This window comes from Schistocerca gregaria, unplaced genomic scaffold (genome assembly GCF_023897955.1).
Source record: "Schistocerca gregaria isolate iqSchGreg1 unplaced genomic scaffold, iqSchGreg1.2 ptg000073l, whole genome shotgun sequence".
NCBI classification, from domain to species: Eukaryota; Metazoa; Arthropoda; class Insecta; order Orthoptera; family Acrididae; genus Schistocerca; species Schistocerca gregaria.
In genome coordinates, this window is record NW_026061709.1 from 66,278 (window position 1) to 210,456 (window position 144,179).

General features: G+C 45.8%; 24 non-coding genes across 24 annotated transcripts; all 24 read right to left on the reverse strand.

Annotated features, from left to right (window-relative positions):
- Positions 1-44,211: 44,211 nt before the first annotated feature.
- On the reverse strand, positions 44,212-44,284 carry Trnak-cuu (transfer RNA lysine (anticodon CUU)). The gene has a single exon. It is a non-coding gene; the product is annotated as a tRNA-Lys (tRNA).
- Positions 44,285-47,248: 2,964 nt separating this feature from the next.
- On the reverse strand, positions 47,249-47,321 carry Trnak-cuu (transfer RNA lysine (anticodon CUU)). Its single transcript has one exon. It is a non-coding gene; the product is annotated as a tRNA-Lys (tRNA).
- A 7,533-nt stretch (positions 47,322-54,854) lies between these two features.
- On the reverse strand, positions 54,855-54,927 carry Trnak-cuu (transfer RNA lysine (anticodon CUU)). Its single transcript has one exon. It is a non-coding gene; the product is annotated as a tRNA-Lys (tRNA).
- A 1,438-nt stretch (positions 54,928-56,365) lies between these two features.
- Trnak-cuu (transfer RNA lysine (anticodon CUU)) lies at positions 56,366-56,438 on the reverse strand. Its single transcript has one exon. It is a non-coding gene; the product is annotated as a tRNA-Lys (tRNA).
- Positions 56,439-59,295: 2,857 nt separating this feature from the next.
- Positions 59,296-59,368, reverse strand: Trnak-cuu (transfer RNA lysine (anticodon CUU)). The gene has a single exon. It is a non-coding gene; the product is annotated as a tRNA-Lys (tRNA).
- A 2,969-nt stretch (positions 59,369-62,337) lies between these two features.
- Trnak-cuu (transfer RNA lysine (anticodon CUU)) lies at positions 62,338-62,410 on the reverse strand. The gene has a single exon. It is a non-coding gene; the product is annotated as a tRNA-Lys (tRNA).
- Positions 62,411-63,873: 1,463 nt separating this feature from the next.
- Positions 63,874-63,946, reverse strand: Trnak-cuu (transfer RNA lysine (anticodon CUU)). The gene has a single exon. It is a non-coding gene; the product is annotated as a tRNA-Lys (tRNA).
- A 1,454-nt stretch (positions 63,947-65,400) lies between these two features.
- Trnak-cuu (transfer RNA lysine (anticodon CUU)) lies at positions 65,401-65,473 on the reverse strand. The gene has a single exon. It is a non-coding gene; the product is annotated as a tRNA-Lys (tRNA).
- Positions 65,474-68,445: 2,972 nt separating this feature from the next.
- On the reverse strand, positions 68,446-68,518 carry Trnak-cuu (transfer RNA lysine (anticodon CUU)). Its single transcript has one exon. It is a non-coding gene; the product is annotated as a tRNA-Lys (tRNA).
- Positions 68,519-69,975: 1,457 nt separating this feature from the next.
- Positions 69,976-70,048, reverse strand: Trnak-cuu (transfer RNA lysine (anticodon CUU)). The gene has a single exon. It is a non-coding gene; the product is annotated as a tRNA-Lys (tRNA).
- Positions 70,049-73,016: 2,968 nt separating this feature from the next.
- Trnak-cuu (transfer RNA lysine (anticodon CUU)) lies at positions 73,017-73,089 on the reverse strand. The gene has a single exon. It is a non-coding gene; the product is annotated as a tRNA-Lys (tRNA).
- Positions 73,090-74,543: 1,454 nt separating this feature from the next.
- Trnak-cuu (transfer RNA lysine (anticodon CUU)) lies at positions 74,544-74,616 on the reverse strand. The gene has a single exon. It is a non-coding gene; the product is annotated as a tRNA-Lys (tRNA).
- A 2,963-nt stretch (positions 74,617-77,579) lies between these two features.
- Positions 77,580-77,652, reverse strand: Trnak-cuu (transfer RNA lysine (anticodon CUU)). The gene has a single exon. It is a non-coding gene; the product is annotated as a tRNA-Lys (tRNA).
- Positions 77,653-79,098: 1,446 nt separating this feature from the next.
- Positions 79,099-79,171, reverse strand: Trnak-cuu (transfer RNA lysine (anticodon CUU)). Its single transcript has one exon. It is a non-coding gene; the product is annotated as a tRNA-Lys (tRNA).
- Positions 79,172-82,131: 2,960 nt separating this feature from the next.
- On the reverse strand, positions 82,132-82,204 carry Trnak-cuu (transfer RNA lysine (anticodon CUU)). The gene has a single exon. It is a non-coding gene; the product is annotated as a tRNA-Lys (tRNA).
- Positions 82,205-85,164: 2,960 nt separating this feature from the next.
- Positions 85,165-85,237, reverse strand: Trnak-cuu (transfer RNA lysine (anticodon CUU)). Its single transcript has one exon. It is a non-coding gene; the product is annotated as a tRNA-Lys (tRNA).
- Positions 85,238-88,187: 2,950 nt separating this feature from the next.
- Trnak-cuu (transfer RNA lysine (anticodon CUU)) lies at positions 88,188-88,260 on the reverse strand. Its single transcript has one exon. It is a non-coding gene; the product is annotated as a tRNA-Lys (tRNA).
- A 16,343-nt stretch (positions 88,261-104,603) lies between these two features.
- Positions 104,604-104,676, reverse strand: Trnak-cuu (transfer RNA lysine (anticodon CUU)). The gene has a single exon. It is a non-coding gene; the product is annotated as a tRNA-Lys (tRNA).
- Positions 104,677-106,107: 1,431 nt separating this feature from the next.
- On the reverse strand, positions 106,108-106,180 carry Trnak-cuu (transfer RNA lysine (anticodon CUU)). The gene has a single exon. It is a non-coding gene; the product is annotated as a tRNA-Lys (tRNA).
- A 1,434-nt stretch (positions 106,181-107,614) lies between these two features.
- Trnak-cuu (transfer RNA lysine (anticodon CUU)) lies at positions 107,615-107,687 on the reverse strand. The gene has a single exon. It is a non-coding gene; the product is annotated as a tRNA-Lys (tRNA).
- An 8,823-nt stretch (positions 107,688-116,510) lies between these two features.
- Positions 116,511-116,583, reverse strand: Trnak-cuu (transfer RNA lysine (anticodon CUU)). Its single transcript has one exon. It is a non-coding gene; the product is annotated as a tRNA-Lys (tRNA).
- Positions 116,584-118,026: 1,443 nt separating this feature from the next.
- On the reverse strand, positions 118,027-118,099 carry Trnak-cuu (transfer RNA lysine (anticodon CUU)). Its single transcript has one exon. It is a non-coding gene; the product is annotated as a tRNA-Lys (tRNA).
- Positions 118,100-119,534: 1,435 nt separating this feature from the next.
- Positions 119,535-119,607, reverse strand: Trnak-cuu (transfer RNA lysine (anticodon CUU)). The gene has a single exon. It is a non-coding gene; the product is annotated as a tRNA-Lys (tRNA).
- Positions 119,608-121,047: 1,440 nt separating this feature from the next.
- Positions 121,048-121,119, reverse strand: Trnak-cuu (transfer RNA lysine (anticodon CUU)). Its single transcript has one exon. It is a non-coding gene; the product is annotated as a tRNA-Lys (tRNA).
- Positions 121,120-144,179: the final 23,060 nt, after the last annotated feature.

Genomic DNA, 144,179 nt, shown 5'->3' on the forward strand with positions numbered 1-144,179 from the left:
TTTCCTTGTGACTGACAGAGACGTAGGCAAAGTTTAAAGTTGCTATTTCCATTACATCTCGTTAATCAGAAAAACGGTAATTTACATCTGCAGGGGAACAAAATTCCGTTCCGCCAAGCGTGTGGCTCGAACCCACGACTCTAGGATTAAGAGTCTGACGCTCTACCGACTGAGCTAGCCGGCTTCCTCGGTGAATACCTGGCGGATAGCACGTCACACAGTACTCGTTTGGATTGGGTGGTCCCATGCAGAATCTCTCCATGATGCCTAATGTTTTCCTAACGTCACACTCGTCACGTACTTCACTTTTATGTCATAATCATTTCTGAGAGGTAAAGAAATTGCATGACAGCATGCAGAGCTAGTGGCGTCAAAATTAACACACATACTTTATGTGACTCAAAAGCCGAACGAGTTACTTTCCGTCGTTGTTTTAGATGTGCAAGTGCCAGTCAAAACTCGCGGTGTCGGCACTCTGCTGACCATTTAGCTAGTTAACACCGGGCTTGTTGTGTGTGTTTCAATCTCAAGAGCATTTCCAAGCAAAAAATGGTCAACAGCAACATTCAGACGGTTTCGTATGCTCAATTGCTACATTAAAACGGTATGTTTCTTTTTCAGAACTGGAAAAAAACGAGCGTAACAACATTCGAAACTGTAATCATCAGATCCGAAGTCCGACGCCTTATCCATTAGGCCACATGGTCACTGACGACCAACTATATCATGTATACGACTCATCTCGAAACGCTCACACCCCTGAGGATTTGTGTTTTCGTTCTACACAGCCGCTGCCCCTTGCTCTTTCCCACCCATTCGTTACATTCAACCTCTTACGAGACCGACCAAATATACACTGAGAAACAAGACCACACACTTTGTGCATTCGGAATCGAAGGCAGGGCGTCCCTCGCCGCATTTGCTACGATGGCCATTTGCTACTTCTGCAGAAGCGGCGGCGGCGACGACGACGACGACGACGACGACGACGACGACGAAGACCGCGAGAGGCTCTGAGATATGTGAGAAATACATCTATAAAATGTAATTCAGACTGCCTCGTCCCACTTTATGCTGTACCGCTTCGGCAAATGCTTTATCTGCGCCATTCGCCTTAATCACATCTGAGAGTAATTCTTAAAAAAAACGCCTGTCGCTAATTGTTCGTCATCACAGATACTGTTTGCTATACGGCCACGACGCGCAACTGATTTCCAAAATTCATCTTTCTCCTGTGAGGATGGAACTTACGACACCTCGTTTATTAGAGCAATGCTCTACCACTGAGCTAAAGAGGCGCGGCCTAGCGGTAATCTTGCGTACTTCGGCCTTACGGTCGCCTGCATCATCAGACTTCAGCTGACAACACTTCATATTACCGGCTAATATTTGCAGCTATGGCGACCCATTACTGCTTGGCTACACATCTGACACGTAACCGATGTGCTCTCCAAACAACAACACTTGCATTTCAGAACATGTCTTCCACACATGTCTACAAAATCACCTTCACATTCAAATACAGTTTCCTTGTGACTGACAGAGACGTAGGCAAAGTTTAAAGTTGCTATTTCCATTACATCTCGGTAATCAGAAAAACGGTAATTTACATCTGCAGGGGAACAAAATTCCGTTCCGCCCAGCGTGTGGCTCGAACCCACGACTCTAGGATTAAGAGTCTGACGCTCTACCGACTGAGCTAGCCGGCTTCCTCGGTGAATACCTGGCGGATAGCACGTCACACAGTACTCGTTTGGATTGGGCGGTCCCATACAGAATCTCTCCATGCTGCCTAATGTTTTCCTAACGTCACACTCGTCACGTACTTCACTTTTATGTCATAATCATTTCTGAGAGGTAAAGAAATTGCATGACAGCATGCAGAGCTAGTGGCGTCAAAATTAACACACATACTTTATGTGACTCAAAAGCCGAACGAGTTACTTTCCGTCGTTGTTTTAGATGTGCAAGTGCCAGTCAAAACTCGCGGTGTCGGCACTCTGCTGACCATTTCGCTAGTTAACACCGGGCTTGTTGTGTGTGTTTCAATCTCAAGAGCATTTCCAAGCAAAAAATGGTCAACAGCAACATTCAGACGGTTTCGTATGCTCAATTGCTACATTAAAACGGTATGTTCCTTTTTCAGAACTGGAAAAAAACGAGCGTAACAACATTCGAACGTGTAATCATCAGATCCGAAGTCCGACGCCTTATCCATTAGGCCACATGGTCACTGACGACCAACTATATCATGTATACGACTCATCTCGAAACGCTCACACCCCTGAGGATTTGTGTTTTCGTTCTACACAGCCGCTGCCCCTTGCTCTTTCCCACCCATTCGTTACATTCAACCTCTTACGAGACCGACCAAATATAGACTGAGAAACAAGACCACACACTTTGTGCATTCGGAATCGAAGGCAGGGCGTCCCTCGCCGCATTTGCTACGATGGCCATTGGCTACTTCTGCAGAAGCGCCGGCGGCGACGACGACGACGACGACGACGACGACCGCGAGAGGCTCTGAGATATGTAAGAAATACATCTATAAAATGTAATTCAGACTGCCTCGTCCCACTTTATGCTGTACCGCTTTGGCAAATGCTTTATCTGCGCCATTCGCCTTAATCACATCTGAGAGTAATTCTTAAAAAAAACGCCTGTCGCTAATTGTTCGTCATCACAGATACTGTTTGCTATACGGCCACGACGCGCAACTGATTTCCAAAATTCATCTTTCCCCTGTGAGGATGGAACTTACGACACCTCGTTTATTAGAGCAATGCTCTACCACTGATCTAAAGAGGCGCGGCCTAGCGGTAATCTTGCGTACTTCGGCCTTACGGTCGCCTGCATCATCAGACTTCAGCTGACAACACTTCATATTACCGGCTAATATTTGCAGCTATGGCGACCCATTACTGCTTGGCTACACATCTGACACGTAACCGATGTGCTCTCCAAACTACAACACTTGCATTTCAGAACATGTCTTCCACACATGTCTACAAAATCACTTTCACATTCAAATACAGTTTCCTTGTGACTGACAGAGACGTAGGCAAAGTTTAAAGTTGCTATTTCCATTACATCTCGTTAATCAGAAAAACGGTAATTTACATCTGCAGGGGAACAAAATTCCGTTCCGCACAGCGTGTGGCTCGAACCCACGACTCTAGGATTAAGAGTCTGACGCTCTACCGACTGAGCTAGCCGGCTTCCTCGGTGAATACCTGGAGGATAGCACGTCACACAGTACTCGTTTGGATTGGGTGGTGCCATACAGAATCTCTCCATGCTGCCTAATGTTTTCCTAACGTCACACCCGTCACGTACTTCACTTTTATGTCATAATCATTTCTGAGAGGTAAAGAAATTGCATGACAGCATGGAGAGCTAGTGGCGTCAAAATTAACACACATACTTAATGTGACTCAAAAGCCGAACGACTTACATTCCGTCGTTGTTTTAGATGTGCAAGTGCCAGTCAAAACTCGCGGTGTCGGCACTCTGCTGACCATTTCGCTAGTTAACACCGGGCTTGTTGTGTGTGTTTCAATCTCAAGAGCATTTCCAAGCAAAAAATGGTCAACAGCAACATTCAGACGGTTTCGTATGCTCAATTGCTACATTAAAACGGTATGTTTCTTTTTCAGAACTGGAAAAAAACGAGCGTAACAACATTCGAACCTGTAATCATCAGATCCGAAGTCCGACGCCTTATCCATTAGGGCACATGGTCACTGACGACCAACTATATCATGTATACGACTCATCTCGAAACGCTCACACCCCTGAGGATTTGTGTTTTCGTTCTACACAGCCGCTGCCCCTTGCTCTTTCCCACCCATTCGTTACATTCAACCTCTTACGAGACCGACCAAATATACACTGAGAAACAAGACCACACACTTTGTGCATTCGGAATCGAAGGCAGGGCGTCCCTCGCCGCATTTGCTACGATGGCCATTGGCTACTTCTGCAGAAGCGCCGGCGGCGACGACGACGACGTCGACGACGACGACGACGACGACGACCGCGAGAGGCTCTGAGATATGTGAGAAATACATCTATAAAATGTAATTCAGACTGCCTCGTCCCACTTTATGCTGTACCGCTTTGGCAAATGCTTTATCTGCGCCATTCGCCTTAATCACATCTGAGAGTAATTCTTAAAAAAAACGCCTGTCGCTAATTGTTCGTCATCACAGATACTGTTTGCTATACGGCCACGACGCGCAACTGATTTCCAAAATTTATCTTTCTCCTGTGAGGATGGAACTTACGACACCTCGTTTATTAGAGCAATGCTCTACCACTGAGCTAAAGAGGCGCGGCCTAGCGGTAATCTTGCGTACTTCGGCCATACGGTCGCCTGCATCATCAGACTTCAGCTGACAACACTTCATATTACCGGCTAATATTTGCAGCTATGGCGACCCATTACTGCTTGGCTACACATCTGACACGTAACCGATGTGCTCTCCAAACTACAACACTTGCATTTCAGAACATGTCTTCCACACATGTCTACAAAATCACTTTCACATTCAAATACAGTTTCCTTGTGACTGACAGAGACGTAGGCAAAGTTTAAAGTTGCTATTTCCATTACATCTCGTTAATCAGAAAAACGGTAATTTACATCTGCAGGGGAACAAAATTCCGTTCCGCACAGCGTGTGGCTCGAACCCACGACTCTAGGATTAATAGTCTGACGCTCTACCGACTGAGCTAGCCAGCTTCCTCGGTGAATACCTGGCGGATAGCACGTCACACAGAACTCGTTTGGATTGGGTGGTCCCATACAGAATCTCTCCATGCTGCCTAATGTTTTCCTAACGTCACACTCGTCACGTACTTCACTTTTATGTCATAATCATTTCTGAGAGGTAAAGAAATTGCATGACAGCATGCAGAGCTAGTGGCGTCAAAATTAACACACATACTTTATGTGACTCAAAAGCCGAACGAGTTACTTTCCGTCGTTGTTTTAGATGTGCAAGTGCCAGTCAAAACTCGCGGTGTCGGCACTCTGCTGACCATTTCGCTAGTTAACACCGGGCTTGTTGTGTGTGTTTCAATCTCAAGAGCATTTCCAAGCAAAAAATGGTCAACAGCAACATTCAGACGGTTTCGTATGCTCAATTGCTACATTAAAACGGTATGTTTCTTTTTCAGAACTGGAAAAAAACGAGCGTAACAACATTCGAACCTGTAATCATCAGATCCGAAGTCCGACGCCTTATCCATTAGGCCACATGGTCACTGACGACCAACTATATCATGTATACGACTCATCTCGAAACGCTCACAGCCCTGAGGATTTGTGCTTTCGTTCTACACAGCCGCTGCCCCTTGCTCTTTCCTACCCATTCGTTACATTCAACCTCTTACGAGACCGACCAAATATACACTGAGAAACAAGTCACACACTTTGTGCATTCGGAATCGAAGGCAGGGCGTCCCTCGCCGCATTTGTTACGATGGCCATTTGCTACTTCTGCAGAAGCGGCGGCGGCGGCGGCGGCGGCGGCGACGACGAAGACCGTGAGAGGCTCTGAGATATGTGAGAAATACATCTATAAAATGTAATTCAGACTGCCTCGTCCCACTTTATGCTGTACCGCTTTGGCAAATGCTTTATCTGCGCCATTCGCCTTAATCACATCTGAGAGTAATTCTTAAAAAAAACGCCTGTCGCTAATTGTTCGTCATCACAGATACTGTTTGCTATACGGCCACGACGCGCAACTGATTTCCAAAATTCATCTTTCTCCTGTGAGGATGGAACTTACGACACCTCGTTTATTAGAGCAATGCTCTACCACTGAGCTAAAGAGGAGGGGCCTAGCGGTAAACTTGCGTACTTCGGCCATACGGTCGCCTGCATCATCAGACTTCAGCTGACAACACTTCATATTACCGGCTAATATTTGCAGCTATGGCGACCCATTACTGCTTGGCTACACATCTGACACGTAACCGATGTGCTCTCCAAACTACAACACTTGCATTTCAGAACATGTCTTCCACACATGTCTACAAAATCACTTTCACATTCAAATACAGTTTCCTTGTGACTGACAGAGACGTAGGCAAAGTTTAAAGTTGCTATTTCCATTACATCTCGTTAATCAGAAAAACGGTAATTTACATCTGCAGGGGAACAAAATTCCGTTCCGCACAGCGTGTGGCTCGAACCCACGACTCTAGGATTAAGAGTCTGACGCTCTACCGACTGAGCTAGCCGGCTTCCTCGGTGAATACCTGACGGATAGCACGTCACACAGTACTCGTTTGGATTGGGTGGTCCCATACAGAATCTCTCCATGCTGCCTAATGTTTTCCTAACGTCACACTCGTCACGTACTTCACTTTTATGTCATAATCATTTCTGAGAGGTAAAGAAATTGCATGACAGCATGCAGAGCTAGTGGCGTCAAAATTAACACACATACTTTAAGTGAATCAAAAGCCAAACGAGTTACTTTCCGTCGTTGTTTTAGATGTGCAAGTGCCAGTCAAAACTCGCGGTGTCGGCACTCTGCTGACCATTTCGCTAGTTAACACCGGGCTTGTTGTGTGTGTTTCAATCTCAAGAGCATTTCCAAGCAAAAAATGGTCAACAGCAACATTCAGACGGTTTCGTATGCTCAATTGCTACATTAAAACGGTATGTTTCTTTTTCAGAACTGGAAAAAAACGAGAGTAACAACATTCGAACCTGTAATCATCAGATCCGAAGTCCGACGCCTTATCCATTAGGCCACATGGTCACTGACGACCAACTATATCATGTATACGACTCATCTCGAAACGCTCACACCCCTGAGGATTTGTGTTTTCGTTCTACACAGCCGCTGCCCCTTGCTCTTTCCCACCCATTCGTTACATTCAACCTCTTACGAGACCGACCAAATATACACTGAGAAACAAGACCACACACTTTGTGCATTCGGAATCGAAGGCAGGGCGTCCCTCGCCGCATTTGCTACGATGGCCATTTGCTACTTCTGCAGAAGCGGCGGCGGCGGCGACGACGACGACGACGACGACGACGAAGACCGCGAGAGGCTCTGAGATATGTGAGAAATACATCTATAAAATGTAATTCAGACTGCCTCGTCCCACTTTATGCTGTACCGCTTTGGCAAATGCTTTATCTGCGCCATTCGCCTTAATCACATCTGAGAGTAATTCTTAAAAAAAACGCCTGTCGCTAATTGTTCGTCATCACAGATACTGTTTGCTATACGGCCACGACGCGCAACTGATTTCCAAAATTCATCTTTCTCCTGTGAGGATGGAACTTACGACACCTCGTTTATTAGAGCAATGCTCTACCACTGAGCTAAAGAGGCGCGGCCTAGCGGTAATCTTGCGTACTTCGGCCTTACGGTCGCCTGCATCATCAGACTTCAGCTGACAACACTTCATATTACCGGCTAATATTTGCAGCTATGGCGACCCATTACTGCTTGGCTACACATCTGACACGTAACCGATGTGCTCTCCAAACAACAACACTTGCATTTCAGAACATGTCTTCCACACATGTCTACAAAATCACCTTCACATTCAAATACAGTTTCCTTGTGACTGACAGAGACGTAGGCAAAGTTTAAAGTTGCTATTTCCATTACATCTCGGTAATCAGAAAAACGGTAATTTACATCTGCAGGGGAACAAAATTCCGTTCCGCCCAGCGTGTGGCTCGAACCCACGACTCTAGGATTAAGAGTCTGACGCTCTACCGACTGAGCTAGCCGGCTTCCTCGGTGAATACCTGGCGGATAGCACGTCACACAGTACTCGTTTGGATTGGGTGGTCCCATACAGAATCTCTCCATGCTGCGTAATGTTTTCCTAACGTCACACTCGTCACGTACTTCACTTTTATGTCATAATCATTTCTGAGAGGTAAAGAAATTGCATGACAGCATGCAGAGCTAGTGGCGTCAAAATTAACACACATACTTTATGTGACTCAAAAGCCGAACGAGTTACTTTCCGTCGTTGTTTTAGATGTGCAAGTGCCAGTCAAAACTCGCGGTGTCGGCACTCTGCTGACCATTTCGCTAGTTAACACCGGGCTTGTTGTGTGTGTTTCAATCTCAAGAGCATTTCCAAGCAAAAAATGGTCAACAGCAACATTCAGACGGTTTCGTATGCTCAATTGCTACATTAAAACGGTATGTTCCTTTTTCAGAACTGGAAAAAAACGAGCGTAACAACATTCGAACGTGTAATCATCAGATCCGAAGTCCGACGCCTTATCCATTAGGCCACATGGTCACTGACGACCAACTATATCATGTATACGACTCATCTCGAAACGCTCACACCCCTGAGGATTTGTGTTTTCGTTCTACACAGCCGCTGCCCCTTGCTCTTTCCCACCCATTCGTTACATTCAACCTCTTACGAGACCGACCAAATATAGACTGAGAAACAAGACCACACACTTTGTGCATTCGGAATCGAAGGCAGGGCGTCCCTCGCCGCATTTGCTACGATGGCCATTGGCTACTTCTGCAGAAGCGCCGGCGGCGACGACGACGACGTCGACGACGACGACGACGACGACGACCGCGAGAGGCTCTGAGATATGTAAGAAATACATCTATAAAATGTAATTCAGACTGCCTCGTCCCACTTTATGCTGTACCGCTTTGGCAAATGCTTTATCTGCGCCATTCGCCTTAATCACATCTGAGAGTAATTCTTAAAAAAAACGCCTGTCGCTAATTGTTCGTCATCACAGATACTGTTTGCTATACGGCCACGACGCGCAACTGATTTCCAAAATTCATCTTTCCCCTGTGAGGATGGAACTTACGACACCTCGTTTATTAGAGCAATGCTCTACCACTGATCTAAAGAGGCGCGGCCTAGCGGTAATCTTGCGTACTTCGGCCTTACGGTCGCCTGCATCATCAGACTTCAGCTGACAACACTTCATATTACCGGCTAATATTTGCAGCTATGGCGACCCATTACTGCTTGGCTACACATCTGACACGTAACCGATGTGCTCTCCAAACTACAACACTTGCATTTCAGAACATGTCTTCCACACATGTCTACAAAATCACTTTCACATTCAAATACAGTTTCCTTGTGACTGACAGAGACGTAGGCAAAGTTTAAAGTTGCTATTTCCATTACATCTCGTTAATCAGAAAAACGGTAATTTACATCTGCAGGGGAACAAAATTCCGTTCCGCACAGCGTGTGGCTCGAACCCACGACTCTAGGATTAAGAGTCTGACGGTCTACCGACTGAGCTAGCCGGCTTCCTCGGTGAATACCTGGAGGATAGCACGTCACACAGTACTCGTTTGGATTGGGTGGTGCCATACAGAATCTCTCCATGCTGCCTAATGTTTTCCTAACGTCACACCCGTCACGTACTTCACTTTTATGTCATAATCATTTCTGAGAGGTAAAGAAATTGCATGACAGCATGCAGAGCTAGTGGCGTCAAAATTAACACACATACTTTATGTGACTCAAAAGCCGAACGACTTACATTCCGTCGTTGTTTTAGATGTGCAAGTGCCAGTCAAAACTCGCGGTGTCGGCACTCTGCTGACCATTTCGCTAGTTAACACCGGGCTTGTTGTGTGTGTTTCAATCTCAAGAGCATTTCCAAGCAAAAAATGGTCAACAGCAACATTCAGACGGTTTCGTATGCTCAATTGCTACATTAAAACGGTATGTTTCTTTTTCAGAACTGGAAAAAAACGAGCGTAACAACATTCGAACCTGTAATCATCAGATCCGAAGTCCGACGCCTTATCCATTAGGGCACATGGTCACTGACGACCAACTATATCATGTATACGACTCATCTCGAAACGCTCACACCCCTGAGGATTTGTGTTTTCGTTCTACACAGCCGCTGCCCCTTGCTCTTTCCCACCCATTCGTTACATTCAACCTCTTACGAGACCGACCAAATATAGACTGAGAAACAAGACCACACACTTTGTGCATTCGGAATCGAAGGCAGGGCGTCCCTCGCCGCATTTGCTACGATGGCCATTGGCTACTTCTGCAGAAGCGCCGGCGGCGACGACGACGACGTCGACGACGACGACGACGACGACCGCGAGAGGCTCTGAGATATGTGAGAAATACATCTATAAAATGTAATTCAGACTGCCTCGTCCCACTTTATGCTGTACCGCTTTGGCAAATGCTTTATCTGCGCCATTCGCCTTAATCACATCTGAGAGTAATTCTTAAAAAAAACGCCTGTCGCTAATTGTTCGTCATCACAGATACTGTTTGCTATACGGCCACGACGCGCAACTGATTTCCAAAATTTATCTTTCTCCTGTGAGGATGGAACTTACGACACCTCGTTTATTAGAGCAATGCTCTACCACTGAGCTAAAGAGGCGCGGCCTAGCGGTAATCTTGCGTACTTCGGCCTTACGGTCGCCTGCATCATCAGACTTCAGCTGACAACACTTCATATTACCGGCTAATATTTGCAGCTATGGCGACCCATTACTGCTTGGCTACACATCTGACACGTAACCGATGTGCTCTCCAAACTACAACACTTGCATTTCAGAACATGTCTTCCACACATGTCTACAAAATCACTTTCACATTCAAATACAGTTTCCTTGTGACTGACAGAGACGTAGGCAAAGTTTAAAGTTGCTATTTCCATTACATCTCGTTAATCAGAAAAACGGTAATTTACATCTGCAGGGGAACAAAATTCCGTTCCGCCCAGCGTGTGGCTCGAACCCACGACTCTAGGATTAATAGTCTGACGCTCTACCGACTGAGCTAGCCAGCTTCCTCGGTGAATATCTGGCGGATAGCACGTCACACAGAACTCGTTTGGATTGGGTGGTCCCATACAGAATCTCTCCATGCTGCCTAATGTTTTCCTAACGTCACACTCGTCACGTACTTCACTTTTATGTCATAATCATTTCTGAGAGGTAAAGAAATTGCATGACAGCATGCAGAGCTAGTGGCGTCAAAATTAACACACATACTTTATGTGACTCAAAAGCCGAACGAGTTACTTTCCGTCGTTGTTTTAGATGTGCAAGTGCCAGTCAAAACTCGCGGTGTCGGCACTCTGCTGACCATTTCGCTAGTTAACACCGGGCTTGTTGTGTGTGTTTCAATCTCAAGAGCATTTCCAAGCAAAAAATGGTCAACAGCAACATTCAGACGGTTTCGTATGCTCAATTGCTACATTAAAACGGTATGTTTCTTTTTCAGAACTGGAAAAAAACGAGCGTAACAACATTCGAACCTGTAATCATCAGATCCGAAGTCCGACGCCTTATCCATTAGGCCACATGGTCACTGACGACCAACTATATCATGTATACGACTCATCTCGAAACGCTCACAGCCCTGAGGATTTGTGTTTTCGTTCTACACAGCCGCTGCCCCTTGCTCTTTCCTACCCATTCGTTACATTCAACCTCTTACGAGACCGACCAAATATACACTGAGAAACAAGTCCACACACTTTGTGCATTCGGAATCGAAGGCAGGGCGTCCCTCGCCGCATTTGCTACGATGGCCATTTGCTACTTCTGCAGAAGCGGCGGCGGCGGCGGCGACGACGAAGACCGTGAGAGGCTCTGAGATATGTGATAAATACATCTATAAAATGTAATTCAGACTGCCTCGTCCCACTTTATGCTGTACCGCTTTGGCAAATGCTTTATCTGCGCCATTCGCCTTAATCACATCTGAGAGTAATTCTTAAAAAAACCGCCTGTCGCTAATTGTTCGTCATCACAGATACTGTTTGCTATACGGCCACGACGCGCAACTGATTTCCAAAATTCATCTTTCTCCTGTGAGGATGGAAATTACGACACCTCGTTTATTAGAGCAATGCTCTACCACTGAGCTAAAGAGGCGCGGCCTAGCGGTAATCTTGCGTACTTCGGCCATACGGTCGCCTGCATCATCAGACTTCAGCTGACAACACTTCATATTACCGGCTAATATTTGCAGCTATGGCGACCCATTACTGCTTGGCTACACATCTGACACGTAACCGATGTGCTCTCCAAACTACAACACTTGCATTTCAGAACATGTCTTCCACACATGTCTACAAAATCACTTTCACATTCAAATACAGTTTCCTTGTGACTGACAGAGACGTAGGCAAAGTTTAAAGTTGCTATTTCCATTACATCTCGTTAATCAGAAAAACGGTAATTTACATCTGCAGGGGAACAAAATTCCGTTCCGCACAGCGTGTGGCTCGAACCCACGACTCTAGGATTAAGAGTCTGACGCTCTACCGACTGAGCTAGCCGGCTTCCTCGGTGAATACCTGGCGGATAGCACGTCACACAGTACTCGTTTGGATTGGGTGGTCCCATACAGAATCTCTCCATGCTGCCTAATGTTTTCCTAACGTCACACTCGTCACGTACTTCACTTTTATGTCATAATCATTTCTGAGAGGTAAAGAAATTGCATGACAGCATGCAGAGCTAGTGGCGTCAAAATTAACACACATACTTTATGTGACTCAAAAGCCGAACGAGTTACTTTCCGTCGTTGTTTTAGATGTGCAAGTGCCAGTCAAAACTCGCGGTGTCGGCACTCTGCTGACCATTTCGCTAGTTAACACCGGGCTTGTTGTGTGTGTTTCAATCTCAAGAGCATTTCCAAGCAAAAAATGGTCAACAGCAACATTCAGACAATTTCGTATGCTCAATTGCTACATTAAAACGGTATGTTTCTTTTTCAGAACTGGAAAAAAACGAGCGTAAAAACATTCGAACCTGTAATCATCAGATCCGAAGTCCGACGCCTTATCTATTAGGCCACATGGTCACTGACGACCAACTATATCATGTATACGACTCATCTCGAAACGCTCACACCCCTGGGGATTTGTGTTTTCGTTCTACACAGCCGCTGCCCCTTGCTCTTTCCCACCCATTCGTTACATTCAACCTCTTACGAGACCGACCAAATATAGACTGAGAAACAAGACCACACACTTTGTGCATTCGGAATCGAAGGCAGGGCGTCCCTCGCCGCATTTGCTACGATGGCCATTGGCTACTTCTGCAGAAGCGGCGGCGGCGGCGGCGGCGGCGGCGGCGGCGGCGGCGACGAAGACCGCGAGAGGCTCTGAGATATGTGAGAAATACATCTATAAAATGTAATTCAGACTGCCTCGTCCCACTTTATGCTGTACCGCTTTGGCAAATGCTTTATCTGCGCCATTCGCCTTAATCACATCTGAGAGTAATTCTTAAAAAAAACGCCTGTCGCTAATTGTTCGTCATCACAGATACTGTTTGCTATACGGCCACGACGCGCAACTGATTTCCAAAATTCATCTTTCTCCTGTGAGGATGGAACTTACGACACCTCGTTTATTAGAGCAATGCTCTACCACTGAGCTAAAGAGGAGGGGCCTAGCGGTAATCTTGCGTACTTCGGCCATACGGTCGCCTGCATCATCAGACTTCAGCTGACAACACTTCATATTACCGGCTAATATTTGCAGCTATGGCGACCCATTACTGCTTGGCTACACATCTGACACGTAACCGATGTGCTCTCCAAACTACAACACTTGCATTTCAGAACATGTCTTCCACACATGTCTACAAAATCACTTTCACATTCAAATACAGTTTCCTTGTGACTGACAGAGACGTAGGCAAAGTTTAAAGTTGCTATTTCCATTACATCTCGTTAATCAGAAAAACGGTAATTTACATCTGCAGGGGAACAAAATTCCGTTCCGCCAAGCGTGTGGCTCGAACCCACGACTCTAGGATTAAGAGTCTGACGCTCTACCGACTGAGCTAGCCGGCTTCCTCGGTGAATACCTGACGGATAGCACGTCACACAGTACTCGTTTGGATTGGGTGGTCCCATACAGAATCTCTCCATGCTGCCTAATGTTTTCCTAACGTCACACTCGTCACGTACTTCACTTTTATGTCATAATCATTTCTGAGAGGTAAAGAAATTGCATGACAGCATGCAGAGCTAGTGGCGTCAAAATTAACACACATAGTTTAAGTGAATCAAAAGCCAAACGAGTTACTTTCCGTCGTTGTTTTAGATGTGCAAGTGCCAGTCAAAACTCGCGGTGTCGGCACTCTGCTGACCATTTCGCTAGTTAACACCGGGCTTGTTGTGTGTGTTTCAATCTCAAGAGCATTTCCAAGCAAAAAATGGTCAACAGCAACATTCAGACAATTTCGTATGCTCAATTGCTACATTAAAACGGTATGTTTCTTTTTCAGAACTGGAAAAAAACGAGCGTAACAACATTCGAACCTGTAATCATCAGATCCGAAGTCCGACGCCTTATCCATTGGGCCACATGGTCACTGACGACCAACTATATCATGTATACGACTCATCTCGAAACGCTCACACCCCTGAGGATTTGTGTTTTAGTTCTACACAGCCGCTGCCCCTTGCTCGTTCCCACCCATTCGTTACATTCAACCTCTTACGAGACCGACCAAATATAGACTGAGAAACAAGACCACACACTTTGTGCATTCGGAATCGAAGGCAGGGCGTCCCTCGCCGCATTTGCTACGATGGCCATTGGCTACTTCTGCAGAAGCGGCGGCGGCGGCGGCGACGACGACGACGACGACGACGACGACGACCGCGAGAGGCTCTGAGATATGTGAGAAATACATCTATAAAATGTAATTCAGACTGCCTCGTCCCACTTTATGCTGTACCGCTTTGGCAAATGCTTTATCTGCGCCATTCGCCTTAATCACATCTGAGAGTAATTCTTAAAAAAAACGCCTGTCGCTAATTGTTCGTCATCACAGATACTGTTTGCTATACGGCCACGACGCGCAACTGATTTCCAAAATTCATCTTTCTCCTGTGAGGATGGAACTTACGACACCTCGTTTATTAGAGCAATGCTCTACCACTGTGCTAAAGAGGCGGGGCCTAGCGGTAATCTTGCGTACTTCGGCCATACGGTCGCCTGCATCATCAGACTTCAGCTGACAACACTTCATATTACCGGCTAATATTTGCAGCTATGGCGACCCATTACTGCTTGGCTACACATCTGACACGTAACCGATGTGCTCTCCAAACTACAACACTTGCATTTCAGAACATGTCTTCCACACATGTCTACAAAATCACTTTCACATTCAAATACAGTTTCCTTGTGACTGACAGAGACGTAGGCAAAGTTTAAAGTTGCTATTTCCATTACATCTCGTTAATCAGAAAAACGGTAATTTACATCTGCAGGGGAACAAAATTCCGTTCCGCACAGCGTGTGGCTCGAACCCACGACTCTAGAATTAAGAGTCTGACGCTCTACCGACTGAGCTAGCCGGCTTCCTCGGTGAATACCTGACGGATAGCACGTCACACAGTACTCGTTTGGATTGGGTGGTCCCATACAGAATCTCTCCATGCTGCCTAATGTTTTCCTAACGTCACACTCGTCACGTACTTCACTTTTATGTCATAATCATTTCTGAGAGGTAAAGAAATTGCATGACAGCATGCAGAGCTAGTGGCGTCAAAATTAACACACATACTTTAAGTGAATCAAAAGCCAAACGAGTTACTTTCCGTCGTTGTTTTAGATGTGCAAGTGCCAGTCAAAACTCGCGGTGTCGGCACTCTGCTGACCATTTCGCTAGTTAACACCGGGCTTGTTGTGTGTGTTTCAATCTCAAGAGCATTTCCAAGCAAAAAATGGTCAACAGCAACATTCAGACAATTTCGTATGCTCAATTGCTACATTAAAACGGTATGTTTCTTTTTCAGAACTGGAAAAAAACGAGCGTAACAACATTCGAACCTGTAATCATCAGATCCGAAGTCCGACGCCTTATCCATTAGGCCACATGGTCACTGACGACCAACTATATCATGTATACGACTCATCTCGAAACGCTCACACCCCTGAGGATTTGTGTTTTCGTTCTACACAGCCGCTGCCCCTTGCTCGTTCCCACCCATTCGTTACATTCAACCTCTTACGAGACCGACCAAATATAGACTGAGAAACAAGACCACACACTTTGTGCATTCGGAATCGAAGGCAGGGCGTCCCTCGCCGCATTTGCTACGATGGCCATTGGGTACTTCTGCAGAAGCGGCGGCGGCGGCGACGACGACGACGACGACGACGACCGCGAGAGGCTCTGAGATATGTGAGAAATACATCTATAAAATGTAATTCAGACTGCCTCGTCCCACTTTATGCTGTACCGCTTTGGCAAATGCTTTATCTGCGCCATTCGCCTTAATCACATCTGAGAGTAATTTTTAAAAAAACGCCTGTCGCTAATTGTTCGTCGTCGCAGATACTATTTGCTATACGGCCACGACGCGCAACTGATTTCCAAAATTCATCTTTCTCCTGTGAAGATAGAACTTCCGATGCCTGGTTTATTAGAGCAGTGCTCTACCACTGAGCTAAAGAGGCGCGGCCTAGCGGTACTCTTGGGTACTTCGTCCTTCATCAGACTTCAGCTGACAACACTTCATATTACCCGCTAATATTTGCAGCTATGGCGACCCATTACTGCTTGGCTACACATCTGACACGTAACCGATGTGCTCTCCAAACAACAACACTTGCATTTCAGAACATGTTTTCCACACATGTCTACAAAATCACCTTCACATTCAAATACAGTTTCCTTGTGACTGACAGAGACGTAGGCAAAGTTTAAAGTTGCTATTTCCATTACATCTCGTTAATCAGAAAAACGGTAATTTACATCTGCAGGGGAACAAAATTCCGTTCCGCACAGCGTGTGGCTCGAAACCACGACTCTAGGATTAAGAGTCTGACGCTCTACCGACTGAGCTAGCCGGCTACCTCGGTGAATACCTGGCGGATAGCACGTCACACAGTACTCGTTTGGATTGGGTGGTCCCATACAGAATCTCTCCATGCTGCCTAATGTTTTCCTAACGTCACACTCGTCACGTACTTCACTTTTATGTCATAATCATTTCTGAGAGGTAAAGAAATTGCATGACAGCATGCAAAGCTAGTGGCGTCAAAATTAACACACACACTTTATGTGACTCAAAAGCCGAACGAGTTACTTTCCGTCGTTGTTTTAGATGTGCAAGTGCCAGTCAAAACTCGCGGTGTCGGCACTCTGCTGACCATTTCGCTAGTTAACACCGGGCTTGTTGTGTGTGTTTCAAGCTCAAGAGCATTTCCAAGCAAAAAATGGTCAACAGCAACATTCAGACGGTTTCGTATGCTCAATTGCTACATTAAAACGGTATGTTTCTTTTTCAGAACTGGAAAAAAACGAGCGTAACAACATTCGAACCTGTAATCATCAGATCCGAAGTCCGACGCCTTATCCATTAGGCCACATGGTCACTGACGACCAACTATATCGTGTATACGACTCATCTCGAAACGCTCACAGCCCTGAGGATTTGTGTTTTCGTTCTACACAGCCGCTGCCCCTTGCTCTTTCCTACCCATTCGTTACATTCAACCTCTTACGAGACCGACCAAATATACACTGAGAAACAAGTCCACACACTTTGTGCATTCGGAATCGAAGGCAGGGCGTCCCTCGCCGCATTTTCTACGATGGCCATTTGCTACTTCTGCAGAAGCGGCGGCGGCGGCGGCGGCGGCGGCGACGACCGCGAGAGGCTCTGAGATATGTGAGAAATACATCTATAAAATGTAATTCAGACTGCCTCGTCCCACTTTATGCTGTACCGCTTTGGCAAATGCTTTATCTGCGCCATTCGCCTTAATCACATCTGAGAGTAATTCTTAAAAAAGACGCCTGTCGCTAATTGTTCGTCATCGCAGATACTGTTTGCTATACGGCCACGACGCGCAACTGATTTCCAAAATTCATCTTTCTCCTGTGAGGATGGAACTTACGACACCTCGTTTATTAGAGCAATGCTCTACCACTGAGCTAAAGAGGCGCGGCCTAGCGGTAACCTTGCGTACTTCGGCCTTACGGTCGCCTGCATCATCAGACTTCAGCTGACAACACTTCATATTACCGGCTAATATTTGCAGCTATGGCGACCCATTACTGCTTGGCTACACATCTGACACGTAACCGATGTGCTCTCCAAACTACAACACTTGCATTTCAGAACATGTCTTCCACACATGTCTACAAAATCACTTTCACATTCAAATACAGTTTCCTTGTGACTGACAGAGACGTAGGCAAAGTTTAAAGTTGCTATTTCCATTACATCTCGTTAATCAGAAAAACGGTAATTTACATCTGCAGGGGAACAAAATTCCGTTCCGCCCAGTGTGTGGCTCGAACCCACGACTCTAGGATTAAGAGTCTGACGCTCTACCGACTGAGCTAGCCGGCTTCCTCGGTGAATACCTGGCGGATAGCACGTCACACAGTACTCGTTTGGATTGGGTGGTCCCATACAGAATCTCTCCATGCTGCCTAATGTTTTCCTAACGTCACACTCGTCACGTACTTCACTTTTATGTCATAATCATTTCTGAGAGGTAAAGAAATTGCATGACAGCATGCAGAGCTAGTGGCGTCAAAATTAACACACATACTTTATGTGACTCAAAAGCCGAACGACTTACTTTCCGTCGTTGTTTTAGATGTGCAAGTGCCAGTCAAAACTCGCGGTGTCGGCACTCTGCTGACCATTTCGCTAGTTAACACCGGGCTTGTTGTGTGTGTTTCAATCTCAAGAGCATTTCCAAGCAAAAAATGGTCAACAGCAACATTCAGACGGTTTCGTATGCTCAATTGCTACATTAAAACGGTATGTTTCTTTTTCAGAACTGGAAAAAAACGAGCGTAACAACATTCGAACCTGTAATCATCAGATCCGAAGTCCGACGCCTTATCCATTAGGCCACATGGTCACTGACGACCAACTATATCATGTATACGACTCATCTCGAAACGCTCACAGCCCTGAGGATTTGTGTTTTCGTTCTACACAGCCGCTGCCCCTTGCTCTTTCCTACCCATTCGTTACATTCAACCTCTTACGAGACCGACCAAATATACACTGAGAAACAAGTCCACACACTTTGTGCATTCGGAATCGAAGGCAGGGCGTCCCTCGCCGCATTTGCTACGATGGCCATTTGCTACTTCTGCAGAAGCGGCGGCGGCGGCGGCGGCGACGACGACGACGACCGCGAGAGGCTCTGAGATATGTGAGAAATACATCTATAAAATGTAATTCAGACTGCCTCGTCCCACTTTATGCTGTACCGCTTTGGCAAATGCTTTATCTGCGCCATTCGCCTTAATCACATCTGAGAGTAATTCTTAAAAAAAACGCCTCTTGCTAATTGTTCGTCATCGCAGATACTGTTTGCTATACGGCCACGACGCGCAACTGATTTCCAAAATTCATGTTTCTCCTGTGAGGATGGAACTTACGACACCTCGTTTATTAGAGCAATGCTCTACCACTGAGCTAAAGAGGCGCGGCCTAGCGGTAATCTTGCTTACTTCGGCGTTACGGTCGCCTGCATCATCAGACTTCAGCTGACAACACTTCATATTACCGGCTAATATTTGCAGCTATGGCGACCCATTACTGCTTGGCTACACATCTGACACGTAACCGATGTGCTCTCCAAACTACAACACTTGCATTTCAGAACATGTCTTCCACACATGTCTACAAAATCACCTTCACATTCAAATACAGTTTCCTTGTGACTGACAGAGACGTAGGCAAAGTTTAAAGTTGCTATTTCCATTACATCTCGTTAATCAGAAAAACGGTAATCTACATCTGCAGCGGAACAAAATTCCGTTCCGCCCAGCGTGTGGCACGAACCCACGACCCTAGGATTAAGATTCTGACGCTCTACCGACTGAGCTAGCCGGCTACCTCGATGAATACCTGCCGGATAGCACGTCACACAGTACTCGTTTGGGTTGGGTGGTCCCATACAGAATCTCTCCATGCTGCCTAATGTTTTCCTAACGTCACACCTGTCACGTACTTCACTTTTATGTCATAATCATTTCTGAGAGGTAAAGAAATTGCATGACAGCATGGAGAGCTAGTGGCGTCAAAATTAACACACATACTTTATGTGACTCAAAAGCCGAACGAGTTACTTTCCGACGTTGTTTTAGATGTGCAAGTGCCAGTCAAAACTCGCGGTGTCGGCACTCTGCTGACCATTTCGCTAGTTAACACCGGTCTTGTTGTGTGTGTTTCAAGCTCAAGAGCATTTCCAAGCAAAAATTGGTCAACAGCAACATTCAGACGGTTTCGTATGCTCAATTGCTACATTAAAACGGTATGTTTCTTTTTCAGAACTGGAAAAAAACGAGCGTAACAACATTCGAACCTGTAATCATCACATCCGAAATCCGACGCCTTATCCATTAGGCCACATGGTCACTGACGACCAACTATATCATGTATACGACTCATCTCGAAACGCTCACACCCGTGAGGATTTGTGTTTTCGTTCTACACAGCCGCTGCCCCTCGCTCTTTCCCACCCATTCGTTACATTCAACCTCTTACGAGACCGACCAAATATAGACTGAGAAACAAGACCACACACTTTGTGCATTCGGAATCGAAGGCAGGGCGTCCCTCGCCGCATTTGCTACGATGGCCATTTGCTACTTCTGCAGAAGCGGCGGCGGCGGCGGCGGCGGCGACGACGACCGCGAGAGGCTCTGAGATATGTGAGAAATACATCTATAAAATGTAATTCAGACTGCCTCGTCCCACTTTATGCTGTACCGCTTTGGCAAATGCTTTATCTGCGCCATTCGACTTAATCACATCTGAGAGTAATTCTTAAAAAAGACGCCTGTCGCTAATTGTTCGTCATCGCAGATACTGTTTGCTATACGGCCACGACGCGCAACTGATTTCCAAAATTCATCTTTCTCCTGTGAGGATGGAACTTACGACACCTCGTTTATTAGAGCAATGCTCTACCACTGAGCTAAAGAGGCGATGCCTAGCGGTAACCTTGCGTACTTCGGCCTTACGGTCGCCTGCATCATCAGACTTCAGCTGACAACACTTCATATTACCGGCTAATATTTGCAGCTATGGCGACCCATTACTGCTTGGCTACACATCTGACACGTAACCGATGTGCTCTCCAAACTACAACACTTGCATTTCAGAACATGTCTTCCACACATGTCTACAAAATCACCTTCACATTCAAATACAGTTTCCTTGTGACTGACAGAGACGTAGGCAAAGTTTAAAGTTGCTATTTCCATTACATCTCGTTAATCAGAAAAACGGTAATTTACATCTGCAGGGGAACAAAATTCCGTTCCGCACAGCGTGTGGCTCGAACCCACGACTCTAGGATTAATAGTTTGACGCTCTACCGACTGAGCTAGCCAGCTTCCTCGGTGAATACCTGGCGGATAGCACGTCACACAGTACTCGTTTGGATTGGGTGGTCCCATACAGAATCTCTCCATGCTGCCTAATGTTTTCCTAACGTCACACTCGTCACGTACTTCACTTTTATGTCATAATCATTTCTGAGAGGTAAAGAAATTGCATGACAGCATGCAGAGCTAGTGGCGTCGAAATTAACACACATACTTTATGTGACTCAAAAGCCGAACGAGTTACTTTCCGTCGTTGTTTTAGATGTGCAAGTGAAAGTCAAAACTCGCGGTGTCGGCACTCTGCTGACCATTTCGCTAGTTAACACCGGTCTTGTTGTGTGTGTTTCAATCTCAAGAGCATTTCCAAGCAAAAAATGGTCAACAGCAACATTCAGACGGTTTCGTATGCTCAATTGCTACATTAAAACGGTATGTTTCTTTTTCAGAACTGGAAAAAAACGAGCGTAACAACATTCGAACCTGTAATCATCAGATCCGAAGTCCGACGCCTTATCCATTAGGCCACATTTTTTTTTTTTTTTTTTTTTTTTTTTTTTACCCACGCGTGCAGAGCACATTGGTTTAGCAGTCCAACGCCTTAACCACTTTTTTTTTTTTTTTTTTTTTTTTTTTTTTTTTAAGGAACTTGGCAGCATGAGGCAGGCGGAGGCAAAGCGGGCAGGGGTCAAAATCTCGAGGCCTGGCCGCGATGTCTCCACCCAGTCCTGCTGCTGAGGCGTGTCTTTATCATAGTTTTCAATAAGAAATTTTACAACTTGTGTATACGTAGATATATGCTGTTTTGCCTTCGAAATCCTGAACCAAAAGATGCTTCATTTGAAACAAAAAATTTATGTCATGCCGAGGCAATAGAGATTGAAGGTTATAGCTTTAGTGCTTTTTTTTTTTTTTTTTTTTTTTTTTCCTCATCCACTGCTTCTCGGCAACCTAGCATACTTCTTTGTAATATATAATAAAGTTGTGGGAATAGTGGACCCTGAACCTGTATATTATTTTTTTTAATTTCTGTTTAGTTTTTTTTTATTGGTATTATTATTATTTTTGTTTGTTTGTTATTTTTTTATTGTAAAAGAAAAATCTTCATGGAATGTGAAGAAGGAATTTTATGTTAAGGCACTAATTCCATAGCCTCCTTTCCTTCTTGAGATTAATAATAATAATAAAAAAGTATGTTCCCTTCCATGGAAACAAATGAGACTTCCTTCTCAGTCATAAAATGAATGTATAAGAAAACAATTTATCTTTAACCCTGCGATACTGGCTTTCGGCTTCGGCTTCTTCTGTGCAATAAACAAAATAGCCTTCTTTGCCAGCAGAAGATAAGTGATTGTAATATGAAACTGTAAAAGTGTACTTCTCCCCAATTGTTTTTGTTTAAGCGTCGTTTCGCTTAAATAAACGATTTTTGTTTATCTCGTTGGCTTGTCAACCAATGCCCAGTCGCTCGAATACAATTTTAAGCATATTGCCGTAGTTTTTCTTGTGGTCTTTATATTTCAGGGCGTTATAAAAAGCACACTTCAAGTACATGTAAAAATCAGTGGAATTGTCATTTCCCAGGTGATTAATTATGTAATTCACATAGTGTCCCATTAACCAATGGACCGAGTTGTTTTTTGCTGCTGGAAAATAGCAAGTCTGAGGCCTGAGGAATGTAACAGGGGGAAAATTTTCCACCGAAGATCTCGTAAGAAAAGCCAGTTGTTCCCTAATCCAATTACAGAGTTGTAGATTGCCACCGCACGTGAATCTGTGCACTAACGTGTCGATCAATTTACATTTGAGACATAGGTTCGTGTCGCTAACGCCGATTGCATGTAACCTTTCATTGGTGCTTACGGTCTCATTCACTGTTTTATACCACGCTGACTTGACGTCCGATGGTAGACCACGCATATTAATATTTTTCCATATGGCGTCCCAATCAGTGTGTGGGTATTTACTTTCCAATTTGTTTCTCCCCTCCATTTTCTTTCGATGGCACAGAATATCGCGGGCCGTGATCCGTCGTGAGTTGATGATGACACCGCCGAGATAGCTGAATTCCACAAAATATACACGAACGTACTGGAGCCGGTTATTTATTTTTTGCACATTCACCGGCGCCTGTAAACTGGCAGGCCTGACAACTTCAAATAATTTAGTTGTAATGCTATCAGCGTGGTCGCTAAGGATAGTGGCGGTCCTTTTTATAAAAAGCGCAGACGCCTTATTTCTGATGTCAACTAACCCCAAACCTCCATTCCTGGGATCTAAGGTCGCAGTTTTTGCGTCGACTCTGAATATATCCCCTCTCCAAAGATAGCTGGCAATGGTAGACATTATCTTTTTTCCAATCATTTTCGGTAGTGGGAAGATCTGTGCTATAAAGTAACTCCTGGAGAGAATGCAGTGGTTAATGAAAATCACCCTCTGAACTTGGTTCAAGTTACGGTGGAGGTTTTCTCTTGTTGTTCCAAGAAGTTGTCCCGACGTATTCCTCCAATTGATAGCTGCCATTTTTAACGGACAAGGTGTCAGTGTTATTCCTAGTGCTTTGCATTGGGTGACCATTGTGGCCCAGGCTAAGGTGGTATGTTGAAAACCCCGCAGGTTTAGGAGTTTGCTTTTGTTTGCGTTGACACCTGCTCCGGAGACTCTACAGTACTTTTTAATTAGCGTTTCCAATTTCAAAATGTCGTCGGGATTTCGCAGGACGACTCCGACATCATCGGCATAGGCGTTTATGACTGTTCGGTGACCAGATAATGTGATGCCAGTTAGAGTGGCATGAACACTGCGGAGGAAAGGTTCTAATGAAAGCACGAATAGGAACATGGAGAGGGGGCTTCCTTGAGGAACGCCGCGCCTGATCTGAATCTGCTTTGTCCTCTGGCAGTTAACTGATATACAAGCGCTGATGCCTGTTGCAACATTGCTGATCACACTTACGACTCGCTCATTAAAACCTATTTTGTTCAGTGTGGCACTAAGGAATCTATGATCCACACGATCAAATGCTTTCTGGAAGTCAATAAACATGATGGCACATTTTATGGTGGTCACAGCAGTGATGGCAATTATATCTCTATATTCAGCTATGCTTTTGAAAATGCTCTTGGTAGGCACACAGGACTGGTATGGACTTACTATCTTTTTGGCCAACTGAGAGAGTCTGTTGTTTAAAATTCTGCCGATGATTTTATAATCAGAGTTTAACAGGGAGATAGGACGAAAGTTGTTGAGGTTTCTTTTTGCAGCATTTTTTGGGATTAGTACTATTGTGCTCTCTTTAAAAACAGCAGGTAAATGCTTTCCCTGAAGCACCTCGTTCGTCATTCGGGTAAACATGTCACCAATCAGTGGCCAGTATCGTTTATAAAATTCAACAGGCAAACCATCCGGTCCCGGCGATTTCCTCAGAGGAGATTTGCAGATGATTCTGTGGATATCTTCGTTAGTACACTCAACGAGAAGGTCTTCGTTTTCCTCGTCCGAGACCTGTGGAGCTATGTAACTAAGGAACTCATCGAAGGACTCTTCACATACCGGGTTGGCAGTGTATAGGTCTTCGTAATATTTGTGCACTGCATTGACGATGTCTCTCTGAGTCGTGTGTGTCTCGCCAGTTTCAGACTGAAGTCCATCAATGAAGGTGCGTCTCCTGTTTCTTTCGTGCTTCAGTAGATGGTACAAGGAAGCATGTTCATCCTCCACGACTGTCTTAGCCTTGGATTTTAATTTCAGACCCTCCATCTGCTGTCTTTTAAGACTGAGCAATTTGGCCTTAGTTTGCTTGATATCTGCCAGACGGACGTTGGAAGTGTTTGCCTGCTCATATAAATTTCGCAGCATGGTATAATAAAATTCTATGGAATTTTTCAAGTCTTTCGATCGTTGTACACTATACTGGATGAGAACTTTTCTCAGTTTAGGCTTTGCCCTGTTGCACCACCAGTCTAGTACTGAGACGTGTCTATCTGCAGAGCGGAGGCACAATGCCCACGCTTCTGTCAAACTTTCTTCTAATCCGTCGTCCTGCATCAGTGACGTATTAAGGTGCCATGAACTTCTAAAACGGCGAGTGGGTTGCGCAGTAAGGTTGATGGAAGCTAGCACGGAGCTATGATCAGAAAAGTAAACTGGAATCGTCTCTGCTTTAATGAAGGAGCTAACTAGACTTTGCGATATGTAGAGTCTGTCGATCCTGCTACGTGAGTGAGGACCTAGGAATGTAAATGCCACAAAAGTGGGATACATTATTTCCCAAGCATCTTTAAGCTGTAAAACAGTGACGAAACGCTTCAGTTCACTGCAGTTATTAAAATTCGGAACCTGGTCTTTCTTATTTATCACACAATTAAAATCACCGCCTATTATAAGATCTTTTGGGTTTTTCCGTAATAAATAAATGATTTCTTCTTTATAGAACTGCGCTCTTTCCATTCTATTGGATGTGCCAGAAGGGGCATACAGATTGATAAGGGTAGAACCAAAGACTTTTATACCTATCGCTCTGCCGGAGTCCAACCTCTCGATATCCGAGACAGGAATCCCCTCCCTGACTAAAATTGCTGTACCGACGTTGGTGTCAAGTGAGACATTTAAAATCGCCAAATATCCAGGCACTGTAAGATTAGTCAGCACTACTTCCTGTAGGAAAGCAATGTCCGTCCCTGACTCATATAAATAATCCTTGAGCGCTGTAACTTTAGTCACGGATGTAATCCTGTTAATATTGATAGTCGTAATTGTATATGCCTGGGACATTTAGTTTGCATAAAAAGTAAATAAGTGATTAAAAAGATAACAAAATATGAATAAAAAAAAAGAAAAGAGATGTGCAGCTTCTAGAAGAGAGAAACGACTCCGCTTAAACAAACATCTAAAAGAATAGTCAGTATTTGAAGCTCGGTAAACACTTCATCTGGTTCCTCTGAAATATGACTAAGACAGTAGTACAATTAGAAATGAAACTGGTTCAACAAAATCCCTTTTTTTTCATCTTACAGCCTCATTTTGGTGCAGGATTCCGAACATCTCGAGTTTTAGTTTTACCGAGGGGCTTTGCATCACTAATGTCACTTGAAGGTACCTCCTTAGGTCTTTCCGTGATGATTTCATACAAGACGTTCTTGGCCGTCGCTTCCTCTTGTGCTGGTTGTTGTTTGCTTTGGTTACGGGAAGCTTTGAGAGTAGGTAGCGGTTTGAGTCGGCGTCTTCGGACATCTTGGTTCAACGCGCCGTCATTCGGATTGTCTATCTTTACCACCGTTGTGACCGAAGCTGCCTCAACAGCGTCCTTTTTACGAGTGTCATTTCCTTGTTCTTCCGTCACTAGCTCCAGAGCACTGACTGAGTCGGCGGTTTGTGGGTCTGTAAGTTCTTGAGTTGGGTTCCGCTCCGTCACCTCTTGTGCTTCGGAGTGCGCCTCTTCCGTCTCCGCGACAATCGTTACTGCGTCCCCTCCGTGGACCGTTTGTACCTGTTCAGCCGCCGACAGCGGCCGGGTTGCCTCAGCGGCTGTCGTCACGTCAATACGTGTACTGTTTGTTTCCTCGAGCACATCCGCATTACACTGCTTCTGCTTGCGGGTGGAAGGCGAATTACGGGCGGACTCGCCGTCCGAGCCGTCATCGGTCGTTTCCAACGGTCGCTTCTTATTCTGGAGATCGCAATCGGGAACAGAAGGGTGTGATGTAATGACGCTCAGGGGAGGGAACTCCGTAGTAGTTATGGCGGGCACTGCAGAAGTACATGCACCACTGTCGTTAACCGAAAGAAGGGAAGTGCTATTTGGTAAGACATCGCTGAGGGTCAGTTTTTGACGCTGTGTTAGATTGTTCCTAAGAACAAAAACACGGCGCGGACAATCTTGTCGGAAATGACCTGTCTCATTGCAAATATTGCACGTGCGCTCCTGACCAGAATACACAACATGTGCTTTATGGCCTGCAACGGATATATGGGACGGAATGTTGGCTTTCACCTCCATTTCAACGGATCTAATGCCATTAAAACACTGTATCTTGTATAGCTTCGACCATCTTTCGTTATAGATAGATTTAACTTCGCCATATTTAGATAGAGCGTCCTTGATCAACTGATTATCAATTTCAATTGGAACATTCAAAATCCTGACATTGGTGTACATGATATCAGCTTTTCGTACAGAGACATTACTTTTTGAACCGTCTCGATGAACAAATTCGACGGAATTACCCCATTTTGCAAGCAACTTATCGACTGTCACTGAGTTCAGAAATTTAACAAAAACACAGTATTTTTCAGCATCTAATTGCGTGGTATGAACAGAGTCAGAATTAATACCGATTACCTCAGTCAGCCAATCGTGGATTTCCAGCGCAGTGGGTTGGACCGGCCGTGTTCCTTTCTCGAACGAGAAGACTAAAGTATTCTTCCTGACGGTGTCAGACATGGTCGTCGGTTCCGACGAAATTCCGGCAACAACCGAAATTGCGGCGAAGCACGAAACGTGGAACGGACGAAAGCACTATAAAAACACTTATCAGAGACACCACTCAAAAAATAACAGCGAAAATGTACAGCTAACTTCACGTAAACACCAAACACCGGCGATAGCGCTAACGTACGCGGAGTAAACAACAAGCACGTCCGACCGCGGCGACGGCTAAAGCCAGAATGACCACATGGTCACTGACGACCAACTATATCATGTATACGACTCATCTCGAAACGCTCACAGCCCTGAGGATTTGTGTTTTCGTTCTACACAGCCGCTGCCCCTTGCTCTTTCCTACCCATTCGTTACATTCAACCTCTTACGAGACCGACCAAATATACACTGAGAAACAAGTCCACACACTTTGTGCATTCGGAATCGAAGGCAGGGCGTCCCTCGCCGCATTTGCTACGATGGCCATTTGCTACTTCTGCAGAAGCGGCGGCGGCGGCGGCGGCGGCGGCGGCGGCGGCGGCTGCGGCGGCGACGACGACGACGACCGCGAGAGGCTCTGAGATATGTGAGAAATACATCTATAAAATGTAATTCAGACTGCCTCGTCCCACTTTATGCTGTACCGCTTTGGCAAATGCTTTATCTGCGCCATTCGCCTTAATCACATCTGAGAGTAATTCTTAAAAAAGACGCCTGTCGCTAATTGTTCGTCATCGCAGATACTGTTTGCTATACGGCCACGACGCGCAACTGATTTCCAAAATTCATCTTTCTCCTGTGAGGATGGAACTTACGACACCTCGTTTATTAGAGCAATGCTCTACCACTGAGCTAAAGAGGCGCGGCCTAGCGGTAATCTTGCGTACTTCGGCCTTACGGTCGCCTGCATTTTCAGACTTCAGCTGACAACACTTCATATTACCGGCTAATATTTGCAGCTATGGCGACCCATTACTGCTTGGCTACACATCTGACACGTAACCGATGTGCTCTCCAAACTACAACACTTGCATTTCAGAACATGTCTTCCACACATGTCTACAAAATCACCTTCACATTCAAATACAGTTTCCTTGTGACTGACAGAGACGTAGGCAAAGTTTAAAGTTGCTATTTCCATTACATCTCGTTAATCAGAAAAACGGTAATCTACATCTGCAGCGGAACAAAATTCCGTTCCGCCCAGCGTGTGGCACGAACCCACGACCCTAGGATTAAGATTCTGACGCTCTACCGACTGAGCTAGCCGGCTACCTCGATGAATACCTGCCGGATAGCACGTCACACAGTACTCGTTTGGGTTGGGTGGTCCCATACAGAATCTCTCCATGCTGCCTAATGTTTTCCTAAGGTCACACTCGTCACGTACTTCACTTTTATGTCATAATCATTTCTGAGAGGTAAAGAAATTGCATGACAGCATGGAGAGCTAGTGGCGTCAAAATTAACACACATACTTTATGTGACTCAAAAGCCGAACGAGTTACTTTCCGACGTTGTTTTAGATGTGCAAGTGCCAGTCAAAACTCGCGGTGTCGGCACTCTGCTGACCATTTCGCTAGTTAACACCGGTCTTGTTGTGTGTGTTTCAAGCTCAAGAGCATTTCCAAGCAAAAATTGGTCAACAGCAACATTCAGACGGTTTCGTATGCTCAATTGCTACATTAAAACGGTATGTTTCTTTTTCAGAACTGGAAAAAAACGAGCGTAACAACATTCGAACCTGTAATCATCACATCCGAAATCCGACGCCTTATCCATTAGGCCACATGGTCACTGACGACCAACTATATCATGTATACGACTCATCTCGAAACGCTCACACCCGTGAGGATTTGTGTTTTCGTTCTACACAGCCGCTGCCCCTTGCTCTTTCCCACCCATTCGTTACATTCAACCTCTTACGAGACCGACCAAATATAGACTGAGAAACAAGACCACACACTTTGTGCATTCGGAATCGAAGGCAGGGCGTCCCTCGCAGCATTTGCTACGATGGCCATTTGCTACTTCTGCAGAAGCGGCGGCGGCGGCGGCGGCGGCGACGGCGACGACGACGACGACGACCGCGAGAGGCTCTGAGATATGTGAGAAATACATCTATAAAATGTAATTCAGACTGCCTCGTCCCACTTTATGCTGTACCGCTTTGGCAAATGCTTTATCTGCGCCATTCGCCTTAATCACATCTGAGAGTAATTCTTAAAAAAAACGCCTGTCGCTAATTGTTCGTCATCGCAGATACTGTTTGCTATACGGCCACGACGCGCAACTGATTTCCAAAATTCATCTTTCTCCTGTGAGGATGGAACTTACGACACCTCGTTTATTAGGGCAATGCTCTACCACTGAGCTAAAGAGGCGCGGCCTAGCGGTAACCTTGCGTACTTCGGCCTTACGGTCGCCTGCATCATCAGACTTCAGCTGACAACACTTCATATTACCGGCTAATATTTGCAGCTATGGCGACCCATTACTGCTTGGCTACACATCTGACACGTAACCGATGTGCTCTCCAAACTACAACACTTGCATTTCAGAACATGTCTTCCACACATGTCTACAAAATCACTTTCACATTCAAACACAGTTTCCTTGTGACTGACAGAGACGTAGGCAAAGTTTAAAGTTGCTATTTCCATTACAACTCGTTAATCAGAAAAACGGTAATTTACATCTGCAGGGGAACAAAATTCCGTTCCGCCCAGTGTGTGGCTCGAACCCACGACTCTAGGATTAAGAGTCTGACGCTCTACCGACTGAGCTAGCCGGCTTCCTCGGTGAATACCTGGCGGATAGCACGTCACACAGTACTCGTTTGGATTGGGTGGTCCCATACAGAATCTCTCCATGCTGCCTAATGTTTTCCTAACGTCACACCTGTCACGTACTTCACTTTTATGTCATAATCATTTCTGAGAGGTAAAGAAATTGCATGACAGCATGGAGAGCTAGTGGCGTCAAAATTGACACACATACTTTATGTGACTCAAAAGCCGAACGAGTTACTTTCCGACGTTGTTTTAGATGTGCAAGTGCCAGTCAATACTCGCGGTGTCGGCACTCTGCCGACCATTTCGCTAGTTAACACCGGTCTTGTTGTGTGTGTTTCAAGCTCAAGGGCATTTTCAAGCAAAAAATGGTCAACAGCAACATTCAGACGGTTTCGTATGCTCAATTTCTACATTAAAACGGTATGTTTCTTTTTCAGAACTGGAAAAAAACGAGCGTAACAACATTCGAACCTGTAATCATCACATCCGAAGTCCGACGCCTTATCCATTAGGCCACATGGTCACTGACGACCAACTATATCATGTATACGACTCATCTCGAAACGCTCACAGCCCTGAGGATTTAAGTTTTCGTTCTACACAGCCGCTGCCCCTTGCTCTTTCCCACCCATTCGTTACGTTCAACCTCTTACGAGACCGACCAAATATAGACTGAGAAACAAGACCACACACTTTGTGCATTCGGAATCGAAGGCAGGGCGTCCCTCGCCGCATTTGCTACGATGGCCATTTGCTACTTCTGCAGAAGCGGCGGCGGCGGCGGCGGCGGCGACGACGACCGCGAGAGGCTCTGAGATATGTGAGAAATACATCTATAAAATGTAATTCAGACTGCCTCGTCCCACTTTATGCTGTACCGCTTTGGCAAATGCTTTATCTGCGCCATTCGCCTTAATCACATCTGAGAGTAATTCTTAAAAAAGACGCCTGTCGCTAATTGTTCGTCATCGCAGATACTGTTTGCTATACGGCCACGACGCGCAACTGATTTCCAAAATTCATCTTTCTCCTGTGAGGATGGAACTTACGACACCTCGTTTATTAGAGCAATGCTCTACCACTGAGCTAAAGAGGCGCGGCCTAGCGGTAACCTTGCGTACTTCGGCCTTACGGTCGCCTGCATCATCAGACTTCAGCTGACAACACTTCATATTACCGGCTAATATTTGCAGCTATGGCGACCCATTACTGCTTGGCTACACATCTGACACGTAACCGATGTGCTCTCCAAACTACAACACTTGCATTTCAGAACATGTCTTCCACACATGTCTACAAAATCACTTTCACATTCAAATACAGTTTCCTTGTGACTGACAGAGACGTAGGCAAAGTTTAAAGTTGCTATTTCCATTACATCTCGTTAATCAGAAAAACGGTAATTTACATCTGCAGGGGAACAAAATTCCGTTCCGCCCAGCGTGTGGCTCGAACCCACGACTCTAGGATTAATAGTCTGACGCTCTACCGACTGAGCTAGCCAGCTTCCTCGGTGAATACCTGGCGGATAGCACGTCACGCAGTACTCGTTTGGATTGGGTGGTCCCATACAGAATCTCTCCATGCTGCCTAATGTTTTCCTAACGTCACACTCGTCACGTACTTCACTTTTATGTCATAATCATTTCTGAGAGGTAAAGAAATTGCATGACAGCATGCAGAGCTAGTGGCGTCAAAATTAACACACATACTTTATGTGACTCAAAAGCCGAACGAGTTACTTTCCGTCGTTGTTTTAGATGTGCAAGTGCCAGTCAAAACTCGCGGTGTCGGCACTCTGCTGACCATTTCGCTAGTTAACACCGGGCTTGTTGTGTGTGTTTCAATCTCAAGAGCATTTCCAAGCAAAAAATGGTCAACAGCAACATTCAGACGGTTTCGTATGCTCAATTGCTACATTAAAACGGTATGTTTCTTTTTCAGAACTGGAAAAAAACGAGCGTAACAACATTCGAACCTGTAATCATCAGATCCGAAGTCCGACGCCTTATCCATTAGGCCACATGGTCACTGACGACCAACTATATCATGTATACGACTCATCTCGAAACGCTCACAGCCCTGAGGATTTGTGTTTTCGTTCTACACAGCCGCTGCCCCTTGCTCTTTCCTACCCATTCGTTACATTCAACCTCTTACGAGACCGACCAAATATACACTGAGAAACAAGTCCACACACTTTGTGCATTCGGAATCGAAGGCAGGGCGTCCCTCGCCGCATTTGCTACGATGGCCATTTGCTACTTCTGCAGAAGCGGCGGCGGCGGCGGCGGCGGCGGCGGCGGCGGCGGCGGCGGCTGCGGCGGCGACGACGACGACGACCGCGAGAGGCTCTGAGATATGTGAGAAATACATCTATAAAATGTAATTCAGACTGCCTCGTCCCACTTTATGCTGTACCGCTTTGGCAAATGCTTTATCTGCGCCATTCGCCTTAATCACATCTGAGAGTAATTCTTAAAAAAAACGCCTGTCGCTAATTGTTCGTCATCGCAGATACTGTTTGCTATACGGCCACGACGCGCAACTGATTTCCAAAATTCATGTTTCTCCTGTGAGGATGGAACTTACGACACCTCGTTTATTAGAGCAATGCTCTACCACTGAGCTAAAGAGGCGCGGCCTAGCGGTAATCTTGCGTACTTCGGCCTTACGGTCGCCTGCATCATCAGACTTCAGCTGACAACACTTCATATTACCGGCTAATATTTGCAGCTATGGCGACCCATTACTGCTTGGCTACACATCTGACACGTAACCGATGTGCTCTCCAAACTACAACACATGCATTTCAAAACATGTCTTCCACACATGTCTACAAAATCACCTTCACATTCAAATACAGTTTCCTTGTGACTGACAGAGACGTAGGCAAAGTTTAAAGTTGCTATTTCCATTACATCTCGTTAATCAGAAAAACGGTAATCTACATCTGCAGCGGAACAAAATTCCGTTACGCCCAGCGTGTGGCACGAACCCACGACCCTACGATTAAGATTCTGACGCTCTACCGACTGAGCTAGCCGGCTACCTCGATGAATATCTGCCGGATAGCACGTCACACAGTACTCGTTTGGGTTGGGTGGTCCCATACAGAATCTCTCCATGCTGCCTAATGTTTTCCTAACGTCACACCTGTCACGTACTTCACTTTTATGTCATAATCATTTCTGAGAGGTAAAGAAATTGCATGACAGCATGGAGAGCTAGTGGCGTCAAAATTAACACACATACTTTATGTGACTCAAAAGCCGAACGAGTTACTTTCCGACGTTGTTTTAGATGTGCAAGTGCCAGTCAAAACTCGCGGTGTCGGCACTCTGCTGACCATTTCGCTAGTTAACACCGGTCTTGTTGTGTGTGTTTCAAGCTCAAGAGCATTTCCAAGCAAAAATTGGTCAACAGCAACATTCAGACGGTTTCGTATGCTCAATTGCTACATTAAAACGGTATGTTTCTTTTTCAGAACTGGAAAAAAACGAGCGTAACAACATTCGAACCTGTAATCATCACATCCGAAATCCGACGCCTTATCCATTAGGCCACATGGTCACTGACGACCAACTATATCATGTATACGACTCATCTCGAAACGCTCACACCCGTGAGGATTTGTGTTTTCGTTCTACACAGCCGCTGCCCCTTGCTCTTTCCCACCCATTCGTTACATTCAACCTCTTACGAGACCGACCAAATATAGACTGAGAAACAGGACCACACACTTTGTGCATTCGGAATCGAAGGCAGGGCGTCCCTCGCAGCATTTGCTACGATGGCCATTTGCTACTTCTGCAGAAGCGGCGGCGGCGGCGGCGGCGGCGGCGGCGGCGACGACGACGACGACGACGACGACCGCGAGAGGCTCTGAGATATGTGAGAAATACATCTATAAAATGTAATTCAGACTGCCTCGTCCCACTTTATGCTGTACCGCTTTGGCAAATGCTTTATCTGCGCCATTCGCCTTAATCACATCTGAGAGTAATTCTTAAAAAAAACGCCTGTCGCTAATTGTTCGTCATCACAGATACTGTTTGCTATACGGCCACGACGCGCAACTGATTTCCAAAATTCATCTTTCTCCTGTGAGGATGGAACTTACGACACCTCGTTTATTAGAGCAATGCTCTACCACTGAACTAAAGAGGCGCGGCCTAGCGGTAATCTTGTGTACTTCGGCTTTACGGTCGCCTGCATCATCAGACTTCAGCTGACAACACTTCATATTACCGGCTAATTTTTGCAGCTATGGCGACCCATTACTGCTTGGCTACACATCTGACACGTAACCGATGTGCTCTACAAACTACAACACTTGCATTTCAGAACATGTCTTCCACACATGTCTACAAAATCACCTTCACATTCAAATACAGTTTCCTTGTGACTGACAGAGACGTAGGCAAAGTTTAAAGTTGCTATTTCCATTACATCTCGTTAATCAGAAAAACGGTAATTTACATCTGCAGCGGAACAAAATTCCGTTCCGCTCAGCGTGTGGCTCGAACCCACGACCCTGGGATTAAGAGTCTGACGCTCTACCGACTGAGCTAGACGGCTACCTCGGTGAATACCTGCCGGATAGCACGTCACACAGTACTCGTTTGGGTTGGGTGGTCCCATACAGAATCTCTCCATGCTGCCTAATGTTTTCCTAACGTCACACCTGTCACGTACTTCACTTTTATGTCATAATAATTTCTGAGAGGTAAAGAAATTGCATGACAGCATGGAGAGCTAGTGGCGTCAAAATTAACACTCATACTTTATGTGACTCAAAAGCCGAACGAGTTACTTTCCGACGTTGTTTTAGATGTGCAAGTGCCAGTCAATACTCGCGGTGTCGGCACTCTGCCGACCATTTCGCTAGTTAACACCGGTCTTGTTGTGTGTGTTTCAAGCTCAAGAGCATTTTCAAGCAAAAAATGGTCAACTGCAACATTCAGACGGTTTCGTATGCTCAATTGCTACATTAAAACGGTATGTTTCTTTTTCAGAACTGGAAAAAAACGAGCATAACAACATTCGAACCTGTAATCATCACGTCCGAAGTCCGACGCCTTATCCATTAGGCCACATGGTCACTGACGATCAACTATATCATGTATACGACTCATCTCGAAACGCTCACACCCCTGAGGATTTGTGTTTTCGTTCTACACAGCCGCTGCCCCTTGCTCTTTCCCATCCATTCGTTACATTCAACCTCTTACGAGACCGACCAAATATAGACTGAGAAACAAGACCACACACTTTGTGCATTCAGAATCGAAGGCAGGGCGTCCCTCGCCGCATTTGCTACGATGGCCATTGGCTACTTCTGCTGAAGCGGCGGCGGCGACGACGACGACGACGAAGTCGACGACGACGACGACCGCGAGAGGCTCTGAGATATGTGAGAAATACATCTATAAAATGTAATTCAGACTGCCTCGTGCCACTTTATGCTGTACCGCTTTGGCAAATGCTTTATCTGCGCCATTCGCCTTAATCACATCTGAGAGTAATTCTTAAAAAAAACGCCTGTCGCTAATTGTTCGTCATCACAGATACTGTTTGCTATACGGCCACGACGCGCAACTGATTTCCAAAATTCATCTTTCTCCTGTGAGGATGGAACTTACGACACCTCGTTTATTAGAGCAATGCTCTGCCACTGAGCTAAAGAGGCGCGGCCTAGCGGTAATCTTGCGTACTTCGGCCTTACGGTCGCCTGCATCATCAGACTTCAGCTGACAACACTTCATATTACCGGCTAATATTTGCAGCTATGGCGACCCATTACTGCTTGGCTACACATCTGACACGTAACCGATGTGCTCTCCAAACTACAACACTTGCATTTCAGAACATGTCTTCCACACATGTCTACAAAATCACCTTCACATTCAAATACAGTTTCCTTGTGACTGACAGAGACGTAGGCAAAGTTTAAAGTTGCTATTTCCATTACATCTCGTTAATCAGAAAAACGGTAATTTACATCTGCAGCGGAACAAAATTCCGTTCCGCCCAGCGTGTGGCTCGAACCCACGACCCTGGGATTAAGAGTCTGACGCTCTACCGACTGAGCTAGCCGGCTACCTCGGTGAATACCTGCCGGATAGCACGTCACACAGTACTCGTTTGGGTTGGGTGGTCCCATACAGAATCTCTCCATGCTGCCTAATGTTTTCCTAACGTCACACCTGTCACGTACTTCACTTTTATGTCATAATCATTTCTGAGAGGTAAAGAAATTGCATGACAGCATGGAGAGCTAGTGGCGTCAAAATTAACACACATACTTTATGTGACTCAAAAGCCGAACGAGTTACTTTCCGACGTTGTTTTAGATGTGCAAGTGCCAGTCAAAACTCGCGGTGTCGGCACTCTGCCGACCATTTCGCTAGTTAACACCGGTCTTGTTGTGTGTGTTTCAAGCTCAAGAGCATTTCCAAGCAAAAAATGGTCAACAGCAACATTCAGACGGTTTCGTATGCTCAATTGCTACATTAAAACGGTATGTTTCTTTTTCAGAACTGGAAAAAAACGAGCGTAACAACATTCGAACCTGTAATCATCACATCCGAAGTCCGACGCCTTATCCATTAGGCCACATGGTCACTGACGACCAACTATATCATGTATACGACTCATCTCGAAACGCTCACACCCCTGGGGATTTGTGTTTTCGTTCTACACATTTGCTGCCCCTTGCTCTTTCCCATCCATTCGTTACATTCAACCTCTTACGAGACCGACCAAATATAGACTGAGAAACAAGACCACACACTTTGTGCATTCGGAATCGAAGGCAGGGCGTCCCTCGCCGCATTTGCTACGATGGCCATTGGCTACTTCTGCTGAAGCGGCGGCGGCGACGATGACGAAGTCGACGACGACGACGACCGCGAGAGGCTCTGAGATATGTGAGAAATACATCTATAAAATGTAATTCAGACTGCCTCGTCCCACTTTATGCTGTACCGCTTTGGCAAATGCTTTATCTGCGCCATTCGCCTTAATCACATCTGAGAGTATTTCTTAAAAAAAACGCCTGTCGCTAATTGTTCGTCATCACAGATACTGTTTGCTATACGGCCACGACGCGCAACTGATTTCCAAAATTCATCTTTCTCCTGTGAGGATGGAACTTACGACACCTCGTTTATTAGAGCAATGCTCTACCACTGAGCTAAAGAGGCGCGGCCTAGCGGTAATCTTGCGTACTTCGGCTTTACGGTCGCCTGCATCATCAGACTTCAGCTGACAACACTTCATATTACCGGCTAATTTTTGCAGCTATGGCGACCCATTACTGCTTGGCTACACATCTGACACGTAACCGATGTGCTCTCCAAACTACAACACTTGCATTTCAGAACATGTCTTCCACACATGTCTACAAAATCACCTTCACATTCAAATACAGTTTCCTTGTGACTGACAGAGACGTAGGCAAAGTTTAAAGTTGCTATTTCCATTACATCTCGTTAATCAGAAAAACGGTAATTTACATCTGCAGCGGAACAAAATTCCGTTCCGCCCAGCGTGTGGCTCGAACCCACGACCCTGGGATTAAGAGTCTGACGCTCTACCGACTGAGCTAGACGGCTCCCTCGGTGAATACCTGCCGGATAGCACGTCACACAGTACTCGTTTGGGTTGGGTGGTCCCATACAGAATCTCTCCATGCTGCCTAATGTTTTCCTAACGTCACACCTGTCACGTACTTCACTTTTATGTCATAATCATTTCTGAGAGGTAAAGAAATTGCATGACAGCATGGAGAGCTAGTGGCGTCAAAATTAACACTCATACTTTATGTGACCCAAAAGCCGAACGAGTTACTTTCCGACGTTGTTTTAGATGTGCAAGTGCCAGTCAATACTCGCGGTGTCGGCACTCTGCCGACCATTTCGCTAGTTAACACCGGTCTTGTTGTGTGTGTTTCAAGCTCAAGAGCATTTTCAAGCAAAAAATGGTCAACAGCAACATTCAGACGGTTTCGTATGCTCAATTGCTACATTAAAACGGTATGTTTCTTTTTCAGAACTGGAAAAAAACGAGCATAACAACATTCGAACCTGTAATCATCACGTCCGAAGTCCGACGCCTTATCCATTAGGCCACATGGTCACTGACGATCAACTATATCATGTATACGACTCATCTCGAAACGCTCACACCCCTGAGGATTTGTGTTTTCGTTCTACACAGCCGCTGCCCCTTGCTCTTTCCCACCCATTCGTTACATTCAACCTCTTACGTGACCGACCAAATATAGACTGAGAAACAAGACCACACACTTTGTGCATTCAGAATCGAAGGCAGGGCGTCCCTCGCCGCATTTGCTACGATGGCCATTGGCTACTTCTGCTGAAGCGGCGGCGGCGACGACGACGACGAAGTCGACCGCGAGAGGCTCTGAGATATGTGAGAAATACATCTATAAAATGTAATTCAGACTGCCTCGTGCCACTTTATGCTGTACCGCTTTGGCAAATGCTTTATCTGCGCCATTCGCCTTAATCACATCTGAGAGTAATTCTTAAAAAAAACGCCTGTCGCTAATTGTTCGTCATCACAGATACTGTTTGCTATACGGCCACGACGCGCAACTGATTTCCAGAATTCATCTTTCTCCTGTGAGGATGGAACTTACGACACCTCGTTTATTAGAGCAATGCTCTGCCACTGAGCTAAAGAGGCGCGGCCTAGCGGTAATCTTGCGTACTTCGGCCTTACGGTCGCCTGCATCATCAGACTTCAGCTGACAACACTTCATATTACCGGCTAATATTTGCAGCTATGGCGACCCATTACTGCTTGGCTACACATCTGACACGTAACCGATGTGCTCTCCAAACTACAACACTTGCATTTCAGAACATGTCTTCCACACATGTCTACAAAATCACCTTCACATTCAAATACAGTTTCCTTGTGACTGACAGAGACGTAGGCAAAGTTTAAAGTTGCTATTTCCATTACATCTCGTTAATCAGAAAAACGGTAATTTACATCTGCAGCGGAACAAAATTCCGTTCCGCCCAGCGTGTGGCTCGAACCCACGACCCTGGGATTAAGAGTCTGACGCTCTACCGACTGAGCTAGCCGGCTACCTCGGTGAATACCTGCCGGATAGCACGTCACACAGTACTCGTTTGGGTTGGGTGGTCCCATACAGAATCTCTCCATGCTGCCTAATGTTTTCCTAACGTCACACCTGTCACGTACTTCACTTTTATGTCATAATCATTTCTGAGAGGTAAAGAAATTGCATGACAGCATGGAGAGCTAGTGGCGTCAAAATTAACACACATACTTTATGTGACTCAAAAGCCGAACGAGTTACTTTCCGACGTTGTTTTAGATGTGCAAGTGCCAGTCAAAACTCGCGGTGTCGGCACTCTGCCGACCATTTCGCTAGTTAACACCGGTCTTGTTGTGTGTGTTTCAAGCTCAAGAGCATTTCCAAGCAAAAAATGGTCAACAGCAACATTCAGACGGTTTCGTATGCTCAATTGCTACATTAAAACGGTATGTTTCTTTTTCAGAACTGGAAAAAAACGAGCGTAACAACATTCGAACCTGTAATCATCAGATCCGAAGTCCGACGCCTTATCCATTAGGCCACATGGTCACTGACGACCAACTATATCATGTATACGACTCATCTCGAAACGCTCACACCCCTGGGGATTTGTGTTTTCGTTCTACACATTTGCTGCCCCTTGCTCTTTCCCATCCATTCGTTACATTCAACCTCTTACGAGACCGACCAAATATAGACTGAGAAACAAGACCACACACTTTGTGCATTCGGAATCGAAGGCAGGGCGTCCCTCGCCGCATTTGCTACGATGGCCATTGGCTACTTCTGCTGAAGCGGCGGCGGCGACGATGACGAAGTCGACGACGACGACGACCGCGAGAGGCTCTGAGATATGTGAGAAATACATCTATAAAATGTAATTCAGACTGCCTCGCCCCACTTTATGCTGTACCGCTTTGGCAAATGCTTTATCTGCGCCATTCGCCTAAATCACATCTGAGAGTAATTCTTAAAAAAAAACGCCTGTCGCTAATTGTTCGTCATCACAGATACTGTTTGCTATACGGCCACGACGCGCAACTGATTTCCAAAATTCATCTTTCTCCTGTGAGGATGGAACTTACGACACCTCGTTTATTAGAGCAATGCTCTGCCACTGAGCTAAAGAGGCGCGGCCTAGCGGTAATCTTGCGTACTTCGGCCTTACGGTCGCCTGCATCATCAGACTTCAGCTGACAACACTTCATATTACCGGCTAATATTTGCAGCTATGGCGACCCATTACTGCTTGGCTACACATCTGACACGTAACCGATGTGCTCTCCAAACTACAACACTTGCATTTCAGAACATGTCTTCCACACATGTCTACAAAATCACCTTCACATTCAAATACAGTTTCCTTGTGACTGACAGAGACGTAGGCAAAGTTTAAAGTTGCTATTTCCATTACATCTCGTTAATCAGAAAAACGGTAATCTACATCTGCAGTGGAACAAAATTCCGTTCCGCCCAGCGTGTGGCTCGAACCCACGACCCTAGGATTAAGATTCTGACGCTCTACCGACTGAGCTAGCCGGCTACCTCGATGAATACCTGCCGGATAGCACGTCAAACAGTACTCGTTTGGGTTGGGTGGTCCCATACAGAATCTCTCCATGCTGCCTAATGTTTTCCTAACGTCACACTCGTCACGTACTTCACTTTTATGTCATAATCATTTCTGAGAGGTAAAGAAATTGCATGACAGCATGAAGAGCTAGTGGCGTCAAAATTAACACACATACTTTATGTGACTCAAAAGCCGAACGAGTTACTTTCCGACGTTGTTTTAGATGTGCAAGTGCCAGTCAAAACTCGCGGTGTCGGCACTCTGCCGACCATTTCGCTAGTTAACACCGGTCTTGTTGTGTGTGTTTCAAGCTCAAGAGCATTTTCAAGCAAAAAATGGTCAACAGCAACATTCAGACGGTTTCGTATGCTCAATTGCTACATTAAAACGGTATGTTTCTTTTTCAGAACTGGAAAAAAACGAGCATAACAACATTCGAACCTGTAATCATCACGTCCGAAGTCCGACGCCTTATCCATTAGGCCACATGGTCACTGACGATCAACTATATCATGTATACGACTCATCTCGAAACGCTCACACCCCTGAGGATTTGTGTTTTCGTTCTACACAGCCGCTGCCCCTTGCTCTTTCCCATCCATTCGTTACATTCAACCTCTTACGAGACCGACCAAATATAGACTGAGAAACAAGACCACACACTTTGTGCATTCGGAATCGAAGGCAGGGCGTCCCTCGCCGCATTTGCTACGATGGCCATTGGCTACTTCTGCTGAAGCGGCGGCGGCGACGACGACGACGTCGTCGACGACGACGACGACGACCGCGAGAGGCTCTGAGATATGTGAGAAATACATCTATAAAATGTAATTCAGACTGCCTCGTCCCACTTTATGCTGTACCGCTTTGGCAAATGCTTTATCTGCGCCATTCGCCTTAATCACATCTGAGAGTAATTCTTAAAAAAGACGCCTGTCGCTAATTGTTCGTCATCGCAGATACTGTTTGCTTTACGGCCACGACGCGCAACTGATTTCCAAAATTCATCTTTCTCCTGTGAGGATGGAACTTACGACACCTCGTTTATTAGAGCAATGCTCTACCACTGAGCTAAAGAGGCGCGGCCTAGCGGTAACCTTGCGTACTTCGGCCTTACGGTCGCCTGCATCATCAGACTTCAGCTGACAACACTTCATATTACCGGCTAATATTTGCAGCTATGGCGACCCATTACTGCTTGGCTACACATCTGACACGTAACCGATGTGCTCTCCAAACTACAACACTTGCATTTCAGAACATGTCTTCCACACATGTCTACAAAATCACTTTCACATTCAAATACAGTTTCCTTGTGACTGACAGAGACGTAGGCAAAGTTTAAAGTTGCTATTTCCATTACAACTCGTTAATCAGAAAAACGGTAATTTACATCTGCAGGGGAACAAAATTCCGTTCCGCCCAGTGTGTGGCTCGAACCCACGACTCTAGGATTAAGAGTCTGACGCTCTACCGACTGAGCTAGCCGGCTTCCTCGGTGAATACCTGGCGGATAGCACGTCACACAGTACTCGTTTGGATTGGGTGGTCCTATACAGAATCTCTCCATGCTGCCTAATGTTGTCCTAACGTCACACTCGTCACGTACTTCACTTTTATGTCATAATCATTTCTGAGAGGTAAAGAAATTGCATGACAGCATGGAGAGCTAGTGGCGTCAAAATTAACACACATACTTTATGTGACTCAAAAGCCGAACGAGTTACTTTCCGACGTTGTTTTAGATGTGCAAGTGCCAGTCAATACTCGCGGTGTCGGCACTCTGCCGACCATTTCGCTAGTTAACACCGGTCTTGTTGTGTGTGTTTCAAGCTCAAGAGCATTTTCAAGCAAAAAATGGTCAACAGCAACATTCAGACGGTTTCGTATGCTCAATTGCTACATTAAAACGGTATGTTTCTTTTTCAGAACTGGAAAAAAACGAGCATAACAACATTCGAACCTGTAATCATCACGTCCGAAGTCCGACGCCTTATCCATTAGGCCACATGGTCACTGACGATCAACTATATCATGTATACGACTCATCTCGAAACGCTCACACCCCTGAGGATTTGTGTTTTCGTTCTACACAGCCGCTGCCCCTTGCTCTTTCCCATCCATTCGTTACATTCAACCTCTTACGAGACCGACCAAATATAGACTGAGAAACAAGACCACACACTTTGTGCATTCGGAATCGAAGGCAGGGCGTCCCTCGCCGCATTTGCTACGATGGCCATTGGCTACTTCTGCTGAAGCGGCGGCGGCGACGACGACGACGAAGTCGACGACTACGACGACCGCGAGAGGCTCTGAGATATGTGAGAAATACATCTATAAAATGTAATTCAGACTGCCTCGTGCCACTTTATGCTGTACCGCTTTGGCAAATGCTTTATCTGCGCCATTCGCCTTAATCACATCTGAGAGTAATTCTTAAAAAAAAACGCCTGTCGCTAATTGTTCGTCATCACAGATACTGTTTGCTATACGGCCACGACGCGCAACTGATTTCCAAAATTCATCTTTCTCCTGTGAGGATGGAACTTACGACACCTCGTTTATTAGAGCAATGCTCTGCCACTGAGCTAAAGAGGCGCGGCCTAGCGGTAATCTTGCGTACTTCGGCCTTACGGTCGCCTGCATCATCAGACTTCAGCTGACAACACTTCATATTACCGGCTAATATTTGCAGCTATGGCGACCCATTACTGCTTGGCTACACATCTGACACGTAACCGATGTGCTCTCCAAACTACAACACTTGCATTTCAGAACATGTCTTCCACACATGTCTACAAAATCACCTTCACATTCAAATACAGTTTCCTTGTGACTGACAGAGACGTAGGCAAAGTTTAAAGTTGCTATTTCCATTACATCTCGTTAATCAGAAAAACGGTAATTTACATCTGCAGCGGAACAAAATTCCGTTCCGCCCAGCGTGTGGCTCGAACCCACGACCCTGAGATTAAGAGTCTGACGCTCTACCGACTGAGCTAGCCGGCTACCTCGGTGAATACCTGCCGGATAGCACGTCACACAGTACTCGTTTGGGTTGGGTGGTCCCATACAGAATCTCTCCATGCTGCCTAATGTTTTCCTAACGTCACACCTGTCACGTACTTCACTTTTATGTCATAATCATTTCTGAGAGGTAAAGAAATTGCATGACAGCATGGAGAGCTAGTGGCGTCAAAATTAACACACATACTTTATGTGACTCAAAAGCCGAACGAGTTACTTTCCGACGTTGTTTTAGATGTGCAAGTGCCAGTCAAAACTCGCGGTGTCGGCACTCTGCCGACCATTTCGCTAGTTAACACCGGTCTTGTTGTGTGTGTTTCAAGCTCAAGAGCATTTCCAAGCAAAAAATGGTCAACAGCAACATTCAGACGGTTTCGTATGCTCAATTGCTACATTAAAACGGTATGTTTCTTTTTCAGAACTGGAAAAAAACGAGCGTAACAACATTAGAACCTGTAATCATCAGATCCGAAGTCCGACGCCTTATCCATTAGGCCACATGGTCACTGACGACCAACTATATCATGTATACGACTCATCTCGAAACGCTCACACCCCTGGGGATTTGTGTTTTCGTTCTACACATTTGCTGCCCCTTGCTCTTTCCCATCCATTCGTTACATTCAACCTCTTACGAGACCGACCAAATATAGACTGAGAAACAAGACCACACACTTTGTGCATTCGGAATCGAAGGCAGGGCGTCCCTCGCCGCATTTGCTACGATGGCCATTGGCTATTTCTGCTGAAGCGGCGGCGGCGACGATGACGAAGTCGACGACGACGACGACCGCGAGAGGCTCTGAGATATGTGAGAAATACATCTATAAAATGTAATTCAGACTGCCTCGCCCCACTTTATGCTGTACCGCTTTGGCAAATGCTTTATCTGCGCCATTCGCCTAAATCACATCTGAGAGTAATTCTTAAAAAAAACGCCTGTCGCTAATTGTTCGTCATCACAGATACTGTTTGCTATACGGCCACGACGCGCAACTGATTTCCAAAATTCATCTTTCTCCTGTGAGGATGGAACTTACGACACCTCGTTTATTAGAGCAATGCTCTGCCACTGAGCTAAAGAGGCGCGGCCTAGCGGTAATCTTGCGTACTTCGGCCTTACGGTCGCCTGCATCATCAGACTTCAGCTGACAACACTTCATATTACCGGCTAATATTTGCAGCTATGGCGACCCATTACTGCTTGGCTACACATCTGACACGTAACCGATGTGCTCTCCAAACTACAACACTTGCATTTCAGAACATGTCTTCCACACATGTCTACAAAATCACCTTCACATTCAAATACAGTTTCCTTGTGACTGACAGAGACGTAGGCAAAGTTTAAAGTTGCTATTTCCATTACATCTCGTTAATCAGAAAAACGGTAATCTACATCTGCAGTGGAACAAAATTCCGTTCCGCCCAGCGTGTGGCTCGAACCCACGACCCTAGGATTAAGATTCTGACGCTCTACCGACTGAGCTAGCCGGCTACCTCGATGAATACCTGCCGGATAGCACGTCAAACAGTACTCGTTTGGGTTGGGTGGTCCCATACAGAATCTCTCCATGCTGCCTAATGTTTTCCTAACGTCACACTCGTCACGTACTTCACTTTTATGTCATAATCATTTCTGAGAGGTAAAGAAATTGCATGACAGCATGAAGAGCTAGTGGCGTCAAAATTAACACACATACTTTATGTGACTCAAAAGCCGAACGAGTTACTTTCCGACGTTGTTTTAGATGTGCAAGTGCCAGTCAAAACTCGCGGTGTCGGCACTCTGCCGACCATTTCGCTAGTTAACACCGGTCTTGTTGTGTGTGTTTCAAGCTCAAGAGCATTTCCAAGCAAAAAATGGTCAACAGCAACATTCAGACCGTTTCGTACTGCTCAATTGCTACATTAAAACGGTATGTTTCTTTTTCAGAACTGGAAAAAAACGAGCGTGACAACATTCGAACCTGTAATCATCAGATCCGAAGTCCGACGCCTTATCCATTAGGCCACATGGTCACTGACGACCAACTATATCATGTATACGACTCATCTCGAAACGCTCACACCCCTGAGGATTTGTGTTTTCGTTCTACACAGCCGCTGCCCCTTGCTCTTTCCCACCCATTCGTTACATTCAACCTCTTACGAGACCGACCAAATATAGACTGAGAAACAAGACCACACACTTTGTGCATTCGGAATCGAAGGCAGGGCGTCCCTCGCCGCATTTGCTACGATGGCCATTTGCTACTTCTGCAGAAGCGGCGGCGGCGACGACGACGAAGACGACGACGACGACGACGACCGCGAGAGGCTCTGAGATATGTGAGAAATACATCTGTAAAATGTAATTCAGACTGCCTCGTCCCACTTTATGTTGTACCGCTTTGGCAAATGCTTTATCTGCGCCATTCGCCTTAATCACATCTGAGAGTAATTCTTAAAAAAAAACGCCTGTCGCTAATTGTTCGTCATCACAGATACTGTTTGCTATACGGCCACGACGCGCAACTGATTTCCAAAATTCATCTTTCTCCTGTGAGGATGGAACTTCCGATGCCTGGTTTATTAGAGCAGTGCTCTACCACTGAGCTAAAGAGGCGCGGCCTAGCGGTACTCTTGGGTACTTCGTCCTTACGGTCGTCTGCATCATCAGACTTCAGCTGACAACACTTCATATTACCGGCTAATATTTGCAGCTATGGCGACCCATTACTGCTTGGCTACACATCTGACACGTAACCGATGTGCTCTCCAAACTACAACACTTGCATTTCAGAACATGTCTTCCACACATGTCTACAAAATCACCTTCACATTCAAATACAGTTTCCTTTTGACTGACAGAGACGTAGGCAAAGTTTAAAGTTGCTATTTCCATTACATCTCGTTAATCAGAAAAACGGTAATTTACATCTGCAGCGGAACAAAATTCCGTTCCGCCCAGCGTGTGGCTCGAACCCACGACCCTAGGATTAAGAGTCTGACGCTCTACCGACTGAGCTAGCCGGCTAACTCGGTGAATACCTGCCGGATAGCACGTCACACAGTACTCGTTTGGGTTGGCTGGTCCCATACAGAATCTCTCCATGCTGCCTAATGTTTTCCTAAGGTCACACTCGTCACGTACTTCACTTTTATGTCATAATCATTTCTGAGAGGTAAAGAAATTGCATGACAGCATGCAGAGCTAGTGGCGTCAAAATTAACACACATACTTTATGTGATTCAAAAGCCGAACGAGTTACTTTCCGACGTTGTTTTAGATGTGCAAGTGCCAGTCAAAACTCGCGGTGTCGGCACTCTGCCGACCATTTCGCTAGTTAACACCGGTCTTGTTGTGTGTGTTTCAAGCTCAAGAGCATTTCCAAGCAAAAAATGGTCAAGAGCAACATTCAGACGATTTCGTATGCTCAACTGCTACATTAAAACGGTATGTTTCTTTTTCAGAACTGGAAAGAAACGAGCGTGACAACATTCGAACCTGTAATCATCAGATCCGAAGTCCGACACCTTATCCATTAGGCCACATGGTCACTGACGACCAACTATATCATGTATACGACTCATCTCGAAACGCTCACACCCCTGAGGATTTGTGTTTTCGTTCTACACAGCCGCTGCCCCTTGCTCTTTCCCACCCATTCGTTACATTCAACCTCTTACGAGACCGACCAAATACACACTGAGAAACAAGAACACACACTTTGTGCATTCGGAATCGAAGGCAGGGCGTCCCTCGCCGCATTTGCTACGATGGCCATTTGCTACTTCTGCAGAAGCGGCGGCGGCGACGACGACGACGACGACGACGACGACGACCGCGAGAGGCTCTGAGATATGTGAGAAATACATCTGTAAAATGTAATTCAGACTGCCTCGTGCCACTTTATGCTGTACCGCTTTGGCAAATGCTTTATCTGCGCCATTCGCCTTAATCACATCTGAAAGTAATTCTTAAAAAAAAACGCCTGTCGCTAATTGTTCGTCATCACAGATACTGTTTGCTATACGGCCACGACGCGCAACTGATTTCCAAAATTCATCTTTCTCCTGTGAGGATGGAACTTCCGATGCCTGGTTTATTAGAGCAGTGCTCTACCACTGAGCTAAAGAGGCGCGGCCTAGAGGTACTCTTGGGTACTTCGTCCTTACGGTCGTCTGCATCATCAGACTTCAGCTGACAACACTTCATATTACCGGCTAATATTTGCAGCTATGGCGACCCATTACTGCTTGGCTACACATCTGACACGTAACCGATGTGCTCTCCAAACTACAACACATGCATTTCAAAACATGTCTTCCACACATGTCTACAAAATCACCCTCACATTTAAATACAGTTTCCTTGTGACCGACAGAGACGTAGGCAAAGTTTAAAGTTGCTATTTCCATTACATCTCGTTAATCAGAAAAACGGTAATTTACATCCGCAGCGGAACAAATTCCGTTCCGCCCAGCGTGTGGCTCGAACCCACGACCCTAGGATTAAGAGTCTGACGCTCTACGACTGAGCTAGCCGGCTACCTCGATGAATACCTGCCGGATAGCACGTCACACAGTACTCGTTTGGGTTGGGTGGTCCCATACAGAATCTCTCCATGCTGCCTAATGTTTTCCTAACGTCACACTCGTCACGTACTTCACTTTTATGTCATAATCATTTCTGAGAGGTAAAGAAATTGCATGACAGCATGCAGAGCTAGTGGCGTCAAAATTAACACACATACTTTATGTGACTCAAAAGCCGAACGAGTTACTTTCCGACGTTGTTTTAGATGTGCAAGTGCCAGTCAAAACTCGCGATGTCGGCACTCTGCCGACCATTTCGCTAGTTAACACCGGTCTTGTTGTGTGTGTTTCAAGCTCAAGAGCATTTCCAAGCAAAAAATGTCAACAGCAACATTCAGACGGTTTCGTATGCTCAATTGCTACATTAAAACGGTATGTTTCTTTTTCAGAACTGGAAAAAAACGAGCGTAACAACATTCGAACCTGTAATCAGCAGATCCGAAGTCCGACGCCTTATCCATTAGGCCACATGGTCACTGACGACCAACTATATCATGTATACGACTCATCTCGAAACGCTCACAGCCCTGAGGATTTGTGTTACGTTCTACACAGCCGCTGCCCCTTGCTCTTTCCTACCCATTCGTTACATTCAACCTCTTACGAGACCGACCAAATATAGACTGAGAAACAAGACCACACACTTTGTGCATTCGGAATCGAAGGCAGGGCGTCCCTCGCCGCATTTGCTACGATGGCCATTTGCTACTTCTGCAGAAGCGGCGGCGGCGACGACGACGACGAAGACGACGACGACGACCGCGAGAGGCTCTGAGATATGTGAGAAATACATCTGTAAGATGTAATTCAGACTGCCTCGTCCCACTTTATGCTGTACCACTTTGGCAAATGCTTTATCTGCGCCATTCGCCTTAATCACATCTGAGAGTAATTCTTAAAAAAAACGCCTGTCGCTAATTGTTCGTCATCACAGATACTGTTTGCTATACGGCCACGACGCGCAACTGATTTCCAAAATTCATCTTTCTCCTGTGAGGATGGAACTTCCGATGCCTGGTTTATTAGAGCAGTGCTCTACCACTGAGCTAAAGAGGCGCGGCCTAGCGGTACTCTTGGGTACTTCGTAGTTACGGTCGTCTGCATCATCAGACTTCAGCTGACAACACTTCATATTACCGGCTAATATTTGCAGCTATGGCGACCCATTACTGCTTGGCTACACATCTGACACGTAACCGATGTGCTCTCCAAACAACAACACTTGCATTTCAGAACATGTCTTCCACACATGTCTACAAAATCACCTTCACATTCAAATACAGTTTCCTTGTGAGTGACAGAGACGTAGGCAAAGTTTAAAGTTGCTATTTCCATTACATCTCGTTAATCAGAAAAACGGTAATTTACATCTGCAGCGGAACAAAATTCCGTTCCGCCCAGCGTGTGGCTCGAACCAACGACCCTAGGATTAAGAGTCTGACGCTCTACCGACTGAGCTAGCCGGCTACCTCGATGAATACCTGCCGGATAGCACGTCACACAGTACTCGTTTGGGGTGGCTGGTCCCATACAGAATCTCTCCAAGCTGCCTAATGTTTTCCTAACGTCACACTCGTCACGTACTTCACTTTTATGTCATAATCATTTCTGAGAGGTAAAGAAATTGCATGACAGCATGAAGAGCTAGTGGCGTCAAAATTAACACACATACTTTATGTGACTCAAAAGCCGAACGAGTTACTTTCCGACGTTGTTTTAGATGTGCAAGTGCCAGTCAAAACTCGCGGTGTCGGCACTCTGCCGACCATTTCGCTAGTTAACACCGGTCTTGTTGTGTGTGTTTCAAGCTCAAGAGCATTTCCAAGCAAAAAATGGTCAACAGCAACATTCAGACCGTTTCGTACTGCTCAATTGCTACATTAAAACGGTATGTTTCTTTTTCAGAACTGGAAAAAAACGAGCGTGATAACATTCGAACCTGTAATCATCAGATCCGAAGTCCGACGCCTTATCCATTAGGCCACATGGTCACTGACGACCAACTATATCATGTATACGACTCATCTCGAAACGCTCACACCCCTGAGGATTTGTGTTTTCGTTCTACACAGCCGCTGCCCCTTGCTCTTTCCCACCCATTCGTTACATTCAACCTCTTACGAGACCGACCAAATATAGACTGAGAAACAAGACCACACACTTTGTGCATTCGGAATCGAAGGCAGGGCGTCCCTCGCCGCATTTGCTACGATGGCCATTTGCTACTTCTGCAGAAGCGGCGGCGGCGACGACGACGAAGACGACGACGACGACGACGACGACCGCGAGAGGCTCTGAGATATGTGAGAAATACATCTGTAAAATGTAATTCAGACTGCCTCGTCCCACTTTATGCTGTACCGCTTTGGCAAATGCTTTATCTGCGCCATTCGCCTTAATCACATCTGAGAGTAATTCTTAAAAAAAAACGCCTGTCGCTAATTGTTCGTCATCACAGATACTGTTTGCTATACGGCCACGACGCGCAACTGATTTCCAAAATTCATCTTTCTCCTGTGAGGATGGAACTTCCGATGCCAGATTTATTAGAGCAGTGCTCTACCACTGAGCTAAAGAGGCGCGGCCTAGAGGTACTCTTGGGTACTTCGTCCTTACGGTCGTCTGCATCATCAGACTTCAGCTGACAACACTTCATATTACCGGCTAATATTTGCAGCTATGGCGACCCATTACTGCTTGGCTACACATCTGACACGTAACCGATGTGCTCTCCAAACTACAACACATGCATTTCAAAACATGTCTTCCACACATGTCTACAAAATCACCCTCACATTCAAATACAGTTTCCTTGTGACCGACAGAGACGTAGGCAAAGTTTAAAGTTGCTATTTCCATTACATCTCGTTAATCAGAAAAACGGTAATTTACATCCGCAGCGGAACAAATTCCGTTCCGCCCAGCGTGTGGCTCGAACCCACGACCCTAGGATTAAGAGTCTGACGCTCTACGACTGAGCTAGCCGGCTACCTCGATGAATACCTGCCGGATAGCACGTCACACAGTACTCATTTGGGTTGGGTGGTCCCATACAGAATCTCTCCATGCTGCCTAATGTTTTCCTAACGTCACACTCGTCACGTACTTCACTTTTATGTCATAATCATTTCTGAGAGGTAAAGAAATTGCATGACAGCATGCAGAGCTAGTGGCGTCAAAATTAACACACATACTTTATGTGACTCAAAAGCCGAACGAGTTACTTTCCGACGTTGTTTTAGATGTGCAAGTGCCAGTCAAAACTCGCGATGTCTTCACTCTGCCGACCATTTCGCTAGTTAACACCGGTCTTGTTGTGTGTGTTTCAAGCTCAAGAGCATTTCCAAGCAAAAAATGTCAACAGCAACATTCAGACGGTTTCGTATGCTCAATTGCTACATTAAAACGGTATGTTTCTTTTTCAGAACTGGAAAAAAACGAGCGTAACAACATTCGAACCTGTAATCAGCAGATCCGAAGTCCGACGCCTTATCCATTAGGCCACATGGTCACTGACGACCAACTATATCATGTATACGACTCATCTCGAAACGCTCACAGCCCTGAGGATTTGTGTTACGTTCTACACACCCGCTGCCCCTTGCTCTTTCCTACCCATTCGTTACATTCAACCTCTTACGAGACCGACCAAATATAGACTGAGAAACAAGACCACACACTTTGTGCATTCGGAATCGAAGGCAGGGCGTCCCTCGCCGCATTTGCTACGATGGCCATTTGCTACTTCTGCAGAAGCGGCGGCGGCGACGACGACGACGACGACGAAGACGACGACGACGACCGCGAGAGGCTCTGAGATATGTGAGAAATACATCTGTAAGATGTAATTCAGACTGCCTCGTCCCACTTTATGCTGTACCACTTTGGCAAATGCTTTATCTGCGCCATTCGCCTTAATCACATCTGAGAGTAATTCTTAAAAAAAACGCCTGTCGCTAATTGTTCGTCATCACAGATACTGTTTGCTATACGGCCACGACGCGCAACTGATTTCCAAAATTCATCTTTCTCCTGTGAGGATGGAACTTCCGATGCCTGGTTTATTAGAGCAGTGCTCTACCACTGAGCTAAAGAGGCGCGGCCTAGCGGTACTCTTGGGTACTTCGTAGTTACGGTCGTCTGCATCATCAGACTTCAGCTGACAACACTTCATATTACCGGCTAATATTTGCAGCTATGGCGACCCATTACTGCTTGGCTACACATCTGACACGTAACCGATGTGCTCTCCAAACAACAACACTTGCATTTCAGAACATGTCTTCCACACATGTCTACAAAATCACCTTCACATTCAAATACAGTTTCCTTGTGAGTGACAGAGACGTAGGCAAAGTTTAAAGTTGCTATTTCCATTACATCTCGTTAATCAGAAAAACGGTAATTTACATCTACAGCGGAACAAAATTCCGTTCCGCCCAGCGTGTGGCTCGAACCAACGACCCTAGGATTAAGAGTCTGACGCTCTACCGACTGAGCTAGCCGGCTACCTCGATGAATACCTGCCGGATAGCACGTCACACAGTACTCGTTTGGGGTGGCTGGTCCCATACAGAATCTCTCCATGCTGCCTAATGTTTTCCTAACGTCACACTCGTCACGTACTTCACTTTTATGTCATAATCATTTCTGAGAGGTAAAGAAATTGCATGACAGCATGAAGAGCTAGTGGCGTCAAAATTAACACACATACTTTATGTGACTCAAAAGCCGAACGAGTTACTTTCCGACGCTGTTTTAGATGTGCAAGTGCCAGACAAAACTCGCGGTGTCGGCACTCTGCCGACCTTTTCGCTAGTTAACACCGGTCTTGTTGTGTGTGTTTCAAGCTCAAGAGCATTTCCAAGCAAAAAATGGTCAACAGCAACATTCAGACCGTTTCGTACTGCTCAATTGCTACATTAAAACGGTATGTTTCTTTTTCAGAACTGGAAAAAAACGAGCGTGACAACATTCTAACCTGTAATCATCAGATCCGAAGTCCGACGCCTTATCCATTAGGCCACATGGTCACTGACGACCAACTATATCATGTATACGACTCATCTCGAAACGCTCACACCCCTGAGGATTTGTGTTTTCGTTCTACACAGCCGCTGCCCCTTGCTCTTTCCCACCCATTCGTTACATTCAACCTCTTACGAGACCGACCAAATATAGACTGAGAAACAAGACCACACACTTTGTGCATTCGGAATCGAAGGCAGGGCGTCCCTCGCCGCATTTGCTACGATGGCCATTTGCTACTTCTGCAGAAGCGGCGGCGGCGACGACGACGACGACGAAGACGACGACGACGACGACGACGACGACGACCGCGAGAGGCTCTGAGATATGTGAGAAATACATCTGTAAAATGTAATTCAGACTGCCTCGTGCCACTTTATGCTGTACCGCTTTGGCAAATGCTTTATCTGCGCCATTCGCCTTAATCACATCTGAGAGTAATTCTTAAAAAAAAACGATTGTCACTAATTGTTTGTCATCACAGATACTGTTTGCTATACGGCCACGACGCGCAACTGATTTCCAAAATTCATCTTTCTCCTGTGAGGATGGAACTTCCGATGCCTGGTTTATTAGAGCAGTGCTCTACCACTGAGCTAAAGAGGCGCGGCCTAGCGGTACTGTTGGGTACTTCGTCCTTACGGTCGTCTGCATCATCAGACTTCAGCTGACAACACTTCATATTACCGGCTAATATTTGCAGCTATGGCGACCCATTACTGCTTGGCTACACATCTGACACGTAACCGATGTGCTCTCCAAACTACAACACATGCATTTCAAAACATGTCTTCCACACATGTCTACAAAATCACCTTCACATTCAAATACAGTTTCCTTGTGACTGACAGAGACGTAGGCAAAGTTTAAAGTTGCTATTTCCATTACATCTCGTTAATCAGAAAAACGGTAATTTACATCCGCAGCGGAACAAATTCCGTTCCGCCCAGCGTGTGGCTCGAACCCACGACCCTAGGATTAAGAGTCTGACGCTCTACCGACTGAGCTAGCCGGCTACCTCGGTGAATACCTGCCGGATAGCACGTCACACGGTACTCGTTTGGGTTGGGTGGTCCCATACAGAATCTCTCCATGCTGCCTAATGTTTTCCTAACGTCACACTCGTCACGTACTTCACTTTTATGTCATAATCATTTCTGAGAGGTAAAGAAATTGCATGACAGCATGCAGAGCTAGTGGCGTCAAAATTAACACACATACTTTATGTGACTCAAAAGCCGAACGAGTTACTTTCCGACGTTGTTTTAGATGTGCAAGTGCCAGTCAAAACTCGCGATGTCGGCACTCTGCCGACCATTTCGCTAGTTAACACCGGTCTTGATGTGTGTGTTTCAAGCTCAAGAGCATTTCCAAGCAAAAAATGTCAACAGCAACATTCAGACGGTTTCGTTTGCTCAACTGCTACATTAAAACGGTATGTTTCTTTTTCAGAACTGGAAAAAAAATCGAGCGTGACAACATTCGAACCTGTAATCATCAGATCCGAAGTCCGACGCCTTATCCATTAGGCCACATGGTCACTGACGACCAACTATATCATGTATACGACTCATCTCGAAACGCTCACACCCCTGAGGATTTGTGTTTTCGTTCTACACAGCCGCTGCCCCTTGCTCTTTCCCACCCATTCGTTACATTCAACCTCTTACGAGACCGACCAAATATAGACTGAGAAACAAGACCACACACTTTGTGCATTCGGAATCGAAGGCAGGGCATCCCTCGCCGCATTTGCTACGATGGCCATTTGCTACTTCTGCAGAAGCGGCGACGACGACGACGACGACGACGACGACGACCGCGGGAGGCTCTGAGATATTTGAGAAATACATCTGTAAAATGTAATTCAGACTGCCTTGTGCCACTTTATGCTGTACCGCTTTGGCAAATGCTTTATCTGCGCCATTCGCCTTAATCACATCTGAGAGTAATTCTTAAAAAAAAACGCCTGTCGCTAATTGTTCGTCATCACAGATACTGTTTGCTATACGGCCACGACGCGCAACTGATTTCCAAAATTCATCTATCTCCTGTGAGGATGGAACTTCCGATGCCTGGTTTATTAGAGCAGTGCTCTACCACTGAGCTAAAGAGGCGCGGCCTAGCGGTACTCTTGGGTACTTCGTCCTTACGGTCGTCTGCATCATCAGTCTTCAGCTGACAACACTTCATATTACCGGCTAATATTTGCAGCTATGGCGACCCATTACTGCTTGGCTACACATCTGACGCGTAACCGATGTGCTCTCCAAACTACAACACATGCATTTCAAAACATGTCTTCCACACATGTCTACAAAATCACCTTCACATTCAAATACAGTTTCCTTGTGACTGACAGAGACGTAGGCAAAGTTTAAAGTTGCTATTTCCATTACATCTCGTTAATCAGAAAAACGGTAATTTACATCTGCAGCGGAACAAATTCCGTTCCGCCCAGCGTGTGGCTCGAACCCACGACCCTAGGATTAAGAGTCTGACGCTCTACCGACTGAGCTAGCCGGCTACCACGGTGAATACCTGCCGGATAGCACGTCACACAGTACTCGTTTGGGTTGGGTGGTCCCATACAGAATCTCTCCATGCTGCCTAATGTTTTCCTAACGTCACACTCGTCACGTACTTCACTTTTATGTCATAATCATTTCTGAGAGGTAAAGAAATTGCATGGCAGCATGCAGAGCTAGTGGCGTCAAAATTAACACTCATACTTTATGTGACTCAAAAGCCGAACGAGTTACTTTCCGACGTTGTTTTAGATGTGCAAGTGCTAGTCAAAACTCGCGGTGTCGGCACTCTGCCGACCATTTCGCTAGTTAACACCGGTCTTGTTGTGTGTGTTTCAAGCTCAAGAGCATTTCCAAGCAAAAAATGGTCAACAGCAACATTCAGATGGTTTCGTATGCTCAATTGCTACATTAAAACGGTATGTTTCTTTTTCAGAACTGGAAAAAAAAAACGAGCGTGACAACATTCGAACCTGTAATCATCAGATCCGAAGTCCGACGCCTTATCCATTAGGCCACATGGTCACTGACGACCAACTATATCATGTATACGACTCATCTCGAAACGCTCACACCCCTGAGGATTTGTGTTTTCGTTCTACACAGCCGCTGCCACTTGCTCTTTCCCACCCATTCGTTACATTCAACCTCTTACGAAACCGACCAAATATACACTGAGAAACAAGACCACACACTTTGTGCATTCGGAATCGAAGGCAGGGCGTCCCTCGCCGCATTTGCTACGATGGCCATTTGCTACTTCTGCAGAAGCGGCGGCGGCGACGACGACGACGACGACGACGACGACGACGACGACGACGACGACGACCGCTGGAGGCTCTGAGATATTTGAGAAATACATCTGTAAAATGTAATTCAGACTGCCTCGTGCCACTTTATGCTGTACCGCTTTGGCAAATGCTTTATCTGCGCCATTCGCCTTAATCACATCTGAGAGTAATTCTTAAAAAAAACGCCTGTCGCTAATTGTTCGTCATCACAGATACTGTTTGCTATACGGCCACGACGCGCAACTGATTTCCAAAATTCATCTTTCTCCTGTGAGGATGGAACTTCCGATGCCTGGTTTGTTAGAGCAGTGCTCTACCACTGAGCTAAAGAGGCGCGGCCTAGCATTACTCTTGGGTACTTCGTCCTTACGGTCGTCTGCATCATCAGTCTTCAGCTGACAACACTTCATATTACCGGCTAATATTTGCAGCTATGGCGACCCATTACTGCTTGGCTACACATCTGACACGTAACCGATGTGCTCTCCAAACTACAACACATGCATTTCAAAACATGTCTTCCACACATGTCTACAAAATCACCTTCACATTCAAGTACAGTTTCCTTGTGACTGACAGAGACGTAGGCAAAGTTTAAAGTTGCTATTTCCATTACATCTCGTTAATCAGAAAAACGGTAATTTACATCTGCAGCGGAACAAATTCCGTTCCGCCCAGCGTGTGGCTCGAACCCACGACCCTAGGATTAAGAGTCTGGCGCTCTACCGACTGCGCTAGCCGGCTACCACGGTGAATACCTGCCGGATAGTACGTCACACAGTACTCGTTTGGGTTGGGTGGTCCCATACAGAATCTCTCCATGCTGCCTAATGTTTTCCTAACGTCACACTCGTCACGTACTTCACTTTTATGTCATAATCATTTCTGAGAGGTAAAGAAATTGCATGGCAGCATGCAGAGCTAGTGGCGTCAAAATTAACACTCATACTTTATGTGACTCAAAAGCCGAACGAGTTACTTTCCGACGTTGTTTTAGATGTGCAAGTGCTAGTCAAAACTCGCGGTGTCGGCACTCTGCCGACCATTTCGCTAGTTAACACCGGTCTTGTTGTGTGTGTTTCAAGCTCAAGAGCATTTCCAAGCAAAAAATGGTCAACAGCAACATTCAGACGGTTTCGTATGCTCAATTGCTACATTAAAACGGTATGTTTCTTTTTCAGAACTGGAAAAAAAACGAGCGTGACAACATTCGAACCTGTAATCATCAGATCCGAAGTCCGACGCCTTATCCATTAGGCCACATGGTCACTGACGACCAACTATATCATGTATACGACTCATCTCGAAACGCTCACACCCCTGAGGATTCGGAATCGAAGGCAGGGCGTCCCTCGCCGCATTTGCTACGATGGCCATTTGCTGCTTCTGCAGAATCGGCGGCGACGACGACGACGACGACGACGACGACGACCGCTGGAGGCTCTGAGATATTTGAGAAATACATCTGTAAAATGTAATTCAGACTGCCTCGTGCCACTTTATGCTGTACCGCTTTGGCAAATGCTTTATCTGCGCCATTCGCCTTAATCACATCTGAGAGTAATTCTTAAAAAAAACGCCTGTCGCTAATTGTTCGTCATCACAGATACTGTTTGCTATACGGCCACGACGCGCAACTGATTTCCAAAATTCATCATTCTCCTGTGAGGATGGAACTTCCGATGCCTGGTTTATTAGAGCAGTGCTCTACCACTGAGCTAAAGAGGCGCGGCCTAGCGGTACTCTTGGGTACTTCGTCCTTACGGTCATCTGCATCATCAGTCTTCAGCTGACAACACTTCATATTACCGGCTAATATTTGCAGCTATGGCGACCCATTACTGCTTGGCTACACATCTGACACGTAACCGATGTGCTCTCCAAACTACAACACATGCATTTCAAAACATGTCTTCCACACATGTCTACAAAATCACCTTCACATTCAAATACAGTTTCCTTGTGACTGACAGAGACGTAGGCAAAGTTTAAAGTTTCTATTTCCATTACATCTCGTTAATCAGAAAAACGGTAATTTAGATCTGCAGCGGAACAAATTCCGTTCCGCCCAGCGTGTGGCTCGAACCCACGACCCTAGGATTAAGAGTCTGACGCTCTACCGACTGAGCTAGCCGGCTACCACGGTGAATACCTGCCGGATAGCACATCACACAGTACTCGTTTGGGTTGGGTGGTCCCATACAGAATCTCTCCATGCTGCCTAATGTTTTCCTAACGTCACACTCGTCATGTACTTCACTTTTATGACATAATCATTTCTGAGAGGTAAAGAAATTGCGTGGCAGCATGCAGAGCTAGTGGCGTCAAAATTAACACACATACTTTATGTGACTCAAAAGCCGAACGAGTTACTTTCCGACGTTGTTTTAGATGTGCAAGTGCCAGTCAAAACTCGCGGTGTCGGCACTCTGCCGACCATTTCGCTAGTTAACACCGGTCTTGTTGTGTGTGTTTCAAGCTCAAGAGCATTTCCAAGCAAAAAATGGTCAACAGCAACATTCAGACGGTTTCGTATGCTCAATTGCTACATTAAAACGGTATGTTTCTTTTTCAGAACTGGAAAAAAAACGAGCGTGACAACATTCGAACCTGTAATCATCAGATCCGAAGTCCGACGCCTTATCCATTAGGCCACATGGTCACTGACGACCATCTATATCATGTATACGACTCATCTCGAAACGCTCACACCCCTGAGGATTTGTGTTTTCGTTCTACACAGCCGCTGCCACTTGCTCTTTCCCACCCATTCGTTACATTCAACCTCTTACGAAACCGACCAAATATACACTGAGAAACAAGACCACACACTTTGTGCATTCGGAATCGAAGGCAGGGCGTCCCTCGCCGCATTTGCTACGATGGCCATTTGCTACTTCTGCAGAAGCGGCGGCGGCGGCGACGACGAAGACGACGACGACGACGACCGCGAGAGGCTCTGAGATATGTGAAAAATACATCTATAAAATATTATTCAGACTGCCTCGTCCCACTTTATGCTGTACTGCTATGGCAAATGCTTTATCTGCGCCATTCGCCTTAATCACATCTGAGAGTAATTCTTAAAAAAAACGCCTGTCGCTAATTGTTCGTCATCACAGATACTGTTTGCTATACGGCCACGACGCGCAACTGATTTCCAAAATTCATCTTTCTCCTGTGAGGATGGAACTTCTGATGCCTGGTTTATTAGAGGAGTGCTCTACCACTGAGCTAAAGAGGCGCGGCCTAGCGGTACTCTTGGGTACTTCGTCCTTACGGTCGTCTGCATCATCAGTCTTCAGCTGACAACACTTCATATTACCGGCTAATATTTGCAGCTATGGCGACCCATTACTGCTTGGCTACACATCTGACACGTAACCGATGTGCTCTCCAAACTACAACACATGCATTTCAAAACATGTCTTCCACACATGTCTACAAAATCACCTTCACATTCAAATACAGTTTCCTTGTGACTGACAGAGACGTAGGCAAAGTTTAAAGTTGCTATTTCCATTACATCTCGTTAATCAGAAAAACGGTAATTTACATCTGCAGCGGAACAAATTCCGTTCCGCCCAGCGTGTGGCTCGAACCCACGACCCTAGGATTAAGAGTCTGACGCTCTACGACTGAGCTAGCCGGCTACCTCGATGAATACCTGCCGGATAGCACGTCACACAGTACTCGTTTGGGTTGGGTGGTCCCATACAGAATCTCTCCATGCTGCCTAATGTTTTCCTAACGTCACACTCGTCACGTACTTCACTTTTATGTCATAATCATTTCTGAGAGGTAAAGAAATTGCATGACAGCATGCAGAGCTAGTGGCGTCAAAATTAACACACATACTTTATGTGACTCAAAAGCCGAACGAGTTACTTTCCGACGTTGTTTTAGATGTGCAAGTGCCAGTCAAAACTCGCGGTGTCGGCACTCTGCAGACCATTTCGCTAGTTAACACCGGTCTCGTTGTGTGTGTTTCAAGCTCAAGAGCATTTCCAAGCAAAAAATGGTCAACAGCAACATTCAGACGGTTTCGTATGCTCAATTGCTACATTAAAACGGCATGTTTCTTTTTCAGAACTGGAAAAAAACGAGCGTGACAACATTCGAACCTGTAATCATCAGATCCTGAGTTCGACGCCTTATCCATTAGGCCACATGGTCACTGACGACCAACTATATCATGTATACGACTTATCTCGAAACGCACACACCCCTGAGGATTTGTGTTTTCGTTCTACACAGCCGCTGCCCCTTGCTCTTTCCCACCCATTCGTTACATTCAACCTCTTACGAGACCGACCAAATATACACTGAGAAACAAGACCACACACTTTGTGCATTCGGAATCGAAGGCAGGGCGTCCCTCGCCGCATTTGCTACGATGGCCATTTGCTACTTCTGCAGAAGCGGCGGCGGCGGCGACGACGAAGACGACGACGACGACGACGACGACGACGACCGCGAGAGGCTCTGAGATATGTGAGAAATACATCTATAAAATATAATTCAGACTGTTTCGTCCCACTTTATGCTGTACTGCTTTGGCAAATGCTTTATCTGCGCCATTCGCCTTAATCACATCTGAGAGTAATTCTTAAAAAAAACGCCTGTCGCTAATTGTTCGTCATCACAGATACTGTTTGCTATACGGCCACGACGCGCAACTGATTTCCAAAATTCATCTTTCTCCTGTGAGGATGGAACTTCCGATGCCTGGTTTATTAGAGCAGTGCTCTACCACTGAGCTAAAGAGGCGCGGCCTAGCGGTACTCTTGGGTACTTCGTCCTTACAGTCGTCTGCATCATCAGACTTCAGCTGACAACACTTCATATTACCGGCTAATATTTGCAGCTATGGCGACCCATTACTGCTTGGCTACACATCTGACACGTAACCGATGTGCTCTCCAAACTACAACACATGCATTTCAAAACATGTCTTCCACACATGTCTACAAACTCACCTTCACATTCAAATACAGTTTCCTTGTGACTGACAGAGACGTTGGCAAAGTTTAAAGTTTCTATTTCCATTACATCTCGTTAATCAGAAAAACGGTAATTTACATCTGCAGCGGAACAAATTCCGTTCCGCCCAGCGTGTGGCTCGAACCCACGACCCTAGGATTAAGAGTCTGACGCTCTACCGACTGAGCTAGCCGGCTACCTCGGTGAATACCTGCCGGATAGCACGTCACACAGTACTCGTTTGGGTTGGGTGGTCCCATACAGAATCTCTCCATGCTGCCTAATGTTTTCCTAACGTCACACTCGTCACGTACTTCACTTTTATGTCATAATCATTTCTGAGAGGTAAAGAAATTGCATGACAGCATGCAGAGCTAGTGGCGTCAAAATTAACACACATACTTTATGTGACTCAAAAGCCGAACGAGTTACTTTCCGACGTTGTTTTAGATGTGCAAGTGCCAGTCAAAACTCGCGGTGTCGGCACGCTGCCGACCATTTCGCTAGTTAACACCGGTCTTGTTGTGTGTGTTTCAAGCTCAAGAGCATTTCCAAGCAAAAAATGGTCAACAGCAACATTCAGACGGTTTAGTATGCTTAATTGCTACATTAAAACGGTATGTTTCTTTTTCAGAACTGGAAAAAAACGAGCGTGACAACATTCGAACCTGTAATCATCAGATCCGGAGTCCGACGATTTATCCATTAGGCCACATGTTCACTGACGACCAACTATATCATGTATACGACTCATCTCGAAACGCTCACACCCCTGAGGATTTGTGTTTTCGTTCTACACAGCCGCTGCCCCTTGCTCTTACCCACCCATTCGTTACATTCAACCTCTTACGAGACTGACCAAAAATACACTGAGAAACAAGACCACACACTTTGTGCATTCGGAATCGAAGGCAGGGCGTCCCTCGCCGCATTTGCTACGATGGCCATTTGCTACTTCTGCAGAAGCGGCGGCGGCGGCGACGACGAAGACGACGACGACGACGACGACGACGACGACGACGACGACCGCGAGAGGCTCTGAGATATGTGAGAAATACATCTATAAAATATAATTCAGACTGTTTCGTCCCACTTTATGCTGTACTGCTTTGGCAAATGCTTTATCTGCGCCATTCGCCTTAATCACATCTGAGAGTAATTCTTAAAAAAAACGCCTGTCGCTAATTGTTCGTCATCACAGATACTGTTTGCTATACGGCCACGACGCGCAACTGATTTCCAAAATTCATCTTTCTCCTGTGAGGATGGAACTTCCGATGCCTGGTTTATTAGAGCAGTGCTCTACCACTGAGCTAAAGAGGCGCGGCCTAGCGGTACTCTTGGGTACTTCGTCCTTACAGTCGTTTGCATCATCAGACTTCAGCTGACAACACTTCATATTACCGGCTAATATTTGCAGCTATGGCGACCCATTACTGCTTGGCTACACATCTGACACGTAACCGATGTGCTCTCCAAACTACAACACATGCATTTCAAAACATGTCTTCCACACATGTCTACAAACTCACCTTCACATTCAAATACAGTTTCCTTGTGAGTGACAGAGACGTTGGCAAAGTTTAAAGTTTCTATTTCCATTACATCTCGTTAATCAGAAAAACGGTAATTTACATCTGCAGCGGAACAAATTCCGTTCCGCCCAGCGTGTGGCTCGAACCCACGACCCTAGGATTAAGAGTCTGACGCTCTACCGACTGAGCTAGCCGGCTACCTCGGTGAATACCTGCCGGATAGCACGTCACACAGTACTCGTTTGGGTTGGGTGGTCCCATACAGAATCTCTCCATGCTGCCTAATGTTTTCCTAACGTCACACTCGTCACGTACTTCACTTTTATGTCATAATCATTTCTGAGAGGTAAAGAAATTGCATGACAGCATGCAGAGCTAGTGGCGTCAAAATTAACACACATACTTTATGTGACTCAAAAGCCGAACGAGTTACTTTCCGACGTTGTTTTAGATGTGCAAGTGCCAGTCAAAACTCGCGGTGTCGGCACGCTGCCGACCATTTCGCTAGTTAACACCGGTCTTGTTGTGTGTGTTTCAAGCTCAAGAGCATTTCCAAGCAAAAAATGGTCAACAGCAACATTCAGACGGTTTAGTATGCTTAATTGCTACATTAAAACGGTATGTTTCTTTTTCAGAACTGGAAAAAAACGAGCGTGACAACATTCGAACCTGTAATCATCAGATCCGGAGTCCGACGATTTATCCATTAGGCCACATGGTCACTGACGACCAACTATATCATGTATACGACTCATCTCGAAACGCTCACACCCCTGAGGATTTGTGTTTTCGTTCTACACAGCCGCTGCCCCTTGCTCTTACCCACCCATTCGTTACATTCAACCTCTTACGAGACTGACCAAAAATACACTGAGAAACAAGACCACACACTTTGTGCATTCGGAATCGAAGGCAGGGCCTCCCTCGCAACATTTGCTACGTTGGCCATTTGCTACTTCTGCAGAAGCGGCGGCGGCGGTGACGACGAAGACGACGACGCCGACGACGACGACGACGACCGCGAGAGGCTCTGAGATATGTGAGAAATACATCTGTAAAATGTAATTCAGACTGCCTCGTGCCACTTTATGCTGTACCGCTTTGGCAAATGCTTTATCTGCGCCATTCGCCTTAATCACATCTGAGAGTAATTCTTAAAAAAAACGCCTGTCGCTAATTGTTCGTCATCACAGATACTGTTTGCTATACGGCCACGACGCGCAACTGATTTCCAAAATTCATCATTCTCCTGTGAGGATGGAACTTCCGATGCCTGGTTTATTAGAGCAGTGCTCTACCACTGAGCTAAAGAGGCGCGGCCTAGCGGTACTCTTGGGTACTTCGTCCTTACGGTCATCTGCATCATCAGTCTTCAGCTGACAACACTTCATATTACCGGCTAATATTTGCAGCTATGGCGACCCATTACTGCTTGGCTACACATCTGACACGTAACCGATGTGCTCTCCAAACTACAACACATGCATTTCAAAACATGTCTTCCACACATGTCTACAAAATCACCTTCACATTCAAATACAGTTTCCTTGTGACTGACAGAGACGTAGGCAAAGTTTAAAGTTGCTATTTCCATTACATCTCGTTAATCAGAAAAACGGTAATTTAGATCTGCAGCGGAACAAATTCCGTTCCGCCCAGCGTGTGGCTCGAACCCACGACCCTAGGATTAAGAGTCTGACGCTCTACCGACTGAGCTAGCCGGCTACCACGGTGAATACCTGCCGGATAGCACATCACACAGTACTCGTTTGGGTTGGGTGGTCCCATACAGAATCTCTCCATGCTGCCTAATGTTTTCCTAACGTCACACTCGTCATGTATTTCACTTTTATGACATAATCATTTCTGAGAGGTAAAGAAATTGCATGGCAGCATGCAGAGCTAGTGGCGTCAAAATTAACACACATACTTTATGTGACTCAAAAGCCGAACGAGTTACTTTCCGACGTTGTTTTAGATGTGCAAGTGCCAGTCAAAACTCGCGGTGTCGGCACTCTGCCGACCATTTCGCTAGTTAACACCGGTCTTGTTGTGTGTGTTTCAAGCTCAAGAGCATTTCCAAGCAAAAAATGGTCAACAGCAACATTCAGACGGTTTCGTATGCTCAATTGCTACATTAAAACGGTATGTTTCTTTTTCAGAACTGGAAAAAAAACGAGCGTGACAACATTCGAACCTGTAATCATCAGATCCGAAGTACGACGCCTTATCCATTAGGCCACATGGTCACTGACGACCATCTATATCATGTATACGACTCATCTCGAAACGCTCACACCCCTGAGGATTTGTGTTTTCGTTCTACACAGCCGCTGCCACTTGCTCTTTCCCACCCATTCGTTACATTCAACCTCTTACGAAACCGACCAAATATACACTGAGAAACAAGACCACACACTTTGTGCATTCGGAATCGAAGGCAGGGCGTCCCTCGCCGCATTTGCTACGATGGCCATTTGCTACTTCTGCAGAAGCGGCGGCGGCGGCGACGACGAAGACGACGACGACGACGACCGCGAGAGGCTCTGAGATATGTGAAAAATACATCTATAAAATATTATTCAGACTGCCTCGTCCCACTTTATGCTGTACTGCTATGGCAAATGCTTTATCTGCGCCATTCGCCTTAATCACATCTGAGAGTAATTCTTAAAAAAAACGCCTGTCGCTAATTGTTCGTCATCACAGATACTGTTTGCTATACGGCCACGACGCGCAACTGATTTCCAAAATTCATCTTTCTCCTGTGAGGATGGAACTTCTGATGCCTGGTTTATTAGAGGAGTGCTCTACCACTGAGCTAAAGAGGCGCGGCCTAGCGGTACTCTTGGGTACTTCGTCCTTACGGTCGTCTGCATCATCAGTCTTCAGCTGACAACACTTCATATTACCGGCTAATATTTGCAGCTATGGCGACCCATTACTGCTTGGCTACACATCTGACACGTAACCGATGTGCTCTCCAAACTACAACACATGCATTTCAAAACATGTCTTCCACACATGTCTACAAAATCACCTTCACATTCAAATACAGTTTCCTTGTGACTGACAGAGACGTAGGCAAAGTTTAAAGTTGCTATTTCCATTACATCTCGTTAATCAGAAAAACGGTAATTTACATCTGCAGCGGAACAAATTCCGTTCCGCCCAGCGTGTGGCTCGAACCCACGACCCTAGGATTAAGAGTCTGACGCTCTACGACTGAGCTAGCCGGCTACCTCGATGAATACCTGCCGGATAGCACGTCACACAGTACTCGTTTGGGTTGGGTGGTCCCATACAGAATCTCTCCATGCTGCCTAATGTTTTCCTAACGTCACACTCGTCACGTACTTCACTTTTATGTCATAATCATTTCTGAGAGGTAAAGAAATTGCATGACAGCATGCAGAGCTAGTGGCGTCAAAATTAACACACATACTTTATGTGACTCAAAAGCCGAACGAGTTACTTTCCGACGTTGTTTTAGATGTGCAAGTGCCAGTCAAAACTCGCGGTGTCGCACTCTGCAGACCATTTCGCTAGTTAACACCGGTCTCGTTGTGTGTGTTTCAAGCTCAAGAGCATTTCCAAGCAAAAAATGGTCAACAGCAACATTCAGACGGTTTCGTATGCTCAATTGCTACATTAAAACGGCATGTTTCTTTTTCAGAACTGGAAAAAAACGAGCGTGACAACATTCGAACCTGTAATCATCAGATCCTGAGTTCGACGCCTTATCCATTAGGCCACATGGTCACTGACGACCAACTATATCATGTATACCACTTATCTCGAAACGCACACACCCCTGAGGATTTGTGTTTTCGTTCTACACAGCCGCTGCCCCTTGCTCTTTCCCACCCATTCGTTACATTCAACCTCTTACGAGACCGACCAAATATACACTGAGAAACAAGACCACACACTTTGTGCATTCGGAATCGAAGGCAGGGCGTCCCTCGCCGCATTTGCTACGATGGCCATTTGCTACTTCTGCAGAAGCGGCGGCGGCGGCGACGACGAAGACGACGACGACGACGACGACGACGACGACGACCGCGAGAGGCTCTGAGATATGTGAGAAATACATCTATAAAATATAATTCAGACTGTTTCGTCCCACTTTATGCTGTACTGCTTTGGCAAATGCTTTATCTGCGCCATTCGCCTTAATCACATCTGAGAGTAATTCTTAAAAAAAAACGCCTGTCGCTAATTGTTCGTCATCACAGATACTGTTTGCTATACGGCCACGACGCGCAACTGATTTCCAAAATTCATCTTTCTCCTGTGAGGATGGAACTTCCGATGCCTGGTTTATTAGAGCAGTGCTCTACCACTGAGCTAAAGAGGCGCGGCCTAGCGGTACTCTTGGGTACTTCGTCCTTACAGTCGTCTGCATCATCAGACTTCAGCTGACAACACTTCATATTACCGGCTAATATTTGCAGCTATGGCGACCCATTACTGCTTGGCTACACATCTGACACGTAACCGATGTGCTCTCCAAACTACAACACATGCATTTCAAAACATGTCTTCCACACATGTCTACAAACTCACCTTCACATTCAAATACAGTTTCCTTGTGACTGACAGAGACGTTGGCAAAGTTTAAAGTTTCTATTTCCATTACATCTCGTTAATCAGAAAAACGGTAATTTACATCTGCAGCGGAACAAATTCCGTTCCGCCCAGCGTGTGGCTCGAACCCACGACCCTAGGATTAAGAGTCTGACGCTCTACCGACTGAGCTAGCCGGCTACCTCGGTGAATACCTGCCGGATAGCACGTCACACAGTACTCGTTTGGGTTGGGTGGTCCCATACAGAATCTCTCCATGCTGCCTAATGTTTTCCTAACGTCACACTCGTCACGTACTTCACTTTTATGTCATAATCATTTCTGAGAGGTAAAGAAATTGCATGACAGCATGCAGAGCTAGTGGCGTCAAAATTAACACACATACTTTATGTGACTCAAAAGCCGAACGAGTTACTTTCCGACGTTGTTTTAGATGTGCAAGTGCCAGTCAAAACTCGCGGTGTCGGCACGCTGCCGACCATTTCGCTAGTTAACACCGGTCTTGTTGTGTGTGTTTCAAGCTCAAGAGCATTTCCAAGCAAAAAATGGTCAACAGCAACATTCAGACGGTTTAGTATGCTTAATTGCTACATTAAAACGGTATGTTTCTTTTTCAGAACTGGAAAAAAACGAGCGTGACAACATTCGAACCTGTAATCATCAGATCCGGAGTCCGACGATTTATCCATTAGGCCACATGTTCACTGACGACCAACTATATCATGTATACGACTCATCTCGAAACGCTCACACCCCTGAGGATTTGTGTTTTCGTTCTACACAGCCGCTGCCCCTTGCTCTTACCCACCCATTCGTTACATTCAACCTCTTACGAGACTGACCAAAAATACACTGAGAAACAAGACCACACACTTTGTGCATTCGGAATCGAAGGCAGGGCGTCCCTCGCCGCATTTGCTACGATGGCCATTTGCTACTTCTGCAGAAGCGGCGGCGGCGGCGACGACGAAGACGACGACGACGACGACGACGACGACGACGACCGCGAGAGGCTCTGAGATATGTGAGAAATACATCTATAAAATATAATTCAGACTGTTTCGTCCCACTTTATGCTGTACTGCTTTGGCAAATGCTTTATCTGCGCCATTCGCCTTAATCACATCTGAGAGTAATTCTTAAAAAAAACGCCTGTCGCTAATTGTTCGTCATCACAGATACTGTTTGCTATACGGCCACGACGCGCAACTGATTTCCAAAATTCATCTTTCTCCTGTGAGGATGGAACTTCCGATGCCTGGTTTATTAGAGCAATGCTCTACCACTGAGCTAAAGAGGCGCGGCCTAGCGGTACTCTTGGGTACTTCGTCCTTACAGTCGTTTGCATCATCAGACTTCAGCTGACAACACTTCATATTACCGGCTAATATTTGCAGCTATGGCGACCCATTACTGCTTGGCTACACATCTGACACGTAACCGATGTGCTCTCCAAACTACAACACATGCATTTCAAAACATGTCTTCCACACATGTCTACAAACTCACCTTCACATTCAAATACAGTTTCCTTGTGAGTGACAGAGACGTTGGCAAAGTTTAAAGTTTCTATTTCCATTACATCTCGTTAATCAGAAAAACGGTAATTTACATCTGCAGCGGAACAAATTCCGTTCCGCCCAGCGTGTGGCTCGAACCCACGACCCTAGGATTAAGAGTCTGACGCTCTACCGACTGAGCTAGCCGGCTACCTCGGTGAATACCTGCCGGATAGCACGTTACACAGTACTCGTTTGGGTTGGGTGGTCCCATACAGAATCTCTCCATGCTGCCTAATGTTTTCCTAACGTCACACTCGTCATGTACTTCACTTTTATGACATAATCATTTCTGAGAGGTAAAGAAATTGCATGGCAGCATGCAGAGCTAGTGGCGTCAAAATTAACACACATACTTTATGTGACTCAAAAGCCGAACGAGTTACTTTCCGACGTTGTTTTAGATGTGCAAGTGCCAGTCAAAACTCGCGGTGTCGGCACTCTGCCGACCATTTCGCTAGTTAACACCGGTCTTGTTGTGTGTGTTTCAAGCTCAAGAGCATTTCCAAGCAAAAAATGGTCAACAGCAACATTCAGACGGTTTCGTATGCTCAATTGCTACATTAAAACGGTATGTTTCTTTTTCAGAACTGGAAAAAAAACGAGCGTGACAACATTCGAACCTGTAATCATCAGATCCGAAGTCCGACGCCTTATCCATTAGGCCACATGGTCACTGACGACCATCTATATCATGTATACGACTCATCTCGAAACGCTCACACCCCTGAGGATTTGTGTTTTCGTTCTACACAGCCGCTGCCACTTGCTCTTTCCCACCCATTCGTTACATTCAACCTCTTACGAAACCGACCAAATATACACTGAGAAACAAGACCACACACTTTGTGCATTCGGAATCGAAGGCAGGGCGTCCCTCGCCGCATTTGCTACGATGGCCATTTGCTACTTCTGCAGAAGCGGCGGCGGCGGCGACGACGAAGACGACGACGACGACGACCGCGAGAGGCTCTGAGATATGTGAAAAATACATCTATAAAATATTATTCAGACTGCCTCGTCCCACTTTATGCTGTACTGCTATGGCAAATGCTTTATCTGCGCCATTCGCCTTAATCACATCTGAGAGTAATTCTTAAAAAAAACGCCTGTCGCTAATTGTTCGTCATCACAGATACTGTTTGCTATACGGCCACGACGCGCAACTGATTTCCAAAATTCATCTTTCTCCTGTGAGGATGGAACTTCTGATGCCTGGTTTATTAGAGCAGTGCTCTACCACTGAGCTAAAGAGGCGCGGCCTAGCGGTACTCTTGGGTACTTCGTCCTTACGGTCGTCTGCATCATCAGTCTTCAGCTGACAACACTTCATATTACCGGCTAATATTTGCAGCTATGGCGACCCATTACTGCTTGGCTACACATCTGACACGTAACCGATGTGCTCTCCAAACTACAACACATGCATTTCAAAACATGTCTTCCACACATGTCTACAAAATCACCTTCACATTCAAATACAGTTTCCTTGTGACTGACAGAGACGTAGGCAAAGTTTAAAGTTGCTATTTCCATTACATCTCGTTAATCAGAAAAACGGTAATTTACATCTGCAGCGGAACAAATTCCGTTCCGCCCAGCGTGTGGCTCGAACCCACGACCCTAGGATTAAGAGTCTGACGCTCTACGACTGAGCTAGCCGGCTACCTCGATGAATACCTGCCGGATAGCACGTCACACAGTACTCGTTTGGGTTGGGTGGTCCCATACAGAATCTCTCCATGCTGCCTAATGTTTTCCTAACGTCACACTCGTCACGTACTTCACTTTTATGTCATAATCATTTCTGAGAGGTAAAGAAATTGCATGACAGCATGCAGAGCTAGTGGCGTCAAAATTAACACACATACTTTATGTGACTCAAAAGCCGAACGAGTTACTTTCCGACGTTGTTTTAGATGTGCAAGTGCCAGTCAAAACTCGCGGTGTCGGCACTCTGCCGACCATTTCGCTAGTTAACACCGGTCTCGTTGTGTGTGTTTCAAGCTCAAGAGCATTTCCAAGCAAAAAATGGTCAACAGCAACATTCAGACGGTTTCGTATGCTCAATTGCTACATTAAAACGGCATGTTTCTTTTTCAGAACTGGAAAAAAACGAGCGTGACAACATTCGAACCTGTAATCATCAGATCCTGAGTTCGACGCCTTATCCATTAGGCCACATGGTCACTGACGAGCAACTATATCATGTATACGACTTATCTCGAAACGCACACACCCCTGAGGATTTGTGTTTTCGTTCTACACAGCCGCTGCCCCTTGCTCTTTCCCACCCATTCGTTACATTCAACCTCTTACGAGACCGACCAAATATACACTGAGAAACAAGACCACACACTTTGTGCATTCGGAATCGAAGGCAGGGCGTCCCTCGCCGCATTTGCTACGATGGCCATTTGCTACTTCTGCAGAAGCGGCGGCGGCGGCGACGACGAAGACGACGACGACGACGACGACGACGACGACCGCGAGAGGCTCTGAGATATGTGAGAAATACATCTATAAAATATAATTCAGACTGTTTCGTCCCACTTTATGCTGTACTGCTTTGGCAAATGCTTTATCTGCGCCATTCGCCTTAATCACATCTGAGAGTAATTCTTAAAAAAACGCCTGTCGCTAATTGTTCGTCATCACAGATACTGTTTGCTATACGGCCACGACGCGCAACTGATTTCCAAAATTCATCTTTCTCCTGTGAGGATGGAACTTCCGATGCCTGGTTTATTAGAGCAGTGCTCTACCACTGAGCTAAAGAGGCGCGGCCTAGCGGTACTCTTGGGTACTTCGTCCTTACAGTCGTCTGCATCATCAGACTTCAGCTGACAACACTTCATATTACCGGCTAATATTTGCAGCTATGGCGACCCATTACTGCTTGGCTACACATCTGACACGTAACCGATGTGCTCTCCAAACTACAACACATGCATTTCAAAACATGTCTTCCACACATGTCTACAAACTCACCTTCACATTCAAATACAGTTTCCTTGTGACTGACAGAGACGTAGGCAAAGTTTAAAGTTTCTATTTCCATTACATCTCGTTAATCAGAAAAACGGTAATTTACATCTGCAGCGGAACAAATTCCGTTCCGCCCAGCGTGTGGCTCGAACCCACGACCCTAGGATTAAGAGTCTGACGCTCTACCGACTGAGCTAGCCGGCTACCTCGGTGAATACCTGCCGGATAGCACGTCACACAGTACTCGTTTGGGTTGGGTGGTCCCATACAGAATCTCTCCATGCTGCCTAATGTTTTCCTAACGTCACACTCGTCACGTACTTCACTTTTATGTCATAATCATTTCTGAGAGGTAAAGAAATTGCATGACAGCATGCAGAGCTAGTGGCGTCAAAATTAACACACATACTTTATGTGACTCAAAAGCCGAACGAGTTACTTTCCGACGTTGTTTTAGATGTGCAAGTGCCAGTCAAAACTCGCGGTGTCGGCACGCTGCCGACCATTTCGCTAGTTAACACCGGTCTTGTTGTGTGTGTTTCAAGCTCAAGAGCATTTCCAAGCAAAAAATGGTCAACAGCAACATTCAGACGGTTTAGTATGCTTAATTGCTACATTAAAACGGTATGTTTCTTTTTCAGAACTGGAAAAAAACGAGCGTGACAACATTCGAACCTGTAATCATCAGATCCGGAGTCCGACGATTTATCCATTAGGCCACATGTTCACTGACGACCAACTATATCATGTATACGACTCATCTCGAAACGCTCACACCCCTGAGGATTTGTGTTTTCGTTCTACACAGCCGCTGCCCCTTGCTCTAACCCACCCATTCGTTACATTCAACCTCTTACGAGACTGACCAAAAATACACTGAGAAACAAGACCACACACTTTGTGCATTCGGAATCGAAGGCAGGGCGTCCCTCGCCGCATTTGCTACGATGGCCATTTGCTACTTCTGCAGAAGCGGCGGCGGCGGCGACGACGAAGACGACGACGACGACGACGACGACGACGACCGCGAGAGGCTCTGAGATATGTGAGAAATACATCTATAAAATATAATTCAGACTGTTTCGTCCCACTTTATGCTGTACTGCTTTGGCAAATGCTTTATCTGCGCCATTCGCCTTAATCACATCTGAGAGTAATTCTTAAAAAAAACGCCTGTCGCTAATTGTTCGTCATCACAGATACTGTTTGCTATACGGCCACGACGCGCAACTGATTTCCAAAATTCATCTTTCTCCTGTGAGGATGGAACTTCCGATGCCTGGTTTATTAGAGCAGTGCTCTACCACTGAGCTAAAGAGGCGCGGCCTAGCGGTACTCTTGGGTACTTCGTCCTTACAGTCGTCTGCATCATCAGACTTCAGCTGACAACACTTCATATTACCGGCTAATATTTGCAGCTATGGCGACCCATTACTGCTTGGCTACACATCTGACACGTAACCGATGTGCTCTCCAAACTACAACACATGCATTTCAAAACATGTCTTCCACACATGTCTACAAACTCACCTTCACATTCAAATACAGTTTCCTTGTGACTGACAGAGACGTTGGCAAAGTTTAAAGTTTCTATTTCCATTACATCTCGTTAATCAGAAAAACGGTAATTTACATCCGCAGCGGAACAAATTCCGTTCCGCCCAGCGTGTGGCTCGAACCCACGACCCTAGGATTAAGAGTCTGACGCTCTACCGACTGAGCTAGCCGGCTACCTCGGTGAATACCTGCCGGATAGCACGTCACACAGTACTCGTTTGGGTTGGGTGGTCCCATACAGAATCTCTCCATGCTGCCTAATGTTTTCCTAACGTCACACTCGTCACGTACTTCACTTTTATGTCATAATCATTTCTGAGAGGTAAAGAAATTGCATGACAGCATGCAGAGCTAGTGGCGTCAAAATTAACACACATACTTTATGTGACTCAAAAGCCGAACGAGTTACTTTCCGACGTTGTTTTAGATGTGCAAGTGCCAGTCAAAACTCGCGGTGTCGGCACGCTGCCGACCATTTCGCTAGTTAACACCGGTCTTGTTGTGTGTGTTTCAAGCTCAAGAGCATTTCCAAGCAAAAAATGGTCAACAGCAACATTCAGACGGTTTAGTATGCTTAATTGCTACATTAAAACGGTATGTTTCTTTTTCAGAACTGGAAAAAAACGAGCGTGACAACATTCGAACCTGTAATCATCAGATCCGGAGTCCGACGATTTATCCATTAGGCCACATGGTCACTGACGACCAACTATATCATGTATACGACTCATCTCGAAACGCTCACACCCCTGAGGATTTGTGTTTTCGTTCTACACAGCCGCTGCCCCTTGCTCTTACCCACCCATTCGTTACATTCAACCTCTTACGAGACTGACCAAAAATACACTGAGAAACAAGACCACACACTTTGTGCATTCGGAATCGAAGGCAGGGCCTCCCTCGCAACATTTGCTACGATGGCCATTTGCTACTTCTGCAGAAGCGGCGGCGGCGGTGACGACGAAGACGACGACGACGACGACGACGACGACGACCGCGAGAGGCTCTGAGATATGTGAGAAATACATCTATAATATATAATTCAGACTGCCTCGTGCCACTTTATGCTGTACCGCTTTGGCAAATGCTTTATCTGCGCCATTCGCCTTAATCACATCTGAGAGAAATTCTTAAAAAAAACGCCTGTCGCTAATTGTTCGTCATCACAGATACTGTTTGCTATACGGCCACGACGCGCAACTGATTTCCAAAATTCATCTTTCTCCTGTGAGGATGGAACTTCCGATGCCTGGTTTATTAGAGCAGTGCTCTACCACTGAGCTAAAGAGGCGCGGCCTAGCGGTATTCTTGGGTACTTCGTCCTTACGGTCGTCTGCATCATCAGACTTCAGCTGACAAGACTTCATATTACCGGCTAATATTTGCAGCTATGGCGACCCATTACTGCTTGCCTACACATCTGACACGTAACCGATGTGCTCTCCAAACTACAACACATGCATTTCAAAACATGTCTTCCACACATGTCTACAAAATCACCTTCACATTCAAATACAGTTTCCTTGTGACTGACAGAGACGTAGGCAAAGTTTAAAGTTGCTATTTCCATTACATCTCGTTAATCAGAAAAACAGTAATTTACATCTGCAGCGGAACAAATTCCGTTCCGAGCAGCGTGTGGCTCAAAACCAACGCCCCTAGGATTAAGAGTCTGACGCTCTACCGACTGAGCTAGCCGGCTACCTCGGTGAATACCTGCCGGATAGCACGTCACACAGTACTCGTTTGGGTTGGGTGGTCCCATACAGAATCTCTCCATGCTGCCTAATGTTTTCCTAACGTCACACTCGTCACGTACTTCACTTTTATGTCATAATCATTTCTGAGAGGTAAAGAAATTGCATGACAGCATGCAGAGCTAGTGGCGTCAAAATTAACACACATACTTTATGTGACTCAAAAGCCGAACGAGTTACTTTCCGACGTTGTTTTAGATGTGCAAGTGCCAGTCAAAACTCGCGGTGTCGGCACTCTGCCGACCATTTCGCTAGTTAACACCGGTCTTGTTGTGTGTGTTTCAAGCTCAAGAGCATTTCAAAGCAAAAAATGGTCAACAGCAACATTCAGACGGTTTCGTATGCTCAATTGCTACATTAAAACGGTATGTTTCTTTTTCAGAACTGGAAAAAAAAACGAGCGTGACAACATTCGAACCCGTAATCATGAGATCCGAAGTTCGACGCCTTATCCATTAGGCCACATGGTCACTGACGACCAACTATATCATGTATACGACTCATCTCGAAATGCTCACACCCCTGAGGATTTGTGTTTTCGTTCTACACAGCCGCTGCCCCTTGCTCTTTCCCACCCATTCGTTACATTCAACCTCTTACGAGACCGACCAAATATAGACTGAGAAACAAGACCACACACTTTGTGCATTCGGAATCGAAGGCAGGGCGTCCCTCGCCGCATTTGCTACGATGACCATTTGCTACTTCTGCAGAAGCGGCGGCGGCGGCGACGACGAAGACGACGACCGCGAGAGGCTCTGAGATATGTGAGAAATACATCTATAAAATATAATTCAGACTGCCTCGTCCCACTTTATGCTGTACTGCTTTGGCAAATGCTTTATCTGCGCCATTCGCCTTAATCACATCTGAGAGTAATTCTTAAAAAAAACGCCTGTCGCTAATTGTTCGTCATCACAGATACTGTTTGCTATACGGCCACGACGCGCAACTGATTTCCAAAATTCATCTTTCTCCTGTGAGGATGGAACTTCCGATGCCTGGTTTATTAGAGCAGTGCTCTACCACTGAGCTAAAGAGGCGCGGCCTAGCGGTACTCTTGGGTACTTCGTCCTTACGGTCGTCTGCATCATCAGACTTCAGCTGACAACACTTCATATTACCGGCTAATATTTGCAGCTATGGCGACCCATTACTGCTTGGCTACACATCTGACACGTAACCGATGTGCTCTCCAAACTACAACACATGCATTTCAAAACATGTCTTCCACACATGTCTACAAAATCACCTTCACATTCAAATACAGTTTCCTTGTGACTGACAGAGACGTAGGCAAAGTTTAAAGTTGCTATTTCCATTACATCTCGTTAATCAGAAAAACGGTAATTTACATCTGCAGCGGAACAAATTCCGTTCCGCCCAGCGTGTGGCTCGAACCCACGACCCTAGGATTAAGAGTCTGACGCTCTACCGACTGAGCTAGCCGGCTACCTCGGTGAATACCTGCCGGATAGCACGTCACACAGTACTCGTTTGGGTTGTTTGGTCCCATACAGAATCTCTCCATGCTGCCTAATGTTTTCCTAACGTCACACTCGTCACATACGTCACTTTTATGTCATAATCATTTCTGAGAGGTAAAGAAATTGCATGACAGCATGCAGAGCTAGTGGCGTCAAAATTAACACACATACTTTATGTGACTCAAAAGCCGAACGAGTTACTTTCCGACGTTGTTTTAGATGTGCAAGTGCCAGTCAAAACTCGCGGTGTCGGCACTCTGCCGACCATTTCGCTAGTTAACACCGGTCTTGTTGTGTGTGTTTCAAGCTCAAGAGCATTTCCAAGCAAAAAATGGTCAACAGCAACATTCAAACGGTTTCGTATGCTCAATTGCTACATTAAAACGGTATGTTTCTTTTTCAGATCTGGAAAAAAAACGAGCGTGACAACATTCGAACCTGTAATCATCAGATCCGAAGACCGACGCCTTATCCATTAGGCCACATGGTCACTGACGACGAACTATATCATGTATACGACTCATCTCGAAACGCTCACACCCCTGAGGATTTGTGTTTTCGTTCTACACAGCCGCTGCCCCTTGCTCTTTCCCACCCATTCGTTACATTCAACCTCTTACGAGACCGACCAAATATACACTGAGAAACAAGACCACACACTTTGTGCATTCGGAATCGAAGGCAGGGCGTCCCTCGCCGCATTTGCTACGATGGCCATTTGCTACTTCTGCAGAAGCGGCGGCGGCGACGACGACGACGACGACGACGACGACGACGACCGCGAGAGGCTCTGAGATATGTGAGAAATACATCTGTAAAATGTAATTCAGACTGCCTCGTGCCACTTTGTGCTGTACCGCTTTGGCAAATGCTTTATCTGCGCCATTCGCCTTAATCACATCTGAGAGTAATTCTTAAAAAATACGCCTGTCGCTGATTGTTCGTCATCACAGATACTGTTTGCTATACGGCCACGACGTGCAACTGATTTCCAAAATTCATCTTTCTCCTGTGAGGATGGAACTTCCGATGCCTGGTTTATTAGACCAGTGCTCTACCACTGAGCTAAACAGGCGCGGCCTAGCGGTATTCTTGGGTACTTCGTCCTTACGGTCGTCTGCATCATCAGACTTCAGCTGACAACACTTCATATTACCGGCTAATATTTGCAGCTATGGCGACCCATTACTGCTTGGCTACACATCTGACACGTAACCGATGTGCTCTCCAAACTACAACACTTGCATTTCAGAACATGTCTTCCACACATGTCTACAAAATCACCTTCACATTCAAATACAGTTTCCTTGTGACTGACAGAGACGTAGGCAAAGTTTAAAGTTGCTATTTCCATTACATCTCGTTAATCAGAAAAACGGTAATTTACATCTGCAGCGGAACAAATTCCGTTCCGCCCAGCGTGTGGCTCGAACCCACGACCCTAGGATTAAGAGTCTGACGCTCTACCGACTGAGCTAGCCGGCTACCTCGGTGAATACCTGCCGGATAGCACGTCACACAGTACTCGTTTGGGTAGGTGGTCCCATACAGAATCTCTCCATGCTGCCTAATGTTTTCCTAACGTCACACTCGTCACGTACTTCACTTTTATGTCATAATCATTTCTGAGAGGTAAAGAAATTGCATGACAGCATGCAGAGCTAGTGGCGTCAAAATTAACACACATACTTTATGTGACTCAAAAGCCGAACGAGTTACTTTCCGACGTTGTTTTAGATGTGCAAGTGCCAGTCAAAACTCGCGGTGTCGGCACTCTGCCGACCATTTCGCTAGTTAACACCGGTCTTGTTGTGTGTGTTTCAAGCTCAAGAGCATTTCCAAGCAAAAAATGGTCAACAGCAACATTCAGACGGTTTCGTATGCTCAATTGCTACATTAAAACGGTATGTTTCTTTTTCAGAACTGGAAAAAAAAACGAGCGTGACAACATTCGAACCTGTAATCATCAGATCCGAAGTCCGACGCCTTATCCATTAGGCCACATGGTCACTGACGACCAACTATATCATGTATACGACTCACCTCGAAATGCTCACACCCCTGAGGATTTGTGTTTTCGTTCTACACAGCCGCTGCCCCTTGCTCTTTCCCACCCATTCGTTACATTCAACCTCTTACGAGACCGACCAAATATACACTGAGAAACAAGACCACACACTTTGTGCATTCGGAATCGAAGGCAGGGCGTCCCTCGCCGCATTTGCTACGATGACCATTTGCTACTTCTGCAGAAGCGGCGGCGGCGGCGACGACGAAGACGACGACGACGACGACCGCGAGAGGCTCTGAGATATGTGAGAAATACATCTATAAAATATAATTCAGACTGCCTCGTCCCACTTTATGCTGTACTGCTTTGGCAAATGCTTTATCTGCGCCATTCGCCTTAATCACATCTGAGAGTAATTCTTAAAAAAAACGCCTGTCGCTAATTGTTCGTCATCACAGATACTGTTTGCTATACGGCCACGACGCGCAACTGATTTCCAAAATTCATCTTTCTCCTGTGAGGATGGAACTTCCGATGCCTGGTTTATTAGAGCAGTGCTCTACCACTGAGCTAAAGAGGCGCGGCCTAGCGGTATTCTTGGGTACTTCGTCCTTACGGTCGTCTGCATCATCAGACTGCAGCTGACAAGACTTCATATTACCGGCTAATATTTGCAGCTATGGCGACCCATTACTGCTTGCCTACACATCTGACACGTAACCGATGTGCTCTCCAAACTACAACACATGCATTTCAAAACATGTCTTCCACACATGTCTACAAAATCACCTTCACATTCAAATACAGTTTCCTTGTGACTGACAGAGACGTAGGCAAAGTTTAAAGTTGCTATTTCCATTACATCTCGTTAATCAGAAAAACAGTAATTTACATCTGCAGCGGAACAAATTCCGTTCCGAGCAGCGTGTGGCTCAAAACCAACGCCCCTAGGATTAAGAGTCTGACGCTCTACCGACTGAGCTAGCCGGCTACCTCGGTGAATACCTGCCGGATAGCACGTCACACAGTACTCGTTTGGGTTGGGTAGTCCCATACAGAATCTCTCCATGCTGCCTAATGTTTTCCTAACGTCACACTCGTCACGTACTTCACTTTTATGTCATAATCATTTCTGAGAGGTAAAGAAATTGCATGACAGCATGCAGAGCTAGTGGCGTCAAAATTAACACACATACTTTATGTGACTCAAAAGCCGAACGAGTTACTTTCCGACGTTGTTTTAGATGTGCAAGTGCCAGTCAAAACTCGCGGTGTCGGCACTCTGCCGACCATTTCGCTAGTTAACACCGGTCTTGTTGTGTGTGTTTCAAGCTCAAGAGCATTTCCAAGCAAAAAATGGTCAACAGCAACATTCAGACGGTTTCGTATGCTCAATTCCTACATTAAAACGGTATGTTTCTTTTTCAGAACTGGAAAAAAAACGAGCGTGACAACATTCGAACCTGTAATCATGAGATCCGAAGTCCGACGCCTTATCCATTAGGCTACATGGTCACTGACGACCAACTATATCATGTATACGACTCATCTCGAAATGCTCACACCCCTGAGGATTTGTGTTTTCGTTCTACACAGCCGCTGCCCCTTGCTCTTTCCCACCCATTCGTTACATTCAACCTCTTACGAGACCGACCAAATATAGACTGAGAAACAAGACCACACACTTTGTGCATTCGGAATCGAAGGCAGGGCGTCCCTCGCCGCATTTGCTACGATGACCATTTGCTACTTCTGCAGAAGCGGCGGCGGCGGCGACGACGAAGACGACGACGACGACGACCGCGAGAGGCTGTGAGATATGTGAGAAATACATCTATAAAATATAATTCAGACTGCCTCGTCCCACTTTATGCTGTACTGCTTTGGCAAATGCTTTATCTGCGCCATTCGCCTTAATCACATCTGAGAGTAATTCTTAAAAAAAACGCCTGTCGCTAATTGTTCGTCATCACAGATACTGTTTGCTATACGGCCACGACGCGCAACTGATTTCCAAAATTCATCTTTCTCCTGTGAGGATGGAACTTCCGATGCCTGGTTTATTAGAGCAGTGCTCTACCACTGAGCTAAAGAGGCGCGGCCTAGCGGTACTCTTGGGTACTTCGTCCTTACAGTCGTCTGCATCATCAGACTTCAGCTGACAACACTTCATATTACCGGCTAATATTTGCAGCTATGGCGACCCATTACTGCTTGGCTACACATCTGACACGTAACCGATGTGCTCTCCAAACTACAACACTTGCATTTCAGAACATGTCTTCCACACATGTCTACAAAATCACCTTCACATTCAAATACAGTTTCCTTGTGACTGACAGAGACGTAGGCAAAGTTTAAAGTTGCTATTTCCATTACATCTCGTTAATCAGAAAAACGGTAATTTACATCTGCAGCGGAACAAATTCCGTTCCGCCCAGCGTGTGGCTCGAACCCACGACCCTAGGATTAAGAGTCTGACGCTCTACCGACTGAGCTAGCCGGCTACCTCGGTGAATACCTGCCGGATAGCACGTCACACAGTACTCGTTTGGGTTGGGTGGTCCCATACAGAATCTCTCCATGCTGCCTAATGTTTTCCTAACGTCACACTCGTCACGTACTTCACTTTTATGTCATAATCATTTCTGAGAGGTAAAGAAATTGCATGACAGCATGGAGAGCTAGTGGCGTCAAAATTAACACACATACTTTATGTGACTCAAAAGCCGAACGAGTTACTTTCCGACGTTGTTTTAGATGTGCAAGTGCCAGTCAAAACTCGCGGTGTCGGCACTCTGCCGACCATTTCGCTAGTTAACACCGGTCTTGTTGTGTGTGTTTCAAGCTCAAGAGCATTTCCAAGCAAAAAATGGTCAACAGCAACATTCAGACGATTTCGTATGCTCAATTGCTACATTAAAACGGTATGTTTCTTTTTCAGAACTGGAAAAAAAACGAGCGTGACAACATTCGAACCTGTAATCATCAGATCCGAAGTCCGACGCCTTATCCATTAGGCCACATCGTCACTGACGACCAACTAGATCATGTATACGACTCATCTCGAAACGCTCACACCCCTGAGGATTTGTGTTTTCGTTCTACACAGCCGCTGCCCCTTGCTCTTTCCCACCCATTCGTTACATTCAACCTCTTACGAGACCGACCAAATATACACTGAGAAACAAGACCACACACTTTGTGCATTCGGAATCGAAGGCAGGGCGTCCCTCGCCGCATTTGCTACGATGACCATTTGCTACTTCTGCAGAAGCGGCGGCGGCGGCGACGACGAAGACGACGACGACGACGACCGCGAGAGGCTCTGAGATATGTGAGAAATACATCTATAAAATATAATTCAGACTGCCTCGTCCCACTTTATGCTGTACTGCTTTGGCAAATGCTTTATCTGCGCCATTCGCCTTAATCACATCTGAGAGTAATTCTTAAAAAAAACGCCTGTCGCTAATTGTTCGTCATCACAGATACTGTTTGCTATACGGCCACGACGCGCAACTGATTTCCAAAATTCATCTTTCTCCTGTGAGGATGGAACTTCCGATGCCTGGTTTATTAGAGCAGTGCTCTACCACTGAGCTAAAGAGGCGCGGCCTAGCGGTATTCTTGGGTACTTCGTCCTTACGGTCGTCTGCATCATCAGACTGCAGCTGACAAGACTTCATATTACCGGCTAATATTTGCAGCTATGGCGACCCATTACTGCTTGCCTACACATCTGACACGTAACCGATGTGCTCTCCAAACTACAACACATGCATTTCAAAACATGTCTTCCACACATGTCTACAAAATCACCTTCACATTCAAATACAGTTTCCTTGTGACTGACAGAGACGTAGGCAAAGTTTAAAGTTGCTATTTCCATTACATCTCGTTAATCAGAAAAACAGTAATTTACATCTGCAGCGGAACAAATTCCGTTCCGAGCAGCGTGTGGCTCAAAACCAACGCCCCTAGGATTAAGAGTCTGACGCTCTACCGACTGAGCTAGCCGGCTACCTCGGTGAATACCTGCCGGATAGCACGTCACACAGTACTCGTTTGGGTTGGGTAGTCCCATACAGAATCTCTCCATGCTGCCTAATGTTTTCCTAACGTCACACTCGTCACGTACTTCACTTTTATGTCATAATCATTTCTGAGAGGTAAAGAAATTGCATGACAGCATGCAGAGCTAGTGGCGTCAAAATTAACACACATACTTTATGTGACTCAAAAGCCGAACGAGTTACTTTCCGACGTTGTTTTAGATGTGCAAGTGCCAGTCAAAACTCGCGGTGTCGGCACTCTGCCGACCATTTCGCTAGTTAACACCGGTCTTGTTGTGTGTGTTTCAAGCTCAAGAGCATTTCCAAGCAAAAAATGGTCAACAGCAACATTCAGACGGTTTCGTATGCTCAATTCCTACATTAAAACGGTATGTTTCTTTTTCAGAACTGGAAAAAAAACGAGCGTGACAACATTCGAACCTGTAATCATGAGATCCGAAGTCCGACGCCTTATCCATTAGGCTACATGGTCACTGACGACCAACTATATCATGTATACGACTCATCTCGAAATGCTCACACCCCTGAGGATTTGTGTTTTCGTTCTACACAGCCGCTGCCCCTTGCTCTTTCCCACCCATTCGTTACATTCAACCTCTTACGAGACCGACCAAATATAGACTGAGAAACAAGACCACACACTTTGTGCATTCGGAATCGAAGGCAGGGCGTCCCTCGCCGCATTTGCTACGATGACCATTTGCTACTTCTGCAGAAGCGGCGGCGGCGGCGACGACGAAGACGACGACGACGACGACCGCGAGAGGCTCTGAGATATGTGAGAAATACATCTATAAAATATAATTCAGACTGCCTCGTCCCACTTTATGCTGTACTGCTTTGGCAAATGCTTTATCTGCGCCATTCGCCTTAATCACATCTGAGAGTAATTCTTAAAAAAAACGCCTGTCGCTAATTGTTCGTCATCACAGATACTGTTTGCTATACGGCCACGACGCGCAACTGATTTCCAAAATTCATCTTTCTCCTGTGAGGATGGAACTTCCGATGCCTGGTTTATTAGAGCAGTGCTCTACCACTGAGCTAAAGAGGCGCGGCCTAGCGGTACTCTTGGGTACTTCGTCCTTACGGTCGTCTGCATCATCAGACTTCAGCTGACAACACTTCATATTACCGGCTAATATTTGCAGCTATGGCGACCCGTTACTGCTTGGCTACACATCTGACACGTAACCGATGTGCTCTCCAAACTACAACACATGCATTTCAAAACATGTCTTCCACACATGTCTACAAAATCACCTTCACATTCAAATACAGTTTCCTTGTGACTGACAGAGACGTAGGCAAAGTTTAAAGTTGCTATTTCCATTACATCTCGTTAATCAGAAAAACGGTAATTTACATCTGCAGCGGAACAAATTCCGTTCCGCCCAGCGTGTGGCTCGAACCCACGACCCTAGGATTAAGAGTCTGACGCTCTACCGACTGAGCTAGCCGGCTACCTCAGTGAATACCTGCCGGATAGCACGTCACACAGTACTCGTTTGGGTTGGGTGGTCCCATACAGAATCTCTCCATGCTGCCTAATGTTTTCCTAACGTCACACTCGTCACGTACTTCACTTTTATGTCAAAATCATTTCTGAGAGGTAAAGAAATTGCATGACAGCATGCAGAGCTAGTGGCGTCAAAATTAACACACATACTTTATGTGACTCAAAAGCCGAACGAGTTACTTTCCGACGTTGTTTTAGATGTGCAAGTGCCAGTCAAAACTCGCGGTGTCGGCACTCTGCCGACCATTTCGCTAGTTAACACCGGTCTTGTTGTGTGTGTTTCAAGCTCAAGAGCATTTCCAAGCAAAAAATGGTCAACAGCAACATTCAGACGATTTCGTATGCTCAATTGCTACATTAAAACGGTATGTTTCTTTTTCAGAACTGGAAAAAAAACGAGCGTGACAACATTCGAACCTGTAATCATCAGATCCGAAGTCCGACGCCTTATCCATTAGACCACATCGTCACTGACGACCAACTAGATCATGTATACGACTCATCTCGAAACGCTCACACCCCTGAGGATTTGTGTTTTCGTTCTACACAGCCGCTGCCCCTTGCTCTTTCCCACCCATTCGTTACATTCAACCTCTTACGAGACCGACCAAATATACACTGAGAAACAAGACCACACACTTTGTGCATTCGGAATCGAAGGCAGGGCGTCCCTCGCCGCATTTGCAACGATGACCATTTGCTACTTCTGCAGAAGTGGCGGCGGCGGCGACGACGAAGACGACGACGACGACGACCGCGAGAGGCTCTGAGATATGTGAGAAATACTTCTATAAAATATAATTCAGACTGCCTCGTCTCACTTTATGCTGTACTGCTTTGGCAAATGCTTTATCTGCGCCATTCGCCTTAATCACATCTGAGAGTAATTCTTTAAAAAAACGCCTGTCGCTAATTGTTCGTCATCACAGATACTGTTTGCTATACGGCCACGACGTGCAACTGATTTCCAAAATTCATCTTTCTCCTGTGAGGATGGAACTTCCGATGCCTGGTTTATTAGAGCAGTGCTCTACCACTGAGCTAAAGAGGCGCGGCCTAGCGGTACTCTTGGGTACTTCGTCCTCACGGTCGTCTGCATCATCAGACTTCAGCTGACAACACTTCATATTACCGGCTAATATTTGCAGCTATGGCGACCCATTACTGCTTGGCTACACATCTGACACGTAACCGATGTGCTCTCCAAACTACAACACTTGCATTTCAGAACATGTCTTCCACACATGTCTACAAAATCACCTTCACATTCAAATACAGTTTCCTTGTGACTGACAGAGACGTAGGCAAAGTTTAAAGTTGCTATTTCCATTACATCTCGTTAATCAGAAAAACGGTAATTTACATCTGCAGCGGAACAAAATTCCGTTCCGCCCAGCGTGTGGCTAGAACCCACGACCCTAGGATTAAGAGTCTGACGCTCTACCGACTGAGCTAGCCGGCTACCTCGGTGAATACCTGCCGGATAGCACGTCACACAGTACTCGTTTGGGTTGGGTGGTCCCATACAGAATCTCTCCATGCTGCCTAATGTTTTCCTAACGTCACACTCGTCACGTACTTCACTTTTATGTCATAATCATTTCTGAGAGGTAAAGAAATTGCATGACAGCATGCAGAGCTAGTGGCGTCAAAATTAACACACATACTTTATGTGACTCAAAAGCCGAACGAGTTACTTTCCGACGTTGTTTTAGATGTGCAAGTGCCAGTCAAAACTCGCGGTGTCGGCACTCTGCCGACCATTTCGCTAGTTAACACCGGTCTTGTTGTGTGTGTTTCAAGCTCAAGAGCATTTCCAAGCAAAAAATGGTCAACAGCAACATTCAGACGGTTTCGTATGCTCAATCGCTACATTAAAACGGTATGTTTCTTTTTCAGAACTGGAAAAAAAACGAGCGTGACAACATTCGAACCTGTAATCATCAGATCCGAAGTCCGACGCCTTATCCATTAGGCCACATGGTCACTGACGACCAACTATATCATGTATACGACTCATCTCGAAACGCTCACACCCCTGAGGATTTGTGTTTTCGTTCTACACAGCCGCTGCCCCTTGCTCTTTCCCACCCATTCGTTACATTCAACCTCTTACGAGACCGACCAAATATAGACTAAGAAACAAGACCACACACTTTGTGCATTCGGAATCGAAGGCAGGGCGTCCCTCGCCGCATTTGCTACGATGGCCATTTGCTACTTCTGCAGAAGCGGCGGCGGCGGCGACGACGACGACGACGACCGCGAGAGGCTCTGAGATATGTGAGAAATACATCTGTAAAATGTAATTCAGACTGCCTCGTGCCACTTTGTGCTGTACCGCTTTGGCAAATGCTTTATCTGCGCCACTGCCTTAATCACATCTGAGAGTAATTCTTAAAAAAAACGCCTGTCGCTAATTGTTCGTCATCACAGATACTGTTTGCTATACGGCCACGACGTGCAACTGATTTCCAAAATTCATCTTTCTCCTGTGAGGATGGAACTTCCGATGCCTGGTTTATTAGAGCAGTGCTCTACCACTGAGCTAAACAGGCGCGGCCTAGCGGTACTCTTAGGTACTTCGTCCTTACGGTCGTCTGCATCATCAGACTTCAGCTGACAACACTTCATATTACCGGCTAATATTTGCAGCTATGGCGACCCATTGCTGCTTGGCTACACATCTGACACGTAACCGATGTGCTCTCCAAACTACAACACTTGCATTTCAGAACATGTCTTCCACACATGTCTACAAAATCACCTTCACATTCAAATACAGTTTCCTTGTGACTGACAGAGACGTAGGCAAAGTTTAAAGTTGCTATTTCCATTACATCTCGTTAATCAGAAAAACGGTAATTTACATCTGCAGCGGAACAAATTCCGTTCCGCCCAGCGTGTGGCTCGAACCCACGACCCTAGGATTAAGAGTCTGACGCTCTACCGACTGAGCTAGCCGGCTACCACGGTGAATGCCTGCCGGAGAGCACGTCACACAGTACTCGTTTGGGTTGGGTGGTCCCATACAGAATCTCTCCATGCTGCCTAATGTTTTCCTAACGTCACACTCGTCACGTACTTCACTTATATGTCATAATCATTTCTGAGAGGTAAAGAAATTGCATGACAGCATGGAGAGCTAGTGGCGTCAAAATTAACACACATACTTTATGTGACTCAAAAGCCGAACGAGTTACTTTCCGACGTTGTTTTAGATGTGCAAGTGCCAGTCAAAACTCGCGGTGTCGGCACTCTGCCGACCATTTCGCTAGTTAACACCGGTCTTGTTGTGTGTGTTTCAAGCTCAAGAGCATTTCCAAGCAAAAAATGGTCAACAGCAACATTCAGACGGTTTCGTATGCTCAATTGCTACATTAAAACGGTATGTTTCTTTTTCAGAACTGGAAAAAAAACGAGCGTGACAACATTCGAACCTGTAATCATCAGATCCGAAGTCCGACGCCTTATCCATTAGGCCACATGGTCACTGACGACCAACTATATCATGTATACGACTCATCTCGAAATGCTCACACCCCTGAGGATTTGTGTTTTCGTTCTACACAGCCGCTGCCCCTTGCTCTTTCCCACCCATTCGTTACATTCAACCTCTTACGAGACCGACCAAATATACACTGAGAAACAAGACCACACACTTTGTGCATTCGGAATCGAAGGCAGGGCGTCCCTCGCCGCATTTGCTACGATGACCATTTGCTACTTCTGCAGAAGCGGCGGCGGCGGCGACGACGAAGACGACGACGACGACGACGACCGCGAGAGGCTCTGAGATATGTGAGAAATACATCTATAAAATATAATTCAGACTGCCTCGTCCCACTTTATGCTGTACTGCTTTGGCAAATGCTTTATCTGCGCCATTCGCCTTAATCACATCTGAGAGTAATTCTTAAAAAAACGCCTGTCGCTAATTGTTCGTCATCACAGATACTGTTTGCTATACGGCCACGACGCGCAACTGATTTCCAAAATTCATCTTTCTCCTGTGAGGATGGAACTTCCGATGCCTGGTTTATTAGAGCAGTGCTCTACCACTGAGCTAAAGAGGCGCGGCCTAGCGGTATTCTTGGGTACTTCGTCCTTACGGTCGTCTGCATCATCAGACTTCAGCTGACAACACTTCATATTACCGGCTAATATTTGCAGCTATGGCGACCCATTACTGCTTGGCTACACATCTGACACGTAACCGATGTGCTCTCCAAACTACAACACATGCATTTCAAAACATGTCTTCCACACATGTCTACAAAATCACCTTCACATTCAAATACAGTTTCCTTGTGACTGACAGAGACGTAGGCAAAGTTTAAAGTTGCTATTTCCATTACATCTCGTTAATCAGAAAAACAGTAATTAACATCTGCAGCGGAACAAATTCCGTTCCGCCCAGCGTGTGGCTCAAAACCAACGACCCTAGGATTAAGAGTCTGACGCTCTACCGACTGAGCTAGCCGGCTACCTCGGTGAATACCTGCCGGATAGCACGTCACACAGTACTCGTTTGGGTTGGGTGGTCCCATACAGAATCTCTCCATGCTGCCTAATGTTTTCCTAACGTCACACTCGTCACGTACTTCACTTTTATGTCATAATCATTTCTGAGAGGTAAAGAAATTGCATGACAGCATGCAGAGCTAGTGGCGTCAAAATTAACACACATACTTTATGTGACTCAAAAGCCGAACGAGTTACTTTCCGACGTTGTTTTAGATGTGCAAGTGCCAGTCAAAACTCGCGGTGTCGGCACTCTGCCGACCATTTCGCTAGTTAACACCGGTCTTGTTGTGTGTGTTTCAAGCTCAAGAGCATTTCAAAGCAAAAAATGGTCAACAGCAACATTCAGACGGTTTCGTATGCTCAATTGCTACATTAAAACGGTATGTTTCTTTTTCAGAACTGGAAAAAAAAACGAGCGTGACAACGTTCGAACCTGTAATCATCAGATCCGAAGTCCGACGCCTTATCCATTAGGCCACATGGTCACTGACGACCAACTATATCATGTATACGACTCATCTCGAAATGCTCACACCCCTGAGGATTTGTGTTTTCGTTCTACACAGCCGCTGCCCCTTGCTCTTTCCCACCCATTCGTTACATTCAACCTCTTACGAGACCGACCAAATATAGACTGAGAAACAAGACCACACACTTTGTGCATTCGGAATCGAAGGCAGGGCGTCCCTCGCCGCATTTGCTACGATGGCCATTTGCTACTTCTGCAGAATCGGCGGCGGCGGCGGCGACGACGAAGACGACGACGACGACCGCGAGAGGCTCTGAGATATGTGAGAAATACATCTATAAAATATAATTCAGACTGCCTCGTCCCACTTTATGCTGTACTGCTTTGGCAAATGCTTTATCTGCGCCATTCGCCTTAATCACATCTGAGAGTAATTCTTAAAAAAAACGCCTGTCGCTAATTGTTCGTCATCACAGATACTGTTTGCTATACGGCCACGACGCGCAACTGATTTCCAAAATTCATCTTTCTCCTGTGAGGATGGAACTTCCGATGCCTGGTTTATTAGAGCAGTGCTCTATCACTGAGCTAAAGAGGCGCGGCCTAGCGGTACTCTTGGGTACTTCGTCCTTACGGTCGTCTGCATCATCAGACTTCAGCTGACAACACTTCATATTACCGGCTAATATTTGCAGCTATGGCGACCCATTACTGCTTGGCTACACATCTAACACGTAACCGATGTGCTCTCAAAACTACAACACATGCACTTCAAAACATGTCTTCCACACATGTCTACAAAATCACCTTCACATTCAAATACATTTTCCTTGTGACTGACAGAGACGTAGGCAAAGTTTAAAGTTGCTATTTCCATTACATCTCGTTAATCAGAAAAACGGTAATTTACATCTGCAGCGGAACAAATTCCGTTCCGCCCAGCGTGTGGCTCGAACCCACGACCCTAGGATTAAGAGTCTGACGCTCTACCGACTTTTTTTTTTTTTTTGTTTTTTTTCTTTTTTGTTTTTTCTTTTTTTGGGCCTCCCTTCTCCCCACACAGCCCATCCATTCGCTCTCCTTTTATGCCTTCTTCGGCGAGCTTCTATGCTATATCGACTGATTTTTTTTTCAAATTTACTGTGACAGTTAGGGAAATGAAATGATGTTTGGCTTCTTCGCCATGTGAGGCTTCTCCTCCGTAGAACTGAAAATTGAAAAATTAAGGCTTCTTGGGAATTAATAAATTGTCACTCTTGCTTCATACTGAAAAAAATTAAACAAAAATAGAAAGATTGTAACTGAGGAACACGTGCAAGAAGCTTCCACTGCATTGTGTGCAACGAAACCACCTTCTGATATTACCGAGATCCTGGAAAATCATCATAGATGAAAGTAGTTGCTGGAGATATGGGGTTCATCCAGCAGTAAGTGTGAAGCCGCAGTGCCGTTTCGGGGTTCTGTCCGAGGCCTTCACGGCTACCGTAGCGGCCCTGGGGCACACGAAGTCCCCACCGTACTTCACCCTCAACAGCGATCCCCTACTTTGGCCTGTGACTACATTTTTCGTAGACGAGGGCTATTAAGATGTTTATCCAATCCCTTGTCTCTGAAACAGAATGTGTAGCATGTTACCAAAAGTTTTTTTGTGGTCCCTGCGCGTACATATCTGATAATATTTTGCTCGTTCGTATAATTCGTATTCTAAAACACGGTCATTGCCGTGTTCAGATATAACGTAATGTACATAATTGCCAAACAACCACAACACAGCATTGGTTTTCTGGACAGGGAAGAAAACACCATCGGGGAAGAGTAATTTTTCAACATTGATCTCAGTACTAACAGTTCTGGTTATAAAGGCTACCCGCCGTTGGAGTCCCCTCCATATTTCGGCGTATCCGCCACAGAGAAAGCGGTGGATCAATGTGTCAACTGCGTCACATCGGGTGCACACAATCGTGTCACTAAGACCAATGGAGTGCAACTTTTCGTTAGTGGAAACTACGTTATTAACAACTCGGTACCAGGTTGCCTGAATGTCGGAAGACAGTTCACGATTACTAATATTTTTCCAAATTCTTTTCCAGTCTTTGTCGGGATATCTGCACTCCATTTTGTTGACATGTTCTTTCGTTGTTAAGAGTTCCATTAATTTCCTGCAATTCCTTGATTGTGGATTCGTGACAATACTGTCCATGTAGCTAATCTCTAAAAAGAACTGGCGAATATATTTCAATTTATAATTAATTCCGCCTATATTTATGGGTGGACGTAAATTTTCTGGCTGTAGGAGTCTATACAGCTTGGCTGTAATACTATGTGGATGTTTTTCTATAATTTGTAGGGTCCTCTTTATATATAACGCCGTAGTCTTCCGCCATATATCTGTTAAACCTAGGCCACCTTCAGCGGAAGGTAACGTAACTGTACCGACTGCTACTCTAAAAATATTCCCTGTCCATATAAATCGGCAAATGATACTCATTATACGTTTGGCAATGGGTTTCGAAACTGGCAATATTTGACCTATATATATAGCTTTTGATAAAATGGACCAATTAATTATTCTGATTCGTTGTTTAATGTTCAGATGTCTGGTCTGATTGAGTATTGTGGCTCCTCTGATTGTATCCAGTACTTTCTTCCAATTGTAGGTCATGGTCTGAAGCGGACATCGGTAAAAGGTGACACCCAGAGCGGTGTGACGATCGACGGAGCGTGCCCATTCCAAACGGACATCTTGAAGACCTTTAAGATTTAAAAACGAACTCTTCACCTCGTTAACCCTAGCGCCTGTAGCTTCACAAAAGATCTGAATATTCGTAGTTAATTTCTCTAAATCTTCGTTACTACGAATAACCACTCCAACGTCATCAGCATATGCATTGGTGACGTTGTTAACGCCAGATATCGTGATGCCCTCAAGATCGACATCGAGTCTCCTTAGTAAAGGCTCCAGTGCAACAACATACAGGAGCATTGACAAAGGACTTCCCTGCGGGACGCCGTTGCGAATTTCAATGGGTGGAGTGAAATGCCCATTTACAGACACTTGTGTTTGGATGCCTTCAACAATGTTAATTAAAACTTGCACAAAATGTTGACTAAAACCCACATAGGTCAACGTTCTGAACAAAAATAAGTGGTTGACCCTGTCAAAAGCCTTTGAGAAGTCGATAAAGGCAAGGCCTCCTGGTGAGGATGACGTTGCAAAAATTGCAGAGACATCCCTATATTCACAAACAGTTTTAAAAATATTCCGCCCCGAGAGACAGGTTTGGTGGTCACCTATGATCTTCTCCATTAGAGGTCTCAGTCTTTCCTTCAGTACACGTGCAATTATTTTATAATCCGAGTTCATCAAACATATTGGTCTCAATTGATTGAGATCTTTAACTGTCGCGTTCCTTCCCTTTGGTATTAGCACAGTTACGCTTTCTTTGAACTCGCGTGGAACAGTAACACCTTGCAACACTTCATTTATCACTTCTGTGAATTGATTACCGATGAGAGGCCAAAATTTACAATAAAACTCTACAGGCAAGCCATCAGGCCCTGGGGACTTACGGGTAGGCGAATATTTAAGTATATCAAACACCTCCTCACATGTGATCGCAGTGGTAAGGGACACATTGTCCTCGTCATTGATAACGTTGTCGATACCTGTAGTTCGTAGCAAATCGTTCGCACAGTCTAGATTATACCGGGTATCAGTATATAACGTACGATAAAATCCATAAACTGCATTTAAAATGTCAGAGTGTTCCGTCAGCACCCGGTTATCGCCCACTCTAAGACAAGCAATAAACGCTCGTCTTCTATTTCTTTCATGTTGGAGTAAGTGGTACAGCGATGCGTTTTCGTCCTCCACCGTTGTCGGGACACGAGATTTAATTTTTAAACCCTCCAGCTGTTGTCGCTTGAGACTTATGAGGTGAGCCTTGATCTTCTTTATTTCAATGAAAACCTCATCAGTCATCTGCTGAGCTGATAGTTCCCTTAAGCATGTATAGTAAAATTCAACGGTATTGCGAGACCACATCGCTCGCTCCCTCCCGTAAGCTATTAGGGATGATCTCAATTTCTTTTTAGCATATGAGGTCCACCACGCAAGGCGAGAGCTGTATTTATGGCGCATACGTAGAGCAGCCTGCCATACCTCCGCTACTGTTCTTGATAGGGCACCCTCGAACAACATATGGGTATTCAGCTTCCATAAGGGGCGACCCCAATACGTTCCTTGCTTCTGAAACCGAATGCTGCATTTCACTGCGAGATGGTCCGAAAAGGTAGTGGGAATTACTTCGATACTACTGATTTTATTTTCCAGGTTTGCTGTGACGTATATTCTGTCTATTCTGCTTTGCGAGCGACTACTGATGTACGTAAATTTGACTAACGTGGGGTATTTGCTTTCCCACACGTCTGTCCACTTCATGTTTGTCACCAAAGCCGCCAGTTCCCTGGAGAAGTTAAAATTTGGTCGCTGATCCTTTTTGTGAAGTACACAATTAAAGTCACCACCGATTAAAGCTTCCGCCGGATTCCCCTTAAGTAAATAGACCATATCGTTCTTAAAAAAATTAGCCCTATCATCTCTAGCGTTGTTACCAGAGGGGACATATACATTTAAAACAGTAGTAGTAAAAATTTTACAACTGATGCCCCTCCCATTTTCTAACAGACAGATATCCTTCACATCAATACCATCTTTGACAAGGATCGCAGTCCCACATGTGGCTTCCGGTGCAATATTTAAAATCTCTTGAAAACCTGGGACATAAAAGTTGTGGACATTAAATTCCTGTAGGAGGGCTATATCAGTATCCGACTGGTAAAGGAAATCTTTTAAAGAAGCGACTTTCGTTTCACTGCGAATCCGATTTATATTGATCGTGGTCACATTATATGTCAGTTCCGTTGGCATAGGTGCAGGTAAAAGAAATTGGCTAATGAAGTATACCCCATGCAGAGTCACGTCTGTACCATTCCATTCTGTCTGTCAGAAAGAAAAATAGACATTACAAAAAAAAAAATTAAATGCCACTAGCATGTGTCAGGTCCATCTCCATTCCGTGGTCGGTGCGATCTTCTTGGGCATCGGCCCAATCAAGTCCTTTTCCTGAGACAGTTCGGTCTAAATCCATAGTAGTGCCGGTCTGCAAACCTGCGACGCCAAGCGGTGCGCGAGGTTGTTGTTGAAGATCATCTGCATCGGCACGACTCATCTCCGCTTCAGTACACTCGTTAACTCGTGCTACTGGGCATTGTTCTCGTAGTCGTTCATTATCCCTTAAATGTTTTAACTTTTCCCGCAATGCAGGAGCTAAACTCTCTGCTGCTTTGTGTGCCAATCTCCTCTTCTTGCCTTTCTTCGAAGATCTCTTCGGCGATCTAGCAGGAGATGAAGTTTGCGACCTGTCAGGAGAAGTACCGGATGATACGTCTGACGTCGCCTGTTCCTTTTTTCGGACAAAATGCCGCGTATCGCATTCCACAACGGCAGAAGGAAGCGCATCTTTTTCCATGGCTCCCACTGGTAGCAACCCAGTCTCCAATTCTACACTATCGCTCGTTGTGGTTTCCTTGACGCAAGTGTCTTCTGTGGGCGCCAACGTGAAACCAATGTCCAGATTGCTATCTTCGTTCATAGTTTCCGCAGAGTGGATGCCTGGAGCGTCCACTCCTCGGAAGCTAGTGGCAATATCCTCACGTTGGTGGGAATCCTGACGACGCAAGGAAACCTCCGTTGCGGGTATTTGGGGATCTTCGGCCGAGTCCGCGGAAGAACGAGCAACCACAGTGGGAGAGTTGGAAAAAGTTGGCGTCGGCATAGATTCGAGGGGCGCGGAGCTGATCGGCAGACCATCCGCAAATCTAGAGCTTGAAGCCGGAGTATCATCGACAACCGCCCGCGAGGCAGCAGGCTCCCCGCGCACAGGCGGCACCGACTCGCCTCGGCTGCGGAAGTCAGCAGCGGCAGCGTATGACAACTTCATACCAACAACAGGGCCGGAACTCGGCATCTCGTCACGCGGTAACTGCGGGACACGCCTCCGTGAACATTCTGCACGAATGTGTTCCGTGGAATTGCATAAAGCGCAAGTCCGCGGTTGCCCATCATAGATAATCAAAGCACGATACCCACAAATATTAAGATAAGAGGGGACATGCTTCTGTAATTCAATCTTAATTTGCCTTACGCCGTTCAAGACAGGAAACATATGAGCTTCAGACCACCTTTCTGCCACATTGGAAATAATTCTGCCATAAGGCCGAAGGGCAACATTAAGTTCTTCGGGCGGAATTTCAAAAGGGAGCTCAAACACTCTGATCGTACGAATCCCGTACCCAGCATGACTAACAGCAACGTCACTCACATTCCCATCAGAATGATTAAACTTCACGCTACCTCCGCAACGATCCACAATGGAACTCCATAATTCTGGACTTTTCATCTTCAGATACACAGCATTTGTCACAAACGAGAGATAAACTCCGACAACATCATCACCCTTAATCAATACTTTTTCGATAAACCATGCTTTAATTTCAAATGCTTTAGGTCGAACGAAATTTCGATCGAAAGTAAACTTGATTGTGTCTTTCCTCAAATAATTCGACCTATTCATTCTAGAACTTAATGAATACAAGTGCAACACGAATAGCGGCTTAGCAGCACCACTAACCTCAAACGCAGCGACTCAGCCTGTGTTTACTACAGCCAGACGTCCAGCTCCGCCACACGTCCGTCCCGCTCGGCGGCTGACTCGCAACTGAGAGCTAGCCAGCTACCTCGGTGAATACCTGCCGGATAGCACGTCACACAGTACTCGTTTGGTTGGGTGGTCCCATGCAGAATCTCTCCATGCTGCCTAATGTTTTCCTAACGTCACACTCGTCACGTACTTCACTTTTATGTCATAATCATTTCTGAGAGGTAAAGAAATTGCATGACAGCATGCAGAGCTAGTGGCGTCAAAATTAACACACATACTTTATGTGACTCAAAAGCCGAACGAGTTACTTTCCGACGTTGTTTTAGATGTGCAAGTGCCAGTCAAAACTCGCGGTGTCGGCACTCTGCCGACCATTTCGCTAGTTAACACCGGTCTTGTTGTGTGTGTTTCAAGCTCAAGAGCATTTCCAAGCAAAAAATGGTCAACTGCAACATTCAGACGGTTTCGTATGCTCAATTGCTACATTAAAACGGTATGTTTCTTTTTCAGAACTGGAAAAAAAAAGAGCGTGACAACATTCGAACCTGTAATCATCAGATCCGAAGTCCGACGCCTTATCCATTAGGCCACATGGTCACTGACGACCAACTATATCATGTATACGACTCATCTCGAAATGCTCACACCCCTGAGGATTTGTGTTTTCGTTCTACACAGCCGCTGCCCCTTGCTCTTTCCCACCCATTCGTTACATTCAACCTCTTACGAGACCGACCAAATATAGACTGAGAAACAAGACCACACACTTTGTGCATTCGGAATCGAAGGCAGGGCGTCCCTCGCCGCATTTGCTACGATGACCATTTGCTACTTCTGCAGAAGCGGCGGCGGCGGCGACGACGAAGACGACGACGACGACGACCGCGAGAGGCTCTGAGATATGTGAGAAATACATCTATAAAATATAATTCAGACTGCCTCGTCCCACTTTATGCTGTACTGCTTTGGCAAATGCTTTATCTGCGCCATTCGACTTAATCACATCTGAGAGTAATTCTTAAAAAAAACGCCTGTCGCTAATTGTTCGTCATCACAGATACTGTTTGCTATACGGCCACGACGCGCAACTGATTTCCAAAATTCATCTTTCTCCTGTGAGGATGGAACTTCCGATGCCTGGTTTATTAGAGCAGTGCTCTACCACTGAGCTAAAGAGGCGCGGTCTAGCGGTACTCTTGGGTACTTCGTCCTTACGGTCGTCTGCATCATCAGACTTCAGCTGACAACACTTCATATTACCGGCTAATATTTGCAGCTATGGCGACCCGTTACTGCTTGGCTACACATCTGACACGTAACCGATGTGCTCTCCAAACTACAACACATGCATTTCAAAACATGTCTTCCACACATGTCTACAAAATCACCTTCACATTCAAATACAGTTTCCTTGTGACTGACAGAGACGTAGGCAAAGTTTAAAGTTGCTATTTCCATTACATCTCGTTAATCAGAAAAACGGTAATTTACATCTGCAGCGGAACAAATTCCGTTCCGCCCAGCGTGTGGCTCGAACCTACGACCCTAGGATTAAGAGTCTGACGCTTTACCGACTGAGCTAGCCAGCTACCTCGGTGAATACCTGCCGGATAGCACGTCACACATTACTCGTTTGGTTGGGTGGTCCCATACAGAATCTCTCCATGCTGCCTAATGTTTTCCTAACGTCACACTCGTCACGTACTTCACTTTTATGTCATAATCATTTCTGAGAGGTAAAGAAATTGCATGACAGCATGCAGAGCTAGTGGCGTCAAAATTAACACACATACTTTATGTGACTCAAAAGCCGAACGAGTTACTTTCCGACGTTGTTTTAGATGTGCAAGTGCCAGTCAAAACTCGCGGTGTCGGCACTCTGCCGACCATTTCGCTAGTTAACACCGGTCTTGTTGTGTGTGTTTCAAGCTCAAGAGCATTTCCAAGCAAAAAATGGTCAACAGCAACATTCAGACCGTTTCGTACTGCTCAATTGCTACATTAAAACGGTATGTTTCTTTTTCAGAACTGGAAAAAAACGAGCGTGACAACATTCGAACCTGTAATCATCAGATCCGAAGTCCGACGCCTTATCCATTAGGCCACATGGTCACTGACGACCAACCATATCATGTATACGACTCATCTCGAAACGCTCACAGCCCTGAGGATTAGTGTTTTCGCTCTACACAGCCGCTGCCCCTTGCTCTTTCCGACCCATTCGTTACATTCAACCTCTTACGAGACCGACCAAATATAGACTGAGAAGCAAGACCACACATTTTGTGCATTCGGAATCGAAGGCAGGGCGTACCTCGCCGCATTTGCTACGATGGCCATTTGCTACTTCTGCAGAAGCGGCGGCGGCGGCGACGACGAAGACGACGACGACGACGACGACCGCGAGAGGCTCTGAGATATGTGAGAAATACATCTGTAAAATGTAATTCAGACTGTATCGTGCCACTTTATGCTGTATCGCTTTGGCAAATGCTTTATCTGCGCCATTCGCTTTAATCACATCTGAGAGTAATTCTTAAAAAAAACGCCTGTCGCTAATTGTTCGTCATCACAGATACTGTTTGCTATACGGCCACGACGCGCAACTGATTTCCAAAATTCATCTTTCTCCTGTGAGAATGGAACTTCCGATGCCTGGTTTATTAGAGCAGTGCTCTACCACTGAGCTAAAGAGGCGCGGCCTAGCGGTACTCTTGGGTACTTCGTCCTTACGGTCGTCTGCATCATCAGACTTCAGCTGACAACACTTCATATTACCGGCTAATATTTGCAGCTATGGTGACACATTACTGCTTGGCTACACATCTGACACGTAACCGATGTGATCTCCAAACTACAACACTTGCATTTCAGAACATGTCTTCCACACATGTCTACAAAATCACCTCCACATTCAAATACAGTTTCCTTGTGACTGACAGAGACGTAGGCAAAGTTTAAAGTTGCTATTTCCATTAGATCTCGTTAATCAGAAAAACGGTAATTTACATCTGCAGCGGAACAAAATTCCGTTCCGCCCAGCGTGTGGCGCGAACCCACGACCCTAGGATTAAGAGTCTGACGCTCTACCGACTGAGCTAGCCGGCTACCTCGGTGAATACCTGCCGGATAGCACGTCACCCAGTACTCGTTTGGGTTGGGTGGTCCCATACAGAATCTCTCCATGCTGCCTAATGTTTTCCTAACGTCACACTCGTCACGTACTTCACTTTTATGTCATAATCATTTCTGAGAGGTAAAGAAATTGCATGACAGCATGCAGAGCTAGTGGCGTCAAAATTAACACACATACTTTATGTGACTCAAAAGCCGAACGAGTTACTTTCCGACGTTGTTTTAGATGTGCAAGTGCCAGTCAAAACTCGCGGTGTCGGCACTCTGCCGACCATTTCGCTATTTAACACCGGTCTTGTTGTGTGTGTTTCAAGCTCAAGAGCATTTCCAAGCAAAAAATGGTCAACAGCAACATTCAGACGGTTTCGTATGCTCAATTGCTACATTAAAACGGTATGTTTCTTTTTCAGAACTGGAAAAAAAACGAGCGTGACAACATTCGACCCTGTAATCATCAGATCCGAAGTCCGACGCCTTATCCATTAGGCCACATGGCCACTGACGACCAACTGTATCATGTATACGACTCATCTCGAAACGCTCACACCCCTAAGGATTTGTGTTTTCGTTCTACACAGCCGCTGCCCCTTGCTCTTTCCCACCCATTCGTTACATTCAACCTCTTACGAGACCGACCAAATATAGACTGAGAAACAAGACCACACACTTTGTGCATTCGGAATCGAAGGAAGGGCGTCGCTCGCCGCATTTGCTACGATGGCCATTTGCTACTTCTGCAGAAGCGGCGGCGGCGGCGACGACGAAGTCGACGACGACGACCGCTAGAGGCTCTGAGATATGTGAGAAATACATCTATAAAATATAATTCAGACTGCCTCGCCCCACTTTATGCTGTACTGCTTTGGCAAATGCTTTATCTGCGCCATTCGCCTTAATCACATCTGAGAGTAATTCTTAAAAAAAAACGTCTGTCGCTAATTGTTCGTCATCACAGATACTGTTTGCTATACGGCCACGACGCGCAACTGATTTCCAAAATTCATCTTTCTCCTGTGAGGATGGAACTTACGATGCCTGGTTTATTAGAGCAGTGCTCTACCACTGAGCTAAAGAGGCGCGGCCTAGCGGTACTCTTGGGTACTTCGTCCTTACGGTCGTCTGCGTCATCAGACTTCAGCTGACAACACTTCATATTACCGGCTAATACTTGCAGCTATGGCGACCCATTACTGCTTGGCTACACATCTGACACGTAACCGATGTGCTCTCCAAACTACAACACATGCATTTCAAAACATGTCTTCCACACATGTCTACAAAATCACCTTCACATTCAAATACAGTTTCCTTGTGACTGACAGAGACGTAGGCAAAGTTTAAAGTTGCTATTTCCATTACATCTCGTTAATCAGAAAAACGGTAATTTACATCTGCAGCGGAACAAATTCCGTTCCGCCCAGCGTGTGGCTCAACCCACGACCCTAAGATTAAAAGTCTGACGCTCTACCGACTGAGCTAGCCGGCTACCTCGGTGAATACCTGCCTGATAGCACGTCACACAGTACTCGTTTGGGTTGGGTGGTCCCATACAGAATCTCTCCATGCTGCCTAATGTTTTCCTAACGTCACACTCGTCACGTACTTCACTTTTATGTCATAATCATTTCTGAGAGGTAAAGAAATTGCATGACAGCATGCAGAGCTAGTGGCGTCAAAATTAACACACATACTTTATGTGACTCAAAAGCCGAACGAGTTACTTTCCGACGTTGTTTTAGATGTGCAAGTGCCAGTCAAAACTCGCGGTGTCGGCACTCTGCCGACCATTTCGCTAGTTAACACCGGTCTTGTTGTGTGTGTTTCAAGCTCAAGAGCATTTCCAAGCAAAAAATGGTCAACAGCAACATTCAGACGGTTTCGTATGCTCAATTGCTACATTAAAACGGTATGTTTCTTTTTCAGAACTGGAAAAAAAACGAGCGTGACAACATTCGAACCTGTAATCATCAGATCCGGAGCCCGACGCCTTATCCATTAGGCCACATGGTCACTGACGACCAACTATATCATGTATACGACTCATCTCGAAACGCTCACACCCCTGAGGATTTGTGTTTTCGTTCTACACAGCGGCTGCCCCTTGCTCTTTCCCACCCATTCGTTACATTCAACCTCTTACGAGACCGACCACATATAGACTGAGAAACAAGACCACACACTTTGTGCATTCGGAATCGAAGGCAGGGCGTCCCTCGCCGCATTTGCTACGATGGCCATTTGCTACTTCTGCAGAAGCGGCGGCGGCGGCGACGACGACGACGACGACGACGACCGCGAGAGGCTCTGAGATATGTGAGAAATACATCTGTAAAATGTAATTCAGACTGCCTCGTCCCACTTTATGCTGTACCGCTTTGGCAAATGCTTTATCTGCGCCATTCGCCTTAATCACATCTGAGAGTAATTCTTAAAAAAAACGCCTGTCGCTAATTGTTCGTCATCACAGATACTGTTTGCTATACGGCCACGACGCGCAACTGATTTCCAAAATTCATCTTTCTCCTGTGAGGATGGAACTTCCGATGCCTGGTTTATTAGAGCAGTGCTCTACCACTGAGCTAAAGAGGCGCGGCCTAGCGGTACTCTTGGGTACTTCGTCCTTACGGTCGTCTGCGTCATCAGACTTCAGCTGACACCACTTCATATTACCGGCTAATATTTGCAGCTATGGCGACCCATTACTGCTTGGCTACACATCTGACACGTAACCGATGTGCTCTCCAAACTACAACACTTGCATTTCAGAACATGTCTTCCACACATGTCTACAAAATCACCTTCACATTCTAATACAGTTTCCTTGTGACTGACAGAGACGTAGGCAAAGTTTAAAGTTGCTATTTCCATTACATCTCGTTAATCAGAAAAACCGTAATTTACATCTGCAGCGGAACAATATTCCGTTCCGCCCAGCGTGTGGCTCGAACCCACGACCCTAGGATTAAGAGTCTGACGCTTTACCGACTGAGCTAGCCGGCTACCTCGGTGAATACCTGCCGGATAGCACGTCACACAGAACTCGTTTGGGTTGGGTGGTCCCATAGAGAATCTCTCCATGCTGCCTAATGTTTTCCTAACGTCACACTCGTCACGTACTTCACTTTTATGTCATAATCATTTCTGAGAGGTAAAGAAATTGCATGACAGCATGCAGAGCTAGTGGCGTCAAAATTAACACACATACTTTATGTGACTCAAAAGCCGAACGAGTTACTTTCCGACGTTGTTTTAGATGTGCAAGTGCCAGTCAAAACTCGCAGTGTCGGCACTCTGCAGACCATTTCGCTAGTTAACACCGGTCTTGTTGTGTGTGTTTCAAGCTCAAGAGCATTTCCAAGCAAAAAATGGTCAACAGCAACATTCAGACGGTTTCGTACTGCTCAATTGCTACATTAAAACGGTATGTTTCTTTTTCAGAACTGCAAAAAAACGAGCGTGACAACATTCGAACCTGTAATCATCAGATCCGAAGTCCGACGCCTTATCCATTAGGCCACATGGTCACTGACGACCAACTATATCATGTATACGACTCATCTCGAAACGCTCACACCCCTGAGGATTTGTGTTTTCGTTCTACACAGCCGCTGCCCCTTGCTCTTTCCCACCCATTCGCTACATTCAACCTCTTACGAGACCGACCAAATATAGACTGAGAAACAAGACCACACACTTTGTGCATTCGGAATCGAAGGCAGGGCGTCCCTCGCCGCATTTGCTAAGATGGTCATTTGCTACTTCTGCAGAAACGGCGGCGGCGGCGGCGGCGGCGACGACGACGACGACGACGACGACGACGACGACCGCGAGAGGTTCTGAGATATGTGAGAAATACATCTGTAAAATGTAATTCAGACTGCCTCGTGCCCATTATGCTGTACCGCTTCGGCAAATGCTTTATCTGCGCCATTCGCCTTAATCACATCTGAGAGTAATTCTTAAAATAAACGCCTGTCGCTAATTGTTCGTCATCACAGATACTGTTTGCTATATGGCCACGACGCGCAACTGATTTCCAAAATTCATCTTTCTCCTGTGAGGATGGAACTTCCGATGCCTGGTTTATTAGAGCAGTGCTCTACCACTGAGCTAAAGAGGCGCGACCTAGCGGTACTCTTGGGTACTTCGTCCTTACGGTCGTCTGCATCATCAGACTTCAGCTGACAACACTTCATATTACCGGCTAATATTTGCAGCTATGGCGACCCATTACTGCTTGGCTACACATCTGACACGTAACCGATGTGCTCTCCAAACTACAACACTTGCATTTCGGAACATGTCTTCCACACATGTCTACAAAATCACCTTCACATTCAAATACAGTTTCCTTGTGACTGACAGAGACGTAGGCAAAGTTTAAAGTTGCTATTTCCATTACATCTCGTTAATCAGAAAAACGGTAATTTACATCTGCAGCGGAACAAAATTCCGTTCCGCCCAGCGTGTGGCTCGAACCCACGACCCTAGGATTAAGAGTCTGACGCTCTACCGACTGAGCTAGCCGGCTACCTCGGTGAATACCTGCCGGATAGCACGTCACACAGTACTCGTTTGGGTTGGGTGGTCCCATACAGAATCTCTCCATGCTGCCTAATGTTTTCCTAACGTCACACTCGTCACGTACTTCACTTTTATGTCATAATCATTTCTGAGAGGTAAAGAAATTGCATGACAGCATGCAGACCTAGTGGCGTCAAAATTAGCACACATACTTTATGTGACTCAAAAGCCGAACGAGTTACTTTCCGACGTTGTTTTAGATGTTCAAGTGCCAGTCAAAACTCGCGGTGTCGGCACTCTGCCGACCATTTCGCTAGTTAACACCGGTCTTGTTGTGTGTGTTTCAAGCTCAAGAGCATTTCCAAGCAAAAAATGGTCAACAGCAACATTCAGACGGTTTCGTATGCTCAATTGCTACATTAAAACGGTATGTTTCTTTTTCAGAACTGGAAAAAAAAAGAGCGTGACAACATTCGAACCTGTAATCATCAGATCCGAAGTCCGACGCCTTATCCATTAGGCCACATGGTCACTGACGACCAACTATATCATGTATACGACTCATCTCGAAACGCTCACACCCCTGAGGATTTGTGTTTTCGTTCTACACAGCCGCTGCCCCTTGCTCTTTCCCACCCATTCGTTACATTCAACCTCTTACGAGACCGACCAAATATACACTGAGAAACAAGACCACACACTTTGTGCATTCGGAATCGAAGGCAGGGCGTCCCTCGCCGCATTTGCTACGATGGCCATTTGCTACTTCTGCAGAAGCGGCGGCGGCGACGACGACGACGATGACCGCGAGAGGCTCTGAGATATGTGAGAAATACAATTGTAAAATGTAATTGAGACTGCCTCGTGCCACTTTATGCTGTACCGCTTTGGCAAATGCTTTATCTGCGCCATTCGCCTTAATCACATCTGAGAGTAATTCTTAAAAAAAACGCCTGTCGCTAATTGTTCGTCATCACAGATACTGTTTGCTATACGGCCACGACGCGCAACTGATTTCCAAAATTCATCTTTCTCCTGTGAGGATGGAACTTCCGATGCCTGGTTTATTAGAGCAGTGCTCTACCACTGAGCTAAAGAGGCGCGGCCTAGCGGTACTCTTGGGTACTTCGTCCTTACGGTCGTCTGCGTCATCAGACTTCAGCTGACAACACTTCATATTACCGGCTAATATTTGCAGCTATGGCGACCCATTACTGCTTGGCTACACATCTGACACGTAACCGATGTGCTCTCCAAACTACAACACTTGCATTTCAGAACATGTCTTCCACACATGTCTACAAAATCACCTTCACATTCAAATACAGTTTCCTTGTGACTGACAGAGACGTAGGCAAAGTTTAAAGTTGCTATTTCCATTACATCTCGTTAATCAGAAAAACCGTAATTTACATCTGCAGCGGAACAAATTCCGTTCCGCCCAGCGTGTGGCTCGAACCCACGACCCTAGGATTAAGAGTCTGACGCTCTACCGACTGAGCTAGCCGGCTACCTCGATGAATACCTGCCGGATAGCACGTCACACAGAACTCGTTTGGGTTGGGTGGTCCCATAGAGAATCTCTCCATGCTGCCTAATGTTTTCCTAACGTCATACTCGTCACGTACTTCACTTTTATGTCATAATCATTTCTGAGAGGTAAAGAAATTGCATGACAGCATGCAGAGCTTGTGGCGTCAAAATTAACACACATACTTTATGTGACTCAAAAGCCGAACGAGTTACTTTCCGACGTTGTTTTAGATGTGCAAGTGCCAGTCAAAACTCGCGGTGTCGGCACTCTGCAGACCATTTCGCTAGTTAACACCGGTCTTGTTGTGTGTGTTTCAAGCTCAAGAGCATTTCCAAGCAAAAAATGGTCAACAGCAACATTCAGACGGTTTCGTACTGCTCAACTGCTACATTAAAACGGTATGTTTCTTTTTCAGAACTGCAAAAAAACGAGCGTGACAACATTCGAACCTGTAATCATCAGATCCGAAGTCCAACGCCTTATCCATTAGGCCACATGGTCACTGACGACCAACTATATCATGTATACGACTCATCTCGAAACGCTCACACCCCTGAGGATTTGTGTTTTCGTTCTACACAGCCGCTGCCCCTTGCTCTTTCCCACCCATTCGTTACATTCAACCTCTTACGAGACCGACCAAATATACACTGAGAAACAAGACCACACACTTTGTGCATTCGGAATCGAAGGCAGGGCGTCCCTCGCCGCATTTGCTACGATGGCCATTTGCTACTTCTGCAGAAGCGGCGGCGGCGACGACGACGACGACGATGACCGCGAGAGGCTCTGAGATATGTGAGAAATACAATTGTAAAATGTAATTGAGACTGCCTCGTGCCACTTTATGCTGTACCGCTTTGGCAAATGCTTTATCTGCGCCATTCGCCTTAATCACATCTGAGAGTAATTCTTAAAAAAAACGCCTGTCGCTAATTGTTCGTCATCACAGATACTGTTTGCTATATGGCCACGACGCGCAACTGATTTCCAAAATTCATCTTTCTCCTGTGAGAATGGAACTTCCGATGCCTGGTTTATTAGATCAGTGCTCTACCACTGAGCTAAAGAGGCGCGGCCTAGCGGTACTCTTGGGTACTTCGTCCTTACGGTCGTCTGCATCATCAGACTTCAGCTGACAACACTTCATATTACCGGCTAATATTTGCAGCTATGGCGACCCATTACTGCTTGGCTACACATCTGACACGTAACCGATGTGCTCTCCAAACTACAACACTTGCATTTCAGAACATGTCTTCCACACATGTCTACAAAATCACCTTCACATTCAAATACAGTTTCCTTGTGACTGACAGAGACGTAGGCAAAGTTTAAAGTTGCTATTTCCATTACATCTCGTTAATCAGAAAAACCGTAATTTACATCTGCAGCGGAACAAATTCCGTTCCGCCCAGCGTGTGGCTCGAACCCACGACCCTAGGATTAAGAGTCTGACGCTCTACCGACTGAGCTAGCCGGCTACCTCGATGAATGCCTGCCGGATAGCACGTCACACAGAACTCGTTTGAGTTGGGTGGTCCCATAGAGAATCTCTCCATGCTGCCTAATGTTTTCCTAACGTCATACTCGTCACGTACTTCACTTTTATGTCATAATCATTTCTGAGAGGTAAAGAAATTGCATGACAGCATGCAGAGCTTGTGGCGTCAAAATTAACACACATACTTTATGTGACTCAAAAGCCGAACGAGTTACTTTCCGACGTTGTTTTAGATGTGTAAGTGCCAGTCAAAACTCGCGGTGTCGGCACTCTGCAGACCATTTCGCTAGTTAACACCGGTCTTGTTGTGTGTGTTTCAAGCTCAAGAGCATTTCCAAGCAAAAAATGGTCAACAGCAACATTCAGACGGTTTCGTACTGCTCAACTGCTACATTAAAACGGTATGTTTCTTTTTCAGAACTGCAAAAAAACGAGCGTGACAACATTCGAACCTGTAATCATCAGATCCGAAGTCCAACGCCTTATCCATTAGGCCACATGGTCACTGACGACCAACTATATCATGTATACGACTCATCTCGAAACGCTCACACCCCTGAGGATTTGTGTTTTCGTTCTACACAGCCGCTGCCCCTTGCTCTTTCCCACCCATTCGTTACATTCAACCTCTTACGAGACCGACCAAATATACACTGAGAAACAAGACCACACACTTTGTGCATTCGGAATCGAAGGCAGGGCGTCCCTCGCCGCATTTGCTACGATGGCCATTTGCTACTTCTGCAGAAGCGGCGGCGGCGACGACGACGACGACGACGACGATGACCGCGAGAGGCTCTGAGATATGTGAGAAATACAATTGTAAAATGTAATTGAGACTGCCTCGTGCCACTTTATGCTGTACCGCTTTGGCAAATGCTTTATCTGCGCCATTCGCCTTAATCACATCTGAGAGTAATTCTTAAAAAAAACGCCTGTCGCTAATTGTTCGTCATCACAGATACTGTTTGCTATATGGCCACGACGCGCAACTGATTTCCAAAATTCATCTTTCTCCTGTGAGAATGGAACTTCCGATGCCTGGTTTATTAGATCAGTGCTCTACCACTGAGCTAAAGAGGCGCGGCCTAGCGGTACTCTTGGGTACTTCGTCCTTACGGTCGTCTGCATCATCAGACTTCAGCTGACAACACTTCATATTACCGGCTAATATTTGCAGCTATGGCGACCCATTACTGCTTGGCTACACATCTGACACGTAACCGATGTGCTCTCCAAACTACAACACTTGCATTTCAGAACATGTCTTCCACACATGTCTACAAAATCACCTTCACATTCAAATACAGTTTCCTTGTGACTGACAGAGACGTAGGCAAAGTTTAAAGTTGCTATTTCCATTACATCTCGTTAATCAGAAAAACGGTAATTTACATCTGCAGCGGAACAAAATTCCGTTCCGCCCAGCGTGTGGCTCGAACTCACGACCCTAGGATTAAGAGTCTAACGCTCTAACGACTGAGCTAGCCGGCTACCTCGGTGAATACCTGCCGGATAGCACGTCACACAGAACTCGTTTGGGTTGGGTGGTCCCATACAGAATCTCTCCATGCATCCTAATGTTTTCCTAACGTCACACTCGTCACGTACTTCACTTTTATGTCATAATCATTTCTGAGAGGTAAAGAAATTGCATGACAGCATGCAGAGCTAGTGGCGTCAAACTTAACACACATACTTTATGTGACTCAAAAGCCGAACGAGTTACTTTCCGACGTTGTTTTAGATGTGCAAGTGCCATTCAAAACTCGCGGTGTCGGCACTCTGCCGACCATTTCGCTAGTTAACACCGATCTTGTAGTGTGTGTTTCAAGCTCAAGAGCATTTCCAAGCAAAGAATGGTCAACAGCAACATTCAGACGGTTTCGTACTGCTCAATTGCTACATTAAAACGGTATGTTTCTTTTTCAGAACTGGAAAAAAACGAGCGTGACAACATTCGAACGTGTAATCATCAGATCCGAAGTCCGACGCCTTATCCATTAGGCCACATGGTCACTGACGACCAACTATATCATGTATACGACTCATCTCGAAACGCTCACACCCCTGAGGATTTGTGTTTTCGTTCTACACAGCCGCTGCCCCTTGCTCTTTCCCACCCATTCGTTACATTCAACCTCTTACGAGACCGACCAAATATACACTGAGAAACAAGACCACACACTTTGTGCATTCGGAATCGAAGGCAGGGCGTCCCTCGCCGCATTTGCTACGCTGGCCATTTGCTACTTCTGCAGAAGCGGCGGCGGCGGCGACGACGAAGACGACGACGACGACGACGACTACGACGACGACCGCGAGAGGCTCTGAGATATGTGAGAAATACATGTATAAAATATAATTCAGACTGCCTCGTCCCACTTTATGCTGTACTGCTTTGGCAAATGCTTTATCTGCGCCATTCGCCTTAATCACATCTGAGAGTAATTCTTAAAAAAAACGCCTGTCGCTAATTGTTCGTCATCACAGATACTGTTTGCTATACGGCCACGACGCGCAACTGATTTCCAAAATTCATCTTTCTCCTGTGAGAATGGAACTTCCGATGCCTGGTTTATTAGAGCAGTGCTCTACCACTTTTTTTTTTTTACTTTTTTTTTTTTTTTTTTTTTTTTTTTTGGGCCTCCCTTCTCCCCACACAGCCCATCCATTCGCTCTCCTTTTATGCCTGCTTCGGCGAGCTTCTATGCTATATCGACTGATTTTTTTTTCAAATTTACTGTGACAGTTAGGGAAATGAAATGATGTTTGGCTTCTTCGCCATGTGAGGCTTCTCCTCCGTAGAACTGAAAATTGAAAAATTAAGGCTTCTTGGGAATTAATAAATTGTCAGTCTTGCTTCATACTGAAAAAAATTAAACAAAAATAGAAAGATTGTAACTGAGGAACACGTGCAAGAAGCTTCCACTGCATTGTGTGCAACGAAACCACCTTCCGATATTACCGAGATCCTGGAAAATCATCATAGATGAAAGTAGTTGCTGGAGATATGGGGTTCATCAGCAGTAAGTGTGAAGCCGCAGTGCCGTTTCGGGGTTCTGTCCGAGGCCTTCACGGCTACCGTAGCGGCCCTGGGGCACACGAAGTCCCCACCGTACTTCACCCTCAACAGCGATCCCCTACTTTGGCCTGTGACTACATTTTTCGTAGACGAGGGCTATTAAGATGTTTATCCAATCCCTTGTCTCTGAAACAGAATGTGTAACATGTTACCAAAAGTTTTTTTGTGGTCCCTGCGCGTACATATCTGATAATATTTTGCTCGTTCGTATAATTCGTATTCTAAAACACGGTCATTGCCGTGTTCAGATATAACGTAATGTACATAATTGCCAAACAACCACAACACAGCATTGGTTTTCTGGACAGGGAAGAAAACACCATCGGGGAAGAGTAATTTTTCAACATTGATCTCAGTACTAACAGTTCTGGTTATAAAGGCTACCCGCCGTTGGAGTCCCCTCCATATTTCGGCGTATCCGCCACAGAGAAAGCGGTGGATCAATGTGTGAACTGCGTCACATCGGGTGCACACAATCGTGTCACTAAGACCAATGGAGTGCAACTTTTCGTTAGTGGAAACTACGTTATTAACAACTCGGTACCAGGTTGCCTGAATGTCGGAAGACAGTTCACGATTACTAATATTTTTCCAAATTCTTTTCCAGTCTTTGTCGGGATATCTGCACTCCATTTTGTTGACATGTTCTTTCGTTGTTAAGAGTTCCATTAATTTCCTGCAATTCCTTGATTGTGGATTCGTGACAATACTGTCCATGTAGCTAATCTCTAAAAAGAACTGTTGAATATATTTCAATTTATAATTAATTCCGCCTATATTTATGGGTGGACGTAAATTTTCTGGCTGTAGGAGTCGATACAGCCTGGCTGTAATACTATGTGGATGTTTTTCTATAATTTGTAGGGTCCTCTTTATATATAACGCCGTAGTCTTCCGCCATATATCTGTTAAACCTAGGCCACCTTCAGCGGAAGGTAACGTAACTGTACCGACTGCTACTCTAAAAATATTCCCTGTCCATATAAATCGGCAAATGATACTCATTATACGTTTGGCAATGGGTTTCGAAACTGGCAATATTTGACCTATATATATAGCTTTTGATAAAATGGACCAATTAATTATTCCGATTCGTTGTTTAATGTTCAGATGTCTGGTCTGATTGAGTATTGTGGCTCCTCTGATTGTATCCAGTACTTTCTTCCAATTGTAGGTCATGGTCTGAAGCGGACATCGGTAAAAGGTGACACCCAGAGCGGTGTGACGATCGACGGAGCGTGCCCATTCCAAACGGACATCTTGAAGACCTTTAAGATTTAAAAACGAACTCTTCACCTCGTTAACCCTAGCGCCTGTAGCTTCACAAAAGATCTGAATATTCGTAGTTAATTTCTCTAAATCTTCGTTACTACGAATAACCACTCCAACGTCATCAGCATATGCATTGGTGACGTTGTTAACGACAGATATCGTGATGCCCTCAAGATCGACATCGAGTCTCCTTAGTAAAGGCTCCAGTGCAACAACATACAGGAGCATTGACAAAGGACTTCCCTGCGGGACGCCGTTGCGAATTTCAATAGGTGGAGTGAAATGCCCATTTACAGACACTTGTGTTTGGATGCCTTCAACAATGTTAATTAAAACTTGCACAAAATGTTGACTAAAACCCACATAGGTCAACGTTCTGAACAAAAATAAGTGGTTGACCCTGTCAAAAGCCTTTGAGAAGTCGATAAAGGCAAGGCCTCCTGGTGAGGATGACGTTGCAAAAATTGCAGAGACATCCCTATATTCACAAACAGTTTTAAAAATATTCCGCCCCGAGAGACAGGTTTGGTGGTCACCTATGATCTTCTCCATTAGAGGTCTCAGTCTTTCCTTCAGTACACGTGCAATTATTTTATAATCCGAGTTCATCAAACATATTGGTCTCAATTGATTGAGATCTTTAACTGTCGCGTTCCTTCCCTTTGGTATTAGCACAGTTACGCTTTCTTTGAACTCACGTGGAACAGTAACACCTTGCAACACTTCATTTATCACTTCTGTGAATTGATTACCGATGAGAGGCCAAAATTTACAATAAAACTCTACAGGCAAGCCATCAGGCCCTGGGGACTTACGGGTAGGCGAATATTTAAGTATATCAAACACCTCCTCACATGTGATCGCAGTGGTAAGGGACACATTGTCCTCGTCATTGATAACGTTGTCGATACCTGTAGTTCGTAGCAAATCGTTCGCACAGTCTAGATTATACCGGGTTTCAGTATATAACGTACGATAAAATCCATAAACTGCATTTAAAATGTCAGAGTGTTCCGTCAGCACCCGGTTATCGCCCACTCTAAGACAAGCAATAAACGCTCGTCTTCTATTTCTTTCATGTTGGAGTAAGTGGTACAGCGATGCGTTTTCGTCCTCCACCGTTGTCGGGACACGAGATTTAATTTTTAAACCCTCCAGCTGTTGTCGCTTGAGACTTATGAGGTGAGCCTTGATCTTCTTTATTTCAATGAAAACCTCATCAGTCATCTGCTGAGCTGATAGTTCCCTTAAGCATGTATAGTAAAATTCAACGGTATTGCGAGACCACATCGCTCGCTCCCTCCCGTAAGCTATTAGGGATGATCTCAATTTCTTTTTAGCACATGAGGTCCACCACGCAAGGCGAGAGCTGTATTTATGGCGCATACGTAGAGCAGCCTGCCATACCTCCGCTACTGTTCTTGATAGGGCACCCTCGAACAACATATGGGTATTCAGCTTCCATAAGGGGCGACCCCAATACGTTCCTTGCTTCTGAAACCGAATGCTGCATTTCACTGCGAGATGGTCCGAAAAGGTAGTGGGAATTACTTCGATACTACTGATTTTATTTTCCAGGTTTGCTGTGACGTATATTCTGTCTATTCTGCTTTGCGAGCGACTACTGATGTACGTAAATTTGACTAACGTGGGGTATTTGCTTTCCCACACGTCTGTCCACTTCATGTTTGTCACCAAAGCCGCCAGTTCCCTGGAGAAGTTAAAATTTGGTCGCTGATCCTTTTTGTGAAGTACACAATTAAAGTCACCACCGATTAAAGCTTCCGCCGGATTCCCCTTAAGTAAATAGACCATATCGTTCTTAAAAAAATTAGCCCTATCATCTCTAGCGTTGTTACCAGAGGGGACATATACATTTAAAACAGTAGTAGTAAAAATTTTACAACTGATGCCCCTCCCATTTTCTAACAGACAGATATCCTTCACATCAATACCATCTTTGACAAGGATCGCAGTCCCACATGTGGCTTCCGGTGCAATATTTAAAATCTCTTGAAAACCTGGGACATAAAAGTTGTGGACATTAAATTCCTGTAGGAGGGCTATATCAGTATCCGACTGGTAAAGGAAATCTTTTAAAGAAGCGACTTTCGTTTCACTGCGAATCCGATTTATATTGATCGTGGTCACATTATATGTCAGTTCCGTTGGCATAGGTGCAGGTAAAAGAAATTGGCTAATGAAGTATACCCCATGCAGAGTCACGTCTGTACCATTCCATTCTGTCTGTCAGAAAGAAAAATAGACATTAAAAAAAAAAAATTAAATGCCACTAGCATGTGTCAGGTCCATCTCCATTCCGTGGTCGGTGCGATCTTCTTGGGCATCGGCCCAATCAAGTCCTTTTCCTGAGACAGTTCGGTCTAAATCCATAGTAGTGCCGGTCTGCAAACCTGCGACGCCAAGCGGTGCGCGAGGTTGTTGTTGAAGATCATCTGCATCGGCACGACTCATCTCCGCTTCAGTACACTCGTTAACTCGTGCTACTGGGCATTGTTCTCGTAGTCGTTCATTATCCCTTAAATGTTTTAACTTTTCCCGCAATGCAGGAGCTAAACTCTCTGCTGCTTTGTGTGCCAATCTCCTCTTCTTGCCTTTCTTCGAAGATCTCTTCGGCGATCTAGCAGGAGATGAAGTTTGCGACCTGTCAGGAGAAGTACCGGATGATACGTCTGACGTCGCCTGTTCCTTTTTTCGGACAAAAGTCCGCGTATCGCATTCCACAACGGCAGAAGGAAGCGCATCTTTTTCCATGGCTCCCACTGGTAGCAACCCAGTCTCCAATTCTACACTATCGCTCGTTGTGGTTTCCTTGACGCAAGTGTCTTCCGTGGGCGCCAACGTGAAACCAATGTCCAGATTGCTATCTTCGTTCATAGTTCCCGCAGAGTGGATGCCTGGAGCGTCCACTCCTCGGAAGCTAGTGGCAATATCCTCACGTTGGTGGGAATCCTGACGACGCAAGGAAACCTCCGTTGCGGGTATTTGGGGATCTTCGGCCGAGTCCGCGGAAGAACGAGCAACCACAGTGGGAGAGTTGGAAAAAGTTGGCGTCGGCATAGATTCGAGGGGCGCGGAGCTGATCGGCAGACCATCCGCAAATCTAGAGCTTGAAGCCGGAGTATCATCGACAACCGCCCGCGAGGCAGCAGGCTCCCCGCGCACAGGCGGCACCGACTCGCCTCGGCTGCGGAAGTCAGCAGCGGCAGCGTATGACAACTTCATACCAACAACAGGGCCGGAACTCGGCATCTCGTCACGCGGTAACTGCGGGACACGCCTCCGTGAACATTCTGCACGAATGTGTTCCGTGGAATTGCATAAAGCGCAAGTCCGCGGTTGCCCATCATAGATAATCAAAGCACGATACCCACAAATATTAAGATAAGAGGGGACATGCTTCTGTAATTCAATCTTAATTTGCCTTACGCCGTTCAAGACAGGAAACATATGAGCTTCAGACCACCTTTCTGCCACATTGGAAATAATTCTGCCATAAGGCCGAAGGGCAACATTAAGTTCTTCGGGCGGAATTTCAAAAGGGAGCTCAAACACTCTGATCGTACGAATCCCGTACCCAGCATGACTAACAGCAACGTCACTCACATTCCCATCAGAATGATTAAACTTCACGCTACCTCCGCAACGATCCACAATGGAACTCCATAATTCTGGACTTTTCATCTTCAGATACACAGCATTTGTCACAAACGAGAGATAAACTCCGACAACATCATCACCGTTAATCAATACTTTTTCGATAAACCATGCTTTAATTTCAAATGCTTTAGGTCGAACGAAATTTCGATCGAAAGTAAACTTGATTGTGTCTTTCCTCAAATAATTCGACCTATTCATTCTAGAACTTCATGAATACAAGTGCAACACGAATAGCGGCTTAGCAGCACCACTAACCTCAAACGCAGCGACTCAGCCTGTGTTTACTACAGCCAGACGTCCAGCTCCGCCACACGTCCGTCCCGCTCGGCGGCTGACTCGCAACTGTGAAATTCATCTTTCTCCTGTGAGGATGGAACTTACGACCCCTGGTTTCTTAGACCAGTGCTCTACCACTGAGCTAAAGAGGCGCGGCCTAGCGGTACTCTTGGGTACTTCGTCCTTACGGTCGTCTGCATCATCAGACTTCAGCTGACAACACTTCATATTACCGGCTAATATTTGCAGCTATGGCGACCCATTACTGCTTGGCTACACATCTGACACGTAACCGATGTGCTCTCCAAACTACAACACATTCATTTCAAATCATGTCTTCCACACATGTCTACAAAATCACCTTCACATTCAAATACAGTTTCCTTGTGACTGACAGAGACGTAGGCAAAGTTTAAAGTTGCTATTTCCATTACATCTCGTTAATCAGAAAAACGGTAATTTACATCTGCAGCGGAACAAATTCCGATCCGCCCAGCGTGTGGCTCGAACCCACGACCCTAGGATTAAGAGTCTGACGCTCTACCGACTGAGCTAGCCGGCTACCTCGGTGAATAACTGCCGGATAGCACGTCACGCAGTACTCGTTTGGGTTGGGTGGTCCCATACAGAATCTCTCCATGCTGCCTAATGTTTTCCTAACGTCACACTCGTCACGTACTTCACTTTTATGTCATAATCATTTCTGAGAGGTAAAGAAATTGCATGACAGCATGCAGAGCTAGTGGCGTCAAAATTAACACACATACTTTATGTGACTCAAAAGCCGAACGAGTTACTTTCCGACGTTGTTTTAGATGTGCAAGTGCCAGTCAAAACTCGCGGTGTCGGCACTCTGCCGACCATTTCGCTAGTTAACACCGGTCTTGTTGCGTGTGTTTCAAGCTCAAGAGCATTTCCAAGCAAAAAATGGTCAACAGCAACATTCAGACGGTTTCGTATGCTCAATTGCTACATTAAAACGGTATGTTTCTTTTTCAGAACTCGAAAAAAACGAGCGTGACAACATTCGAACCTGTAATCATCAGATCCGAAGTCCGACGCCTTATCCATTAGGTCACATGGTCACTGACGACCAACTATATCATGTATACGACTCATCTCGAAACGCGCACAGCCCTGACGATTTGTGTTTTCGTTCTACACAGCCGCTGCCCCTTGCTCTTTCCCACCCATTCGTTACATTCAACCTCTTACGAGACCGACCAAATATACACTGAGAAACAAGACCACACACTATGTGCATTCGGAATCGAAGGCAGGGCGTCCCTCGCCGCATTTGCTACGATGGCCATTTGCTACTTCTGCAGAAGCGGCGGCGGCGTTGACGACGACGACGACGACGACGACGACCGCGAGAGGCTTTGAGATATGTGAGAAATACATCTATAAAATATAATTCAGACTGCCTCGTCCCACTTTATGCTGTAACGCTTTGGCAAATGCTTTATCTGCGCCATTCGCCTTAATCACATCTGAGAGTAATTCTTAAAAAAAACGCCTGTCGCTAATTGTTCGTCATCACAGATACTGTTTGCTATACGGCCACGACGCGCAACTGATTTCCAAAATTCATCTTTCTCCTGTGAGGATGGAACATCCGATGCCTGGTTTATTAGAGCAGTGCTCTACCACTGAGCTAAAGAGGCGCGGCCTAGCGGTACTCTTGGGTACTTCGTCCTTACGGTCGTCTGCATCATCAGACTTCAGCTGACAACACTTCATATTACCGGCTAATTTTTGCAGCTATAGCGACCTATTACTGCTTGGCTACACATCTGACACGTAACCGATGTGCTCTCCAAACTACAACACTTGCATTTCAGAACATGTCTTCCACACATGTCTACAAAATCACCTTCACATTCAAATACAGTTTCCTTGTGACTGACAGAGACGTAGGCAAAGTTTAAAGTTGCTATTTCCATTACATCTCGTTAATCAGAAAAACGGTAATTTACATCTGCAGCGGAACAAAATTCCGTTCCGCCCAGCGTGTGGCTCGAACCCACGACAATAGGATTAAGAGTCTGACGCTCTACCGACTGAGCTAGCCGGCTACCTCGGTGAATACCTTCCGGATAGCACGTCACACAGTACTCGTTTGGGTTGGGTGGTCCCATAGAGAAACTCTCCATGCTGCCTAATGTTTTCCTAACGTCACACTCGTCACGTACTTCACTTTTATGTCATAATCATTTCTGAGAGGTAAAGAAATTGCATGACAGCATGCAGACCTAGTGGCGTCAAAATTAACACACATACTTTATGTGACTCAAAAGCCGAACGAGTTACTTTCTTGTCGTTGTTTTAGATGTGCAAGTGCCAGTCAAAACTCGCGGTGTCGGCACTCTGCTGACCATTTCGCTAGTTAACACCGGTCTTGTTGTGTGTTTCAAGCTCAAGAGCATTTCCAAGCAAAAAATGGTCAACAGCAACATTCAGACGGTTTCGTACTGCTCAATTGCTACATTAAAACGGTATGTTTCTTTTTCAGAACTGGAAAAAAACGAGCGTGACAACATTCGAACCTGTAATCATCAGATCCGAAGTCCGACGCCTTATCCGTTAGGCCACATGGTCACTGACTACAAACTATGTCATGTATACGACTCATCTCTAAACGCTCACACCCCCTGAGGATTTGTGTTTTCGTTCTACACAGCCGCTGCCCCTTGCTCTTTCCCACCCATTCGTTACATTCAACCTCTTACGAGACCGACCAAATATAGACTGAGAAACAAGACCACACACTTTGTGCATTCGGAATCGAAGGCAGGGCGTCCCTCGCCGCATTTGCTACGATGGCCATTTGCTACTTCTGCAGAAGCGGCGGCGGCGACGACGACGACGCCGACGACCGCGAGAGGCTCTGAGATATGTGAGAAATACATCTGTAAAATGTAATTCAGACTGCCTCGTGCCACTTTATGCTGTACCGCTTTGGAAAATGCTTTATCTGCGCCATTCGCCTTAATCACATCTGAGAGTAATTCTTAAAAAAAAACGCCTGTCGCTAATTGTTCGTCATGACAGATACTGTTTGCTATACGGCCACGACGCGCAACTGATTTCCAAAATTCATCTTTCTCGTGTGAGGATGGAACTTCTGATGCCTGGTTTATTAGAGCAGTGCTCCACCACTGAGCTAAAGGGGCGCGGCCTAGGGGTACTTTTGGGTAGTTCGTCCTTACGGTCGTCTGCATCATCAGACTTCAGCTGACAACACTTCATATTACCGGCTAATATTTGCAGCTATGGCGACCCATTACTGCTTGGCTACACATCTGACACGTAACCGATGTGCTCTCCAAACTACAACACATTCATTTCAAAACATGTCTTCCACACATGTCTACAAAATCACCTTCACATTCAAATACAGTTTCCTTGTGACTGACAGAGACGTAGGCAAAGTTTAAAGTTGCTATTTCCATTACATCTCGTTAATCAGAAAAACGGTAATTTACATCTGCAGCGGAACAAATTCCGTTCCGCCCAGCGTGTGGCTCGAACCCACGACAATAGGATTAAGAGTCTGACGCTCTACCGACTGAGCTAGCCGGCTACCTCGGTGAATAACTGCCGGATAGCACGTCACACAGTACTCGTTTGGGTTGGGTGGTCCCATACAGAATCTCTCCATGCTGCCTAATGTTTTCCTAACGTCACACTCGTCACGTACTTCACTTTTATGTCATAATCATTTCTGAGAGGTAAAGAAATTGCATGACAGCATGCAGAGCTAGTGGCGTCAAAATTAACACACATACTTTATGTGACTCAAAAGCCGAACGAGTTACTTTCCGACGTTGTTTTAGATGTGCAAGTGCCAGTCAAACTTCGCGGTGTCGGCACTCTGCCGACCATTTCGCTAGTTAACACCGGTCTTGTTGTGTGTGTTTCAAGCTCAAGAGCATTTCCAAGCAAAAAATGGTCAACAGCAACATTCAGACGGTTTCGTATGCTCAATTGCTACATTAAAACAGTATGTTTCTTTTTCAGAACTCGAAAAAAACGAGCGTGACAACATTCGAACCTGTAATCATCAGATCCGAAGTCCGACGCCTTATCAATTAGGCCACATGGTCACTGACGACCAACCATATCATGTATACGACTCATCTCGAAACGCTCACAGCCCTGACGATTTGTGTTTTCGTTCTACACAGCCGCTGCCCCTTGCTCTTTCCCACCCATTCGTTACATTCAACCTCTTACGAGACCGACCAAATATACACTGAGAAACAAGACCACACACTTTGTGCATTCGGAATCGAAGGCAGGGCGTCCCTCGCCGCATTTGCTACGATGGCCATTTGCTACTTCTGCAGAAGCGGCGGCGGCGTTGACGACGACGACGACGACGACGACCGCGAGAGGCTTTGAGATATGTGAGAAATACATCTATAAAATATAATTCAGACTGCCTCGTCCCACTTTATGCTGTACCGCTTTGGCAAATGCTTTATCTGCGCCATTCGCCTTAATCACATCTGAGAGTAATTCTTAAAAAAAACGCCTGTCGCTAATTGTTCGTCATCACAGATACTGTTTGCTATACGGCCACGACGCGCAACTGATTTCCAAACTTCATCTTTCTCGTGTGAGGATGGAACTTCCGATGCCTGGTTTATTAGAGCAGTGCTCTACCGCTGAGCTAAAGAGGCGCGGCCTAGCGGCACTCTTGCGTACTTCGTCCTTACGGTCGTCTGCATCATCAGACTTCAGCTGACAACACTTCATATTACCGGCTAATATTTGCAGCTATAGCGACCCATTACTGCTTGGCTACACATCTGACACGTAACCGATGTGCTCTCCAAACTACAACACTTGCATTTCAGAACATGTCTTCCACACATGTCTACAAAATCACCTTCACATTCAAATACAGTTTCATTGTGACTGACAGAGACGTAGGCAAAGTTTAAAGTTGCTATTTCCATTACATCTCGTTAATCAGAAAAACGGTAATTTACATCTGCAGCGGAACAAAATTCCGTTCCGCACAGCGTGTGGCTCGAACCCACGACAATAGGATTAAGAGTCTGACGCTCTACCGACTGAGCTAGCCGGCTACCTCGGTGAATACCTGCCAGATAGCACGTCACACAGTACTCGTTTGGGTTGGGTGGTCCCATAGAGAAACTCTCCATGCTGCCTAATGTTTTCCTAACGTCACACTCGTCACGTACTTCACTTTTATGTCATAATCATTTCTGAGAGGTAAAGAAATTGCATGACAGCAAGCAGAGCTAGTGGCGTCAAAATTAACACACATACTTTATGTGACTCAAAAGCCGAACGAGTTACTTTCCGACGTTGTTTTAGATGTGCATGTACCATTAAAAACTCGCGGTGTTGGCACTCTGCCGACCATTTCGCTAGTTAACACCTGTCTTGTTGTGTGTGTTTCAAGCTCAAGAGCATTTCCAAGCAAAAAATGGTCAACAGCAACATTCAGACCGTTTCGTACTGCTCAATTGCTACATTAAAACAGTATGTTTCTTTTTCAGAACTGGAAAAAAGCGAGCGTGACAACATTCGAACCTGTAATCATCAGATCCGAAGTCCGACGCCTTATCCATTAGGCCACATGGTCACTGACGACCAACTATATCATGTATACGACTCATCTCGAAACGCTCACACCCCTGAGGATTTGTGTTTTCGTTCTACACAGCCGCTGCCCCTTGCTCTTTCCCACCCATTCGTTACATTCAACCTCTTACGAGACCGACCAAATATAGACTGAGAAACAAGACCACACACTTTGTGCATTCGGAATCGAAGGCAGGGCGTCCCTCGCCGCATTTGCTACGATGGCCATTTGCTACTTCTGCAGATGCGGCGGCGGCGGCGGCGGCGACGACGACGACGACGACGACGACGACCGCGAGACGCTCTGAGATATGTGAGAAATACATCTATAAAATATAATTCAGACTGCCTCGTCCCACTTTATGCTGTACTGCTTTGGCAAATGCTTTATCTGCGCCATTCGCCTTAATCACATCTGAGGGTAATTCTTAAAAAAAACGCCTGTCGCTAATTGTTCGTCATCACAGATACTGTTTGCTATACGGCCACGACGCGCAACTGATTTCCAAAATTGATCATTCTTCTGTGAGGATGGAACTTCCGATTCCTGGATTATTAGAGCAGTGCTCTACCACTGAGCTAAAGAGGCGCGGCCTAGCGGTACTCTTGGGTACTTCGTCCTTACGGTCGTCTGCATCATCAGACTTCAGCTGACAACACTTCATATTACCGGCTAATATTTGCAGCTATGGCGACCCATTACTGCTTGGCTACACATCTGACACGTAACCGATGTGCTCTCCAAACTACAACACTTGCATTTCAAAACATGTCTTCCACACATGTCTACAAAATCACCTTCACATTCAAATACAGTTTCCTTGTGACTGACAGAGACGTAGGCAAAGTTTAAAGTTGCTATTTCCATTACATCTCGTTAATCAGAAAAACGGTAATTTACATCTGCAGCGGAACAAAATTCCGTTACGCCCAGCTTGTGACTCGAACCCACGACCCTAGGATTAAGAGTCTGACGCTCTACCGACTGAGCTAGCCGGCTATCTCGGTAAATACCTGCCGGATAGCACGTCACACAGTACTCGTTTGGGTTGGGTGGTCCCATACAGAATCTCTCCATGCTGCCTAATGTTTTCCTAACGTCACACTCGTCACGTACTTCACTTTTATGTCATAATCATTTCTGAGAGGTAAAGAAATTGCATGACAGCATGCAGAGCTAGTGGCGTCAAAATTAACACACATACGTTATGTGACTCAAAACCCGAACGAGTTACTTTCCGACGTTGTTTTAGATGTGCAAGTGCCAGTCAATACTCGCGGTGTCGGCACTCTGCCGACCATTTCGCTAATTAACACCGGTCTTGTTGTGTGTGTTTTAAGCTCAAGAGCATTTCCAAGCAAAAAATGGTCAACAGCAACATTCAGACGGTTTCGTATGCTCAATTGCTACATTAAAACGGTATGTTTCTTTTTCAGAACTGGAAAAAAACGAGCGTGACAACATTCGAACCTGTAATCATAAGATCCGAAGTCCGACGCCTTACCCATTAGGCCACATGGTCACTGACGAGCAACTATAACATGTATACGACTAATCTCGAAATGCTCACACCCCTGAGGATTTGTGTTTTCGTTCTACACAGCCGCTGCCCCTTGCTCTTTCCCACCCATTCGTTACATTCAACCTCTTACGAGACCGACCAAATATAGACTGAGAAACAAGACCACACACTTTGTGCATTCGGAATCGATGGCAGGGCGTCCCACGCCGCATTTGCTACGATGGCCATTTGCTACTTCTGCAGAAGCGGTGGCGACGACGACGACGAAGACGACGACGACGACGACGACCGCGAGAGGCTCTGAGATATGTGAGAAATACATCTATAAAATATAATTCAGACTGCCTCGTCCCACTTTATGCTGTACTGCTTTGGCAAATGCTTTATCTGCGCCATTCGCCTTAATCACATCTGAGAGTAATTCTTAAAAAAAACGCCTGTCGCTAATTGTTCGTCATCACAGATACTGTTTGCTATACGGCCACGACGCGCAACTGATTTCCAAAATTCATCTTTCTCCTGTGAGGATGGAACTTCCGATGCCTGGTTTATTAGAGCAGTGCTCTACCACTGAGCTAAAGAGGCGCGGCCTATCGGTACTCTTAGGTACTTCGTCCTTACGTTCGTCTGCATCATCAGACTTCAGCTGACAACACTTCATATTACCGGCTAATATTTGCAGCTATGGCGACCCATTACTGCTTAGCTACACATATGACACGTAACCGATGTGCTCTCCAAACTACAACACTTGCATTTCAAAACATGTCTTCCACACATGTCTACAAAATCACCTTCACATTCAATACAGTTTCCTTGTGACTGACAGAGACATAGGCAAAGTTTAAAGTTGCTATTTCCATTACATCGCGTTAATCATAAAAACGGTAATTTACATCTGCAGCGGAACAAAATTCCGTTCCGCCCAGCGTGTGACTCGAACCCACGACCCTAGGATTAAGAGTCTGACCCTCTACCGACTGAGCTACCCGGCTACCTAGGTAAAAACCAGCAGGATAGCACGTCACACAGTACTCGTTTGGGTTGGGTGGTCCCATACAGAATCTCTCCATGCTGCCTAATGTTTTCCTAACGTCACACTCGTCACGTACTTCACTTTTATGTCATAATCATTTCTGAGAGGTAAAGAAATTGCATGACAGCATGCAGAGCTAGTGGAGTCAAAATTAACACACATACTTTATGTGACTCAAAAGCCGAAATAGTTACTTTCCGCCGTTGTTTTAGATGTGCAAGTGCCATTCAAAACTCGCGGCTTCGGCAGTCTGCCGACCATTTCGCTAGTTAACACCTGTCTTGTTGTGTGTGTTTGAAGCTCAAGAGCATTTCCAAGCAAAAAATGGTCAACAGCAACATTCAGACCGTTTCGTACTGCTCAATTGCTACATTAAAACAGTATGTTTCTTTTTCAGAACTGGAAAAAAGCGAGCGTGACAACATTCGAACCTGTAATCATCAGATCCGAAGTCCGACGCCTTATCCATTAGGCCACATGGTCACTGACGACCAACTATATCATGTATACGACTCATCTCGAAACGCTCACACCCCTGAGGATTTGTGTTTTCGTTCTACACAGCCGCTGCCCCTTGCTCTTTCCCACCCATTCGTTACATTCAACCTCTTACGAGACCGACCAAATATAGACTGAGAAACAAGACCACACACTTTGTGCATTCGGAATCGAAGGCAGGGCGTCCCTCGCCGCATTTGCTACGATGGCCATTTGCTACTTCTGCAGAAGCGGCGGCGGCGGCGACGACGAAGACGACGACCGCGAGAGGCTCTGAGATATGTGAGAAATACATCTATAAAATATAATTCAGACTGCCTCGTCCCACTTTATGCTGTACCGCTTTGGCAAATGCCTTATCTGCGCCATTCGCCTTAATCACATCTGAGAGTAATTCTTAAAAAAAACGCCTGTCGCTAATTGTTCGTCTTCACAGATACTGTTTGCTATACGGCCACGACGCGCAACTGATTTCCAAAATTCATCTTTCTCCTGTGAGGATGGAACTTCCGATGCCTGGTTTATTAGAGCAGTGCTCTACCACTGAGCTAAAGAGGCGCGGCCTAGCGGTACTCTTGGGTACTTCGTCCTTACGGTCGTCTGCATCATCAGACTTCAGCTGACAACACTTCATATTACCGGCTAATATTTGCAGCTATGGCGACCCATTACTGCTTGGCTACACATCTGACACGTAACCGATGTGCTCTCCAAACTACAACACTTGCATTTCAGAACATGTCTTCCACACATGTCTACAAAATCACCTTCACATTCAAATACAGTTTCCTTGTGCCTGACAGAGACGTAGGCAAAGTTTAAAGTTGCTATTTCCATTACATCTCGTTAATCAGAAAAACGGTAATTTACATCTGCAGCGGAACAAAATTCCGTTCCGCCCAGCGTGTGATTCGAATCCACGACCCTAGGATTAAGAGTCTGATGCTTTACCGACTGAGCTGGCCGGCTACCTCGGTGAATACCTGCCTGATAGCACGTCACACAGTGCTCGTTTGGGTTGGGTGGTCGCATACAGAATCTCTCCATGCTGCCTAATGTTTTCCTAACGTCACACTCGTCACCTACTTCACTTTTATGTCATAATCATTTCTGAGAGGTAAAGAAATTGCATGACAGCATGCAGGGCTAGTGGCGTCAAAATTAACACACATACTTTATGTGACTCAAAAGCCGAACGAGTTACTTTCCGACGCTGTTTTAGATGTGCAAGTGCCAGTCAAAACTCGCGGTGTCGGCACTCTGCCGACCATTTCGCTAGTTAACACCGGTCTTGTTGTGTGTGTTTCAAGCTCAAGAGCATTTCCAAGCAAAAAATGGTCAACAGCAACATTCAGACGGTTTCGTACTGCTCAATTGCTACATGAAAACGGTATGTTTCTTTTTCAGAACTGGAAAAACACGAGCGTGACAGCATTCGAACCTATAATCATCAGAGCCGAAGTCCGACGCCTTATCCATTAGGCCACACAGTCACTGACGACCTACTATAACATGTATACGGCTCATCCCGAAACGCTCACACCCCTGAGGATTTGTGTTTTCGTTCTACACAGCCGCTGCCCCTTGCTCTTTCCCACCCATTCGTTACATTCAACCTCTTACGAGACCGACCAAATATAGACTGAGAAACAAGACCACACACTTTGTGCATTCGGAATCGAAGGCAGGGCGTCCCTCGCCGCATTTGCTACGATGGCCATTTGCTACTTCTGCAGAAGCAGCGGCGGCGACGACGACGACGACGACGACGACCGCGAGAGGCTGTGAGATATGTGGAAAATGCATCTATAAAATGTAATTCAGGCTGCCTGTTCCCACCTTATGCTGTACCGCTTTGGCAAATGCTTTATCTGCGCCATTCGCCTTAATCACATCTGAGAGTAATTCTTAAAAAAAAAAGCCTGTCGCTAATTGTTCGTCATCACAGATACTGTTTGCTATAGGGCCACGACGCGCTACTGATTTCCAAAATTCATCTTTCTCCTGTGAGGATGGAAGTTACGACACCTTGTTTATTAGAGCCATGCTCTATCACTGAGCTAAAGAGGCGCGGCCAAGCGGTACTCTTGCGTACTTCGGCCTTACGGTCGCCTGCGTCATCAGACTTCAGCTGACAACACTTCATATTAGCTTCTAATATTTGCAGATATGGCGACCCATTACTGCTTGGCTACACATCTGACACGTAACCGATGTGCTCTCCAAACAACAGCACTTGGATTTCAGAACATGTCTTTCACACATGTCTACAAAATCACCTTCACCTTCAAATACAGTTTCCTTGCGACTGACAGAGACGTAGGCAAAGTTTAAAGTTGCTATTTCCATTTCATCTCGGTAATCAGAAAAACGGTAATTTACATCTGCAGCGTAACAAAATTCCGTTACGCCCAGCGTGTGGCTCGAACCCACGACCCTGGGATTAATAGTCTGACGCTCTACCGACTGAGCTAGCCGGCTACCTCGGTGTATACATGCCGGGTAGCACGTGGCACAATACTCGTTTGGGTTGGGTGGTCCCATACTGAATCTCTCCATGCTCCCTAATGTTTTCCTAACGTCACACTCGTCATGTACTTCACTTTTATGTCATAATCATTTCTGAGAGGTAACGAAATTGCATGACAACATGCTGAGCTAGTGGCGTCAAAATTAACACACATACTTTATGTGGCTCAAAAGCTGAACGAGTTACTTTCCGACGTTGTTTTAGATGTGCAAGTGCCAGTCAAAACTCGCGGTGTCGGCACTCTGCCGACCATTTGGCTAGTTAACACCGGTCTTGTAGTGTGTGTTTCAAGCTCAAGACCATCTCCAAGCAAAAAATGGTCAACAGCAACATTCAGACGGTTTCGTACTGCTCAATTGCTACATGAAAACGGTATGTTTCTTTTTCCGAACTGGAAAAACACGAGCGTGACAGCATTCGAACCTATAATCTTCAGAGCCGAAGTCCGACGCCTTATCCATTATTCCACACAGTCACTGACGACATACTATAACATGTATACGACTCATCCCGAAACGCTCACACCCCTGAGGATTTGTGTTTTCGTTCTACACAGCCGCTGCCCCTTGCTCTTTCCCACCCATTCGTTACATTCAACCTCTTACGAGAAAGACCAAATATAGACTGAGAAACAAGACCACACACTTTGTGCATTCGGAATCGAAGGCAGGGCGTCCCTCGCCGCATTTGCTACTATGGCCATTTGCTACTTATGCAGAAGCAGCGGCGGCGGCGACGACGACGACGACGACGACGACGACGACGACGACGACGACCGCGAGAGGCTGTGAGATATGTAAGAAATACATCTATAAAATGTAATTCAGACTGCCTCGTCCCACCTTATGCTGTACCGCTTTGGCAAATGCTTTATCTGCGCCATTCGCCTTAATTCGCATCTGAGAGTAATTCTTAATAAAACGCCTGTCGCTAATTGTTCGTCATCACAGATACTGTTTGCTATACGGCCACGACGCGCAACAGATTTCCAAAATTCATCTTTTTCCTGTGGGGATGGATCTTCCGACGCCTGGTTTATTAGAGCAGTGCTCTACCACTGAGCTAAAGAGGCGCAGCCTAGCGGTACTCTTGGCTACTTCGTCCTTACGGTCGTCTGCATCATCAGACTTCAGCTGACAACACTTCATATTACCGGCTAATATTTGCAGCTATGGCGACCCATTACTGCTTGGCTACACATCTGATACATAACCGTTGTGCTCTCCAAACAACAACACTTGCATTTCAGAACATGTCTTTCACACATGTCTACAAAATCACCTTCACCTTCAAATACAGTTAATTGCGACTGACAGAGACGTAGGCAAAGTTTAAAGTTGCTATTTCCATTACATCTCGTTAATCAGAAAAACGGTAATTTACATCTGCAGTGGAACAAAATATCGTTCCGCCCAGCGTGTGTCTCGAAGGCACGACCCTAGGATTAAGAGTCTGACGCTCTACCGACTGAGCTAGCCGGCTACCTCGGTGAATATCTGCCGGGTAGCACGTCACACAGTACTCGTTTGGGTTGGGTGGTCCCATACAGAATCTCTCCATGCTGCCTAATGTTTTCCTAACGTCACACTCGTCACGTACTTCACTTTTATGTCATAATCATTTCTGAGAGGTAAAGAAATTGCATGACAACATGCAGAGCCAGTGGCCTCAAAATTAACACACATACTTTATGTGACTCAAAAGCCGAACGAGTTACTTTCCGACGTTGTTTTACATGTGCAAGTGCCAGTCAAAACTCGCGGTATCGGCACTCTCCCGACCATTTCGCTAGTTAACACCGGTCTTGTTGTGTGTGTTTCAAGCTCAAGAGAATCTCCAAGCAAAAAATTGTCAACAGCAACATTCAGACGGTTTCGTACTGCTCAATTGCTACATTAAAACGGTATGTTTCTTTTTCAGAACTGGAAAAACACGAGCGTGACAGCATTCGAACCTGTAATCTTCAGATCCGAAGTATTATCCATTAGGCCACACGGTCACTGACGACCAACTATAACATTTATACGACTCATCTCGAAACGCTCACACCTCTGAGGATTTGTGTTTTCGTTCTACACAGCCGCTGCCCCTTGCTCTTTCCCACCCATTCGTTACATTCAACCTCTTACGAGACCGACCAAATATAGACTGAGAAACAAGACCACACACTTTGTGCATTCGGAATCGAAGGCAGGGTGTCCAACGCCGCATTTGCTACGATTGCCATTTGCTACTTCTGCAGAAGCGGCGGCGCGACGACGACGACGACGACGACGACGACGACGACGACCGCAAGAGCTCTGAGATATGTGAGAAATACATCTATAAAATGTAATTCAGACTGCCTCGTCGCACTTTATGCTGTAACGCTTTGGCAAATGCTTTATTTGCGCCATTTGCCTTAATCACATCTGAGACTAGTTCTTAAAAAAACGCCTCTCGCTAATTGTTCGTCATCACAGATACTGTTTGCTATACGGCCACGACGCGCAACTGATTTCCAAAATTCATCGTTCTCCGGTGAGGATGGAAGTTACGACGCGTGGTTTACTAGACTAGTACTCTACCACTGACCTAAAGAGCGCGGCGTAGAGGTACACTTGGGTACTTCGTCCTTACGGTCGTCTGCATCATCAGACTTCAGCTGACAACACTTCATATTACCGGCTAATATTTGCAGCTATGGCGACCCATTGCTGCTTGGCTACACATCTGACACGTAACCGATGTGCTCTCCAAACAACAACACTTGCATTTCAGAACATGTCTTTCACACGTGTCTACAAAATCACCTTCACCTTCAAATACAGTTTCCTTGCGACTGACAGAGACGTAGGCAAAGTTTAAAGTTGCTATTTCCATTACATCTCGTTAATCAGAAAAACGGTAATTTACATCTGCAGCGGAACAAATTTCCGCTCCGCCCAGATTGTGGCTCGTACCCACGACCCTGGGATTAAGAGTCTGACGCTCTACCGACTGAGCTAGCCGGCTACTTCGGTGTATACATGCCGGGTAGCACGTCACACAGTACTCGTTTGGGTTGGGTGGTCCCATACAGAATCTCTCCATGCCCCCTAATGTTTTTCTAACGTCACACTCGTCACGTACTTCACTTTTAAGTCATAATCATTTCTGAGAGGTAATGAAATTGCATGACAACATGCAGAGCTAGTGGCGTCAAAGTTAACACACATACTTCATGTGACTCAAAAGCCGAACGAGTTACTTTCCGACGTTGATTTAGATGTGCAAGTGCCAGTCAAAACTCGCGGTGTCGGCACTCTGCCGACCATTTCGCTAGTTACCACCGGTCTTGTTGTGTGTGTTTCAAGCTCAAGAGCATCTCCAAGCTAAAAATGGTCAACAGCAATATTCAGACGGTTTCGTACTGCTTCATTGCTACATTAAAACGGTATGTTTCTTTTTCAGAACTGGAAAAACACGAGCGTGACAGCATTCGAACCTGTAACCTTCAGACCCGAAGTCCGAGGCTTATCCATTAGTACACACGGTCACTGACGACCAACTATAACATGTATACGACTCATCTCGAAACGCTCACACCCCTGAGGATTTGTGTTTTCGTTCTACACAGCCGCTGCCCCTTGCTCTTTCCCACCCATTCGTTACATTCAACCTCTTACGAGACCGACCAAATATAGACTGAGAAACAAGACCACACACTTTGTGCATTCGGAATCGAAGGCAGGGTGTTCCTCGCCGCATTTGCTACGATGGCCATTTGCTACTTCTGCAAAAGCTGCGGCGGCGGCGACGACGACGACGACGACGACGACGACGACGACGACGACGACGACCGCGAGAGGCTCTGAGATATGTGAGAAATACATCTATAAAATGTAATTCAGACTGCCTCGTCCCACTTTATGCTGTACCGCTTTGGGAAATTCTTTATCTGCGCCATTCGCCTTAATCACATCTGAGAGTAATTCTTAAAAAAACGCCGGTCGCTAATTGTTCGTCATCACAGATACTGTTTGCTATACGGCCACGACGCGCAACTGATTTCCAAAATTCATCATTCTCCTGTGATGATGGAACTTACGACACCTGGTTTATTAGAGCAGTACTCTACCACTGAGCAAAAGAGGCGCGGCCTAGCGGTACTCTTGGGTACTTCGTCCTTATGGTCGTCTGCATCATCAGACTTCAGCTGACAACACTTCATATTACCGGCTAATATTTGCAGCTATGGCGACCCATTGCTGCTTGGCTACACATCTGACACGTAACCGATGTGCTCTCCAAACAACAACACTTGCATTTCAGAACATGTCTTTCACATGTGTCTACAAAATCACCTTCACCTTCAAATACAGTTTCCTTGCGACTGACAGAGACGTAGGCAAAGTTTAAAGTTGCTGTTTCCATTACATCTCGTTAATCAGAAAAACATTAATTTACATCTGCAGCGGAACAAAATTCCGTTCCATCCAACGTGTGGCTCGAACCCACGACCCTGGGATTAAGAGTCTGACGCTCTACCGACTGAGCTAGCCGTCTACTTCGGTGTATACATGCCGGGTAGCACGTCACACAGTACTCGTTTGGGTTGGGTGGTCCCATACAGAATCTCTCCATGCTCCCTAATGTTTTTCTAACGTCACACTCGTCACGTACTTCACTTTTATGTCATAATCATTTCTGAGAGGTAAAGAAATTGCATGACAACATGCAGAGCTAGTGGCGTCAAAGTTAACACACATACTTCATGTGACTCAAAAGCCGAACGAGTTACTTTCCGACGTTGTTTGAGATGTGCAAGTGCCAGTCAAAACTCGCGGTGTCGGCACCCTGCCGACCATTTCGCTAGTTACCACCGGTCTTGTTGTGTGTGTTTCAAGCTCAAGAGCATCTCCAAGCAAAAAAGGGTCAACAGCAACATTCAGACGGTTCCGTACTGCTTCATTGCTACATTAAAACGGTATGTTTCTTTTTCAGAACTGGAAAAACACGAGCGTGACAGCATTCGAACCTGTAACCTTCAGACCCGAAGTCCGAGGCTTATCCATTACACCACACGGTCACTGACGACCAACTATCACATGTATACGACTCATCTCGAAACGCTCACACCCCTGAGGATTTGTGTTTTCGTTCTACACAGCCGCAGCCCCTTGCTCTTTGCCACCCAATCTTTACATTCAACCTCTTACGAGACCAAACAAATATAGACTGAGAAACAAGACCACACACTTTGTGCATTCGGAATCGAAGGCAGGGCGTCCCTCGCCGCATTTGCTACGATGGCCATTTGCTACTTCTGCAGAATCGGCGGCGGCGAAGACGACGACGTCGACGACGACGACGATCGCGAGAGGCTCTGAGATATGTGAGAAATACATCCATAAAATGTAATTCAGACTGCCTCGTCCCACTTTATGCTGTACCGCTTTGGCAAATTCTTTATCTGCGCCATTCGCCTTAATCACATCTGAGATTAATTCTTAAAAAAACGCCGGTCGCTAATTGTTCGTCATCACAGATACTGTTTGCTATACGGCCACGACGCGCAACTGATTTCCAAAATTCATCATTCTCCTGTGAGGATGGAACTTACGACACCTGGTTTATTAGAGCAGTACTCTACCACTGAGCTAAAGAGGCGCGGCCTAGCGGTACTCTTGGGTTCTTCGTCTTTATTGTCGTCTGCATCGTCAGACTTCAGCTGACAACACTTCATATTACCGGCTAATATTTGCAGCTATGGCGACCCATTGCTGCTTGGCTACACATCTGACACGTAACCGATGTGCTCTCCAAACAACAACACTTGCATTTCAGAACATGTCTTTCACACGTGTCTACAAAATCACCTTCACCTTCAAATACAGTTTCCTTGCGACTTACAGAGACGTAGGCAAAGTTTAAAGTTGCTATTTCCATTACATCTCGTTAATCAGAAAAACATTAATTTACATCTGCAGCGGAACAAAATTCCGTTCCGCCCAACGTGTGGCTCGAACCCACGACCCCGGGATTAAGAGTCTGATGCTCTAAAGACTGAGCTAGCCGTCTACTTCGGTGTATACATGCCGGGTAGCACGTCACACAGTACTCGTTTGGGTTGGGTGGTCCCATACAGAATCTCTCCATGCTCCCTAATGTTTTTCTAACGTCACACTCGTCACGTACTTCACTTTTATGTCATAATCATTTCTGAGAGGTAAAGAAATTGAATGACAACATGCAGAGCTAGTGGCGTCAAAGTTAACACACATACTTTATGTGACTCAAAACCGAACGAGTTACTTTCCGACGTTGTTTTAGATGTGCAAGTGCCAGTCAAAACTCGCGGTGTCGGCACTCTGCCGACCATTTCGCTAGTTACCACCGGTCTTGTTGTGTGTGTTTCAAGCTCAAGAGCATCTCCAAGCAAAAAATGGTCAACAGCAACATTCAGACGGTTTCGTACTGCTTCTTTGCTACATTAAAACGGTATGTTTCTTTTTCAGAACTGGAAAAACACGAGCGTGACAGCATTCGAACCTGTAATCTTCAGACCCGAAGTCCGAGGCTTATCCATTAGACCACACGGTCACTGACGACCAACTATAACATGTATACGGCTCATCTCGAAACGCTAAGACCCCTGAGGATTTGTGTTTTCGTTCTACACAGCCGCTGCCCCTTGCTCTTTCCCAACCATTCGTTACATTCAACCTCTTACGAGACCGACCAAATGTAGACTGAGAAACAAGACCACACACTTTGTGCATTCGGAATCGAAGGCAAGGCGTCCCTCGCCGCATTTGCTATGATGGCCATTTGCTACATTTGCAGAAGCGGCGGTGGCGACGACGACGACGACGACCGCGAGAGGCTCTGAGATATGTGAGAAATACATCTGTAAAATGTAATTCAGACTGCCTCGTGCCACTTTATGCTGTACCGCTTTGGCAAATTCTTTATCTGCGCCATTCGCCTTAATCACATCTGAGAGTAATTCTTAAAAAAACGCCGGTCGCTAATTGTTCGTCATCACAGATACTGTTTGCTATACGGCCACGACGCGCAACTGATTTCCAAAATTCATCATTCTCCTGTGAGGATGGAACTTACGACACCTGGTTTATTAGAGCAGTACTCTACCACTGAGCAAAAGAGGCGCGGCCTAGCGGTACTCTTGGGTACTTCGTCCTTATGGTCGTCTGCATCATCCGACTTCAGCTGACAACACTTCATATTACCGGCTAATATTTGCAGCTATGGCGACCCATTGCTGCTTGGCTACACATCTGACACGTAACCGATGTGCTCTCCAAACAACTACACTTGCATTTCAGAACATGTCTTTCACACGTGTCTACAAAATCACCTTCACCTTCAAATACAGTTTCCTTGCGACTGACAGAGACGTAGGCAAAGTTTAAAGTTGCTGTTTCCATTACATCTCGTTAATCAGAAAAACATTAATTTACATCTGCAGCGGAACAAAATTCCGTTTTATCCAACGTGTGGCTCGAACCCACGACCCTGGGATTAAGAGTCTGACGCTCTACCGACTGAGCTAGCCGGCTACTTCGGTGTATACATGCCGGGTAGCACGTCACACAGTACTCGTTTGGGTTGGGTGGTCCCATACAGAATCTCTCCATGCTCCCTAATGTTTTTCTAACGTCACACTCGTCACGTACTTCACTTATATGTCATAATCATTTCTGAGAGGTAAAGAAATTGCATGACAACATGCAGAGCTAGTGGCGTCAAAGTTAACACACATACTTCATGTGACTCAAAAGCCGAACGAGTTACTTTCCGACGTTGTTTTAGATGTGCAAGTGCCAGTCAAAACTCGCGGTGTCGGCACTCTGACGACCATTTCGCTAGTTACCACCGGTCTTGTTGTGTGTGTTTCAAGCTCAAGAGCATCTCCAAGCAAAAAATGGTCAACAGCAACATTCAGACGGTTCCGTACTGCTTCATTGCTACATTAAAACGGTATGTTTCTTTTTCAGAACTGGAAAAACACGAGCGTGACAGCATTCGAACCCGTAATCTTCAGACCCGAAGTCCGAGGCTTATCCATTAGACCACACGGTCACTGACGACCAACTATAACATGTATACGACTCATCTCGAAACGCTCAGACCCCTGAGGATTTGTGTTTTCGTTCTACACAGCCGCTGCCCCTTGCTCTTTCCCACCCATTCGTTACATTCAACCTCCTACGAGACCAAACAAATATAGACTGAGAAACAAGACCACACACTTTGTGCATTCGGAATCGAAGGCAGGGCGTCCCTCGCCGCATTTGCTACGATGGCCATTTGCTACTTCTGCAGAAGCGGCGGCGGCGACGACGACGACGTCGACAACGACGACGACCGCGAGAGGCTCTGAGATATGTGAGATATACATCTATAAAATGTAATTCAGACTGCCTCGTCCCACTTTATGCTGTACCGCTTTGGCAAATTCTTTATCTGCGCCATTCGCCTTAATCACATCTGAGAGTAATTTTTTAAAAAACGCCGGTCGCTAATTGTTCGTCATCACAGATACTGTTTGCTATACGGCCACGACGCGCAACTGATTTCCAAAATTCATCATTCTCCTGTGAGGATGGAACTTACGACACCTGGTTTATTAGAGCAGTACTCTACCACTGAGCTAAAGATGCGCGGCCTAGCGGTACTCTTGGGTACTTCGTCTTTATGGTCGTCTGCATCATCAGACTTCAGCTGACAACACTTCATATTACCGGCTAATATTTGCAGCTATGGCGACCCATTGCTGCTTGGTTACACATCTGACACGTAACCGATGTGCTCTCCAAACAACAACACTTGCATTTCAGAACATGTCTTTCACACGTGTCTACAAAATCACCTTCACCTTCAAATACAGTTTCTTTGCGACTTACAGAGACGTAGGCAAAGTTTAAAGTTGCTATTTCCATTACATCTCGTTAATCAGAAAAACATTAATTTACATCTGCAGCGGAACAAAATTCCGTTCCGCCCAACGTGTGGCTCGAACCCACGACCCCGGGATTAAGAGTCTGATGCTCTAAAGACTGAGCTAGCCGTCTACTTCGGTGTATACATGCCGGGTAGCACGTCACACAGTACTCGTTTGGGTTGGGTGGTCCCATACAGAATCTCTCCATGCTCCCTAATGTTTTTCTAACGTCACACTCGTCACGTACTTCACTTTTATGTCATAATCATTTCTGAGAGGTAAAGAAATTGCATGACAACATGCAGAGCTAGTGGCGTCAAAGTTAACACACATACTTTATGTGACTCAAAACCGAACGAGTTACTTTCCGACGTTGTTTTAGATGTGCAAGTGCCAGTCAAAACTCGCGGTGTCGGCACTCTGCCGACCATTTCGCTAGTTACCACCGGTCTTGTTGTGTGTGTTTCAAGCTCAAGAGCATCTCCAAGCAAAAAATGGTCAACAGCAACATTCAGACGGTTTCGTACTGCTTCTTTGCTACATTAAAACGGTATGTTTCTTTTTCAGAACTGGAAAAACACGAGCGTGACAGCATTCGAACCTGTAATCTTCAGACCCGAAGTCCGAGGCTTATCCATTAGACCACACGGTCACTGACGACCAACTATAACATGTATACGGCTCATCTCGAAACGCTAAGACCCCTGAGGATTTGTGTTTTCGTTCTACACAGCCGCTGCACCTTGCTCTTTCCCAACCATTCGTTACATTCAACCTCTTACGAGACCGACCAAATATAGACTGAGAAACAAGACCACACACTTTGTGCATTCGGAATCGAAGGCAAGGCGTCCCTCGCCGCATTTGCTATGATGGCCATTTGCTACATTTGCAGAAGCGGCGGTGGCGACGACGACGACGACGACCGCGAGAGGCTCTGAGATATGTGAGAAATACATCTATAAAATGTAATTCAGACTGCCTCGTCCCACTTTATGCTGTACCGCTTTGGCAAATTCTTTATCTGCGCCATTCGCCTTATTCACATCTGAGAGTAATTCTTAAAAAAACGCCGGTCGCTAATTGTTCGTCATCACACATACTGTTTGCTATACGGCCACGACGCGCAACTGATTTCCAAAATTCATCATTCTCCTGTGAGGATGGAACTTACGACACCTGGTTTATTAGAGCAGTACTCTACCACTGAGCAAAAGAGGCGCGGCCTAGCGGTACTCTTGGGTACTTCGTCCTTATGGTCGTCTGCATCATCAGACTTCAGCTGACAACACTTCATATTACCGGCTAATATTTGCAGCTATGGCGACCCATTGCTGCTTGGCTACACATCTGACACGTAACCGATGTGCTCTCCAAACAACAACACTTGCATTTCAGAACATGTCTTTCACACGTGTCTACAAAATCACCTTCACCTTCAAATACAGTTTCCTTGCGACTGACAGAGACGTAGGCAAAGTTTAAAGTTGCTGTTTCCATTACATCTCGTTAATCAGAAAAACATTAATTTACATCTGCAGCGGAACAAAATTCCGTTCCATCCAACGTGTGGCTCGAACCCACGACCCTGGGATTAAGAGTCTGACGCTCTACCGACTGAGCTAGCCGGCTACTTCGGTGTATACATGCCGGGTAGCACGTCACACAGTACTCGTTTGGGTTGGGTGGTCCCATACAGAATCTCTCCATGCTCCCTAATGTTTTTCTAACGTCACACTCGTCACGTACTTCACTTATATGTCATAATCATTTCTGAGAGGTAAAGAAATTGCATGACAACATGCAGAGCTAGTGGCGTCAAAGTTAACACACATACTTCATGTGACTCAAAAGCCGAACGAGTTACTTTCCGACGTTGTTTTAGATGTGCAAGTGCCAGTCAAAACTCGCGGTGTCGGCACTCTGCCGACCATTTCGCTAGTTACCACCGGTCTTGTTGTGTGTGTTTCAAGCTCAAGAGCATCTCCAAGCAAAAAATGGTCAACAGCAACATTCAGACGGTTCCGTACTGCTTCATTGCTACATTAAAACGGTATGTTTCTTTTTCAGAACTGGAAAAACACGAGCGTGACAGCATTCGAACCCGTAATCTTCAGACCCGAAGTCCGAGGCTTATCCATTAGACCACACGGTCACTGACGACCAACTATAACATGTATACGACTCATCTCGCAACGCTAAGACCCCTGAGGATTTGTGTTTTCGTTCTACACAGCCGCTGCCCCTTGCTCTTTCCCAACCATTCGTTACATTCAACCTCTTACGAGACCGACCAAATATAGACTGAGAAACAAGACCACACACTTTGTGCATTCGGAATCGAAGGCAGGGCGTCCCTCGCCGCATTTGCTATGATGGCCATTTGCTACATTTGCAGAAGCGGCGGTGGCGACGACGACGACGACGACCGCGAGAGGCTCTGAGATATGTGAGAAATACATCTATAAAATGTAATTCAGACTGCCTCGTCCCACTTTATGCTGTACCGCTTTGGCAAATTCTTTATCTGCGCCATTCGCCTTAATCACATCTGAGAGTAATTCTTAAAAAAACGCCGGTCGCTAATTGTTCGTCATCACAGATACTGTTTGCTATACGGCCACGACGCGCAACTGATTTCCAAAATTCATCATTCTCCTGTGAGGATGGAACTTACGACACCTGGTTTATTAGAGCAGTACTCTACCACTGAGCAAAAGAGGCGCGGCCTAGCGGTACTCTTGGGTACTTCGTCCTTATGGTCGTCTGCATCATCAGACTTCAGCTGACAACACTTCATATTACCGGCTAATATTTGCAGCTATGGCGACCCATTGCTGCTTGGCTACACATCTGTCACGTAACCGATGTGCTCTCCAAACAACAACACTTGCATTTCAGAACATGTCTTTCACACGTGTCTACAAAATCACCTTCACCTTCAAATACAGTTTCCTTGCGACTGACAGAGACGTAGGCAAAGTTTAAAGTTGCTGTTTCCATTACATCTCGTTAATCAGAAAAACATTAATTTACATCTGCAGCGGAACAAAATTCCGTTCCATCCAACGTGTGGCTCGAACCCACGACCCTGGGATTAAGAGTCTGACGCTCTACCGACTGAGCTAGCCGGCTACTTCGGTGTATACATGCCGGGTAGCACGTCACACAGTACTCGTTTGGGTTGGGTGGTCCCATACAGAATCTCTCCATGCTCCCTAATGTTTTTCTAACGTCACACTCGTCACGTACTTCTCTTATATGTCATAATCATTTCTGAGAGGTAAAGAAATTGCATGACAACATGCAGAGCTAGTGGCGTCAAAGTTAACACACATACTTCATGTGACTCAAAAGCCGAACGAGTTACTTTCCGACGTTGTTTTAGATGTGCAAGTGCCAGTCAAAACTCGCGGTGTCGGCACTCTGCCGACCATTTCGCTAGTTACCACCGGTCTTGTTGTGTGTGTTTCAAGCTCAAGAGCATCTCCAAGCAAAAAATGGTCAACAGCAACATTCAGACGGTTCCGTACTGCTTCATTGCTACATTAAAACGGTATGTTTCTTTTTCAGAACTGGAAAAACACGAGCGTGACAGCATTCGAACCCGTAATCTTCAGACCCGAAGTCCGAGGCTTATCCATTAGACCACACGGTCACTGACGACCAACTATAACATGTATACGACTCATCTCGAAACGCTAAGACCCCTGAGGATTTGTGTTTTCGTTCTACACAGCCGCTGCCCCTTGCTCTTTCCCAACCATTCGTTACATTCAACCTCTTACGAGACCGACCAAATATAGACTGAGAAACAAGACCACACATTTTGTGCATTCGGAATCGAAGGCAGGGCGTCCCTCGCCGCATTTGCTATGATGGCCATTTGCTACATTTGCAGAAGCGGCGGTGGCGACGACGACGACGACGACCGCGAGAGGCTCTGAGATATGTGAGAAATACATCTATAAAATGTAATTCAGACTGCCTCGTCCCACTTTATGCTGTACCGCTTTGGCAAATTCTTTATCTGCGCCATTCGCCTTAATCACATCTGAGAGTAATTCTTAAAAAAACGCCGGTCGCTAATTGTTCGTCATCACAGATACTGTTTGCTATACGGCCACGACGCGCAACTGATTTCCAAAATTCATCATTCTCCTGTGAGGATGGAACTTACGACACCTGGTTTATTAGAGCAGTACTCTACCACTGAGCAAAAGAGGCGCGGCCTAGCGGTACTCTTGGGTACTTCGTCCTTATGGTCGTCTGCATCATCAGACTTCAGCTGACAACACTTCATATTACCGGCTAATATTTGCAGCTATGGCGACCCATTGCTGCTTGGCTACACATCTGTCACGTAACCGATGTGCTCTCCAAACAACAACACTTGCATTTCAGAACATGTCTTTCACACGTGTCTACAAAATCACCTTCACCTTCAAATACAGTTTCCTTGCGACTGACAGAGACGTAGGCAAAGTTTAAAGTTGCTGTTTCCATTACATCTCGTTAATCAGAAAAACATTAATTTACATCTGCAGCGGAACAAAATTCCGTTCCATCCAACGAGTGGCTCGAACCCACGACCCTGGGATTAAGAGTCTGACGCTCTACCGACTGAGCTAGCCGGCTACTTCGGTGTATACATGCCGGGTAGCACGTCACACAGTACTCGTTTGGGTTGGGTGGTCCCATACAGAATCTCTCCATGCTCCCTAATGTTTTTCTAACGTCACACTCGTCACGTACTTCACTTATATGTCATAATCATTTCTGAGAGGTAAAGAAATTGCATGACAACATGCAGAGCTAGTGGCGTCAAAGTTAACACACATACTTCATGTGACTCAAAAGCCGAACGAGTTACTTTCCGACGTTGTTTTAGATGTGCAAGTGCCAGTCAAAACTCGCGGTGTCGGCACTCTGCCGACCATTTCGCTAGTTACCACCGGTCTTGTTGTGTGTGTTTCAAGCTCAAGAGCATCTCCAAGCAAAAAATGGTCAACAGCAACATTCAGACGGTTCCGTACTGCTTCATTGCTACATTAAAACGGTATGTTTCTTTTTCAGAACTGGAAAAAAAAGAGCGTGACAGCATTCAAACCCGTAATCTTCAGACCCGAAGTCCGAGGCTTATCCATTAGACCACACGGTCACTGACGACCAACTATAACATGTATACGACTCATCTCGAAACGCTCAGACCCCTGAGGATTTGTGTTTTCGTTCTACACAGCCGCTGCCCCTTGCTCTTTCCCACCCATTCGTTACATTCAACCTTTTACGAGACCGACCAAATATAGACTGAGAAACAAGACCACACACTTTGTGCATTCGGAATCGAAGGCAGGGCGTCCCTCGCCGCATTTGCTACGATGGCCATTTGCTACTTCTGCAGAAGCGGCGGCGGCGACGACGACGACGTCGACGACGACGACGACGACCGCGAGAGGCTCTGAGATATGTGAAAAATACATCTATAAAATGTAATTCAGACTGCCTCGTCCCACTTTATGCTGTACCGCTTTTGGCAAATTCTTTATCTGCGCCATTCGCCTTAATCACATCTGAGATTAATTCTTAAAAAAACGCCGGTCGCTAATTGTTCGTCATCACAGATACTGTTTGCTATACGGCCACGACGCGCAACTGATTTCCAAAGTTCATCATTCTCCTGTGAGGATGGAACTTACGACACCTGGTTTATTAGAGCAGTACTCTACCACTGAGCTAAAGAGGCGCGGCCTAGCGGTACTCTTGGGTACTTCGTCTTTATGGTCGTCTGCATCATCAGACTTCAGCTGACAACACTTCATATTACCGGCTAATATTTGCAGCTATGGCGACCCATTGCTGCTTGGCTACACATCTGACACGTAACCGATGTGCTCTCCAAACAACAACACTTTCATTTCAGATCATGTCTTTCACACGTGTCTACAAAATCACCTTTATCTTCAAATACAGTTTCCTTGCGACTGACAGAGACGTAGGCAAAGTTTAAAGTTGCCATTTCCATTAAGTCTCGTTAATCAGAAAAACATTAATTTACATCTGCAGCGGAACAAAATTCCGTTCAGCCCAACGTGCGGCTCGCACCCACGACCCTGGGATTAAGAGTCTGACGCTCTACCGACTGAGATAGCCGGCTACTTCGGTGTATACATGCCGGGTAGCACGTCACACTTTACTCGTTTGGGTTGGGTGGTCCCATACAGAATCTCTCCATGCTCCCTAATGTTTTTCTAACGTCACACTCGTCACGTACTTCACTTTTATGTCATAATCATTTCTGAGAGGTAAAGAAATTGCATGACAACATGCAGAGCTAGTGGCGTCAAAGTTAACACACATACTTCATGTGACTCAAAAGCCGAACGAGTTGCTTTCCGACGTTGTTTTAGATGTGCAAGTGCCAGTCAAAACTCGCGGTGTCGGCACTCTGCCGACCATTTCGCTAGTTACCACCGGTCTTGTTGTGTGTGTTTCAAGCTCAAGAGCATCTCCGAGCAAAAAATGGTCAACAGCAACATTCAGACGGTTTCGTACTGCTTCATTGCTACATTAAAACGGTATGTTTCTTTTTCAGAACTGGAAAAACACGAGCGTGACAGCATTCGAACCTGTAATCTTCTGACCCGAAGTCAGAGGCTTATCCATTAGACCACACGGTCACTGACGACCAACTATAACATGTATACGACTCATCTCGAAACGCTCACACCCCTGAGGATTTGTGTTTTCGTTCTACACAGCCACTGCCCCTTGCTCTTTCCCACCCATTCGTTACATTCAACCTCTTACGAGACCAATCAAATATAGACTGAGAAACAAGACCACACACTTTGTGCATTTGGAATCGAAGGCAGGGCGTCCCTCGCCGCATTTGCTACGATGGCCATTTGCTACTTCTGCAGAAGCGGCGGCGGCGACGACGACGACGTCGACGACGACGACGACGACCGCGAGAGGCTCTGAGATATGTGAGAAATACATCTATAAAATGTAATTCAGACTGCCTCGTCCCACTTTATGCTGTACCGCTTTGGCAAACTCTTTATCTGCGCCATTCGCCTTAATCACATCTGAGATTAATTCTTAAAAAAACGCCGGTCGCTAATTGTTCGTCATCACAGATACTGTTTGCTATACGGCCACGACGCGCAACTGATTTCCAAAATTCATGATTCTCCTGTGAGGATGGAACTTACGACACCTGCTTTATTAGAGCAGTACTCTACCACTGAGCTAAAGAGGCGCGGCCTAGCGGTACTCTTGGGTACTTTGTCCTTCTGGTCGTCTGCATCATCAGACTTCAGCTGACAACACTTCATATTACCGGCTAATATTTGCAGCTATGGCGACCCATTGCTGCTTGGCTACACATCTGACACGTAACCGATGTGCTCTCCAAACAACAACACTTGCATTTCAGAACATGTCTTTCACACGTGTCTACAAAATCACCTTCACCTTCAAATACAGTTTCCTTGCGACTTACAGAGACGTAGGCAAAGTTTAAAGTTGCTATTTCCATTACATCTCGTTAATCAGAAAAACATTAATTTACATCTGCAGCGGAACAAAATTCCGTTCCGCCCAACGTGTGGCTCGCACCCACGACCCTGGGATTAAGAGTCTGACGCTCTACCGACTGAGCTAGCCGGCTACTTCGGTGTATACATGCCGGGTAGCACGTCACACAGTACTCGTTTGGGTTGGGTGGACCCATACAGAATCTCTCCATGCTCCCTAATGTTTTTCTAACGTCACACTCGTCACGTACTTCACTTTTATGTCATAATCATTTCTGAGAGGTAAAGAAATTGCATGACAACATGCAGAGCTAGTGGCGTCAAAGTTAACACACATACTTCATGTGACTCAAAAGCCGAACGAGTTACTTTCCGACGTTGTTTTAGATGTGCAAGTGCCAGTCAAAACTCGCGGTGTCGGCACTCTGCCGACCATTTCGGTAGTTACCACCGGACTTGTTGTGTGTGTTTCAAGCTCA